The sequence below is a fragment of the Sceloporus occidentalis genome, unplaced genomic scaffold (assembly GCF_023333645.1).
Source record: "Sceloporus occidentalis isolate IW3139 unplaced genomic scaffold, rSceOcc1.0.p SCAF_122, whole genome shotgun sequence".
NCBI classification, from domain to species: Eukaryota; Metazoa; Chordata; class Lepidosauria; order Squamata; family Phrynosomatidae; genus Sceloporus; species Sceloporus occidentalis.
Genome location: NW_028317102.1, coordinates 441546 through 585724, shown reverse-complemented (window position 1 = coordinate 585724; position 144179 = coordinate 441546). Strand labels below are relative to the sequence as shown.

At 42.7% G+C, this 144179-nt stretch overlaps 5 protein-coding genes across 5 annotated transcripts; 3 read left to right on the top strand and 2 right to left on the bottom strand.

Moving 5' to 3' along the window:
- The first annotated feature begins 41553 nt into the window (after positions 1-41553).
- LOC149282139 (putative hydroxypyruvate isomerase) lies at positions 41554-48974 on the top strand. Its single transcript, XM_089498584.1, has 8 exons — positions 41554-41752; positions 43471-43582; positions 45137-45251; positions 45666-45744; positions 45956-46005; positions 46502-46571; positions 47759-47893; positions 48901-48974. Exons 1-8 carry the CDS (start codon positions 41554-41556, stop codon positions 48972-48974), a joined length of 834 nt encoding a protein of 277 aa, XP_089354710.1.
- Positions 48975-49972: 998 nt separating this feature from the next.
- Positions 49973-103154, bottom strand: LOC149282138 (KICSTOR complex protein SZT2-like). The gene is made up of 67 exons (XM_089498583.1): positions 103149-103154; positions 102720-102859; positions 102243-102402; positions 101896-102066; positions 101538-101720; positions 100791-100929; positions 98199-98305; positions 97775-97985; positions 97442-97612; positions 96824-97049; positions 96327-96456; positions 96084-96226; positions 95758-95910; positions 95531-95645; positions 94992-95197; positions 94635-94865; positions 94470-94548; positions 94295-94386; positions 94048-94216; positions 93803-93917; positions 92573-92728; positions 92228-92331; positions 88288-90232; positions 83024-83216; positions 82798-82945; positions 82419-82511; positions 81897-81978; positions 81103-81369; positions 80714-80852; positions 80170-80286; positions 79823-79886; positions 79138-79323; positions 76941-77177; positions 76561-76771; positions 76319-76393; positions 76064-76205; positions 75642-75744; positions 75048-75177; positions 74096-74248; positions 73332-73434; positions 72423-72540; positions 72224-72335; positions 71776-71894; positions 71530-71694; positions 71110-71188; positions 68444-68620; positions 68130-68338; positions 67895-68041; positions 67300-67460; positions 66778-66875; positions 64938-65070; positions 64084-64211; positions 62896-63026; positions 62612-62794; positions 62244-62505; positions 61625-61704; positions 61353-61475; positions 60395-60597; positions 59581-59659; positions 59409-59489; positions 59248-59322; positions 57002-57399; positions 56722-56844; positions 53074-53512; positions 51882-51998; positions 51424-51492; positions 49973-50116 (listed from the first exon to the last, which is right to left on the bottom strand). Exons 1-67 carry the CDS (start codon positions 103152-103154, stop codon positions 49973-49975), a joined length of 11748 nt encoding a protein of 3915 aa, XP_089354709.1.
- Positions 103155-107486: 4332 nt separating this feature from the next.
- Positions 107487-110745, top strand: LOC149282137 (mediator of RNA polymerase II transcription subunit 8-A-like). Its single transcript, XM_089498582.1, is given in 8 exon segments — positions 107487-107516; positions 108234-108423; positions 108919-109090; positions 109527-109671; positions 109751-109891; positions 109982-110063; positions 110264-110506; positions 110681-110745. Coding segments are annotated over 8 exon segments (1068 nt in total).
- An 18186-nt stretch (positions 110746-128931) lies between these two features.
- LOC149282136 (very long chain fatty acid elongase 1-like) lies at positions 128932-133276 on the top strand. The gene is made up of 7 exons (XM_089498596.1): positions 128932-128989; positions 130087-130277; positions 130898-130978; positions 131503-131559; positions 132573-132678; positions 132789-132925; positions 133034-133276. The coding sequence occupies exons 1-7, from the start codon at positions 128932-128934 to the stop codon at positions 133274-133276; spliced, it is 873 nt and encodes a 290-aa protein (XP_089354722.1).
- Positions 133277-138479: 5203 nt separating this feature from the next.
- On the bottom strand, positions 138480-142241 carry LOC149282135 (cell division cycle protein 20 homolog). Its single transcript, XM_089498609.1, has 10 exons — positions 142034-142241; positions 141688-141833; positions 141032-141128; positions 140807-140935; positions 140526-140722; positions 140346-140440; positions 139721-139952; positions 139228-139353; positions 138751-138868; positions 138480-138655 (listed from the first exon to the last, which is right to left on the bottom strand). Exons 1-10 carry the CDS (start codon positions 142239-142241, stop codon positions 138480-138482), a joined length of 1524 nt encoding a protein of 507 aa, XP_089354735.1.
- Between the last annotated feature and the right edge of the window lie 1938 nt (positions 142242-144179).

Below are 144179 nucleotides of genomic sequence, written 5' to 3'. Positions count from 1 at the left end.
TGCAGTTTGGAATGTACATTTTAAAACACATAGACATTTTTTTGTTTTGCATTAGGCCCCCAAAGCACTTTAAATCAGTGAATTTAAGTCAAATACCAGATAATAAAACCATAAATATGATGCATTAACCTGGGGGCAAAAGATCCCAAAATGCTCATAATTATTTCCAGTAAAAAAAAATCTAAATATATTTTTTCTTGATATATATAGCAAGGCAGATGATTTGATCTTGAAGAGATTTCAAGGCGAATGTCTGAATTAAGCCAACTTGTAAAGAATGCAAGCTTTAGCAGAGGAGGTTTAATAGTTTGGGCCTTGTGAGCTTCTGTATGGTCAAGCATACTCCTTTTCTGCTTGAGCCCTGCCCCCGAGGAGCTTACTCAATTTAATAGCTCTTGTACAGCTCTCCCTTATTCTTAGAACATTCCCAGCATGCACATGGATTAGCTGCTCATGCTGTACCTTTTAACACCTTCATACCTTATTTTATAACAGGACAGAACTCAGATCATAAGTGGAAAGGTGTCTGAAACAACCTTAACACCCCTAGTCCCTTGGCGGTTAGGTGTAGCACCTGTGTTACTCTAAACCTCTATATTTTGCTAAACCTATGTTCGGTTAATCGATACCCAAATAAAATGTGAATGCATGCAGCCTGTGCATGTTATCGTAGGTTGCATGTGTTAGTATGCATTGTGTGTAGCTCCTCTCAGGATGCATGTGCAATGAAGTGTGCATCTCTCTTTATGATTACTACTAGTACAGATATGTTTTTTTTGCATTGGTTTGCTGGCAGTGACATGTATCATATAATCCGCGAGGATTTATATGTATATATAGATAGATAAATATATATATACTCAGAGTCTCAGGACTGATGGTGTTGGATATGTACAAATGCATACATGATATGTAGGTGGTTATAGGAATGCATGCGTGCCCGAAGTGAGTGTATGTAATCTCGTGGAGCTCGCATTTATATGTATACATATTCAATTATTATTTATTCACAGATCCCTGAAGAGAGAGAGATTGTTTTGTGAGCGTTTAGGCCCCACCTGCAGAGCGTGAGATGCAGAGACTGTGGGGGGTTCCTCTGCTCCCCTCGCTAATACCTCACCTCCCTCCAGACCTCCGGAATGCATAACCCTCGGTGCTGTTATTGCCATTCTATGCGGGGATAGGCATCTGCCATCCCGGCTGATGTGGACTGCAACTCTCATGACACTCAGCCTATCCGTAAGACAGCTTCGTGTCATGGGAGTTGTTGTCGTCAGCAGTCTATGGGCTGCATAAGCCCTTATAGAAATATCATCATTTTCTGTTTCTTGAGCATTATTCTATAATTGAGGGATTTGGTTGAGCTGCGCTGTTTTGCAATTCACATGTTTACCAAAAAAAGATGCATTGAGTGCAAAAGTATTTATTATGGAGAGCAGACACATTCATGTTCCTGAGATATCTTCTCAAAGAGGTAATGTTGAGAAGCTTCCCCCGGTCTTCTCAACAGGGGGTTACGTTAGGCATTAGAGGGGAAAGAAAATGTTTCCGGTAAGCTTTCTTAAGCTTGCGAAGGCTGACATGGGGATAAAGGAATCCGTGATCATTGCAAACCAGCGCTCTTCAACATCGGCACTTTGAAGGACCTCAAGACATAGATGCAATAGGTAACATTGTTTCAACCGAATCAGTTTCTATCATTCCACCCATCCACAGTAAAAAAGAGATGTGTAGTGTGCCTGTGGGTCCCGCATGGCTCATTCCGTAGCTTCATATGGAGATGGATGGCTGCAGGAACATTATCCGGAACACCAGAGTCTAGAACTGACCATGGTCCTGAAATTGCTTTGTTCTAGGATATTCGAAAAGACAGAGGAGCCCCTCAAGGATATAGAGATAAATCAAGCTCCTCTGAACTTTACGTCTTACTGGTCCCTCCAGAGGGTCCAAAAAGATTTTAAAAGGTGTCAGCAATGGCCGGTGTGGAGGAGGACACTGGTCTTTACCAAACAATCGAGGTATAGAATGCATTCAAACATAAAGACGGTTCCCTCGCCTTATCATTATATCTAGCTACAGGTTACAGGGAACCCCATCACAGCCACTTTTATGCACTTTGCCTTTTTCTTTAACAATTTAAAAGCGGAATGTGAAAACAATGAACTTATCCTCAGTTTTAAAACACAGAGGTTATTAGATCCCCTTTTTTCTCATAAAGTGTTGTTTGCTCGGTTTCCTTTCTGTGATGAAAAAATGGAACTTGGAGGAAAAGGGATCCCGGAGCTGGTCCAGCAGTCCCTATCGCAGCCACTCCATCTTCTGTCAAGGAAGAAAGCTGATTAGCTGGCACCAAGGTGCAGAATAGTTTACTGTGAGCCGCTGGCATCCTTCTCGGCCTGGTGTCCGTATGCCCCATCCATCTGCTTCGCTCAATGGCTCTGCAGGGAGGCGCTGGTTTCTTTTTTTTCTAGACTGTGGCTGCTTTAGTGCTGATGTATTGGGGGGTAAGGCTGCCAACGTTTAAAAGAATCACATCAGGGAAATCTCTCGTCTCCCCTCATGCAAATTAAACTTGGGAGCGAAGTAAATAAAGAGGACAAGATGGTCGGGGGAGAATCAATCTGTGGATTGGGATGGGCTGCAAAGGGATCCATGTTAATTGCTTTTTATTGTTGGATGACATCGTCTGTTTAAAAAAAAAACAAATGGAAATTGGGTTCTTAATTGGAGCAAGTTCTAGTTGCAGGTTAATGTTTAATCATGGAGTTTTTAGTGTGAGGATAGCTAAATCGCAAATTGGTTGATTTAAAATCCCAGTGACGTACCCTAGGGCTGCAGGTCTAGGGGGTGGCAGTGCCCCTACTCCAAAACCAGGGACGGCAGATCGCCCTGTTGGGTCCCGCAGCTCAATGGGTCAGTTATAAGGAAGACTTTGGTCTCCCCAATCAGTCCATTTACACTATAGATGATGTGACGGCTCAGCACAGCCTCCATGGGTTCCATTAGAAGGCGCTGTGAGCCTTTAAGACACGGAGCTCTGGGATATGACATCATAGCATTTTTTTATGCAGTGAAGATGCTACCGAGGCGGTGTTGGCTGGGAGCTCTGCCCTAGGTCGGCACGACAAAGAGATACATCTCTGTGAAATCCAAGAAATTAAAAATGTGTTCCAATTCTGGGAATTTCCTCAAAGTCTTGGCCTGGAGAGCTCTCCCTACTGGTTTTATACCAAAGCCAAAAGGGGCGGGGCTGGATAAAGAGGGGGAAGGGCTGCTGTTATGATAAATAAAGTTGTAAAATATACGGGGAGTAGGAGTGCTAATCCTCAACCAAAAGTTTAAATAATGCACCACAGGCACAGTAATCGGCTTTTATGCCCAGCGACTCCCAGGCATATCCATCAGCATGATTATTAATAATTAGATTGTAAGCTCCGTGGGGCCAGAACCTACATGGCTACTGAATCTAGTGGAGGGAGGACATGTGGGAAAAAGAGCTGCTCTTATTAGAAGCTTTTGGGGCCAGTTCTAGAACCCTTTCTAGGTTTTTTTGTACATGCAGTTCCGCAAATAAACTTTTATACTATAAAAATCTAAAAAAAAAAAAAAATTTAATGTTTTTAAAATTAAATAAAATTAACACCAGTAATGATTCCATTTAAGTGACTGAGCCCAAAAGCTAATAAATGTCATGGCCAGGTGGAAATATGAGGCTTATAAAGAAGACATATAATATATATATATCTATAAAACAAGTATCTGTATGCTTTAAGTTGCGCTGTCACTGTGGTCCGTGACTTTTTTCCCTCTAGAATTATATTGAAATAAGCTTTTTTGAAGCTCTCTCCCTGCCCGGCTCCGACTGCACATCTTCAGCAGATCATGAGCGACCTTTCACATTAAGCCAGCCAGCAGTCGGCATGTCTCCAAGACGACTCGGCGGCTCCGGTGATTTGAAGCAGGATAGGAAGGCTGAGATAATGCGACTGTCGTGGTGTGAGGAGTCCTCTATTCACGGGCGCTCCGCTCTGCCAAGGGACAAATGCTTTGTTCCCGAAGAAAATTATTATTTGACAAATTAAACTTTCATAACCGTCATCTCTTAAAACTCAGCAATATTCAGCCTTCCGGTCTGCTGGAGGACCTTGCAATGACTTTTACGATGTCTTTCCTATCGGAGGGAAATTACGGGACAGCGGTGCAATGAAGCCACGCTGTTTGTTTCTTTTTAAAACCTGTTAGCCCTTCAGTGTCTTCATTAAGTCTATAATAAGGGCCAGACTGGGGAAGAAAAACGGCCCTGGAACCTTAAGGCCAACAGGCACTAAATGGCGTAGACGCGGCTGCCTGCTGGAGATGCATGTATCCACCCCGCGACCGCTACCCTAAAGCCTGCGTGAGCGGACGCAAAAAGTAAGCGGCTCGCGGTCCGGCCGGAGTCTCCTGGAGAAGCACCACTTCTCCGGGTCTCTGGGTCAACGCTGCAGGGTTCAGCAGAGTGTGTGGCCCTGCCCCCTTTAGGCCCCGCCCTCTTCGTCTCGGGATCCAGAAAGGAAATGTTGGAGGGTATGGACATGGGTAGTAAATAAGTAGAACAGGCTGCCAGCAGAAAGGGGTAGAGGTTGATACAAAGATGGAATTTTAAACATGCGACACGACCAAGGACTGATTAAGGGTTGAGTCTTTCCAGTAGGAAGTTGGAAGAATGGGTCTTCCATATGGACAGCCTACATAAAATGTCCATTTAATTCTGGAGGGTGGGTGTAAAGCGAAGAGGTGGGGTGGAGCAGAGAAGGAGAATAATCGCTGAATTGCAAGAAATGGCATCAAAGCGTATTGCAAGAAATGGCATCAAAGCGTAGTTCACCGCTCCTGTTGCCATCATGTCCCTGTATATAAAATAATCCAGAACTCAGGAGAAGTTTAAGAGCACAAAACTTCTCAAATAAATTAGCAAATCCCTTGCAAATTTATTAGCCGAGAGTGCGTTGGTAACAAAGCGCCGCGTTTAGCAGCTGCGTGTAACACGTTTATCTGTGTTACAACTCGAACGTTTTGTTTGTGGAGGTGCGGCTCCCGTCTGATCATCAAACGTATTTTAAGGATCTTTAGCGACACGTTCTGTTTTGAGCCTCAGGTAGGTCTTAAAAAAAATTACGGATCCATCTGTGCTCATAAAAAAAAAGGTAATCTATCATCCGAAATGAACTCTGCTTACCTGAAATCCAAACTAATTAAGCATTGAGTTGCTGCCCCATATAATTAACCCGTTCGAGTTAAATAGATGGTTGTATATCACAGGAACAGCAACCGGCAGGTCTCGTGATCCCTCACTCTTAGAACATTGGGGTCCAGATCTCCAGATTGGGGACCTCCTGATCGCTCATATTAATTGCCAGAAAGGCTGGTAACCACTATCCGTTTTCATGAGAAGATAAAAAATCGGGGCAAATGGGACATTTGCCCCAGGGTCCGTGGTGCCATGGGGTTGACTAACAGATGAGTTTATGGACAAAGTCATGGTTTGGATAAATCTATTCTCCTGGTCTCCTGACTTCAGCTACCTCCCCTCACCCACACACACATAGGACCTCCATGTTTACAAATCCTGTTTACCCGGAATTTACCCTAAGCCGAAGATTTAACCGTGTAACAGTTTAATCCCTTCTAAATGTTCTTTCTCATCTTTAATTAAATAGGAAAGGCCAACATGGTTCTGCTTTGCTAAAGTAACAGATAATTTCATTTACAATTATGTTTAGGATGTTCAGGGACTTGTGAGGAAGAAAGGGCACCATGGCCCGCGGGAATGGGTTTACTGGTTCAGGACTCTTCTTGGTTGTTGTTATTTGATGAAATTATTAAACCCTGGTGCTCCGGGAGATATCAAAAAAATATAAAACTTCAACAATCCTGTATATATTTATATTAACCCCTTAAGGGCAATGGGCGGTCCCAAAACCCATTGAAAACAATGCATTTTGAGCCCGTACATGTACTGGCTTTGTCATTAAGGGGTTAAAAGCAAAGAATCTTTGAATATGCTTATGTTTTATGTACTGTGTCTTCACCTGTTTAGTCATTCTATCCAGTGCCTAAACAGCTAATGATGTTTAGATTCACAATTCACCGGAATCATTCAGACATTCCCGAGAATAGGTCTTATTTATCTACCTACCCATGGGACAAGTCCAGCCTAGTGGCCCTATGATTAAGCAGCCCCAAAAGCACTATCCAGTCCTGTCAAAAACACATTTATACAAAGGGAATGCACGGGAGCACAGAAAGGATCCAGCTTCATGCAGCGCCAAGGAAATGTCTTTGTTACTCTACAACCCCTGGTGGCTCTTGGTGGAACTGCAAGTAAGTGATGGTCCAAAATATTAAAATAAGAGCAGCCGGGGGCAATTGCCCCTCTTGCCCAGCTCTGCCCTGGGACTACCATGGCAGTCAGAGTCTTGATTTACCAACTGTACACAGCCAACATATACATCGGGAAAAATGGTACAGAGTGGTGCAGCCAACATGGTGCAGGCAGTGAAAGGTGTAACATTACTCTGACACCCAGGCAGACTGAGTAGATCTGTGCTTCTGTATATGCGATAGATAATAGATATATGATAGATAGATAGATAGATAGATAGATAGATAGATAGATAATAGATATATGATAGATAGATAGATAGATAGATAGATAATAGATATATGATAGATAGATAGATAGATAGATAATAGATATATGATAGATAGATAGATAATAGATATATGATAGATAGATAGATAGATAGATAGATAGATAATAGATATATGATAGATAATAGATATTAGATAGATAGATAGATAGATAGATAGATAGATAGATAGATAGATAATAGATATATGATAGATAATAGATATTAGATAGATAGATAGATAGATAGATAGATAATAGATATATGATAGATAATAGATATTAGATAGATAGATAGATAGATAGATAATATATATATGATAGATAGATAGATAAATAGATAGATAATAGATATATGATAGATAGATAGATAGATAGATAGATAGATAGATAGATAGATAGATAGATAGATATATGATAGATAGATAATAGATATATGATAGATAGATAGATAGATAGATAGATAGATAGATATATGATAGATACATAGATAGATAGATAGATACATAGATATATGATAGATAGATAATAGATATATGATAGATAGATAGATAGATAGATAGATAGATAGATACATAGATATATGATAGATAGATAATAGATATATGATAGATAGATAGATAGATAGATAGATAGATAGATAGATAGATAGATACATAAAGGTATTTTGCTACTTACAACTAGAATGAAAGATTAGCCTATTGTGTGGTTGTTCTTCAGTGTCTGAGCGCTCGCTCTTGGTGCGTCATTACTGTTAATCTTATTTAAGTGCCGTGAAGAGAGTACCAGGCATTTTAAACAGACATCATTTCATTGAGATGCAAATCTTCAGGTACATTAATGAGACGGAATGAGAGACAAGTGCAAAAAGTGGAACACATGCCAGGTAACAGGAAAACTTTTAACAGAGAGACACATGCAGAATATCACAGCACATTAGCATGAACACTCTTAAGGCCAATAATATACAGCTAGGATAAAAGGAAAAGGAATAAGATGGATAAACCATGCCAGTTAATAACCGTCAAGCTGGAGTATACATGGGGGTAACATTTATTAGGTGGCCCTTTTTTTTTAATGATGCTACAAGAGGAAATTTGGTTTGGCCACACAGCGATCTACCTACCATACTGAAGGTGGGTATCGCCATTAATTAATATATTTATTCTCCCTTGGCAGACCCTGCACCTTTAAAATAGCGCTACGTATATCACAAACTTGTGGAAACCGATCTCCATTGCCACTAAAACCCTGCTTTAAGTTTTTTTTCAAAGCATCTGTACTTATGTTGTAAAGGTAATAGGGTCTTAAAATGTTCTATTTCTCCCTGCAATTTTCTGTACGCCTATAATTAAGATAGCCAAATGACGTTGATTTCTAAACACTACTTAAATGAAATGTACTTTTAAAACGTACATGCTGGGAATTGCAGGTTAGCCAAACAACAATAGGGGGAATCTGTAATAAATTGTAATAAATGTAGCATTATTATAATTATTATTATAATTATTATTATTATTATCATTATTTGATGTATTTTTCCCCATCTTTTTTACTTAATCCCAGAAACATAAATTTTTTTGGAACTCTCTGTTTCGTCACTTTGTAGAAACATTCACAAATGTCCAGCCTTAGCGGCCCTCGAGAGCCTCCTCTCTGGCCGATTTGCGGACTTCTGCGCTCTGCCAGATGTGCGGAGAAATAAATCATGAATTCTTGGGGCGTCGGAAAAGAAAACTTCAGGACGCTTATCCCAACAGCAGATGTTCTGAAGTTGCTCTGAGGTACACGTTGCAGATGTTCCACGTAGCTGAAACGCTAGAAAGTGCTTATTTCACACAAAGTGGACGTCGAATTGGGCAGACTGTGTGAGGAAAAGGCTCAGTAACTAAAATGTATGTAAATTCCCAAAACTTCAGAAGGAGCAGTCAGCTCTTTAATGAACAAGACGTCTGGTTAAAGAACCAAATCTTCTAGTAGGAATAGATCAGCGCCGTCTTTTAACAAAGCACAGGAGGGAAGTTTATGTCAATGATAGAAAGAGAGGTCATAATCTTAAACTAGAAGGTCAGATGTTTAGTGGTAATATAAGGAAGTTTTTACTGAGAACGTAAGCGGAACAGCCTCCCAGCAGAAGTGGAACCTTGACCTTCACTGAGACAAGTGAGGACTACAATTCCTTACATGTTTGTCTGGGTTCTTTTGTGGCCAACTTGATGAGTTGCCGATGCAATTTATTTTGGTCGCCGTCCACTCCTGGAAAGGTTCACCAGTGTTCCAAACGTTCTCCGTTTGTACATAAACTGGTTGACTGGAGTCCGAGTCTTAGAACAGACCGATACAGTAGATGTCAATCTGTTTATCTATGTTCTTGATCACAGTTCTTAAGTGTGATTTGAGTAGCTGAGATCAATGCTTGTGATAAAGTATGATCTTTGTTGTGAATCTAGAACTTCCCTTGTCTTTACATAAAATTGATATTGAATGTTACTGTGAAAAAAGTAACAACTGTATACATTTATAACTCCCAGAGTGCTACAAAATGCACGGGCCGTAAGCTCTAGTTCATCCAACTAGGAAAAAAATCAAGGTTCTTATGTGAAAATCTGGAAAATATTGTAAGCCGTAGCAAGCAACGACCGCATAAATGAGAACGTTAACATGTATTCTCCACGTGATCCCTGTGACGGTCCATTAGTCAGAAATGCCATTTGGACGTAGAACACGTAAGCTGTAATGTCCGTGTAATAAATACAGCTTCTAAATTCAGACGTTCAGAAAAAGAACGCACAGTGCGTTTTTATATATATTATTATATAAGCGCCTTTGACAAATGACTCCGAACAATCGCACTGCAGTACATTTTCTCTGTCCGGCGCATCGAGGACAATCTTTACCCAAGAATCACTAAGGAGAAATATTAGCTAAATAACAAAAGTTCCCTCTCAGGCCTTTATCCAGAGGAAAAGGGTGACTTGGGCTTAAAAAAAAAAAAAGCTTCAGGACAAAACGCAGTGTAGCATCTCTTATAAAGCTCATAAAACCATTAGGATAACAGAGAGCAGAGCCACGTTTCTCTTAGCTCACATTGCCAGGCCTGCGGGGTGCAATTTAAGGACCAAATGCGGATATGCCCTTTATATATGCAGCGTATAGCCTGCAGACACCGCGCATGTATGCTCTTGGTGATACAGGTCAATGAATGCAGGAAATACAGAAAGAGCAAGTGAAGCTTATCCATTAAACAACCTCAACTCAATTAAGGATATTGATTAATCAATTAGAGAAAGCTTTGCTCAACTTCTCAGTAATAATAAAATTCTAGGCTGTTGACAGATTACTGCTGAGAGCTTGTTCTGTGACAGCTATTGTTCTTGGCTCCATGATGATTTATGGATATAGAAAGCTTTTATCAGTTAGGGGACGTAGGAGGAGGGGGGGGACACGTACCTAGAGCAATGGACTTCGCTTCATGATCCTCTGGCCAAGGGGAAGCAAAATAAAACATTCTATGTAATTGATAGCAGCCATCAGTAGACTGTTGCACACCTTAACTCCTTTAGGTCCCAAAAGGTTCCAATAAAGAAACTGTAGTTTGGGGTATTAAACGTCCGCGAGGAAAGCGTTAATAAATAGAACAATGTGAATATGATGGATTTCAACTAATATCTCTTTTTCTTACTGTGTAATGATTTCCTTTGCTTGCAAGATAACATAGACTGTACTTTTCACTAAGATAGGGCAGATCAGGGTGTCATAGACTTTTTTTTTGTAAAAAGTTTACTTATCTTTCTAGGCAGCGAGGAATGAATTCAAGTGAAATATACCGGTAATGACAGAAGATTTTTTTTGGCGTGCACAAAAGGATAACTTGACAGTGAGAAGGTCAAGAAAGACAAGGGCGTTTTAACTTTATATATAAGATAACGATACTGAGATCATGAATGTTACCAGAAAGCAGGCCCGTTAAATAAAATAGGCAACCTAATGTATGACATTTTCAAAGACTAATTAAATCTCCGTATTCGTGCATTGTAGGCAGAACTCAGATCCAGAGGACAACGGTAGCCAAGTTGACAAACAATTCAGTACCGCGGATAAGAGCCTTAGAATGTCATCCATGACCCACGTTCCTACAGATACAATTTATGTCCGGGCAGAAAATAGCATCTTTTATTATGCACTTGTCCCCTTCTTCCATTTCTCTGCATATTTTTTATACTTTAACATAATTTGATACCGTGCCAAAATTCTGTGCACCTCCTATACCACACACTGAGCCTACATTATCCATACCCTTCTGTGCCTATATCTCGTAGTACATGCATATGTCCCCCCAGCACAAACCTCCCAAGCGTGCTTGTTTAGGAAGTGCAGTCCCTTTTCAAGACTTTGATCCCTGATGGTCCTCTTTCCTCAGAAGTTTTGCGAGGTATGAGGGTATCACCAGAGCTCTACAGTCCTAAATGCTCCAATAATGTATATAGAAACAGCAGGAAATTGTTAATAAATTAAATTATTCCAGTACAATAGATACTAAATGCTTTACTCAGTTACATATTAAGTTAAAGTCTCATAAAAAGTCTTGGTGGAGTTCATCCTTGAGCTACAATCCGTTGGCTGATTTATTATTATTATTATTTTTAATTAATTGTATAGCATGGTGGGGTTTTTTGTGACTCTCAAAATTGAAAGATGCATGCCCTCGTCAACAACATAGTAAATCTATTCGTGGTTACGGGCGAGGGCATGCGACAAGAGCCAAGTCTCTGAACTCAACTGACCGCTTCACTTTTTAGTGAATAGACATCTTTGTTACTAAACATCAGGAGTCTCCAAACCAGCCTTTCATTTGATAAGATCTACCTCTGATCAATTATGAACAATTGTGTACAAAAATGTACCGAAAAGGGGCTGTTTTAGGCATTTAGTATATAGATTAAAAAAATTTAATCAATTTATTGATTTATGCTAATGTTTTTAATTGTGTTTCATTCCAAGCGTTAGGTTAGCAGGGCTGGACAAGGGATGACTAAGGGCCCCGGGAACTTTAAGGCCACCGGATGGGAAATTATATTATCTGCTGCTGGAGCCGCAGTATCTGTAAGTATTTGGACCCATTGGCCACTGGCCCACCAAGTGTCCCAGATGGCCAGGGCTGGCTGTTATCTTACAATAGATACATTTATAGAACATGCCAGTTTATGAGGGTCACTCACTGGCAACAGCAGAGCTCCCAGCTTGTCAGAGACTTCTGTTATATCATATATTCTGGTGATACCCCATGGATTTTGCAGACTACATGCCATGCCTGTATTGTACTAGTTAGATTAGTTATTGATTCCATACATTCTCTGCTCATTAATATTACCCAGCCATACCTCCATCCACCGCACATTTTATTCCATTCTGTCGGAACAGTAATACCTGCATGGTTCCTACAATAAAAAGCACACGGATTGTCGACGGTACATGGACGCAGAGATGATTTCCCATGTGAATATAGCAAAAAATAGGTAAATAGAGAGAAAAATGAGATCTAGAGAAAGGAAGACAGGTGAGCAAAATTAGCATTGAAAATAGGAAAAGATCAATCCAGATCGGAGAAGCCTCGAGAGTCGGATTAAATTATAGTTATTGTATGTGCGAAAAGTCCCAGAAGATAATTTCGACTGTTTCCTTTATGCCGATTTTTAGTTTGACGGAGACAACCTATCAGTATCCGCCTTTGCTTCACATGACAATTGTCTCTCTCTCTCCCCCCTCTCTCTTTTCTCCTCTCACTTCTCTCTCTTCTCTGTCTTCTCTCTCTTCTCTCCTCTCTCTCGAACTATATTATATAGATATATATTATATATATTTAAACAAGCCATTTTGAACTGAGCGCACAATATTTTAATATATGTGTATTCTCACCTCTAATACCCAACCCACACTTTATGCCTCCTTATCCCGTATTCAGTATTAAAATGGAACATTGTAGTATCGACATTAACAGAAAAAAAGAAAGGATAGAGGGAAGAATAAGTAAAATTCTGTTATACTTTTGGAAAGTTTCTCCACGTCCTGTCCACTCTCAGCCGCTTCTCATCCGTTTTCCCGTCAGCGAGAGGGAGGTGACATCTGTCATATCTAATTATTAGAAACCCTCGAGAAATCTTTGCCTCTGGCAGAACAAGTTTTCTCTGCATATTCCCCTAATATTAAAGATATTCCAGACAGCAAGAAAATTACATTAAAGTAGGACAATATTGTCAGCGGCATACGTTGGTTTCTTGCTTTGCCGAAGACATCAAATTAATACGAGGATGGTATTAATTCGATCATTGGGCAACGCTGGACTGTCGCCACGGTAGACCAAAATTTTTACATTTTGAGGCTAAAAGTGCATGAAATATTCATTTTCAGGTGTTTTATTGTCCCAAGAAATCTAAATTGATTAAAAGAACTGACACTAAATCCTACGGATTACTCCTACGTTCTTCACCCCTGGATTTATTGTCCGTTTTCAAGTTTTTTTTTATGTTCGGAGTGTAAATTTAATATTACTTATAATAATTACATTTTATTAAGGTAGGATTGTTAGTTTCTATATTAACCCAAAACATGTGGATTGATGAGAAAGTTATTTTCTCAGTTTTCTTCCATGGGGAGCTTCCGGTTTTGATTATTTGAACTTCAGAGAGGTTTTGCGGACGTTGGCCATAGATTATAGCGTCCATGGACAATTAATGAGCAACTAAGGATCTCCGCAGGTAAAGGTACGGTAGTTTTCCCCTGTTTGATTTCAATGAGTGAAAAACAAAATCACCTGATAGATAATTTCCTACTTGGGGTGGAAACCAAGTTTCTTAAACTGCTACTAAAAAAACCTTCAAAACTGGAATAAAAAATACGTTGGATTGAAGACAATTAGAATAAATGAAACAAGATCAGACAGTCGTATATCCGCTCAGTAAATTAATCAATTACTATTATCCTCTGACCTATTTAGGGAATAATGTGCAACTTTGGGGTATTTGGGAAGAAAACCCAAATTTGGCTGAAGCATGTGGATTTCCTAGATATCATTGAAGATTCTGAAGTTCCCCTAATATACCTATATTCGCTAACATTTCTTTTTTTAATTCCTGAATGATTTTAAGATAATTAGGGTCTTTCTTTGGTAAAGCAATTTTCCAACTGACAGTTAATTTCCGTTCTTTCCTGTATGATAAAATGCCTTTTTTTACTTTCTAAATCCCTTATGAGTTTAGTTAAATCAATGAACAATTCAATTTTATGTGGTCCATTGGAGTATTCAAATGTTATTCCCTTGTGTGTAAAATTCCGATCCTCACGTGTTTATCCCACGCTGGACATTCTAATTCTTTTGGTTCTTCTTTGTGCGTTCCGTCTTCCGTATAAAATGCCTAATTTTTTTTTTTCTTAAAGAATTCGTGATAATAAGTGATAATAAGACCAAGGCTAATCTTGGTCGGTCTGATCTATGTTCCTTGTATTACAGACCTTGATAGATGAGCCATTAAGTGTGATCACATTGCTGAAAGCATGTATCCAGGCAGGGTAATAATAACACACAACCTTGGACTTCGTCCTCCATTGCCAAATCAATTAAAATATTCATTCCTTGTTTATAAGCCTTTCTACGAGGGAATAATAATTGCTGATTTTGCCTGTTCTGCCAGCCCCAAGCGTAGAAAGGGAGGGTATGGATCCCCAAGTGTGTGTTTTCAAGGTGAATTGTCCTACAGGCAGAATACCAGAATGACCATTATTTATCATTCGTTATATTTGGCTTTTCGGTCGGCCAATGAATCATTCGGTTAATTTACAGTTTGCTAAATGTCAGAACGTATTTTTAATACGTCATCACAATGTTTCTGAGCACCGAGGTCTTGGTGGGTCTGCGGCCAGCGTTTGGGGTCGTGGCGTTCGGCGCCCTGTTTTTTCTGGCTGGTTATACAAAGTATCATTTCGTTTGTGTAATGAAGTCCTTTTGTATTCTAAAATCTGAACAAATTTTAATATTCTTCGGAATCTTCGGAATGCCGACTTGGCTGTTTTTAGATAAATATTTATTATTTATTTATTTATATTCTGCCCCTTCTTTAAAAAAAGCTTTATTAAAGTCTATCCTATAGTGATTATATCTATTTTTCTGTTTAACACGGATAACACCCTACTATTCATGATCTTCTGGTACCAGCGGCGTTATGGCCGCCCAGGGCAGAATACAATTTCCGGGTTTCTTAAAGGGACCCTGTCACCCAAACAGTGTTGAAAACATGAATAAAGAACATATTTGTATCAAGGGGGGCAAATATAGTTTATTATTCGTTATCACCGCGTTAATATATGCAAATTAAATATTATAATCGAGGCTACTCCATGCTAGCACGGAGTGCAGGGCACATCGACAGGGTTTAAAAATGCCAACAGACAAAATTGTCCTATTTGCGTTCAGAATTATTAAGGGCTTCATAAGTGCAATGTTTTTATCTCTCTGCGGGTATCCATAGCAATTGTTGTGGACAAATGGGAAACAAAATGTAAATGGAAAAATGTAAAGAGATGACTTTGTACAGCTGATAAAACAAGAAATATGGAAAATATTTCTATAAAAAGACAATCATGATTAGAATCTGATGATGCTCAAATCTGAACTCTGGATTCTTAAATAATGTTTCCTTGTGATAATAATGACACATTATGAAGGTCTGGCCGGTAAGATGAGGAAATTATAGATAATGTTTACATTTTCCTTTCTTTGGAAGAACATTTTGTAAACTTTCAGAAATATGTCCATAAAAGCCATCATGCCTCGGTAGAAATTACGATAATTCGACTTTCAGTGCTTATTTTCTGCCCCGCAGGGGAGCGCCATTTTCCTTCGCATTCTTCACTTCCTGAGAGGCAGTGTTCTAGGCAGGAAGTTGAAGTAAAACAAAACAGGAAGTTGAAGAAAGAATCTCTAGACTTAATATTTAATCCTTCTCACTGTGATTACGACTAATATATCCCAACCAGGAATGGAATATATTTAATTTTTGTTATTATCTAAAGCTAGATTTCCCAATATTTCAAATTTAATTTTAAGTTTCAAATATTTATGGAGGTGGTTAGGGACGTGGCTACAAGGGGGGCTTTAACAAGGCTTTGTGACCTATTTGTCGGGCCAGGCTTTACTGAGACTTTCAAAAAAGAGGCATATTAAAACAGAAAAGAAGGACGGAGGCATCTGGGTGCAGATAGGGACTTTCCCTTTTAAAGCGTGGCACTTGAGTGGTATGTCCAACCTCTCACCCCTTTCTAAGCAGGGAGAGATAAAAAAAACATGTCCTCGGTGCTTCCAGGCACTTCTTTACCTTTAAGGAACAGGCTTGTCATTAGCAAGCGGCTCTAAATGCAGCAAATCTTTTCGCTATAATACCAGCTTACTGCTAATTAGTGCTAAAACCAACCTGTTGCATGGCTGAGCGCTTTTACATTAACGCAAACCCATGCCATAAAGTCACCGGTTTTTCGGAGCGTGTTTTGTCAGGCTGAAAATTCACTCCTGGGATGTATAAATATGTAAATTGATAAAACATAAACAGATTCTGCCTATTTTACAGTTGCTTTCACTAACAAAAATTTATTTAGGAAAATGGTTTACCGTGAAACTTACCACGAGCCTGTTTTTGGTTTCCGTTTGGTATTTAAAGGGTTAATTGGAGAGGTATATTACGCTACCCTATGCCCCCAACGCTTGCCTATACAGGCAATGATTAGGGAGTGTGGTAAGAGGTGAGGGATAAGGCAAGAATCGTAAGTGGGCGTGGTTACAGAAATAGTCACCCGCCCACTATACCTGAAGAAGGTCAGAACATTGCAAGGAGGCCATGTGGCAATGGAGGTCTACACAGCACCGGCATGTAAAGGTGCAGGAGACCCCAGTGCCTTCACCTTAATAAGAAGTTCTATACTCAGGGGTCAAGCTGGCCCTTGAGGAATGGACTCTTATTTATTTTGCCCCACTATGCTATCAGCAGGGACGTATCCTAGGCCTTGGGCAGCAGGTCCAGTGGGGGGGGGGCAGTCTTGGCGATCAGGTTCTCCAGTGTCCTTGATGTCCCAAACCGAGACATTTACGCTCTGGCTCAGCACAGCCTCCATAGACTGCATTAGAAGATGCTGGGCACCTTTAGGACATGGAGCACCTGGTGGGGGCAGCTGGGAGACTTGCCCTAGGTCAGCCCTGGGAAAGATCAAAAGTTTTTCCATTGGTGATTCGGTGGAAGAATTCATGCCTATCGTGCTGGAGGCCAATTTCGATTCCTGGCCAACCCAACGCAGTTTTTTTTTTTGCAGAATAGAGGGTGTGAATGACTCTTATCGGCTGTCAAATTCAATGTTACTTTGTATAAAGGCAGCAGATGTACCAAGTTTTTTAATTGCAATTAACATATTGCACAGCATGGCTCTTACTTAATTGGTTAATTGTATGTTAATTAAAGAAAGCTTAATGTGCTGGCAGAGTCTGGGTGGAGTACAAACCGGAAAACCAAGACTTGGGATATTCAAGCCTTTGGACTGAAGGTGCCAGGGCCTTCCCGCTATCGCCAGTCCAGTCCTGCCACCAGGTACTAAACATTTTAGCATCGGGCTAGTGATTCTGTGCAAATTGTGGACAAATAAATATTCTCTCCGTAAATCCATAGTAATAGGGTCATCCATTGCATGTTCTTATATACAGATAGACGGTAAGTACTTGTGTCCATGGAAGACATACACGGAAGGAGACAATATAAAGTCTTGTGCTACATTTAGTTTCCATGCTTTTGCCGCTGCCATCCACAGACCCCTAAATTTCCTTTTATCGCCTTAAGTGATTAAAAGCATTTGCATAAATCAGAAAAGATGCATTGTCACAAGCACAGCGGGAGATAGCGTATGAATTAAAGGGAAAATTACTGCCTTGGGCTCAAGAGGAAGGAAAAGAACCCAGCAACGAAATGTAGGAGAATGTTACCATTGAGGGGGATGCTGTTGTGGGGGTCACGGTTTTCACTGGCAATGTGTCCCCTCCTTAATTGCGGCTTTGTGACTGAATGATTAGTTCTTGTTTTCAAAATTTTCTATACTTTTTTTAATGATAGTTACATTTTTGGGTAGTGAAGGGCTCAAACCTAACAGAGGTCCTGGAGAGAGCCTAGTATAGACTGTAGGGACAGTAACAATCTATATGTTAGTTTACAATGACATCACTATTCAGTGACCCTTCACCAGGACACCTGTTCCATGTCATGACAAAGTATCATTTAGATTATGTGCCCTAAAGTGTGACATCACATGTAGGTTAGATGTTGGCTCAGATTACCTGTTGGCTGATAGCCCCCCTGAAAAGTGGGTCTTAAGGGAATTTTTGAAGGACTGGAGACAAGAGGAGCATCAGATAAGCCAAGGTAGGGCATTACAAATGATATGGGGCAGCTCAAGTCGGGCGATAAGGAATGCGTGAACATGTTTCAGATGTAGGCATCAGTTCTTGGAAGCAGTCTGAGTATGAGGTCTTAATGAGAGGCATAGGTGAGGCAGTGAGTGTGTGAGGAAGGGGTGACGGTTTCACTACTTACTTTGAGTGAGAATTTTACCATTGGATGGAAGTCCGAAAAAAGGTCCTTTTTAGAGAGATTGAGTTTTAGGAATCGTACAGGCATCTAGTGAGGCAATTAGTGACACCATCAAACTAGAAAACATGGATCTCTTCTGCCATGTCAATAAAAAAAACTTAGAAGTAAAAAATAAATAATGAAATAATAATCACGTTAGTCAGGCCATTTTACGTTTTTGACATTGTTTTTTTGTTATATTTGCATGTGGCATCTTTTATTGTATTATTTTTTTTTTGCGTGGCCCCTTTCCCCGGGGCAAAGATGAGGTGGCAATTATATCCATTGACAACTCCAAAGGTTCTTTTCTCACATTGAGAAGACGTTCCTAAAATTTTGATACAATCATCTCCATGTAGTTTACCTTCATAGAGGGAGAACATCTTAAAGCTAATGATGAGATGGTGTCTGTAGGTCTGTTTATGACCAGTTTTCATGTCCAGGTAATTTGTTGCCAAACCAGAGAGACGGATGTGAAAGCATCAAATGGAATCAGGATAATGGACGATTGGTGATGCCTCCGGCTTTTAATGGAACCGTTGGCCTCTTTATCAGGGAAGGAGTTAAACGAGATCCCACTAGGTGGAGGAAGATGGCTGCATTGAAGAGGCTGTTTGAAGAGGATTCAGGGCTGATTAAAGCTCTTAGAATCAGATCACTCATTACTCTGTGTCAGAAAAACAGCTACATCCTATCCCGTAATCAGCTCTTCCTCCTTATCCAGGCTATAAAAACTGCACAAAATTTGCTGGAGAAAAGTGTGTCTGCCGTACAAACTAGAATCATTATTGGCAATCCATCTGTGATGTAATAAGACGAAACTTCAACAGGTAAGGTATGATTTCCCTCTTCTTTAAATTCAAACTTGACACATTGTTACAGAACATACTCGGGTATGGATTTTTTTCACCCGAGACACACACCCAGAGGGCATTTATGGGCTTATTGTTCACTCTGTATGTTTGCAATAAAGGATAGAAAAATAGAGTTTGACTGTAGATCAGACCCATTGGGCTCCCGTCTAGTCTGCCAATTTTTCTTCTGTAAAGACCCAAACCTTAATCAGTTGTTGGTCTCGTTTTAGATTCAGGAGCCGTATGCCCTGTGAATGTTTAACTTTCCTCGCTGTATTAGCCTCTACCACCTCAGATGGGAGACTGTTCCATTTATCTACCACCCTCTCAATTGGAGATAATGAATGCAGAGTGTATATTCTCCTAAATCTGTTGTTGGGTCGCTGTACCACAGAGGCCTTAGGCCAGTCTAAATGTTGTTATCCTCACCCATACCTAATCATTTTCGAGCATCAAAAAAGTTAATTTTAGTAATGTATTTATTTTTAATACTCCCCAAGACAAAGCTTGGCCGGTCTCATCCATGGAAAACGACACCAACAATCTCTGTTCGAAGGGAGGAAGTCTATCCACGTGAGGCGGTTTGCGTGGGAGAAAGTCACGGATGGCTTTATTTGCCTTCGTTATGTGAAAGCACCACAGGCACTTTACAGGGAACAGGATTTAAGCCACAGAGGCCAGCGATAAATATTTTGGATTCCTGTCTTTTACGGTTAGCTAGAGACATCATCAGCTCAGCGACACTCCTGACGAACAACTTGGCTTACAGGGTTCTGTTTGTACAAAGTAGCAAATGTGTTTTTTGTAATGATGATTCTCTAATAGTCAGATAAATATTGACGGCGGCCTTTCCCTCCTCCTGCGATCGATACTGTAACTGCGAAAACCAGCTGCGGGAGGCAATATTTCCATACCCCGGCCCCTTCTCATACGGCTTCCATACTTTACTCGTAAATGGAACGTAGAATTTCCACCTTGTTTCTCTGTCATAGTTCTTGTCCTAGAAGTAGCTTTGCTTTTTTCTCAGTTGTATCTCACCTTCGTAGATTGTAAGCTCACAAGGGCAGGACACTACATACCTTTTTTTTGTACCAGATCAACGGCCCGATGACGTGTGATGGAAAAAGTCATATTATTTAGTAATATTAATAATCTTGGTTAGATATTTACAGAACTAGAAGAGGGTAAGAGTCACTTTTTTACTGCCCCTAAAAAGGTTTCTTAAGCTGTCTGCTTAATGTGGGAAAACTGCCCAAAACTTTGTCCATTGACTCTGTCCCGATGTCCCTCTTTTCTAGGAGCTCAGAATGTTTGAGTATGAATTCAATAGTGTTGTAAAAATATAAGATTGCTCTAAATGCCCTGCTTGGTTACATAAATAGCCAACAATCGGTCACATAAAAAAGTCTCGACAAAGTCAATAACAAAAGTGCACCCTTTAGCCATTAGATATGTTGGTGGTGGCATTATATACCATGCTTAGTGACACTTTTACCTTGAGCTCTACCCTAGGCTGACCAGCCCAGCTGGTATTGCTGACCAGCCCAGATAAAATGACTGTTGTAGCTTCGATTCTCCGGGCTAGGCATAACTCCCCATTAAAAACCCCCCAATAATGACACCGCACACCATAAATATGGATGAGAAAAGGCCACAGCCAATTTTATTTATTAGAGTCATTGTCACGCCAAAACCTGAAACAATAAACATCGGTGCGTTAACAAGGACAATGACTCAAAACACCAACATGTAAATATATACAATAAACACCCAAGCTTGCCAAGTAATCCAGGTACCATAACCAAATGCCACTTAAGGAAGGGACATACCGAGATGCCCCCACCCTGACCTGAGGTTCCAGCACTGACAGCCAAGAACCTCCCACCAGATGTTACCAACCATTCACTTACCACCACATTAACCCCCTGGATACCTGGCAAGCTGCCGCCCCACAGACTGTGACAAACGACACAAACCTTCAAACAAAACAAAAAGGGAGGGAGGGTGGGACACGCAACCAGGTAAGCTAACCACAAAAAATGGCTCCTGAGCCCGGGAAAGCAGCCACTTATATAATCTTCCCCCAACTCCATCCCCGAAATTCCCGCCAAAAAGCCTACCCCTCCTCCGCACAACAGTCAAGGCCCACTATAGCCCATGCTGCCCCCCCCCCCGTGGGCATCATTCTGCCCTGCAGTATGGGGGATGTATAGACTCATGGAAGGGAACCAATTAGTCAGATATACATCACCCATACTGCAGGGCAGCATTTTATCTGGGCTGGTCAGCAATAGGTAAAAATGATATGTGTCCTGGACAACATGGCCAATGCAGTTACCCTAGACCTGACCCAGGGCAGCGCTACCGAGCGGCTTCCTCTGCAACCGCCATCCTCACCGTTGAATTCCAGGATATGAGAACTTGGCACGGTCCTCAGTGGTGTAAATGAGTCTCTTCCGGAGAACATAGACTTCCCTTGTAGCTGTCCTGTTGAGCAACGAAGCATAGAGGGTTTGATCGCCCACGAGGGAGATCTGTCCCCCGGTTTTACGGCAGAGGGACTGCCACCCTCCCTGGACCTCCCACCCTAGGTCGAGACCAGAGCTGACCATGTTTACCTAAATTGCAGAAAAAGACAGATTTGGAAGAACATTTGTGATTCCTTTTCCATCTTTTAAGATGTGTTTATGACCGGAGTTGGCATCTCCTGTGCTATTCTGTACTGATTTCTTGGTAAAACATAGGTTTAATACATGTCCTGTTTCCGTGTAGATTGTAAGCTCTTGCAATCAGAGCCCATAGGTAATGTCTCGCTATAGTGCTCCGGTTTATAGACAGAAAATAAATAAATAATTGAATACAAGAAGAATACTTTTCCGTACTTCTCACTGAAATACCCCTTGCACCGTCTTTGCTCGCAGCCCTCTCTTGGTAGCACGAAAGCTCACTCTCATCACTCAGAGCTGATCTCCGGCTAGAACACAATGGGTTAAACTACGCAACCCCAGAGATCAATTCGGGGACATTTTTTCAGGGTTACGTAAAGTGATGGCCGCTTCCAAATAAGCATAAATAATAGTTAGTGAAAATTTCCTTGAATTTTGCAAAGCTGTAGCCTCGGAGCATCGTAACATCTGTTGGTGTTTTCTTTTTTTTTTTACGTGAGCTTTTTTTTGCAGCGTTTAAAAGGTTTAGCAACTTTTGTCCATTTCGGGCAGATATTCTTTCATTTCCATGACTGTCAGAAACTATGTATCTATTAACGCTGCTGTGCCGGTACAGCTTTTCTCTTTAATTTGGTAAATTATGTTATAATGCGTACAAAAACTAGACAATAGAAGCAGGAAACAAGCTTCCACACAATGTTTATCTGTATTTAGTAGACAGGGGCGAACGTACAATGTAACGAAGACCCTGCGCAGGCATTTCTATTTAACGGAGATCCAGCTACTTTTTTGCTATTAAAGGGCCACTCCAGCCATCATGTGCATTGTAAAGTATATGATAGCTGTGTGGCCCCTTAAGGCTTTCATGCCCCCCCTACTTCTAATTGCCCCATATGCATTTGCCCCTGTCCCCCAGCTCCATTGCACAAGTCTCCCTGCATGTGATACACTTACCTCCAGCACTGGCTCCTTGGATGCTGTAGGGGAGGGTCTGTTGAGACCCCCTGTGCACACATGCTCCCATTTATTTCAATAGGAGAACTTTCCTGCTGCTGATTGGCTGTTTTAAGCATCAGAAAACAGAGAATGGGGGGGGGGGCAGCTGCGGGGCTGCAGTTTCTACCAGTTTCTGATGAATGCATGTTAAAGTACTCCCAGGCAAAATAAATGCCCCATCTGCAGCAGCACCTCGCGCATGAACACAATCAATTCTCATTATCCTCTTATAGTGTTTGCCATTATTTTATATACCTACTTGATATGAAATGACCTCACATGCTGATTCAAATTAAGAGTTCCAACATATTGCCATTATAATGTATTTAATAGATGTATTATTTACTAAGTATTGGCATACAGCGAGCTTTAAACAAAATTATAGCTTACAGCTTAAAGAGTGAGAAATGGTATATTTTTCTTCTTCTTCTAAAACTTTGCAAGGAGGGGAAATGAAGGTTCACATCAACCATCAAAAGGGGGCTGCGTAGAATGGCAGGATTCAATGATAGAAGCACAGAAAGGCTCCAGACATGATGAAAATACTGCATAAAATCCATGTTCAGCTAGACACGTTTGTGTTGACATGTCTATGGTTCAGAGCCATTAGGCATGAAACACGTTAGGTGCCGCTGTCCAGGCCTTGATATTCCCACTGTGCGGAGGAGATAGAGGTTGGGGACTCATGACGTGCGTCAGGGAAGATACACCATCATTGACCTGACAGTCTTTCTGCCCTTCGCTATTCTTCTGGTAGTTTCAAAGTAGAGCATTCCAGTGGACCATTGCCCCGTTGCCAGTCTGCCCCGATGACGGAGTGAGTTGCTCCTTTTTCAGGATGCATTCGAGCTCCAAACTTTTTTAGATTTTGTCAGTAACTGCATGGTTACATTTTAGACAGCAATTCGAAACAGTGACATGCAGAAGAATCCATTTAAGAACTATACCAAGGAATACTAGATAGATAACTATATATATACCGGTATATGTATATATATATATATATATATATATATATATATATATATATATATATACATACATATATATACTGTATAGATATATCTTCTGATATTCTTAAGAAGATATTTTCCTTCAATCCTCTACCCTGTTGCTTAAACCATCTGTGTCCCCACGAGGTTACGTTAAGCGTCTGAACGCCAACGAGGTACAGCCTCTGGCTCCGATCAATAAAAGAAAGAAAAGAAAAGTTTAAGGAGCTGCAACTCCATGACTCTCAGCCATCCTGCTGCAGACTGTTTCAACATGCATGGGACAGACATACGGCTCCTGAATCTAAGACGAGACCAACGACTGATTAAGGTCTGAGACTTTGCAGCAGGAGAAACGGGGGGCCGAATGGTTTTGATTAAATTCTATGAACGCTGGGGTCGGACTATTGATAGCCAAAGGCTAGAAACCCAAAGGTTCTGTTGCTTTGTACCCTCCTAGGCTATCGCTTTTTCTTGGTCACTCCCTCTAGAGATTCCCACCTCTACAGGGTATCTGGCAGCAGAGAAAATTAACAGCAGCTGCCTTCCTCGCATTAATTACAGTAATTAATTATACAGATGAGAGCTGTTAGCCCGGGTGTTTGCTCACAGGGTAAATATTTTGAGGGATTACGTGACTTAATTATGGTTTAACCTGATAAGAGACGTCTTCACAATGATGCTGCGACTATTAGCCCGGCGCTATGCTGAATAATGTATTTTTATTTTCTAATGACATCATTAGTATCATTATGTCACCGGCAAAAAAACAATAAATTGCATCTTGTGCATCTCAAGTAATGATTAAGTGTCGAAATCTAGAGATACGGGTTAAGTTATGAAAGGGAAAAAAAATTAAATATGGGAAATTATCAAACAAATGGGATTTTTTAAATATCGGCTAAGAAGACACATTATGCCGTTTATGGATATATCTGCATTACATGGACAGTTTAATGTCTCTGACGCCTCTACCAAAGAAGAATGCACATTAACGTACTCTATGTGGCTTGAAGCAGCCAAGCAGAATAAGGAAAGCACTAAAATCCACGGGACTGCTTGCCGCGCAATCACACAGGGGTCTGAACAGACCCTGGACGCAGTGTTTACCGAGCCCGCTTGGCGCCAGTTGGCTGAAAATTACTGTTTTTTAGCTTGGACTTTAAGCATCAAAAATGTTAAAATATTGTTGTTGTTGTTTTTGTGTTTTTCTACTTGGCATCTAATCCAACACTCTACATTGTAGATCACCGCTCGATGCGTCATTGTTCAGAAAACCGTTTTCATTTATCCCCCTTGAGGACCGGAGCTGGATACCCCTGGGTCAGACGATAATGACTGATTTTTATGCAGACGCGGCATTCGGGATGTTTAATGCGTGACAGCCACTACATCTATAATCTATTCACCTACGGTGAGCGACTCAATAGCAGTTATGGCTTTTGAGCAGAATGGAGCAGAGCGTGGCAGATGAGATGGACTGTTTTCAGCATGGTCAGAGAGGTCCATGAAGGTCATTATATTAAGGCAGACATCTCCTCTGGATGTACCCTCCCTGCGCAGAATTCCAAGGAACAGAGATATGGATTGCAGGCGGCATCCACCTACAACAGAAATGGAGCCACCAGATGAATCTTAATGTGTAGATTTGGGAGCTCTAACAGGCAGGTCTCTTGGGGTCGTTAAACTATGACTCCCACACTCATACCCGGGAATTATTGAAATGCGCTGACCTTGAGACTCTTGAAATATTAACCCTTTAAAAGTCCATGGTGTAGCTTCTATGTAGTGGCCCTCCAAATGTGTCATTCTGGTCCTTAAGGTGACATTGACATTGTCATTCATTAAAGATTGAGTCACCTACATTCAAGCAGGAATATCAACCATAACAAAATGGTCGAAAGCACCAATTGTGAGTCTTTTATATGATCACAGCAGTGTAGAATAGGAAGGAGTCAGCCCCAGACTTTGACCCCTGAGAATCTGTCCGTTCACCCTGAGACTCTGAGATTGGGGCAAAAACCCTGAGATTCCGGGTCAAGCTCTGTTGACCACAACCCTCAACTAGAGTTTGGTTGAGTAACAACTGGCTATCAATAACAGGAGGCATAGTTGAGCAGAAGTCGGTGGAGAGGCGCACCTTTTTTGGGGGGTTACTGGTAATATATGCTATATAACCACATGCTTATAATGGGTTGAACTATGATTTTTATCCTTCGGCTTCTGTTTAGCCCAAAACACAAAGAAGCCAATCAAAATTCAGCTTTTTAAAAATGTTTATTTCTTACTTCAGGAACATTGTAATTATCTACCTTCTATGTGTTCGGAACCCATGGCGCCAATAAAAGGAAGAACAGACATACTTATCAGAACTTTTATAAGCGTGCTGTTTTTATATAAAATCCACTTAAAGCATTACTTACCCTTTAAGCTTTATGGTCATTTTCCAATCCAAACAGATCCGACGATAAGGGTAAAAACATCTAAATACATGAGAAATTGATATTAAACGGTAAAAATCCTTCTGCTTATTTGCACACTTTATTGGATTTTTCTTTGTGTTAGGCTATTATAAAGAAATTTATTGCATGGGAATATGTTGATATGCCCAGACTTATTAGATCAGTCAAAAAAAGAGCAAACAGTAAAAAAAAAAAAAAATAGAAAATTCTATTTTTTTACGCAGTAAAACGAATTGATGATTTAGCTTTTCATACCTGCTACAATTTTTTTTGGTTTCTTTTTATCAAATATGACAGACGATCCAGATGCACGTGTGCTACTGAGCATCCAGACATACGGTAATTAGTTGGTACTCCTGGGAACAAAGAGTAATAGATCTAGAGTTTAAAAAATAATACAGTTTGTCTCCAGTTTGTCTTTTTTTTTTTTAGCAAAATGTTATAATAGAATGTAAGAAATGGTTGTAGGGCTCACCAAAAAATGTATAAAGATGATAAATGAATGGGGTAAAGGTATCCAAAGTTCAAACCCTGTAAACGTTAGCTGATGAAGCCTTAATCTGATTGGCTATCCCAATCCCCAAATTGTTTTATCAATCCCAATAAAATATCCATGTTATAAAAGTTATATGAATTAAAGTGCATGTGATGGCTGGACTGTCCCTTTAAATTATTTATTGCATTTTAGAAGGTACCTCTCTAGGATCAAAGGGGTTAACTTAATACTAACATAAAACGTTTATGGAAAAGGTAGGGGGGGTAGCCAGGGAATAATATTTGTGAAATATGGTTAAAGTGTATGATATTGGAAATTGGGGGCGGAGTAATCTGAAATTCCAGTTCCATTCTATATTAACATCATTCATTCTCATCCCATGCTTTCCCGACGGGAAGACAAAAGATTGGACTCAGCAGTCATAATTTATACCAAAAAAATAAAACTTATTTTTGTTTTGAATAAATATTATTAAAAAGTTTTAAAAACGCGGGGGAACGGGTAAATGTACAGACACGAGTAATTGTTTGCCAAACATGCTGACGTTCTAAATGAATGTTTTGTCTGCATAGAATAGAATATTTAAGAGCAGAAATCACATTTTAAGAACGTACCTTTATTTCTACGCAGAGATTTCCTCTGCTCGGCTCCGTCTGCGCTTTCAGACGGTTTCTTTTAATTTACAAATGGTTTTTTTTCTTCTGTAGTCCCATCTCCTTTAATTTGCAGTAACCTCCCGGATGGCACGATATTGAAATCTTTAATAAAGATCTAAACAGCCAAAACTTCAGACGGCAAACAGCGGAGATTACATAAAATGGTTTAGGAAATAATGTCTTATTTAGTTTTCTGTCTCTGACGGTAAGAGGAAAGATGGTACTGGTCATCACATGTGGCCAATGTGTGTGTATATATATATATATTTATATATATATATATATATATATATATATATTTATATAAATTTATTTATTTATATATTTATTTATTATTTATATATATGGTATTTATTTACTGTATTTTATATATATATATACATTGGCCACATGTGATGAACTTAGGGCTTTCTATGGAATATAATTGCTTTGTAACCTTGTAAGGTCCTTGCTATATGTACAACTGTACGATGTTTTAATGAAGCATGGAACTTAATAACAAAGAGAATTTATTTAAAAAAAGAAAAGAATAGGTAGAGGAGAGAAAGTAGAATGATAGAGAAGGAGCGGAGATAAAAGAGTGCACGTCACTTTAATGATGGGCGCATACATTGTATCTAAGTTTCTTTCCATCTTTTAAAGGGTTATTAACCATCAAAGACACCAGAGGACTGTATGGCGAATCACTTCTTGCTCCTACCCAGAGGCATCACCATCACTAGCTGTATCGATAGAGACTTTTCAGAGTGGTTTATGCTTCATTTGACGAGTATGCGGAGATGGAGCAGTAATGGGCAGAGAGCAGCGGTGGCCAAAGTGAATATTGATTCAGCTTTTAAGCAGATTCCAGTTAACCCAAAATATTTTAAACATTAAGACTGCAGAAATGATGTTTTTTTAACATCACAGGGCACTTTAGAGCCAGTCTACTGGGTGCGCAGTGTAATAAGGCAGGGCTGGAAATGGCAGGAGACTGCTTTCATTAAAAAAAGGAAACAAACGTTGTTCTTGCATGAAAGGCACATTAACCCTTATAGTGTATTCCTTCGCCATCCCTGGATAATGTGTTTTTATTCACTAAAGTGTGAGTTTTTACAGAGGTAGGTTTACGATGACCTGAAACTTTTTTTTTTAAGAATTATTATTTCATCAGTGTTTACCATCTGTTTTGGCTTCAGTGGGGTTGGAGGCATGATAAGGGGTAAGGCTTTGGCAAGGCTTTTAGGTTTTTGTAATTTAATTTATAAAACCAATGTTCTGCTGTTTCTATACACATTATTGGGGCTTTTAGGGCTCATAGAAAAAAGAGGGGCATCAGGGGAGGAAAGAGGGGCACCAGGGGCGGACCGGTTGTTCCTGATTAGGCATAGTAGCTTGGGGTGAACCCTTCTGCCATTTTTCCAGGATACATTAGACATGGGTTGCTTTTGGAACATGTAAAGTGCTGCCCCCTGCAGTATATCGTACGTATAACTCATCATAGGGAATAAGTTACTCAGTTATACCGCCTGCGTACTCCAGGGGGCAGCACTTTACATGTTCTGGTCAATAGCATGTGAAATAGATATGGTTATTGGAAAAACATGGTTTATGTTGTCCCCAAAAACATAATCATCTTCCTTATTGTCCCGTCTCATATGCATCCATGTAGGGAGCCATATGTAGAGTCAAGGGATGCCGCAAATTAGGTCTAAGGGGGATAACCTTAATTTCTTGTTGAGCTACTAGTCCCAAATCATCTAAAGATGGCTATTCCCACGGTCTTCCTGGCTCTGCCAGTTACTCTACAGTTTGTTACTGGATCCCTGGAATCAAAAAGGTTTTTCCCAGAGATTGCTGGGATGGGGGGGGTCAGAGGACCGCCTCGAAAAACATTTTTTTTCAATTGACTGCACCACTTTTACAGTTACTTTCATCTTGGTAGAAAGCGGGGCTGATCGAGGGGGAAATACAGGCATTGGTAAGAAAACTATCTTAATTTCTACATATATTTACATGAGAGGGAAGGTAAAAGAGGCAGAGAGAGAGATAGGAATAAACAGAGAGCTCGAGATAAGACGATGAATCAGTATGCGCAGGGCGATGCGGACGAGAGGGGGGCTGATAAAAGCATTTATCCTGCAATTTTTGCTCTCTCTTCATATCTTGTCACAAGCGCAGAGCATCAGGGAGAACCTGATATCGGCAAACGGCGTCACAGACCATTTCCACGAAGAACGTGGCTCCTCGTTCTCATCTCTTATGATGCCCTTTCTTAACTCTTAAGGACCCAAAGCATACAAAGCACATCGCCCGTGGCTAGGGAAATTACAACGTCCGTTATTTTTTTATTTTTTTTTAGGACATCTCACATGCTGATGACCAGCACAGGTAAAGTGCTGCCCCCTACAGTATGCGGAATGTATAAAATCAAAGAAGGGAGTCAGTTACGCCGTTATATATATCCCACATACATATGACATGTACACTACCGTTCAAAAGTTTGGGGTCATCTTTCTATTTCTAGCTGTAACATAATTGCAAAAGGGGTTTTCTAAAAAATCAATTAGCCTTTTAAACTTAAACTTGGATCAGCGAACACAACGTGCCATTGGAAGACAGGAGTGATGGGAGTGATAGGAGTGATGGGAGTGATAAAGGGCCTCTGTACGCCTATAAAGATATTCCTTTAAAAAAGTCAGCCATTTCCAGCTACAATAGTCATTTACAACATTAACCCTGTCTGCACAGGACTGCATTTCCCCAACATTATATATTTTAACTCCCATATCTATCTATATCATATCAGTTATATCTGTAACTGCTGCTACTGACAAGTTAAGATGACATCAGCACACTTATATTTAACGCTTGTCCCTCCCCTTGTAAATGCTGATTGGCCAGAGTGAAAAAAAAAGTAAGGAAAAACTCCCACAGGTTGTTGGACCCATCAATCACAGCTATAACCATCAATGAGACCGCCCCATTTTTTGGCTACTTCAACAGTGACGGCTACATGTGGCAACAAATGGACGAATCCTAATGAATTTTTGTCACTTTTGCAATTAGTTTTTGCCAGCTTCGACGGAGATCGCCCTCGTTTTCGTTGATTCGCACAAACTCACGAAACAGTTCCTACAAAAAATAGTGCACAAGTCTTCTGTATTACTTATCATATATATAATATATACAATATGTAGTATTATTATATATTTATATGTAATTATATATTACTTATTTTAGATCACATTGATGTATTATTCATATACAAAAAAAAAACCATGATGCGTGAGATCTGCAGAGCCCAGAAAGCTCAGCCGTTCGTGGTCTTGTTTTGGTGCCCAGAAGCTGCATACTGAAACTGAACGGGCCGATTAAAATTGAGATCACTAATCTCCCCATTAACCCTATAGCGGGCTGTACCGTGTCCTCCGTAGCTTCCTTCCGCAGCCCACTTCCTGTGCCAGGATATAATGTTATATCTCGAGACCTGCCTGTGCTAGCACAGCACTAGCATTCTGCTTTGTGGCATTTCTCAGCTGAGTCTGCGGATTTCTTACACCCTGCTGGTCAAACTGCACGTAAAACACGCTAGACGGATGAATGTCGTGGGAGTTGTGGTCCAGTGACAATATTATATTAAACAATACAATACCCGTTTTTAACACGCTTTGTACAGAAATATGAGATGATAGCTTAGTATATAAGCTCAGGCAGGAAGCAGGGTGCCATGTTCCCATGGTTCTCTTCTCGTCCTCTGAGCTTGCACTCGGACTTACAGACACACGCAAACAGCCAATTATACAATAACAATGTAGCTTTATGACATTTAAAACAATGCTGTCTTTTTTCAGATTCTCCTGTTTATACGGAACAAAACCTGAAGACGTCCCTGGCTCGATAAAGAATATATATAAAAGAAATCTTTTAAACATTTAATCTAAATATACTTTCTTAGCACAATAGGGATAACAATTCTAATCATGTTAAATTATTTAGGTCAGAGTCCGTTACCCACAGGTCCTGGGTTGGAGAGAACGCCTCCATTACCTGGTATTTAAGGTTAGAGAGACAGATTTTTGGCTTTGGATTCCTACTAAAGATGCCATGACGCTGAGCGGTGGAGAAGGACCTCTCTGTCTGATGGCACATCAGCTACAATCTTTGGTTTGTAAATCTTTTCTTCCGTTTATCCGAAGATGATCCTTTCTCATTTTAGTTCCTGATGACTGAGCCATTATTCCTCTGACTATCTCTATTACTGACTGTTGCCGGTATCATATCTGCCTTCCCCAGGTCTCATTGTAATCTTGCCGGTACTCCATGCTACTTCTTATGGTTCCAGCACATGCCCTTTTAACGGCTGACCTCAAAGAGTCTCTATCACCGAGAAGAAAGAAAAAAAAGATTACTCTCGTTGGCCGTTTTTTGGTTTAGCGGAGAGTAAATGACCAAAAAAAAAAAAAAGTATATTTTGCTTACATTACAGTCCTCTTTTCCACCATCTCTTCACCGCTATCTCTTTTTTAGACTCCGCTACAAACTTCAGCCTGATCTGATTTCATGGATTTGAATCTGCCGATCTTTTACACAAAGTTCAACAAATTGATGTTTATTGGGCAAATTAGTATTGCTCATTAAAAACACATTTCTACAGAAAATAAAAAAATGCATTTTTTAAAGAAAAAAAAGATCTTTGTACTTGAATATTTAAATTTAGGTTCTAGTTTTGTAGAAAAATGTGTGATTGTGTCCAACTAATTCTTGTAAATCTGTGGCCCATCCTTATGGTGCTGATTTTGGGGTCACTTAGAAATATCCTTGTTTTTTAAAGAAAAGCAAATTTTGTCCATTAAAATAACATGAAATGGATCAGAAATCCAGCGCGGACGGTTAAATATTGGAAATTGTAGCTGGAAATGCTGATATTTAGTGGAATCTCTTCATAGGCGCACAGAGGCCCTTTATCACTCCCATCACTCCTGTGTTCCAATGACCCTTTATCACTCCCATCACTCCTGTGTTCCAATGGCCCTTTATCACTCCCATCACTCCTGTGTTCCAATGGCCCTTTATCACTCCCATCACTCCTGTGTTCCAATGGCCCTTTATCACTCCCATCACTCCTGTGTTCCAATGGCCCTTTATCACTCCCATCACTCCTGTGTTCCAATGGCCCTTTATCACTCCCATCACTCCTGTGTTCCAATGGCACGTTGTGTTCGCCAATCCAAGTTTGAATTTAAAAGACTAATTGATGGTTGGAAAACCCTTTTGCAATTTTGTTACAGCCAGAGATTTCCTTGTTTTCCATGAAAACAGTTCAGTGACTGCAAACCTTTGAACATTAATGTGTGTGTAACCGTTTGTATATAAATTTATACACTAAGTGTCACTTGTCTATGCTCGACAGTTTATTTAAATGTTGGCATCTACTCATTAAACACGCATATCGTCTGTTAAATTGTACCATTATCATAGCTTGCAAAAGTTGTAGACCAGTTGAACTTGGAAAGGGTTTTAAAACAGTTCAGAGTATGACTAAGATGACCTGCGGAGTTTATCAATGCTTTGCAGGAACCCATCTCAACAGAATTTGGTTAAACCCATATAAATAAACCTTCAATATGATCACAACATATTATATCACTGGAGATCTGCTAAAAATGACCATACCTCACTACCTGTGGGAGTATTTGGTCATTAATTTAATATCTATCAATAGAAAAAAATTATATAGATTGGCTACAATTAATGTTTGATCACAGATGGTGATCTAGAAGGTGGTCTAGAGATTTCCAACAAATGTGTACCTTATATATATATATATATATATATATATATATATATAAAACACAAGGATACACTGCATATCTGCAGACACACCGAGACCCTACGATGGATGGATGGATTGGTGGCAGAAAAAGAGAGAGATTTGTGGCTAAAAAAACCCACAAATCCCCCTTGGACCCCAGTGCAGCTGGTACTCCAGGAACCTGGTTGAAGATGTACCCCATATTATTACTCCATATTACCCCATATTATTACTCCATATTACCACAAATGTATCAAAATGGTCTACAGGTCACCCTGTTCCTCAGGACAGCCCATGTCTCATTGTCCCTTGAAATATGTGCCTTTGTTATTATATTAGGAGAATGATGTTGGTCACGTTGAGTTTTGTTTTATACGAGTTAGTTGAACTTTAAATGCCACTTGGTGAGGCCTCCACCATGTCCGGGTGTCCTACGAGACATTTCTTAGTCCTTCAATGTGCTCATCGGGTAGGAGAATCTCCCATACCGTCAAGACACGAATATTCCTCTCACATCAGCCCAATGCTATAGTGTATGCCATTCACTAAATCCTGAGCATTTCTTATTTCAAAACTCTTACTTCCATTGACAGACAATTCTCCAAAAAAACTTGCAAGATCCCCAATGATAAGAGAATGGAGACTGAGTGCCATCTGTTGGCGTGCAAGCGAATCATTAGCACTGAATGAATTGAACGCAATTACATGATTTTCCCTTCTATTTAAGGGCAATATGATTATTCTTGCCAGACCTTGAAGGATATCCGTAAGGACGGGATCGCCGTGCGGTTGTGTGAAGGGATCCCTGTATTTGTGAAAGGATACAATGTATCTGGAAATTAGACCTACGGAGTGGTAATGAGAGAACCGTAATTCATCCTGGCTGTTAAAATTCAATACACATCAATATATGCCGGTATACACATTATTTATACACATTTCTTATGTACGGTTTAATTATAAAAGCCTCCCTATTAGAAAAAAAAATGCATAAACTAGATGTCATATTCTTTTTAAACCTCCTCATGGCGATGCCCTGTAGAAAAATTGATCCGACTATATTGATACCTCTTATTGGGCTAATAAAAAAATATGAAACAATATATAGATTAACAAAAGATTTTTTGACCACAAAGATGTCTTCAGATGAAAATAGATCCCAAAAGGGTATGTGGTTCTACCATGGTGGTCCAATAAAAGGTATTACCTTCAACCAGAATAAGGAATCTTATTACCAAAAGCACAGATATTCTTCATGTAGAAAGATTGTGATTATAGGCTGAGGATCAATCCCTGACCTCCCGGCACATATTGCAGGTATCGGCCAGATGGAAGGTTTGGGAGATCTTGGGAATCTGTGGCTTCTTCTTTTGGCCAAGAAACTCGTGTAACGATTGTCCCCAATAAAATGGGAACGTGGGTTTGTTTGCAGTAAACTGGTGGAGACTGGTTCCCTTCATCCCATCGTGTTTTCACGCTGGTGTGTGTTGGTTGCAGCCATTGTGGCTTCTTATATAGCCTCACATTCCTAGTTTGTTCTGAGTATCTGGATTTGTGGATTTTGAAGGTCCTCCATGTATCCGGTGGAAATTTGAGCTCTGCTGCGAGAGATGCATTACATATACAATACTTTTTCTGCAATAAATAATACTCCCAGTGGACCAAGAAGGTGAACCTCTGAGATCTAGAAACGCACAACTCCAATCTAGAATTTAAAGATCGTTGGTGGTGGGAAATGTCCAAAAGGCAGATGAAGCCCGACTCAGCCGTACGACTCTTGGTTACTATGTACATTTCCTGGGGTGAATTAGCTAAAGTTGGGGGTTGCGGTAAGATTAAAACTTTCCGGTTAAACAAGTGTGAATTTCCAGAAGAAGGCACTTCTTTGGAGATGAAACTTGCTCGGTCTTGTTGGATCTCTTCCATCTTCAGACCTTGGAGAGGCTCTTTGAAGCTCAACAATGGCTTTTGGGAACGGCTGATCTAGGGGGGGGGCAAGTGGCAGCTCAGGGTCAATCCCCCCTCTCTATATATCTAGGTAATACAATACAATTAAGAGAGGAATGTACTGGTATCATGCAAGGTCAAGAGGCTGTTCAAAGAGGCTATTGAGGAAAACATATATTTGTTTTAGAGGTCGGTTCCTCTCAGAATATCATTTATTCTGTTTACTCTCCCACTTCGGGCCGGGATTCTTTGGTTCTCTGTCGAGTTCTCTGTCGCCTCATCGAGTTCAGGTATTTCCAGCTGCAGATGAATATTGTAATCATATGTATATCACCGGCATTTGCCTGAGTTTGCAAATATAATTCCGAAACCCGGTGTGTCATCTGCTCCCCGAGGAGAAAGTTGAAAACACGAAGATAATCTATTTTATTCCCCGAGAACGTTATTTATTTATTTAAATTTGGCAGGTTCGGCGAGACCTCCCTACCTGTGTCAATGACCCAACCCCCCCCCCATTCTCTGACCTCCCGTGGGCACCTGTACGTTTGATCGTGTCCCGTTTATAGACACGGGAGAGACAGGAGCGAGCGGCAGGGAGGGAGTTCGAGATATAGAGGGAATAAATAAATTAAACAGCAAAGAAAATCGGAAGAGATGCCCGTCCTGTTCATTCGGTAACCATAGAAACGCTGGAACCTGCTGAGATGCTCTGTGTGATAGATGTCACCGTACACCTTCCCCTGCTTTGCTACAGGGAACACGCAGGCCTCGGATACATTTCGTTTCGGTAATTTCAGCCTACTTATGCACAGGTGGTCTGACCGACATGCGTGTTGCTGTCTGCGGGGCCCCCCTCCGCATTGCTTGCATTACCTGCGCTGTCTCATACGTAGGCAATATATTAAGGGAAATGGAGTTGGGGTGGTCTGCAAAATGGAGGGGAAAACTTGTACCCCTCATCACCCTCAGCTGCACCACCATCAAGCTGCTGAGGTTGGGAAGCCCGCGGCCTATAAGCTACGACTTCAATGCAACTCCGGTCACCCTCAGGCAACCCGATTAAGCAGCCAGAAGCTGTAAAGTAATTGCGTGACAGTAACACCCATCACTGTCATTGTTTCCATAACAATGGAAGCCCAGATAGTTAATCAGCACTAACTTATCCAGCTATGAAACAGTTAATAGAAGCGTCATTACAAATATGGCATTCTGATTTTGTTACTGGAGCAATAGGGGCCCGAGGAAGCCCTGCACCATGCGTGCGTCAAAAGGAGTCTTCTTTTAACTGTTTCCTTACAGGACCGTATTGATAGATCCCCTCAGCAGAGCATCGGGAGGTTGGGGGGCTGCCGTTTGGGGACTGTTACTGTTACCGAACCGTTCGTCAAACCAATTATATGGAAATGCAAAACCTTAAGAGAGAAGGCAAAAGGGAATTTAGTACAGCAGCCCTGATTGGCAGAATTGGGTAACATTTGACAATCCAGCTAATGTCCGACTACAATTCCCAACACACTTAGCCAGCCTCCGACCAACAGCTGGAAAGCCTGTCTGCCCAACCCTATGTTAGACGGCGGCTTAGAGCTGGTAATCTCCCTGCATGAAACAGTATAGCTTATTACTCGGCTTCTAATTATTTCCAAGGCATTCATGCTTGTCTTATTTTTTTCTTCTTTTAATTAACATTTGGGGAGGGGGAGGGGGGGGTATGCGGTTTGCCACGTTTGAATTCTGTTTCTGATAGATTTTGTTTTGGGGTTTCTGTAAATATTAGATGTCTCGGGATGTATGTGGCTGTAGACGGAACCCCCGACTGCGGTTACAGCGCAATAACACAAATATAACGCGTCCACCACCAACAGCAACATTACTATCAGTAGTTACACTGTTACTCTTTGAGGCTACCACAATTTAGAGAATGGCATTTTGTGTAGGTGATCGCTGCATACAGAAGGACAAAGTATATAGTCCTGTTTTTGGCCAGTCCTGATTAAGGGAAAATTGGTATGAAAACAGAATGGGATTTTTCAAACCAATATGGGGGGGGGGGGGGATAATAGAACGGCTTTGACAGGGTAACAAATTCAGAGAGAAGAATAAGACGGAGAATATCCGACGGAGGCTATAATGATATCTGGATACTGGAAGTTTTCAACTCAACTAAAAAGTAAAAGTGATCTTTACACTCGAGTCATGCACCAGTAGCAGCCTAACAGCCAATCAAGCCATAGGGGGTGGAGCCAAGTCTAGTGACACGTACCTATCTGAAAAATATCATCAGAAAATCCAATATGCCTAAAATGTTATCGTTTAATAAATTACATCATAAATTTACTGAGGATGCAACATACGATCAGAATGTAAAGCTCAGAGGAGGGGAGAGTAAGATAAACATTTAAGGGACACTCCAGTACCTTTTGTCCTCCCGTAAGTGCATGGGGGGGGGTCTGCAGAAGCCCCCTATATATCTCCATGTATGTTATAGGCTTACTGCTGCTTGTGCTTTCCTGACACTGATTGGCTGCTTCGGAATCGTCTCACCACAGAGGAGAAGGGCAGCTGCAGCTCCAGGGCTGAATCTTTGTATTTGGAGAATTTATATTAAAGCACTCCCCGAGGGTTAGGGTAACGTTAATCTGCGCTCTTCTTTAGTGCAGCTGTCTGGGACAGTAAAGGTAAGAAATATTTTTGTGAGACTTTTCTCTCTTTTCTCTTTTTTTTTATAAACGTCCCTCGCCCGCCTGCATTATGCTACGCTTGCCGCGCTCGATCCTTTCGGTAAGATGGGTGAATGACTACGTTCCTCATTCTTCTCAGGAGGGACATGAAATCCCTTTTCTTTGCCAGCCGAGGCTGATAAACACCGACAACTTTAGATCAAAGAGGATGCTTAATGAGGACAAACGACGTGTAACTCGAGTACGCGGATCATTTCCTTCAAACATAGAACTTGATGCCGGATAACAACCATTCGCCCGTCTAGTCGCCAGTTTTACCTGATGTAGAAATCTCAGAACTTATCAGCCGTCGGTCTCGTCTTAGATTCAGGAGCCGTATGTCTACCCCATACATGTTTAATACCCTCACTGTATTACCCTCTACCACTTCCGCTGGGAGGCTGTTCTACTTGTCTACCACCTTTTCAGTGAAGAAATACTTTCTATATATTTGTGACTTTGTAAAAAAAAAAAAATGCCACTTACCTTCTGGGCTGGGGTTAGCTCCATAGAAAGAGGATGGAAAATGTAAAAAAAAGACATATAAGCAACAAAAAAAGAGGTGGAAAGAATAGAAAAGAAGGAAAAAATGGCCCACACAAGGCAGAAGGCAGAGAATAAAGAGGGGAAAATAAAGAGAACGGGCCCTCCCTGTGAAATTGGTAAAGGGCCCAAAACTCCTTAATCTGGCCCTGCTTAACACTTTGTGCACAGGGTGTCATATTAGAGCTGGATTCTGATGCGTCCCTCCATGCAAAAAAAAGAAAAAAAACTAATTTAAAGTAACAATCAGCTATCGGATGCATTAAAACGCCGGGTTCTCTGAAGCTGTATACGCACCTTCATACCTGGGAACTTTCTAAACCACCCTGGGAACCCCCCGGCCCTTTAAAAGCCCATCGGGAAGATTCTACTTAGCGACTCGCCAAACGGCTTTAATAGCGCTCTGCATGGAATCCTTGACCTGCTAATTAATCAAGTCACCTGAATTCAAGCAGGGATATCAGAACATTCTATATTTTGTTGGCCACATTTCTAAAAAAAAACAAAAAACACCAATCGTTGAAACCATGAAAGTGGGTCATTATTTGTAACGGAAGCAGCAGTCTACGCGCCGGTCATCTGTTGTCGTGACGATCCATATTTCTCTTAAGTATACACAATCTCGCGAAATGAATCTTACGTAAACATTTTATCAACGCCACGCCGGTCGGAATCACGCGGAGGCCTCGGAAAGCAATAAAAGAACGCAAAGCTTCAGTGTATCCATCACCGCACTTAAAGACAGCGAAGGTTCCAAGCAGCGGAGGCAGAAGCTCGTTAATCTCTGCCGGCCGGATAATGGCTTTAGAAAAACGAAAGGCTCAGTCTATCAGTTTATTTCTACCGGAGCGTTCATCATTAAGACGTTCAAGGCCAGCGGCTGCCGTGCCACCACGAGAGACGCCATGGAAATGTGCGGCCAGAGGAGGTTTAACGCCCGTTGATATCTATGCTGATTTATCTGAGACTCATGCTTGTGTCTCCTGACAAACCTTCTCGCTCACCAGGGCCGGTTAGTCATTGTACAGCGCTGTGGAATATGATGGCGCCATCACATAACACTGCCGTGCCTGGCCCTGCTGCGCTCCTGACGCCGAGCTTTTTCTTCCCCTGCCAGTGACAAAGGGGCACTGAACCTCAATAACTGGTTTCTCCAACTCCATCGGTGATACAAGATGTTTGAGACCCGCGGCATGACTTCGCTCCCCCCGAATGACCTCATTCGCCAGTGAATTCTGCATCGTATTTACCTATAATGTACAAAAAACCCTGTGCTCAGTATAACAGATACAATCATCTCTACTCAATGTCTCCTCAGCTACTAAACTCTCCCCAGAGTAACAAAAGTAGCCGTAAAGGACAAATGATACCAAGTTACACAGAAAGATACAATTTGATGGCAGATCAGACCCCTTTATGGTAAAGAAAAAGACATTAATCAGTCGTTGGTCTCGTCTTAGATTCAGGAGCCGTATGCCTATCCCGTGCATGTTTAATACCCTCACTGTATTACCCTCTACCACTTCTGCTGGGAGGTCATTCCGAATAAAAGTTCCTTACATTACATCTAACTCCTCAAGTTATCTTAATGTATTTATATATAAATATATATATGTGCCATACTTGGACTTATTATACAGTAAACTTGGCCTCGTCGGAGATGCTTGGAGTCAGGGCCGGTTACCGATCCCGTCTGTTAAGACGACGCCAGGTGAGTGCGCGTGAAACTAACAAATAATTAAAATCTGACTCGAGACAGACGAGCAGATGTTGGGTTGCGGCGATCAGCGCGTCGGAAGAAAATGTAGAGAGACACATGTGCAGGCGGCTGATACCGGTGTCAAGCGGAGGGGTGTCGAAGGAGCAAAGTGCGGGGAATATATCTTGGTTTCCTGCGGATTGGGGAGGAATAACGTTACGAGCTTTGTATGTTATCTAAAGACACTATTGGAACGTGTTTGCTGACAGCGGCTTCCATCGTGGAGAATACGTGGAACCACATACAGTATAGAACGGGGTAAATTGTACATTCTGTTAAATAAATAAAACAACCACTTAATATGTTTTATTTAACAAGGTCCGGTAGCCGCGCACGATTCGGCATCCAGCGGGATCTGGGAAACCGTGCCCGTTCATATTCATTTACCAAAATAGTAAATATACGCACAAGAGAAATTATACGTTAGAAGAAAGAGAAAAAGAAAAGTTTAAGTAGATGGCGATAAATAAATAGATACTTTTGATATTATTTGTAATATTCTGTAATTTGAAATGATTACCAAATCAAGGAACTTTCAGGGTCTTGCTGTGTTATTATATAACGCCCTATTCTTCTATATCCACCTGTTATTATATTATTATATTATCTGCTATATTCTCCAGTTATTATGTAATGCCCTATTCTTCCATATTCTCCTGTTATTATATAATGTTCTATCCCCTCAGCATTTGGGGTAACTCTTTGCCTTGTGAGGTCCCCGAACCCGCAGCCACCCCAGACTCCGGGGCAGTTAATATGTTGCCCCCTGAGGGGGGTTGGTATTTTTAGGACTTTGCACTGAACTAAAAGCTGCTCGTCCCGGCCTTCACTGAGCGCTGATATTTAACACCACCCCCCGGCCTCTCCTGGCCTAGCACAGCCGCCTCATCCCCCGGCCTCTCCTGGCCTAGCACAGCCGCCTCATCCCCCGGCCTCTCCTGTCCTAGCACAGCCGCCTCATCCCCCGGCCTCTCCTGGCCTAGCACAGCCGCCTCATCCCCCGGCCTCTCCTGTCCTAGCACAGCCGCCTCATCCCCCGGCCTAGCACAGCCGCCTCATCCCCCGGCCTCTCCTGGCCTAGCACAGCCGCCTCATCCCCCGGCCTCTCCTGGCCTAGCACAGCCGCCTCATCCCCCGGCCTCTCCTGTCCTAGCACAGCCGCCTCACCCCCGGCCTCTCCTGGCCTAGCACAGCCGCCTCATCCCCGGCCTCTTCTGGCCTAGCACAGCCGCCTCATCCCCGGCCTCTCCTGGGCTAGCACAGCCGCCTGATTTCCCGGCCTCTCCTGGCTTGGCGCACCCCGGACACGGCTCCTTGATCCCCGCATCATCCCGGTAATCTCCCCCGATGCCGGCCCACCGTTTCTCGGCCAATCTCTCGTGGTTGTTTCCCGAAGTGCCCGACCTCCCAGGCCGGATCCAGGCTGCGGCGCAAGCCGGCTTCCAAGCCGTGGAGGTAGCTTGGCCCTACGAGTGTGAGCGGGGCCTGGTGAAGGAGGCTCTGGCCCGGCATGGAGTGGACCTGGTGCTGATCAACACCCCGCCAGGTACCGGCCCACCCATCGCTCCGCAGCCGCTGCCCCTGCTGCTTAACCCCGGCAAATGAACCGCCGCACATTAATACCGAGTATCTGCCTGTGTATATATATAATGATTCGCTGCTTATATATATATATATATGATTCGGTGAGACAGGAGACCTGTTATCCGGTCACCGGCTGTGTGGGGCTCATGGGGTTTATTCACTAAACGGTGAGGTGAGAGTCTCTCAGCATTAAAGTGACACCGACACCGGGAAAGACAGGGCTTTATGGGGTAACTTTGCTAATGGTCAGCAAACTCCCCCAAACCCGGCTCCACCGCCCGGGGAAAGAGGAATCTGACCGGGGAAGTCAGGCTTCTCTCGGAGACTCCAGGGCGAGCACACAGCCCCGGTCTGTGGATATGTTTATATAATGGGTTGCTATAACCGTCCATTATGGTCTAACTGTCCAGCCTCAAATCACCACTTAACATACCTGCCGCCTGTTCTGATTCACACGGGACAGTCCCAATTTAGGGGCAGCAAAGTGATGAAGTCATCCCATGACACAGAGAGCGGTCCTGTAAGGTAGCAGCGCGTCACACACAAATGCATACATACATCTATACACACACAGATCCATACATACATATACACATACAGACATCTATACACACACATACATACAAACACATACATACATACACACACAAACACGTACATACATACACACACATCTATACATACATATACACGCATACATACATACATACATACATACATACATCTATACACACACAGATCCATACATACATATACACATACAGACATCTATACACACACATACATACAAACACATACATACATACACACACAAACACGTACATACATACACACACATCTATACATACATATACACGCATACATACATACATACATACATACATACATACATCTATACACACACAGATCCATACATACATATAGACACACAGACATCTATACACACACATACATACATACACACAAACACGTACATACATACACACACATCTATACATACATATACACACATACACGCAGAACATACATCTATGCACACACACACACAAATATATACATACATACACACACACAGACACGCATCTGTACACACACTCAGGGAAATAAAACTTTTCTCACACTTTTCTGACTCTCTAGATTCCGGCCTCTCGTTGTAACTTTTCCTCCTCCTGTGAAATAATTTGTTGAACCCCTTTTAATTATTTAAATATTTCCCGCGTCCGGCTTTAGAGATAACGTTATGATTTGGGCCACAAAACTGGGATTTACATATTTCGGCATTTATTTTTAAATGCCAGGAAGCCTCCCCTGGAGCGCCGTGGAAGGTGGGGGATGGGCGACCGATTCTTATCACCCATCTAATTTTATTTCTGCCGAAGACAGACGGCCGTCGTGTCGCTGAGATCTCCTCGTTTAACGCGATTCACGGTTCATACGAAGCGATTTCATTCTGATTGGATGTTTTTTGTCGCGTTTCAGGTTGATGTTTAATAGGAAGCCAAATAAATTAAGTTGTTGTACTGCAAATACCATGACCCTCAGCCAACCAAAAGCCGCCTGCGCTGATTGGGTGATCCAACAATCGCAGCTGGAGGTTTCTGATGCCGGTTTCTCGGTTGTGAGCTTACTACTCTTTCAGAACAGTGCTTTTCCGCAGACATGTATCCCGTGTGTTCACAGGGGACATCCAAGCCGGGGAGCTGGGGCTGGGGGCCGTACCGGGGAGACGGGATGGATTCCGAGAAGGTCTGCGAGAGGCGGTCAGCTGGGCGACTGATCTCCGCTGCCAGAGGTACGAAAACCCACCTTAAAGGGGAAGTGCCCCGGCGCTGTATACAGTAATATAACCCCCCCGCGCTGTATACAGCAATATAACCCCCCAGCGCTGTATACAGTAATATAACCCCCCCAGCGCTGTATACAGCAATATAACCCCCCCAGCGCTGTATACAGCAATATAACCCCCCCAGCGCTGTATACAGTAATATAACCCCCCCAGCGCTGTATACAGCAATATAACCCCCCCAGCGCTGTATACATCAATATAACCCCCCCAGCGCTGTATACAGCAATATAACCCCCAGCGCTGTATACAGCAATATAACCCCCAGCGCTGTATACAGCAATATAACCCCCAGCGCTGTATACAGCAATATAACCCCCCCAGCGCTGTATACAGTAATATAACCCCCCAGCGCTGTATACAGTAATATAACCCCCCCAGCGCTGTATACAGTAATATAACCCCCCCCGCGCTGTATACAGCAATATAACCCCCCCAGCGCTGTATACAGCAATATAACCCCCAGCGCTGTATACAGCAATATAACCCCCAGCGCTGTATACAGCAATATAACCCCCCCAGCGCTGTATACAGCAATATAACCCCCCCAGCGCTGTATACAGCAATATAACCCCCAGCGCTGTATACAGCAATATAACCCCCAGCGCTGTATACATCAATATAACCCCCCCAGCGCTGTATACAGCAATATAACCCCCAGCGCTGTATACAGCAATATAACCCCCAGCGCTGTATACAGCAATATAACCCCCCCAGCGCTGTATACAGTAATATAACCCCCCAGCGCTGTATACAGTAATATAACCCCCCTGCGCTGTATACAGTAATATAACCCCTGCGCTGTATACAGTAATATAACCCCCAGCGCTGCATACAGTAATAACCCCCAGCGCTGTATACAGTAATATAACCCCACTGCGCTGTATATAGTAATATAACCCCCAGCGCTGCATACAGTAATAACCCCCAGCGCTGTATACAGTAATATAACCCCACTGCGCTGTATACAGTAATATAACCCCCAGCGCTGTATACAGTAATAACCCCCAGCGCTGTATACAGTAATATAACCCCCAGCGCTGTATACAGTAATAACCCCCAGCGCTGTATACAGTAATACCCCCCCTGTGCTGTATACAGTAATATATAATCCAGCCTGCCATATATTATACACTGTATACTCCCGTCACATTGTGGTTTTTATTTAATAAAAGTTAAGGAGTTATTTGCCGACTTGGCGCTGAGTAACGATTCGTTATTTTGTGTTCGGCCGTGAAATGTCTGCAATTATTCTTCTAGTGAAAATCTGTGCCGAGCGGTGCTAACCGGCAGTCCCTCCATATGGCCGCCGGTACATCCGGCCTCCTTATTTATTCCCAGCTGCACCCTCTTCTAATGCATGTTTTATCAACTACAAAACAAATGCCCCCTTTGCCCCAGATCGCGGTATCCGCAGTAACTCGCGTTATACATTTGCTGTAGCGCAGGGCCGGCCGTAGAGGATTAATATTCCGGTGCCGGTAAGCGTTTCCTCTCTTGCAGAATACATATCATGGCTGGACGGGTGCCGGTAGGGGTAGAGAGGGCGTCTATAGAGAAACAAATGGAAGAAACATTCATCGAGAACCTCGCGTACGCAGCCGATGTCCTCGGCCAGGTAGGTGACATTTGTGGAACAATATTACTTACCTGCCAGTAGCCCCGATTTTCAGGAGGCAGTCTCGCTTTTGCAGGCACATTGTGAGAGGTGGGAGTTCAGGTATGGCAGGCTGGTGGTCATGACTCTGGCCGCGTCCGCCTCTTGCCGCACACCCCAGCACAGGTGTCCGGGCGTGGAAATGAGATTTTGGGGGGCACATTATCGGCAGGAATGGGAAAGATGACACAGAATTATTATTTTCCAGTTCTGGTTAAAAAAAAGGAAGTCGTGCAACTTTCTTGTAATATAAAAGCCCCAGAATCCACCCATTTTACACGACGGGGCCGGAGTGCTCCTCAACGTGGCCTTCGAGACCTACTCACGCTGACAAGAACACGCCACGTTATCTCCACGTATCTTTTTCCTCCCCAGGCCGGGCTGGTGGGATTGCTGGAGCCCATTAATTGCCGAATCACCGACCCTCGATATTTCTTGAATACCCCTCAACAAGGTAAGTGTGCTACCCTCCAAAACCGAGCAAGCGCTTACTCCAGTGGGACGCGTTGGGGTATCTTCCGCTTCTACGTCTACCAATGTTGAAGGATTATACCTCCCGTGGTGCCGGTAGACTGGCAGGGGATTGTGGGAGTTGTACTCCTGGTTTCTGCCCGTGACGTTAGACCTTAAGCCATAACGAGATGGTCCTTTTTTTTTTCTTTCAGCTGCATCGATCCTGCAGAAAGTCGGGAAGCCTAATCTGAAGATGCAGATGGTCGGTACCGAGAACGATCTCGGAATACGTAACATTTTATGGTTTTAGGGGCCGAGGGATGGACGGGTTTGGTGATCAGTTGACTCTATCAAGGTCACAACAGTCACCGTTGGATTCCGATTAAAGGTCCGTTCTTGAGCAGAGTTCTAAAGGAGGAACATCGCGTTGGTTTCTATAGCGATTGCTCTGCATTTAGAACCTGCCCCGAGAGTTAGTCTTTATAGACGTGGCCCCTGATTTATAGATCAGAGGATACTCGTTAGAAATGGCAGTAGGCATGGATGACAGGGATCCAAAGGGTTTGGGGTGGAATGACGCCCGTTCTTGGCCCCGTCCTGGAGACCCACTATTGGTACTCTATAAAATGCCATTTTCAGGAATAAAAAAAATCAATACATTGCTTAATAAATAAATATTTGTATTTTTTTAGACTTTTAGATTCATTGTACAGATTCGATGCTGAATCCCCACTTGTGTGTTTTTTGTTATATTTCAGGATCTGTATCACTGGCAGATCATGGATGGGAACCTGACACAGAATATTAAGACCTACCTGCCTTTAGTAGGTGAGCATCGGACCGCGTGCGTGTTTTCCCGGCCCCGATGACACAGGACGCCCAAAAAACCTTAAAACGCATAAAAAACATTCTGCTACAAGTTCCGCAATCAATAGAACGGCCCGAACTTTGGGGTCTGTTCACTAAACAGAGAGCTGTGTTTCCACTTATTGACTTATTGAGCCTGACCTTAACAAGCTTTTGATCTCGTCTTGGATTTAGGATAGCTCTACCACCTCTGATGGGAGGCTGTTCCGCTTATGTACCACCTCATTGTACAAACCCGAAACCCACTTTGTGAGGTTAAATTATTTTTAAAAGCCCAAATTCTAGATTCCATACAGGCTGTTTTTTTTTTTATTTATTACCGCTTTTCTCTGGTGTGTTTTGATTCCTAATCAATGTTTGAAGCTCGTGGCGTTGAATGAAAGAGTGACTTGTCTGAGGTCAATTGAGCCGGACTTCCTTTCCCCGCAGGCTCAGCACCACTAATTACACGTCGCATCCGAGCATTCTGCGGCTCCAGCACTTAAGATTCATCTCAGTTAGTTTTCTGGAGCTAATTATTTTGTCTGTACAGCGCTTAAAGGGAACTGCAGTGAGAGAAACACATATGTTTCTTCTCTGTGTCGTAGGATTGTCGAGTGGCTACTAAGTTACCCGAGTGTCTCTCTGGACAGTGTGACATCACACTCACAGATGGCACACAAGTGATGGGAGTGATAAAGGGCCATTGGAACACAGGAGTGATGGGAGTGATAAAGGGGCGTTGGAACACAGGAGTGATAAAGGGGCATTGGAACACAGGAGTGATGGGAGTCATAAAGGGCCTCTGTACGCCTATGAAGAGATTCCATTAAAAATCAGCCGTTTCCAGCTACAGTAGTAATTCACAACATTAACCCCGTCTGCGCTGGATTTATGATCCATTGCATGTTGGACAAAATATTTTGTTTTAAAAACAAGGAAGTGATGCCAAACTTCTGAATGGTAGTGTGTGTGTGTGTGTGTAATATGTGTGTATATATATATTATATATATATATATATATATATATATATATATATATATAATTATAAGAATTATTTTGGTGGTAAACAACTAATATGTTGCTCTTTCGTTCATTCCATCACCATAGGAAGCAGCATGTTGGAGTAGCCCAGATATCCGTGTTTATTGTAACCTTTTGCTTGCAGGTCATGTTCAGATCGCGCAAGTCCCTCATCGGAATGAGCCAGACAGTCCCGGCGAGCTGAACTTTGTGTATCTGTTTAACCTGCTGCGGGATCTCGGGTACGAAGGTCACGTCGGCTGCGAGTACAAACCGCGAGGTGAGCGTTCCCAGGAAACCTTCACATTCAGCCGCAGGTTTTTAACGCTGTGATTGCTTGCATTTTTAGTTCTGGGATATGGTCAGATAGGTAAAAGAAACAAAAAGTTAAAACGTATGTGTGCAAGGGTGTTTGACAACAAGGGAAATTGGTACCTTTACAACTTTTTACATTAATTTATCAAAACTACCTAGAAGTGGCGCTCAGCAGCGTCAGGAAAGCGCTCCCGTTAGAATCAATGGCAGCGCATGAGCGCCGGGGTCTGAACCCCCAGCTTTCCCAGCGCCGAAATTGACTTAAGGGGAGTATATCTATACTCTATACAGCATTTAACTAGGGGGTGGGAAAGGGGCAAGTCTGTTCGGTATCCCCCATGCATTTGCATAATGGACCACGTAGCTATCGTATGCATTAAAGAGGGTAGATGGCTGGAGTGCCCCTTTAAGTGTACTTAACTACAAAATGCTGGATCCCCTTTAACCCCTTCCGGACCGGCTTTGGAAAACTGGGTCTTCACTTGAAGACCGCAGGTTTTTTTTAAATATTTAAATTCCGTGCTCGCGATTCGCTGCAAAGCGATCACGTGCACGGAATTGAGGGGGAGTGGCTGCTACGGATCGCTGGGGACACCTGGTACGTCCCGGTCTGCCGGTGACCTTTGACCCGGAAGTACCAGGTAAGTCCCAGTCTTGAAGGGGTTAAATATACACGCTAGACCTCATATGTGAAACAGGATTATTACAATAAAACTGTAAATCTCTTCCCATTACACTGGCACTTAAAGAAGTTATTGGCTGGAGACGATACATTTTAAATAAAAGGTTTTTATCTCCCTGAATGGTGAAAATCGGTCCGTTTCTGATTTGCGGGTTAATGCGTAACGATAAAAGACGGAGATACATTGTGATTTATCGCTTGTAACTCCGGACGGTTACTTCTGCAGCCGTACAGACCTGTCAGTCGCTGCCTCTAATGCCATGATCCCCCCCCGTTTTTATATTTTCCAGGGGACACAATGGCTGGACTTGGATGGATAAAGACTTATTGCAGGGAGCACGGCGGCCAAGAGAAGTCAGAGTAAAAGCTTTGGAAATCGAAGAGGCGGAAAGCAAATCCAAAAATGACTGGGGATACCGTGTAGCAAGCGCGGTCATCGCTCCCCCCGCACATATAAGAGGGTCCGCGCTTCACCGAATCCTTACCATCCACACGCCGGCCACAGCTGTATTGGGAAGACTTGTTTTGTTCCGGGATGTCCTCCTGCGATTGTAATTAACGCTGGGAGTCGAATTAAAACTGATTAACAGAAAGCCGCTTGTACGTATAAGATACTTTCATTTATTCAATAATTAGGCTCTCTCTATTCATTTTACATTTCATTTACATAAAATTTTGCATCTCTTAATTAACTTCACAATTTGCCTCGTTGGCTTCAAGTTTAAAAGAAACAATACAGCAGATAAAACGGAATCTGCTTCGGTTCACCGATAACTTTTCCCCTCTCGGTCACCGTCCGTCCATCTGGTGAGCGCGAGAGTTTACGGCTTCGGCCAGGGGAGTCGCATCTGTGTCGGACCCCCGCTCCCGGGGTCCATGCGTTACTTTGGACTTTAGTTCTGTTCTTTTTCCTCTGTCCTGACTTTAGTCCTTATGTTTAGTAAAGTGTCGTGACAGTCCTCTCTGGATCCTGATACAGGCCGCTCGTCTCGGTGTGAATCTCTTGAGGCTTTGTAGATTGTCAGCATTGCTCGGCACGTGGATGTCCGATAATAGCGGAGTCACAGCAGACCGCTCCGCAGGTTGAGGATAGTGGGAGTCACAGCAGGCGCTCCACAGGTTGGGGATAGTGGGAGTCACAGCAGGCCGCTCCACAGGTTGGGGATAGAGGAGTCACAGCAGGCCGCTCCACAGGTTGGGGATAGTGGGAGTCACAGAAGGCCGCTCCACAGGTTGGGGATAGTGGGAGTCACAGCAGGCCGCTCCACAGGTTGAGGATAGTGGGAGTCACAGCAGGCCGCTCCACAGGTTGGGGATAGCAGAGTCACAGCAGGCCACTCTGCAGGTTGAGGATAGTGGGAGTCACAGCAGGCCGCTCCACAGGTTGAAGCAGGCGGTGTTAATGACCGACTCCAGGTGGTGGTACGTGGAGACCAGCTGTGGAAGCGGACTCTCGCTGTTCTGGGGCTGCTCTGGGAACGGTTCTCTGAACACAACCTTCAGGCTCTGCCATAAATAACACAATATAAGAAAAAGTCATATATTCCTCAAAAATATATATACCATTTTTACCCGACCCCTAGAGCTGTCTGTAGCCGCCGAGCAGGGCATTTATTATTATTAAGCCAAGATCTGGTGCCTGCGTGTCGAGACCCAATCTATTGTAAAGTAGTAAAAGTGAAATAATTATCAACCCGTTCTGTTGGTTGCTATGGTGATTGCACCAGGACTGCTGGAAGCTGGAAGGTTTACAGAGCTCCTATTTTTAAATTGTTGGTATTAAAACCGACGCTCGCTTCATCTGAGAAAACCTGCCAGACATCAGGTCGTCTCTCGTACCGCCGGTAACGGGCAGCGCGTGAAAAATGTACTCTGCGAAATGCCTCCTGCTGCCATGTAATAACCGCAAATAGAAAGGTTTGCTTAATTAACAGACACGACGGCAAATTCCAATTAGGAACGTCAGGTCTACACAAACCCCCAACTGGGATCGCATTAAGAGGCATAAAAGGCCGTCAGCGGCTGCGAGAAACATAATCAAACTGAAACGGGGTAACTTTTTGTATGTGAGGGGGGATTACGGGACCACCAGCGAGTTCTGTACAGCACCAAGTAGATCCGGGCTAAAATACTCATAAAGATACTCTCTGAATTCTGCAAGTGGGTCTCTAAGTGTTATTTTTGCTAAAAAACACTTTTTTGGGGTTCATTGGGTTGGGGTTCATTACCGGCTCTATGAGACAATCACCATAATTCACATTATTGCTAGTTGCACATTACGGCAGAAATCTAACCAAATGCATGGATCAAAAGAAAAAAGACTAGAGGAGCCCCCTACTGGAATTCCTTAAACTATTGTTTATGAACGTAGTTTATTGGTGTCAGAAAGCGGGCGGAAGCCTCAGACATGGAGGCAAAGAACAAAAAAGCCTTTCTCGACCTATACATTTGCTTCCACTAAATATATTTTTAATTTTCCCCACTTGCTGACATTATAAACAGCGTTTAGGCGACCGGATCCCTTTTATGTGCGCTGACAGCTTACAAAGGAAAATGTTTACTGCCTTTCACCTCGTCAGTCGCACAAAAAGAATCAGAAAATAACCTTTCAATAATCAGAGAATGCAGGGCTTAATCCCGCTGCCCGCTTATTTCCACCACAGAGAACGGACGCAAACGAGAACAAACGATTTAATAAAGGCGGGTCTCGGTGCCGTTCTGCAATTATTTACTGAACCTTAATATTCGGAATGCTGTGCCTCTCTCTAATTTCCTCCGACCATCCGACTTCCGCACGGAAAATAATAACTCACCGTTTTGCTGGCGTGGGAATCGAGGAAAACCAGTACGAAACAATCGGTGAATTTCTGGTTGAGCACCACCTGAAAAATAACACGATAACGCATCACGCAGGACAGAAACGCGCGGGACCCCGGCGGACGCGCATCGCCCAGGAGAGAAACGCGTGGTACCCCGGTGGACGCGCAGCAGTCTGGGACCCTCGTCCCTCCATCACTGGAAGGGATGTTGTTTTACTGGCTCGATGACATCACAGTAATTTCAATAACATATTTTCTTGTGACGAGACCTCTAAGGTCCTAACATCTCAGTCCGACTTTCATTGTAGACGTTTATAAAGTTATAAAGAATTCAAGACCTTTAAGGATTTTTATATTTGTTCTCTCTTTTCGCAAGCCGTGCCGCTGGACAGATACATAGAGAATATAGAAGCCGTCGTGCTGGCGCGTACAGCTCACGGGATCGTGCTTACCAGATACTGGGTGCCGCTCTCCGGACTGTGGAAATGCCGACAGCTCTGGGGAAATCTGCTCAGAAGGACTTTAATAAGACTCTGATACCACGGGACGCTCATCGACAGGAGAAAATCCTGGGGACAGAGATCACAGCTTGCATGTTAAGAGGGTAACGTACGCCCGATACACACAATACCTGTTACAGGGAAATGACAAGTCTTTTTGTTTCATTATTGTGAGAATTAGGAACCTTATAATTGTACGAAAGCGAAGTCAGAACAGATGTCAAGAGAGTCAGAAAAAAATATATAGAAGGGGGGATGCAGGCACAAAAAATAAAAGGTCTTATATACTAAAGCGGAAATCTTTTGTAAGAAACATTTGGGGGATTGTGTGCCTTTGGCTGAGAGACGCAGGGACGGCATCGGCCGCTTGCTGAATCAGCGTACAGGCGCCCGTATTCTCCTCGCCTTCTCATTTCACTTGGTGACTTAATACGGCGTAAGCAACTTTTACTGCCTGCGAAGTTGGAAAGAGTCGCTGACATCACAAGAAACCGTCAATCACCGGTTTCACTGCCTGCTTTTGTTTATAAGCCAACAGGGCCAGTTGGTGACACAAAAAAAGCCAGGGATTTGAAAATACTGAAGGCTTGCATGGAACTAACGGTTTCAGCGACAGAAAATAATTATATTAGAACGTGCTGCATTGGGGCAGAGACGGCATATAAGAAGCATTCGGCCCGTCCATTTCTCTTGATGTAAGAATCAGACCTTGATCAGTGGTTGGTCTCGTCTTAGATTCAGGAGCCGTATGTCTATCCCATGCATGTTTAATACCCTCGCTGTATTACTCTCTACCACTTCTGCACAGAGCAGTGTATGTGATGGTCAGTCCCTCTATGTGCACAGAGCAGTGTATGTGATGGTCAGTCCCTCTATGTGCACAGAGCAGTGTATGTGATGGTCAGTCCCTCTATGTGCACAGAGCAGTGTATGTGATGGTCAGTCCCTCTATGTGCACAGAGCAGTGTATGTGATGGTCAGTCCCTCTATGTGCACAGAGCAGTGTATGTGATGGTCAGTCCCTCTATGTGCACAGAGCAGTGTATGTGATGGTCAGTCCCTCTATGTGCACAGAGCAGTGTATGTGATGGTCAGTCCCTCTATGTGCACAGAGCAGTGTATGTGATGTTCGGTCCCTCCTTACCAGCTGAGGGTCAATCTCTGCCACGCTCCTGCCGTGCACAGCCTCCAGCAGCTCCTGCAGCTCCGTGGAGCTGAGTTTGCCCAGTCTTAGTTTATCGGAGGCCATGGGCTCCAAGAGGTAGAGTCTTTTCCACAAGTTATCCCTGCGGCAGTGACACTTGGCGAGCTTCACCATCTCCTCCAACTGTCTGTTAGCCGTTTTGACCTCGTTAGCCAACAGCGGATTGTAAAAGTTCCCGGATCCTATCCTGCCTTCGTCTCCTTCGGTGGGCTCTTCGGGGTTCCCTGCCTCAAGCCTTTGATACTTTCCGGGCTCCAGCCCTCCGTCGAGCTCCTCGGCGTCTCTCTTGAGCCTCGGCGGCTTCTTAAAGCGGCGCATGTCTGCCGTGAGACGGGGAAACAGTTCCCTCTGGCTCGTCATGATAACATAGAAGCGAAGCCTGGTTTACCAAGAAGAAAATTAAGGAAAAACTCACAGTATTTAATTCCAAAGCCTGGTCGATAGATTCAAATTAATCATACCAGACTATGCATTACAGAAAAAGTAACTTTTATAGCTTTATAGAACCGTAAACCTCTGATTTTTATGTAACTGGTGCCAAGAGGCCAAGGAATGCCAAATTAATTAATTTAAAAAACAATGAAAATGATTTAAAACTTCGGTCCATAGAGACGCTTTGTGCGTAAATAACAGATCACACAAATGATTCCCCTTTGAAAGCCGAAGCTCACGTAGATGAAATAGACAGAAAAATACCCAAAGGACGTCAGATTCATTAAATCGTCTCTCTCTTGGGTAAAACCAGCAAACAGCGCCGGGTGACAAAAGGGACAAAACAGTCTTTATCCGGATTACGGATTTAGGGATCCAGACTAGTTGTTAACTATAAAATGCTGCCGAAAAGAGATATTCGATAAACCAGCAGACTGAAGGTGAGATGAAATACCGTATTTGCTCGCTTATAAGACGACCCCCCAAAATCTGAATATTAATTTAGGAGTAAAAAAAAAAAAATATATATAAGACGACCCTATAGGAAAAAATTTTTACCAGTAAATATTAATTCATGTAAACAATTTTTTCATATTTAACCCCTTCGAGACAAAGGCTGATTTTACTTTTTGTACCCTTTGTGACAATGGCCTTTTTAACATTTCTGCGCTGCTTGTGTTTAGCTGTAATTTTCTGAACCCACACACATTAGATATTGTTTTTTTCAGGACAAGAAGGGCTTTCTTTAGATGACATTGTTTTGATTGTATCATATTATTTACTATTAAAAAAATTATAAAATATGGTGAAAAATTTAGAAAAAAATGACTGTTTCTAACTTTTAGTTGAAAAATCTTTTACTCATCTATAAAAGGTAATGAAAAAACCTGCTAAATAGATTCTACTATTTGTCCTGAGTTTAGAAATACCCAATGTTTTTATGTTTTTTTGCTTTTTTCTACCCATTATGGGGCAATAAGTACAGGTAGCGTTTTGCTATTTCAAAGCCATTTTTTCCAAATCTGGTAATTCTTCCCCCCATGTGCCATTTCGGGTATCTTTGAACCCGGCCAATGCAATTTACCCCATCAAGTCATATATTTTTGAAAACTAGACAGCTCAGGGTATTCCAAATGCTAGTATTTTAACTCTTTCCATGCACCATATCTACCACCAGTCTTTGTCAAACTTTATGGTAGTCATTTTTTGCATTTGTTTTGTCATACACATTTTACTTCAGGTATGAATTAAAATGTTCTAGTTTATGTCACTATCACAAAACACCCCAATATGTGTTCAGCAACATCTCCTGAGCGCAGCGATACCCCACATGAATGATTTTGCCTGGCTGTTTGGGGGCAAAAGGGCCACATTTGGGGCATGCGCATTTTTCAATGTTGAACTTTGGCATTTGGGGATCCACTGCCCATGCCCTATTTGGTACATCTTTGAGCCAGGCCATTTCAGTGTGCCCAACAAAACCATATATTTTTCAAAACTAGACACCACAGGGTATTTTAAATGCTGGTATTTTAACTCTTTGCATGCACATATTTTACCACCAGCATTTTTTCAAAGTTTGCAGTAATATTTTTGTGTGTGTATTTTTCCCACACACACCTACTTTATGTATGAATTTACAGCTCCTGGTATATGCCGCTGTCACACGACACCCCATAATGTGTTCAGCAACATCTCCTGAGTGCAGTGATACCCCACATGCATGGGTGTGTCATTTTTTGGGGGAACTAAAAGGCCACATTTGGTACGTGTGCATTTTTCTAATTGGAAATTAGATGTGTGGCCATCCTTCCCCCCGTGTTAATTGGGACGTTGTTGAACCTGGCCCATTCAATTTACCCCATCAAATCATACATTTTTTAAAAGTAGACACCCCACGGGCATTTAATATGCCAGTATTTTAACTCTTTCCATGCGAGAATTGTTTTAAGCTAATATGCTAATTTTAGGACTTGCTCACAAAAATATATTTTTTATATATATATATATTTTATTTTTATTTATTTTTTTTTAAAAATTTAACATTTTTTTTCAACTTGGAGGTTCCCCTGATAGTGACATCAGTGGGAAATGATTTTTACATTTTACTGTTTTTTTACTATTTTTTTCTAATTATTATTAATTTTATTTTATTTTTTAATTTATTTTTACTAATCACACTGTGATTAGAAAGCTGGGCTCCATTGACTTGCATGGTGAATGCAGTACCTGTATTCAACCTGCAAGTGGAGCCAAAGTTCTCTAGATGGTCTGGACTATCTAGCGAACTTTTAAAATTTGTGGTTCCTGTTACAGGACGGCGGCCATCTTCCTTGATGGCGAAGATTGCCGGCAGCTGCGGCTGTGACCGCTCTCCGGAGCGGTCACAGCCCATCAAAAGGTTAGTGTTTGGTGTCGCTGGATGCCTCCTGATCGAGGCATTCCAGCGACACCATTTAAGTTTAGGAGGCGATCGTCGATCGCCTCCTAAACGCTTTTAAAACGGGCGTCCGCCGCCATACAAAGTATGGCGGATGTTGACGCCCCGTGGAGGGGCCAGAGATGGCCCCTTCGTGCCGATCGCGGCGTTGCTGAATGCCTCGAGGTCGAGGCATTCAGCAACGCTTTTTGGGTGCAGAAAGCGATAGTAGATCGCTTTCTGCACCCGTTTAAAGACGTGCCGGTCCTGGCACGTCAATTGTCGTAAAGCACATGCTTTTCCGTGCCGTGCCAGGACCGGCAATTGTCATTAAGGGGTTAATAAAGGCTATGATTGAGAAAAATATATTTTTTGTTTTTATTTCCTTTTATTTGCCAACCTGCCCCGCCCAGTTACGCACATCTGCCCCCTGGCTTGCCACTCTGCCCCCAGATATGCCTTATACTCCCCTATATGCCACTGTGCCCCATATGATATGCCTTTTAACCTTCTATATGCCACTCCAGAAAGGTCTGAAAAAAAGCCTTGTCTTATAATCGAGCAAATACGGTATTTCATCTTAGCGTCTACACGGATAAATAACTCGACGACCATAACGTTGATTCCTTTCTATCTCACTAACGATGTTACTATGTAGCCGCAGCCATTAATAACATTAATAACCTCTACACCCAGTGAATCCCAGACAGATATATTGCGTCTCCGTGTTTCGTTACCTGAGGACGTGTCTATCCTGGTCAGATTGCTCCTCGAACGGCACTGCGCTGTGGCACACCAGAAGCGATACATCGAAATCATCATGGTGCTTGAGCCCCTCCGAATCTTTGTATGTTCCTGAGCTGTGTTTGGGAAAAAAACACCAGACCACTTTAACGCCAAATCTATCATTTAAACCCAAACAGTAAAAGGAATACAAACACAGAAAAATACTGTTTAACATATTTAAGAAGAGAGGACCTGGACTAAGGGCTGGACTGGCCTAAGGTCTGGTCTTACCTGTTCCAGATGGACACCAAGCCATATTCGTTCTGCTCTCCGTTAACACTTTTCTTTCCGTTGCTGCCTGCGGCCACAGGTCTGCTCATGCGCAGAGGCTTCATGTGATAAGTACTCGCATGATCCGCTATATAGTTGTACAGCTGGTGAGCGGCTATCATCCCTGTGGAGACGGAGAGCATGCCCTGGTACACGTGGTTGCGTCCGTACTTGGGGATGTCCGGGTGCTGAGAAATGAAGAGCTGGAGGAAGCTCGCCAGGTCGTACCCCTGGCGAAGGCACATGCTGGAACCCAGAAGGTACTGGTGTAAGACTCGAAGGTGGAAGTCATAGCTGAATGAATGAACGTGCATCAGGTCCCGAACTTTGTCACACTCCTCCGTGAAGAGCATGGAGAGCTGTCCAAAGAGAACAGAATGACATAGAGAAAGACTTTGATGATAAAGTGACGCGCCCTGGGCACGGCGGAGCTCCTCGTGTAAGACAAGAAGAGAGAGGATACCAAATCAGTGCTGGTTATTAGCTGTTCTACACCCAAAATATACCTTGGACTTATGCACAGTCACCAGAGCAAATCCTAGAACCACCGACACCAATTGGGGATGGTAGATCCCACGACTGTATGGAGTGCAACCCAGACGAGTGCTACCACAACAGAGGTCCAACATAAAACTGCAAGCCAACAGTCCGGTCCATACAGAGTCGTTACAAGAGCGGGGAGCGGGCACCCTGCCTCTAGAGCTAATCCCAATCCTGGTGGGCCAGGCATGTTGGTCCCAGAGTATCCCAACATGGTAGAGAAATTCAACCCAGCACCAAACCCTAACACCTGTGCAAGGAAAGGCTGTGTGGAAAGTCAACATCACACGAAGAGAAGATGAGAGATGGAGGACAGCGATACAATAACCATACAGAGCGGACCAGCACAGACAGTTACACGTCAGAGACACCAGACACGATGAACACGGAAGATCTGGCAACCGAAGGCACCTAGGAGAGTGCAGATGGGTGGCTTGTTTGGTGGGAGACAGACGGAAGACGAGTACGCATCTCTGCGATATGTAAGGTTACGGGACAAGGAGCTCACAATTACAGAAAGCAAAAGTTTCCAGGAAAGGTAAAAGAAAACCACCGTCAACGTTGCCAACAAAGCACAGAGAACATGTAATTGGTCATGGGAGACATACCGCAGACTCGGAGGGAATTTCAGGGGCACTCCTGCTATGAGGTCTCATCGAAAGGGTGCCCTGATAAAAAGAGCATATACAATATGTACACAAAAGGGACCTGGGTCTACAGCTAATTGGGGATGGACACAGCCGACAACACAGAAGAGCTGCCTTAAAATGCCTCCTTAAAACGTCCCGCCGCTCATCTCAACGTCATATCGACCAGAAAGGATTAAACGAGGAAAAAAAAAAACAATCACAAGGACATGGCACCGAACCCACTTAGCCTAACACATGGGTACTAAAAAAAAAGTTTCCCATACCAGCTGTCAATACTTGGAGAAAAACTGAACATTTGTGATGTTAATATTAATGAGCCGCTGAAACAATAAAACTTCATAAAAGTGAAATGAGCATCGAATACATTCTCACATTCTAATTTTTAAAGCGATGAATCTGCTCGGCCAATCAGAAGTCTTCGCTATTAAATGCCTTCTCTATTAATTTGCGGCAAGCACCTATCATGTAATGACACAGCGGACAGATCTGGCTTTAATGGTCTTCCTAGGAGGTGCAGCTTTTTATTTAGAGCGACATTAAGGTTAATAATAATGTTAGATAATAGGCAGCAGTCTAGCTTTTAGAACGGTGGTAGCCTCTGAACGTATTCTAGGCTCCCTTTCTATGATGTTACACTACCTTCAGCGGCAACTATTCTAGCATTGGTGTGGGCTTTTATGTAAAATAGAGAGAATAAGACTTTTTTAGAATATCAATAAAAGTTAAATAAAATAAAAACTTAGTCATGTGCTTCTCCTAACCACAGCGTATAAAGCTGCTAACCACAATCACCATGGAGAAACTTGTCGCCAAGACTAATAGATGTTAAGCCTAGGAATTTGTTTCTTGGGTGAAAATGTATACTAAAGATGTAAAGTGTGTTTTTTGGGGGGGGGGTTTTATGTCAGCAGTTGTAATTCCACAAAACATATATTGCTGCCATGAAGGGGAATGAAGAATTGTATATTACCATTTAACTGCCCTTAGGTAAGAGTGTAGTTATGGCCATATAGATACCTGGGAGTTGACAGACTGGCCCATAGGGATTCGGGAGCATTCGAGCGCGTACTGCTTCACACAGAAATAGCAGCCCTACGGAAAACAAGACAATGAAACAAATAAGAAGCATGACGACGGCTCGGAGTGGATCAGGCGAGCTACTACCAAGCGATAATTACCTGGAAGGAAAGCTCCATGAGTACTATACCCCCAGGGAGTGCCCTCTGCAAGTGGTAGGTGGTAACTGTAGCACAGCCGCTCTGTTAAAAGGCAAATGTTTCATATATCTACACAAGCGACTACATATATACTCAATACGTTCCCCGTGTGAATAGTGGAGTAGACGCTCACCTTAGGGCTCCCGTCATTCTTTGGCTTAGTAGCTCTGCTCTCTGGGACCAAGGCCGGGGTAGCCCTTATGCGAGCCGTGCTGCAGAGGTGACAGTGAGAAAATAATCAGAATTTGTGAAAGGAGGCCGTTTACCATTATGCTACCAAACAGAATAAAGACACCGCTTTGATAATAGAGATCTGTCCTAGAAGCTCTAATGCCTGTAGCAGCAATATGGCGGGAGCCTTCTGCCCTCTTACACAAAGAAAGACCCAGCAATACCCATGATGATAAAAAGGCCAGCTACGTCTGAGCCGTAGGCATTTTCAGCATAACCTGCCATTCATTTACAATAATAAGAGTCTATTCGCATTGTAAGCATGGGGTACAGACGACGTAAGCTTGGATCAGGTTGCTCACATGAGGTTGAGTATAAAGCCGTAGAATATAAAGGAAAATCCTTGTGTAAAATCGCATCGGCATTTATAAAAATTCTGTGTGTCTCTCACATCTTCCTTAACCCTACCAAACCTTTAGTAACTTAGTCTAAGCTTTGTGCACCACTTTGGCAGCCGGATATAAAAGGTTTTTTTTTTCGAGGCACTCCGATAGTATACAGAGGCATGATTTATGTGCTAAACACATGTTACTTTATACAAAAGGTAGGTTACCCTCTGTGGCTGCAGAACATCTCTACATCGAGACAGGGGAGATCAGAGACACCGCTATTTCTACGTGACCCATCTATGTATCTGTACCACTGTGACACCATTAAAGACTATGTGAAGAAATGAAGGGCCACTATGGCCTTCATCCCTCGTCTCAGAGGCTCACCTGCGAGCTGGAGACGCTGGCCGTAGCTGCACGAGGATGAAGCCAGTGCTCTGGAGGTACTGGATATATTGTTGCATGAATGCAGTGCACAGCTCCTGAAGCCACGGTTCCTCTTTGCCCTTTCCCGGGGGCATCTCTGCCGAATCACAGCTATGGCTTCGGTCCCTTCCCGACGTGCCGGAGTCATTGGAGCGATGGCGCTTCTGAGAAAACACAATGAAAAACTATTCTGTGTATTTCTGCTTTAAGACCTAAATGTCCAGGATAAATGAACCCTGGTCAACAGCATGCGTCTGTCACTGCTTTTTTAATGGCTAGTGATGGTATCAAGATTGTAAGCTTGTGAGCCGGGCTCTCGCCACCTATCGGTTTCTCTTAGTCTGTCAATTCTTGTCTCGTCAGACCCCTTGAATATATGTATTGTATTGTATTAAGCGCTGCGTAAATTGTTGGCGCAATATAAATAAAGATAATAATAATAATAATAAATGGTATATAGGATGAAACTTCATTACAAGAATGTACTCATATAAATACAAACTATATCTAAACAGTTTATTCTTCTTGTTTTAGCAGATTTTTTTAAAATACATTTAATTCACTTTAATCCATGAATTAGGAGTTTTGCTGCATAGAAATAACCCCAAAAGAAACCAATTTAACTTAAAAAAGGAGTGTTTTCATAATCATAGATCTCAGTGGCAACAGATCTAACTTAAGTAGAAAGTTTACAAAGTCAGAAGCTGCCACTCCCTGTAATAAAGTGACATTAAAATGATTTTGGGTAGCCCTGAACTTTATTTTAATATAGAGATCCGAGCGAAGAAATGGGTCTCAAAAGAGTAAGCTAAAAAAATTAATTGTTTCACTAACAGCCGTTGGCTTCGTCCACCAAAGTACGATTTCGTGACTTAGACACGGTACAAAACAAGATGATATGTAAGATGCCCCCATATACCTTGCCTCCACTTCTGTCCTGGTCGTTCTGAACTTGAGCTTGAAAGGAAGGGTCAAACAGGAGCGGGGTGGCACAGTAATGAACGAGGCGCGCCGACTGCTTCAGGGCGTCTAAATCCGCAGCCTGTAAGAGACGTTCTAATTGCAGTACTCGCAGACATTATGAGATTATATCGGGTAATAAAACACCGGAACATAGCTTACAGATGGAAAGAAGGCAGATGGGAAGTAAGAAGAGACGATTTGAAGGATATGGGGTGCTTGTTCACTTACGCTTATGGGCATGTTGGACTGGGCTGACCTCTGCTGCCAGGTCACAAACAAATTCTCGATTTTTAACTGCTTTTCCACCTCTACAGAGAAAGAGAAAAGGAATATTTTGTAGTTCAAACTAAAAACAACACTGACAGCCCTGCAAGATAACACCTTTATATCACACAGTCAATGCTCACAACCACACATAGGCAGCAGCAAAAAATAACTATATTCACTTTAAAATTTAATAAACATGTCCTAAAAAAGCAGCCAGATTTATTGTATAGTTGTGACTTTTGGGATTAATGTGAGTTATCCCCAAAAATCCAGGCATCCTATTATTTAAATAAGCTTAAAAGGTATTTGGGGCGCTGGTGGTATTTTTACACGATGTAAAAATATTGTCGTGGCCAATTGCGTGCACAATGGCGTGGGTCCCCATCAAAAAACAGTTTAACTAAATAGATTTTCGGTCACATTGAAGAAAATTCTCAGTTGCTTCCCGCTCCCCGGGTAACCCAATATGGATAACTTAAAAGGCTGAAGGCTTTTCGCCTTCCTCTTGACCCACGAAAGAGACCCTCCTGTTTTGTGAAGCCTACTACAGCGTATTAATGTTCCCATTATGACTTCAGACCTTTCCTCTCAGTGCTTTTAATTTCCAGAAATTGAGCTCCATGCCGAGACACCGTGTCCAGTTCCAAGGAGAGATGCATGGGTTTCACCGGCATGACGTCGCGGAGAACTTCATCAAACGGCACCATGTCCGGGGAAAAGTGCAGCGTCGGCAGACTGCGTCCGGACGTACTGAGCCGTGTTTGCTCCTTGTTAGGGGGTGGCGTGGGGCTCCTAATTAAGGCGTCCACATCAAGGCTGGAATTTAGGAAGGGATTGGGATCCTGGAAATGACAATAAAGTACTTATTACATCACAAGCCCATTATTTACTGGAAATATCAGAGGCTACACAAAGCTGTGCCTGGTGGGTGGCAGTGAAGACTACTACCTGCTTGCTGTCTTCATGCCATGGGGTGTCAGCGAAGCAATAATGATGGAACAATCCCATTTTCTGGCTCAAGAGACAGTGCATCACGTGGGCCCGCGCGTTCTGCCACTGGATCAGACGCACCAGCGAGCGACTCAACGACGCGCCCAGGTCCGGGGACCAGTTATACGTGTACAGGGTGAGCTGTTGGGAAGCGATTTGGGTTACAAAAAACATTTAAATAAAAAAAAAATAAAAAAAATAAAACACTGACAAGGGTAAAGTTAAGCTCAGACATCAGCTACCTTTTTGTCTTGAATCTCAATTATGAGAAACCGCTGTCGGGGGGCCAAACCCCGATGCGGAGATGAAAGGTCCAGAGATCTCTCTGCAGATCCGAGCTCCATGGCTTCGAAACGCTGGAAGCCTTTTTGTGCTGAGAACGTAAGAGGCAAACGAAATAATTACGCAGAAATCTCTCATTCTACGGAGAGAAAACGTATAAAACAAAAGCGTATAATCGGGACACACGAAGCAGCTGCGCGCTTGTATACAATAAAATAAACGAGGAAAAATATATTCTTATTTTTACAAAGATTTGTTAATGAATATTATAATTACTGTAATTATAATTATTTGATGCATCCTTATAAGGTAATAGTGACCTCTAGATCAGTTAGTGTTACACATTTCATGTTAAATATATTGTGACAAACGGAAGATTGTTGGCATTGCTTGTTCCGGCGTCTCTGCTCACCGCGTGGAACAGAATCAAACGTGATTATTCGTGATTATTCTGATTTGTCAAATCACAATTAGCACAGACATCACCCGGTGCGCTAGTGATTGTGCCCCCAATTAACCTATTAATGGGCCGACTGCCATTGCACACCACGTGGGGTAAAACTTACACATTTCCACCTTGTATACCACATCATCATCTCCTTCGCACACTGGGATTTAAAAGAAAGACTCATAAAATTCTGATTGATGTTTACGCCTGGAAGGATCCTTTTTTCTACATACATGTGTGTTATAATGTATGAATTACTTTACACATTTATACGATTCTCACTCCCACTATTCCATACTTTACAACTTGGTTATAATTAGTCTCAATACTCTCCTACCCCTCCTCTATTTCTCAGGTACACATCTCTTCTGTATTGGGAACAAACTCTTTTATAAGTAAAGATCCTGATCAATAGAGTAACTCGTATGTTATGCTTCCCTTTACTTCATGGACCCACACAGCTCAGACGTGGCTTCTGACGACAGGGTGGGTATTTGCCTGATATTTCACACAGTTAGCCCTAAATTTGGCATGGGTGATGTAAACTACAAATTTTAGAATCTCATCCTATTTAAAACAAAAAAAGCTCTGTGTCCATTTGAAGATCTTTTGAAGGAATTCCCGAAGACAGGTGTGGAAGGGGTTAAAGTTTAATTAGAGATATGGTGTAATTTGGACATGTAGGGTCAGGGGGACCTACCTTGTCCTGTGTTGGATCGCCACAGGTGAAAGTTACGTCCCAGGACTATAAGCTCCCGAGCAGCGGCGGGCCGCGGTGGGCTATGCTGGCCAGGGCAGTAAGGAACAAATTCCGGTCCATCGGCCCCTCTGATGAAACAAGCAAGCTAAGTTCATCGCTCCAAACCATATGAGAAACACACAAGAAATATCTATCACAAGTACTCACTTTACTCTAGAAAGGTTAGTTAAAGATAACTTATTTAGGCATATATTAATTCATTTTCTTTTTTTTCATACAGTTCTAGTTTTTACATAATATGTTTTTCAGACAGCTACATATTAACCATTTGTAGTTCTTGCTCTGTTATCCGAGCCCCAATCTACTAGACAAACGCAGTGACATCATACTTCATGTGGGAAACAACAGAATTACTTAATAACTCAGTCGAACCCTCGTGTTAATGAAAGCCTGAGGAAGAACGGACTTCATTAGCATTGCCGTAAAGCATCAGCTCAGTGTGGTGTTTGAGCCGGGAAAGCCACTGGAAATATAACATGAATGACAAAAATGGCAGATAAAGGGAGTTTTTTTTGGAACAAATTATATATACCCATATCTTTGACTGTGCTAAACTACATTACTGTAAACAGCGCCGGATGTTATGCTTTGTTTTTTTTCTATGGGACTTTTACTTTAACGTGAAAAACATTGCAAACTTATATTGAAGAACAGTTACACTCACAGTTTGGTAATACATGAAAGATCATTTTTCCTCCTCACTATGCAGAATTTTGATGCCAGCTACCCCTGCTGTCATTATACACCTCCCTTAAGACACCTCTTTCCAAAGAACTCGTTACTGTAGAACTCACGTGACTTTTTCAAACACTCTCACGCTGGTGTCACTTGCCAAGGATGTGATAACGCTGAACAGTTCCTGCAGCACCGAGGGAAGGAGAAAGCGTGAAACGGTCTGCGCTGAGCACAGCTGGACCGACGGACACCCTGCAGGCAGGTGAACAGGAGGGAACATGTATTAGTGTGTGTGTGTGTGTGCATATATATATATATATATATATATATATATATATATATATATATATATATATATATAGCTATTGGCTCGAATATAGGCCGCACCCTTAAAGTTTGGTGCTATTTTAAAGAATAAATTATTTTTAAAGAAAAAATACACATTAGTGGAATGGTAAAACAGTATTTTATCTAATGAACAGGAATACATGTATTTTAACATTTTTGGTATCTATTATACAGTTTGTCAGCATATGTTTATATATAAACAGAAAGCCAATAGCCATTTTATGCCCCCCCCTCCCTTAATTCATAATGCACCTTACTTACAGATATGCCCCTCTGCCTCCTGATATGCCAGTCTGCCCCCTAGATATGCTTTATAACCCCTGGTATGCCACTCTGCCCCTAATATGCTCTGTAACCCGATATGCTTTATGCCACCTAGATATGCCACGCTGACCTCCCAGATATGCCCACCTCCCCCTAGAAGTGCCACCCCCCAGACTTACCAATGCAACTCCCTGGTGTCTAGAGTGGCCGGCCAGTGGATGTCTGTGAGATGCCCGCAGACAACCTCCACTGCCGGCACTTCCACCGGGGCTTCTATGGTGGAGCACCGGAAGGTTATGTCACGCCGATGCTCCACCATAGAAGCCACGGCGGACGTGCCGGCGGCAGACGTTGTCTAAGCGCATCGCGCAGATGTCCACGGCTGCCAGAGAGGAGGATCCCCTACAGCGCTGCGAGGGATCTGGATCCGAACCCTGACGCTAAATGAAAAAGAAAAAAATAAACACCCGCCCAGCGCCCAGAACTGCATGTCCCGGGCGTCGGGGCGGCACAAACATAGGCTGCATCCCCACTTTAAAGACCTAAAGTGTGTAGGGGGGGGGATGCGGCCTATATTGGGGCCAATACGGTGTATATATATATACTGCAAAAATCAAGAATCAGCAATGCATGCAAACAAGTAAGCCTTGATGATACGGGATATATACCTGGAACTTGGGAAAAGGAACAGAATGAATGATATTGAGAAAGGAGGAACTGTGAAACGCAACATAACGTTGTTATTGATACCAGCACTACTTGTGTTATTATTTGTATCTAATGTCTTGCTTTTAAGCGATTCAGATTGATATTTTCCAAAGTTGATATCCACTAAAGGCATTTTATGCACATTTTCCTGCATTTCCCATGATCCCTCTGTGAAGAATACATCAGAATCCTAGCGGCCACCCAAGTAGGACGTTTTATCGCTTCTTGGCTTTTTCAGCATTGCCTACGCATGAGCATCCTAGAGATCGCTTACAGCCGTGTAAAGCTGTTATCACAAAGCGAAGGAGGGATTTAAATCGTGCGATGCGGCAGCAAGAGGGCAGCTCCCACACACAGCATTTCACAGAAGTATGGTGATTTCCTACACCGATGCTGAAGTGAAAAGGGTAATTAGAAATATAATATGGGGTATCTTGGTGCAATATTAAGGACTGGAGAAAATGGTTAACGTGACAGTTCTTCTTTAAGAAAACGGCCCCTGAAAACTCTGAAAATGGCCAATTAACGACAAAGTACGCCCAACATGAATGGGCTATCAATGCCTTAATGTTTAAGGGCAACCCCGTTATCCTTAGGGGGTTAAAAATACAGTAATGCGAGGATGTTGGTGGCACAAACCTAGTTGACTCATGAAGTTCATCCACCGAAGGCAGGTGTGACTGTACACGGTGTGCAAGGATCCAACGTCTCCTTCCTCCAACTGGATCTGTCGCTTCCTTTAAGGGATAATATACACATTACATTTATTTATACAGTGCCGGCAGATACACACGTAACCAACTTGCTGAAATCCTTCAACTTTCTACTAACAAAGCATGAAAGCCACCCATTAGCTCCGTTAGAATGGATTTTAATAATAGTTCATTTTAGTTCCGCTAAACTACTGAATATGCTACGGATCCTTGCACTATGCAGGTAAGAACTGACGTTTGTTTTTAATACCAGGCGGCAGCTTCAAAAGCAGCTAATTTATCATAAAAAAGACAGGACCCTGCCCAACCGATAAGCCAATCGATATAGTATTCCAATTCCAAGAGGCAGCTAATTTAACTGTAAACGTGCAATTTAGAATATTTCACGACAATGAATATTATTACAGAAGACGGGTCTTACGGAATCAGCTTTTAGCAGTGAGGTTACCTCTGCGCATGCTCCATGCCTATGCCATGTCGGTCCGGGTAACTTGGCGCTTTCAGACTCTCGGTCTTGTGCCGCCTGCGCGTTCGTGGCTCCTCTGTGCGTTCACTAACAATGTCGTCGGTGGTTTTGGGAGGACCCAGCTCGCCACTGTCTGGCTTACTCTGGAAACGAGCATTGTAAATAACCAATGAGATGTGTTTTACCCCATTGCTGCGGGAGCACAACTACCCCCCGAAACGCACTCAAACCAAGTGCTGGATAGAAAAGATGGCCTTGCACAAACCGACGGCAAATATAAGACATCTTTGCATCCCAGATATATCTAAAATGACTTAATGTCATAAACTATACTTTGCCATTAAAAAGCATTTATTTGACCAACCATGCAACACAAACAGTATTTATACCAAATACTGCACTTTCTACATATCATCTTAACATTTCAATTCCTTTAAAAATATGACATTTCCACTTGCCTTAGATGCCTCTGGTGCTTAATATATAGTAATTATAAGGCCAATTGGCTTTAACAAGATGCGATTCTATCAACAATTTGATCTAAGGTTCTACAGACGGAACCCCGTCCGCTATTTACCAGCATATCCCAAAAGCTCCGACGTCCGCTCTTGCTGGGAGGAGTGATTGGTTCCGTGCTGGAAGGTGGGGCAGAGGGCGGAATGCTCACGGGCGGAGGGCGGGGCTTGTTAGAAGACTGCTCCAATCCCTTCATGTCTGGGAGGGACTGCGAAGGGCACTTGCCTAAAAGCCAAGAGCAGAAAGGTGGGCATGCATGTGAATTAGGCTCAGCTGTTTATAGCTCGTTGGCGGACCTCCTCCTTATTCCCTTTCGTACCATTAACCGAAGCCTCTTGGTCTGAGGATACTAAAGGGTCCACACAGAGGGGCATCTGCAAGATGGTAAACTCTATGATCACATCACACAGGGCATGACGCAAGGAGTTGCAGAGACGCTCTGATAATTGAGAGGAGCTGATGTTTCCCTTTTCCCACACATCGAAGCGCACCAAGGTCAACGGTTCTAGAAAGGAATTGAACTGGTTATTAAAGGAAGCACGAAGATAGGAGATAACAGCACAAAGGTTATAATAAAATAAAAAAAACAGAGAAGGTGAAAAATTGTCACCTGAATTTTCAGGACAGGATTCCGGATCAAATCTGTTTACTTCGGTGAGAGAATCAAACGTGCCGGCGGGGAGATCTGAAGACACAGGGCTGGTGACCAGAGGCGGACGATCACCATACGCCTGAGTGATCAAAGAACCGTGTTGATCCACAAATGAAAGTGCAATGCAGGCAATGCCTAGAGGGAGGCAGAATTCAGAGTATATCAGTGACTTCTGAGCATCACCATCCATACCAGGACAGAAAAACTTGCAAGAAAACACATTAAGGACATCCAAGGCCATCTGATCCTTCTTCTGCAGTTGGATGACTATTTCTAAAACATTCCCCATCCTAGAATGTAACTAGAATTTCACAGTTACATTTGACATCTGTGCGCTGTTTTTATTATATAATAATTAATTTATATTTCTTGGTTGCTCTATATATATTTTATGTTAACAGGTGGACCATCTACTTGCGCTCAGGAGGAGATAAGGATAACCTTAACCCCTTAAGGACCGGGCTCATTTTTCGTTTTGTACCCTGTGGGACCGAGGCTGTTTTGACACTTTTGTGGTGCTTGTGTTCAGCTGTAATTTTCTCCTCACCCATTTAGTGTACCCACATAAGTTATATATTGTTTTTTTCAGGACAAGATGGGCTTTCTTCAGATACCATTATTTTGATCGTATCATCTTATTTACTATAAAAAAAAATAAAAAAAACATGGTGAAAAATTGAAAAAAAAACACATTTTATGACTTTTATTTGAAAAATCTTTTACTCACCTAAAAAAGCAAGTAAAAAAACTAGCTAAATAGATTCTACTACTTGTCCTGAGTTTAGAAATACCCAATGTTTTTATGTTTTTTTGCTGTTTTTTGTAAGTTATAGGGCAATAAGTACAAGCAGCGTTTTATGATTTCCAAATCTTTTTTAACAAATCTGGTCAGTCTGCCTCCATCTCCTCTTTGGAACATCTTTGAAGCCGGTTAACTCAATTTAACCCATTCAAACCATATATTTTTGAAAACTAGACACCCCAGGGTATTCCAAATGCTGTTATTTTAACCCTTTCCATGCACCAATTATACAACTACACTTTGTCAAACTTTGTAATAGTAATTTTTTTTATTTTTTTTTCCACACAAATTGTACTTTAGTTATAGATATACAGGTGCTGGTATATGTCACTGTCAAACAACACCCCAATATGTGTTCAGCAACATCTCCTGAGTACAGCGATACCCCACATGCATGGGTTTGTCAGATTGTTTGGCTGGTAAAAGGCTACTTTTGGGGCATGCGTAATTCAGGTGGTCATTTGGTCATTGTGCCTCCCTCTCCTCTTTGGAATATCTTTGAAGCCGGTTAACTCAATTTAACCCATTCAAACCATATATTTTTGAAAACTAGACACCCCAGGGTATTCCAAATGCTGTTATTTTAACCCTTTCCATGCACCAATTATAGAACTACACTTTGTCAAACTTTGTAATAGTAATTTTTTTTTTTTTTTTCACACAAATTGTACTTTAGTTATAGATATACAGGTCCTGGTATATGCCACTGTCAAACAACACGCCAATGTGTGTTCAGGAACATCTCCTGAGTGCAGTGATACCCGACATGCATGGGTTTGTCGGGTTGTTTCAGATTTAAAATGCCACATTTGGGAAGTGCGCTTTTTTTCTCCATTTTGGTCAGTCTGTACCTATGCCCTATATTTGAGCTAGGCCACTCCAATTTACCCCATCAGCCATTTTTTTTATATATTAGACACCCCTTGGGTATTTGAAGTGCTTTTATTTTAACTCTTTGTTGAGATTTTTGAGAATTTTTAGCACTTGCTCAAAATAATAAACTTTATTTTTTAATTTTATTTTATTTTTTTAATACTTTTTTTATATTTTTTTTTACACATTTTGCTGGTACTGGATGGTTCATCTAGTGACATCACTGCATAATTATTTTTAAATGTTAGCACATTTTTTTTAAATTTTTTTTTCCATTTTTTATTTATTTTTATTTTTTTTGAATATTTTACTAATCACATAGTGGTTAGAAAGCTGGGCTCCATTGACTTGCATGGTTGAATGCAGTACCTGTATTCAACCAGCAAGTGGAGCCAGTTCTCTAGAGGGTCTGGAGACCCTCTAGCGAACTTTTTCGTCTTTATTGTTTTATTTCCCGGGCCGCCGCCATCTTGCTTGATGGCGAAGATCACCGGCAGCGGCGGCTGTGACCACTCTCCGGAGCGGTCACAGCCCACCCAGAGGTAAGTGTTTGGTGTCGCTGGATGCCTCCTGATCGAGGCATTCCAGCGACACCATTTAAGTTTAGGAGGCGATCGTTGATCGCCTCCTAAACGCTTTTAAAACGGGCGTCCGCCGCCATACAATGTATGGCGGCTGTTGAGGCCCCGGGGAGGGGCCAGACATGGCCCCCGATGCCGATCTCGGCCTTGCTGAATGCCTCGACATCGAGGCATTGCAGCAAGGCCGTTTAAGCGAAGAAAGTGATCCTTGATCACTTTCTAAGCTTATTTAATTTTTTGACGGTTCAGGACCGTCAAAGGTCATTTAGTGACCTTCTTGTTATGACGGTCCTGAACCGGCAAAGGTCGCGAAGGGGTTAAGCGGATCTAAGCTGGGAAAATGATATAGCCTTATACGCTGTCATTACCTTTGCCTCCTGTGCCTTGACCTCCCGGTTTATTGTATAAGAAAAGGTCCAGTTCTGGCAGCGAGCTGTGGTAGTAGTGCTGTAAAAATAGGAAAGACTTGCATATAGAAAATAACGCAGGCCCATGCATGTCCCCCCCTGAAATATTAATATTGCAGGGAAACAGATAGCATAAAGATACTGTAAAACAAAGCATGCTGTCCGGGGCAGCTGCTGACGCTGCAAATGCCACCCTGGGGCATACAGACGGATAATCAGTTCAGCACATACAACGGAAAGAGAGGAATTTGGGGCTTAAAGCTTTCTGTGTGAGCTGAGTTTTGTGAATAACACAGAACAGCTCTAACGGCTACGGGGGAAAAAGCCAAATCAGATACGTTCCAAACTACACGGAGCCAAAAACCAGCCGTGTGTCTGTACCTGGAAATGATGCTCTCCGTTACTGTCTGTGTATTTCGGAGTATGCAGGAAGATCAGCAGGTTCTGGCGAAGGTAGTACGCCATGGCTTGAAGACATGACAGCGAGGACCGTGGGATTGTGAACAGCAGCACCTCAGTTGGAGGAGTTCCTCTGGGCTGGACGAACTGCAGACGAAGCACGGATACGATGAGCTACACAGACACATTTAGCAGAAGGTCTGCGGCACGAGCCAAGAGCCCACTCACCTCCACGTCTGCAGGTGTCAGTTTGCAATTCCTCTGCAGCATTACCGTGATAACGTCTAGTGTCGCCTCATCGAGACGTTTCCGGAGCACCTTGACCAAATCATCTGTGATCTCCGACCCTGCGACGTGAAAAAAAATGAAGAGAAAAATTCTATTCTATTTTTATCATCGTATTACACGCTGGTCCACAACATGAGTCCTTTATTTTTTTATTTAATAATTCATTCTTTTTTGAGCATGAAGAAAATAAAACATTATTTTATCCTAGGTACGCTCTGTTTACTTTGTACAAGAATTTAAAGAGGGACCTAGAAAGGGTAGCATGTACTCTGCAGACAGAATGGGATTGACCTTCCTATACAACTGAACTACACATAATAAATACACTAAGTTAGTTGACTCATCACCTGCAAAAATAGTTATTTTACACCTGTTAGTAGAATCTTACCTGCTTCTCCAACTCCATGCACAAGAAGAAGAATGTGTTTGTCCGTCTGTCCCACAGGGCGTGAAGAGTCGGTACTTCTGGAGGACGGCAAGTCTAAGGACATGCGGCTCCCCTATAAAACAAATAAAACTGGGCGTTTAATGGCTGGAAAACCGCAGATTCACTCTTCTCAGGTATCGGTCAAATATTAATGCTTTACCACGATCTCTTCTGAATAAATAGGCTCCTGACTGCGGGACAGCGCTAAGGAACGAGACATCGTGGACTGAGACGAGTCCAAGTCCCACATTCGGCTGTTGCTGGAGGTTTCAGACAGTCTGTATGGAATGAAAGGAGCGGACAATGAGCTGGTTCGGTTCCATACATTTACTCATATGGAGAAGACAAAAAATTATATATTTTACGTTATTGATAAACATATAACAAAGTCCTGCGCTAACTATGGCTTTGAGAGAATAGTATACACGTTTTACATAAAAAAGCATCATCTGACTGTAAAATAATGGCGACAACATGTTCTATAATTACAAACTAATATATATCATTAATAATGTAGGCACAGTTATCAGGATGCACCAGAACGAGAAACAAATTTAAGTATTTATGTTAAAAAAGGGGCACACTTGGTGTGTCAAATAGTCCCGATTGATCATCAGCTTGTGGTTATTTCCCGATTCTAAGATAAAAGTGATGATTGTACTAAAAATAGTTGGTTTTTTTTAAACAGATCACACAGAAAACAGGCACAAAATGTAGGTATCAGCTAACGAACAGAGGATGTGTGAAAGAGCTTTGGGGCATCGAGGCCCAAATCCTAACACACATGGAAGAGGAGAATTTAAATATGGGTCTCCAGCTGTCAATGGCGAACACTTCTTTCATGACTCAGGTCCGCTGTGTTGACTGGTGCCAGTTTTTAGGATCTCTACTTCACCAAGGTTAAAGGTTTACGTCTGACGACATCTGACCCCCAACCAGGATCTTCCAGCAGCATCTGAACTACAAATCCCATGATCCTCACACAGCTAGAAATAAGTCCCGTGTTTTGAGGATTCTGAATAAATAAGCACTGGTATAAGGAAGATATCCCAAAGCATCTGCAATTTACCTGAGATAAAAAACCGCTTTGGTGGAGCGCTCCTGATAAACAAACATGTTTTTCCTGTTCACCACCGAGAAGGCGTTCAGCACGGACCGCAGAGACTGAATAGCTGCAGAAACAAAATGGTTAATACGCAACAAAAAAACATCCCGTGCTCAAATGCAACCAACACGTCATGCCGTCACCAACGTTCACAGCAGAAACGATTACTTTCAAATTCAATCTAACGGAACATCGCTGCGGACTGCATCACATATAACACTTTGAACTTGAATTCCGCCTTCGCATGTCTAAAGAAAGAAGTCAAACGCTACGTATGGATAAAATAAAAAGGTTTTGGGTGTCTACTTTCTCTGCGTCCGTTTGATTTAACGTTGGGAATTAACAGTAAGGTTATTTTTAATATATTGGATTTTGGCTCTGTTATCTTTTATTCAATATGGGGAATATTTTGGAGGCAGCACTAATTGTTTTGATCCATGGGATCACTGGCACATATAACATAAAACACAAACTAGAATATAAAAAGTTATAACACGTTAAAGGTGAGGCTCTTAAAAAAAATATTCAAGTTCAGATTTTTCCTTTTAAACTTTGATAAGCCTTCTCTATTCTCGGAAAACATTCTGTTTTTCTGTGGATGCTGTAGTAGCCAAAAGCTGGTAGATGGATGAAGCTTGCCAAGCCCTCATTTATGAATGAAATTCAAAGTGATTCGGGCAAATACCTCCTGGATTTAGAATTTAAAAAGATTCATCGCTATACGTTACCTCTGGAAACACCCATGTTGGGTCCCATTTTGAGCCGCGGATGAATATGTATCACTGTTCTCCAGACCACGTCGCAGGCAAAGTGTCCGGGTATAAAGTGCATCGTGGCTGCCAAATAATCCCGCGGCTGGTAGCTCTCTTCTCCAGAGTAATCTGCAGGGGCATGTACAGAGAGAATAAGATTTCCGGAACTCAGTAGAGATACATTACAGGGAACTCACAAAGATTACCTTTCTCTTTTTTATAACTTGCTGAATAATAAGACATATTTAGTGTTATGAGATTTGATCCTCAACTACCCCAATGGTGCAAATTATCTAAACGCTCTCACATGAGGAAAGGTATCTATTTAAATAGCACAAAACAGACTTTACTTGTGGACACGTTACTCATTGGTGAACAACCCCCTTTCAAAAGTGCTTGTATTTCATTTTCTACTAACATGACAACCTACAGTGAAACTTTCCCACCTCGTAGAAGACTGAACAGGTATAAACATCTGATCCCCAGCCTCCGGGCAGCACAAATGGCTCAAAGTTATACAGTTAAATTCTTAACGGACTTAATAAACCTTTTTCCTGTCTTCAGATACATCTCAGCACTAACCCAACCATTCTGAACAAACCTAGCGATCACCCTGATTTCTGCATCCCAATCAAAGTTTTCCCCCAGAATCTGTGGACTTTCCTACAAACGCTCCACAGATCTGGACAAATTTCTACATGTTGGGCATTAACGAGTAATCTGCATAACTTTTGAATCATTTTATTTGGGCATACATTTATTTTCCACCAGCCTGTCCCCTTAGAAGCAGTTACCAATTATGCTTTTTTGGGGGGATGAAAACAGAAAACCCCCGACAAAGAGGGTTTTAGCGACTAGAAAGCTGAGCTCCCAAGTCAGTGCTTTTAATTTTGGACTGTAGGGATAAATAACTTAGCTGACCGATTACCTTCACTGGTGAGGATTCTCTGTCGGTACGAGGCATACGGACTCTCGCTCTTCCAGATGTCCTCTTCACTCTCAGCCACCAGCAACGTGTTGCACAAGTGGGTGTCATGCAGATCCTGCAGCAGTAAGCGCTAAAAGAGAGAGCGAGGGAATACAAGAATAAAGAGAGATGTTTAGGAGAGAGACCTCCTGACATTTTATTGGCTTACAGGTCTATATTTATTAAGCCTCAGAGATCTTTCCATAACACTTCCAAAGCTCTGCTGGCCAACCACTCATATTGTGTTACTTTGTCAACTGCTCTAGACATTGCTTTCTCCATCCATCTGGGCACCCCATGGTTCGGTGATCTACCATTGTATTCATTCCTCTTATTAAAATTAAAAAATCGAAAACTTTTAAGTCACCTTTTCAGTTTCTATGACTACAACCTTTCAGCGTTTGGCTTCGTGTCACATGACAATTAAACATACGTTACAAAACGATGAACTGAAAAAGTTTACATGATTAAAGAATTAAACCACTTCTACACAGACGCCCTGTAAGTACGTCTAGCCACATCCCAATAAAGATTCAATCAATGTAAAAAAGTTACCTGGTTCACAACCCGACATATTTCCCCTACTTTTCTCACTACAAGCTGGTGCAGCACCTCGCTCTCCTTGACTTCGTCCGCTCCATCTTGAGAAGCGCCAACACTGGAAAACACATCTTCCTTAAAGGACAACTGTTGCAGTGTTTAGCATAAGTGCATTTATTAGATAAAACTACCCAGAGCGTGTGCTTTAGGTTGGCCATCAGCAGATTGTTAGTTTAAATGTCACCTAAAGAAAAGGAAGATCAATGGAAGCGTGTGGCAGGACCAGCATTGTCTAATCAGGGGGGCCTAACCATTTTAAATCAAGAAATCAAGTGTCACAGCACCATAATATTAACCCAGAGAAAAACTCCTGTGCCAGCTGCTTCCTGCCCGATTCTGTCCCATCACCAAAGGGTTAAAACAGATTTATTATTTGCTACCTGGCGTGAGTGCACACTTCAACTCGATCCTGATGAATCTTCACAATGAGCCAGAAGTCTGGCATCAAGGGGCAGCGCGAATCCTGATCACTTATCAGCGCATCTTCACATTCGGAGTCACTGCTGCCACCGTCATATCCTGTAAGCACGAAAGCCATTTGATAAAGGAATCGGTTCTCTACGTATCGCGGTGTTCTATAAGGGTACAATAATCATATAAAAGCCGACATAAGGCTCTAGTGCCCAGCCTACCCAATTGATCGGAGTCCATGCTGCCATGACTTGAGACCAAACTCTGCACGCGGCTGGGTCGCTGTCTCAGTCCACCTGTGAAAGTTAAAAGTACTTGGCAACTTGCAATCAAAAAATCTTATCCAATTAACAGATGCAAAAACAGAAGATTATCGGTGGAGGGAATAAAAATATAATAGAACAAGGCAGAGATTAGGGGTCAGGAGGACAAGTGTTTGGGAGAATGAAGCACATTACGTTACCTGAACTGGTCGCGGCCCCAGACTGCACCGACTCGGGCAGGCTGACCTCTGATGATGTTTTTGTCGGGGTGCCCGTCTTCTCTGTGGTTAATGGTTCAGATGCCGTTTTACTGCTCTGGTCCAGGATGGACATTCCAGACACTACAGACGACACGTCACTATCCGAAACCTCCGCAACATTCAGGCCCCATTCCCCTGCTTCATCCGATACCTTAGATAAGAGCCACGACAATGGAGGATTTTATAGCTTTTTTTACATTTTGTGGTGTAGTTCCAATATATTATTTTTTTTTAAGTTCAAACTTAAATCAATTGGGGACTTGCAGACTTTCAACTGACAACGCTGGATGAGGGCAATGTTTCATGAACAAAGTGCTTACCTTCTCGTTGGCGCTGTTATCCCGAACTGGGGCTTTTGTTTCTGCCCCCTCCTGCGCACGCTCAGCGTTTGAACCGGCCACTGACTCCTGCAAGGGAGTATCTGTCTGCACGCCAAGACCCTTTGCCACGGTGTTCACCACCCGATGAGCACGATGGAGCCTGCTCAACGACACATAGTAATAATCCTCATCTTCTTCATTCAGCTGGTAGCCAGACAAAGAAAGACGGCGGAATTCCTGTTTTAAAGACAAAGAACAGAGAAGATACAATGACTTATTAAAATAATGAAAGTTGGGATCAGCGGACGACAGTAATGCAAGGGGCTGGTTTTTTTTTTAATAAAGTTTCCCCAACTATTTACCAAAAACAGATGGTTTGCTTTTCTCGACAAGTTACAGAAATACGTTTAATATCCCAAAAAAAAAAAAAAAAAAAAAAAAAAAGGTAACAAAAACCATTAACAATTTTAGATTATTTAATTTCAAATATGGAAGACACCACCACTGTGCTGATTTTTTGTAATTTTAAATTAATATTCAGGAATATCCTGGAAAAGTAGTAAAAGCGTGGCTTGCTCTAATTGAGATATAGATGTGGTGACAGATCTGCTTTGATGAATATGTATTCATTACAGTTTCTGTGCAAGGAAACAATAATAAGACTGTTCACGCTAATAAGAATTAAGTCCATATTCTGGTCATGTATGTGAATGATAATCATGTTCATGGCATCACGTTTGCTCAGGATGATCTTGTTCAGAAAAGGCATGGAGGCAAGTCTGGAAAGACATGGAAACCTATCTAGAACTTCCAGAACATTGCATTCTGGGTAAGATACAGAGGCAGGGGATGGCCAGGGTCCTAAAAGATTCTTACAGGGTCCTTGGTGGGTCCACCAAGCCAACGGCATATTCGGGATTAGGTATTAAAATGTATTAGTATTAGTATTGAAAAGACGTATTTTACCCTGAATTTTCATCTCGGTCTTTGCACACCTCTATTCCTAATATGTTTAATATATATATACATATATATATATATATATATATATATATATATATATATATATATATATACTAAAAGAATAATAATAATAATAATATACTACTCCTGCCTTTACAGTACCTGAGCTGGTCTGCCTCCTAAAGAGCAACTAGGGTCTTTAATTAAAATATCACACAGGTTTCGCTTGTATGCATACGTTGTGTTAAATAAAAGGTTAATAGACCTACAGCAAGCCAAAAAAAAAAGAAAAAGGTTAATCCAGGCGGACAAAAAAAAACCCCAATGAATTTATCTACCGAGAAGAATACCAGGCATTACACGTTTAATTAAGAAAACAAATCCCTCATTTTACATCTGCGAATAACTCTCTTGGGATCGTTAAATGGTTCAGTTCTACAGTACCGATTCAGCTACGGGAACGTAGCACAACATTACAACAGAATGAGCCATAAAAAAAAGCATAATAGTTTCTAAAAATACCAACCCGTTCTCGCAGAATGTGCAGATAATTGGATACCAAGTTGTTCCAAGCAAAACAGATTTCTCCTGGGTTCTAGAAGTGGCTTTGAAACATGGCCAAAACACTGTTGTTTTTAAGATATCGCACACAACAACTGGAGGGCCACAGAGGTGTGAATGAGTTTAAAGGGTCCCCCCCGGGCTTTAACGGGACTGTCTAGTGTCCCATGCTGTTCCACCAATATACGTGGCACATTGAAGTACTTTGTAACTACTTTCATATGCATTGTTTAGCTGTAGATAATAGAAATAAACTAATAACCTTTAGGAGAAGCTGCAGCACCCCTCTGTGGTCTTTTTTTTTTCATGGGCAGAAAAGTGCTCTCATTAAAATCAATAGGAGCATTATCTGCCGAGCAGGAGACGTGTTTGGCTGAATGTACCTCCTGCAGTCAGGTAGGGAAAGAGAAAAATGTATGGTGGGAAGATTCTGCAGAATCCATCCATGCCTTTACAAGGTGGAAAATTATCATACTTTAAAGGGAACACTCGGGCACTTAATCGGGTCAAGCTGTGGCCCCAATTCCTGTAGCGCTGCCAGTTGAGGGTGCCATGTTTTGGTGGCAGTGAGAGATTTAATCGAAACAACATCACGTTGTGAATATTTCCTCCTTTCCAGTATAGACAGAGCCCTTTGGAATATCACAATATAACAAGGACGAACACATTGTACCTCCTTAAACTTCTGCAGAGATTGTTCTGGCCCAAAGACAAACTGGAGCTGCACCAGTTCCCGGTGACAATGCGGCCTTCCTTCTGATTCACAGACATGGGAGAGAACCTTCCGGAGGACTAAGCGGGTGATGATGCGGGAATGCCGAAGGGCTGACACGAGCTCATCTTCAAGCAACCACCGAATCTGAAATAACAGGTACAGAAATAAACGCTAGTTTGGAGGCAGTGGTGAAAAACATATTTTTCTAGCACAAACAAGAACGACCCACCAAGCAGGCAAATACATTCCCTTTGTAAGACACACGTATCTTTTTGTGCGCTACTTTGCTGGCTCTAAGCTTCCAAGACTAAGGTTGAAGAGGTAAATGTTGTATCCCGATGCCTAAGCTTCCAGGGCCATGTGCAGAAACACAGGCAATACAATTTGTGCCACGGAAGGCACAGATCTGTCGGCTTTCTTACGTCCTAAGATATGCAACCTCCAACCATCAAGACCCCCAAACGTGTTCTACCACAGGACCTCCACGCAAGGATTAGTAACGTGGGGACGCCAAGAAACCAGAATGTGGCAGCGAGGAGAAAGGGAGCTCTCACAATGAAGGGACACAGAAAACACTACTTTTACAGTAACACATCCAATTCAGTGTCAAATAAGTGTAAAATATGGAATAACGTAAAGTCACCTCGTTCATTGTGAAGTCTATGGCCTGTCTGTGGTCTGCAGGAAGTCTTGAAAGAGCAGAGTATCTGCGGAAAAGAAGAGGGATGTCTAATGAGACGTCACAAATGCTTACGGAAAAATTAAGAACATTTTATTTTTACTGGAAAACAACATAAGGAGCCTTTGCTCCATTAGCCACCATTCTGGAGCAGATTGTACATTTTCAGCTGGATCTGATGGATCATCAAACTATTACATGTATATATTTCCTTTATTAAATAAATTTTAGGTTGCTGGTCTGCACAAAAAAAACAATTTTCTAATATTATTTACTGAAGAAAAATGGTAATTTTGCATATGAAAACTTACCTTTGATCCACATTGGATGGGAACCTCTCAAGGACAGGAGGGATCTCTTCATCGGACCGGTATGAAGATGGCTGGGCAGGGGAGCGCGGGAAAGACATGCTACTCTCCGAGGTGTACCTAAAGTTTGGGACATTGTCATTCATAATGATTAGGCTAATAGAAGGCCACTTAAACTTGTCACAGTCCTCTCACAGAGAGGAAATATGTAATATACGTTCCATAGCACACAACAGAAACATTTTTCATTATAAATCAAACTTTTTCTGGAAAGTAACAAAAATAAAACTAACTAAAAATGGATGCTGAAATGGTCCAGCTGATTGGACTATTCCACTGGTTTCTATAATGATAAGAACACTCATTCAACATTGCATCCAATTGTAAATGTCAAAGAATACTTTTTTAATACGAAGATGAAAAAGACAGGCTAACTTTGTCATAATTAATGACTTCTCATTTTAAATGGCGTGTAACAACAAGAACAGAATGTACGGCGAGTGGGCAAAATACATAATTTAAGAACAAATCATGGGTCGTAAATTACCGAGTGTGCTGGGAGTCACCATTCACTCCCTCAATCTCCAGCGGTAACGTCAGTACGTATATATCCAGCATGACGCTCAGATCCCCCAGAGAAATGCTTTCCAGGACAGCTCTGTTCTCCAGACAGCCAATAACCTCACCTAGAAAGCGATGGAATACAAACCAGACAGGGCATTTTAAAGACTGCAACCTTTAGTGCTGGAATGAGATGAGTTTTGTTATACTTATGCTGGTATTCCTATAAGGAGAAGGACAATTACTAGACTGCCTTGCCAGTTGGATGCCCAGTGGATCCCCAAGGAATGGGATCCATATCAACCCATCACTCATGGACAATAATAGTAGGAATTATAGTAGGAGAGTGACTGTAGGGATGATTTCTCAATTTACCCAGACAAGTTGGCAGCGTGAGCACAGCCATGGATCCATGCTGGTTTTTGTGGCTCACTGAACAGATGAGGTGAACAAAGAGCGGAGGCATCTCATGCTCGGTAAGGTCTTGTCCGTTCAAAGAGTCTCCCCCCAGAACGCTGAAAGAGTCTTCGTCCTGATTCACGGTCTCTGACTCAGACGGGGATCCTGCGTTATCCGAGTGCTCGCGATATTCCACCTCCAGGTCGGGGTCACTTTCTGTAGTGACGCCTCCTGCTGATATGCCTGCGGAGGAGCAGCCAGACCTGTGTTCTACAAACTGATAAAACTTCCTACAAACACAGACGAGAGACATGACACCAATTCTAATGTGCTCATTTCTTCCACCTGTAGTATGACCTCAATCCTTACTTTGAAGAGTCATGCGTCTATCCCACACATTAACATTGCACCCAATAGGTGTGTTTTGTTAAACTACTTTAGTCCATATGATAGCTGCATGGTTTCCATTAAATGCCCCCTTCGTAAATTAATTTGCCCCCTTTGCCTGCCACTATTTTTCCACGCAGGTTGTTTCATTTACTTTTCTTGCTGAGTTAGCTTAATTCCAGCTTCCAAACACAGAAAGACTAGCTTTGCTGCTGATTTATTCATCTTCAAAAGCTATGAAACAAACACGCTGAAGAATAGGTGCAAAAAGCACCATTTTGAACACTAGAGACAAGCTCCATTATTCATACTATTTGCTTTTACTTGATCTCGTCTCCTGGTTTTATGACTTTTTCTAATCCATTAAACATCAGAAGACCTACCTTCCTCAACGGCCAGCTCTGCGTCTGACACTTCCACGTCCTCACTGAGCTTCCGGGTTTCCACCTCCAGAGGGGGATCCTCCTAATGACCAGAAGAGTAGACATATAACATATTGTAATACAAAATAACAAACCTAACCAAATCAACCGCAACAAAACATTGCTTCTGGTGCTGCAAATAATATCAAAAAGTATGTAAGCAGATCAATCAAGTTTAATTTAACAGAAAGCATAATTCGGTGCCAGATTTCCCAGATTGTAAACTCGTTTGAGCCAGGCCCTCCTCACCTGTTGTCTCTGTAAGTCATTTGTTATGTTACATACTTCTTGTTATGTCCTGTCTACCCATTGTACAGCGCTACGGAATTTGATGGCGCTATATAAAACATATAATAATAATAATAATAATACATTTCTTTATAGCTTCAGTACACCACAATCCATTGTTAGTTTTTTTCCTTCATGTTACTCCTTTCCTAAATGAAAAGCTTAGTTTGTCTTAAGGTTGTCAATGTCACCTACCTCTTTCTTTGCAGACGAAGGGCAGTAGAAGAAGTAATGAGGGTTTGAAGGCACTGTCTTAAAGTGTAAGCTTCCTATCGCAAGGAATTTGTCCTATAAAATAGACAATAATATTCGTAAAGAGCACGCTCGGACCACAAGAGACTCGTACACGAGATCTGGCTACTATATCCTTAAAATTGTTAAACTGTAATTATTCTGAACGGAAAAATGGGAGCTGTTGCTGAAGCTGGAGGCACTTAGTCTGAGAAATATTGCAATAAGTAAATGGCAGAGCTTGGGAATAGTAACCGTACATATTACTTAACGTGGCAGATGAGTAACATGTGATGGACATGCGCAGTTCTTTTCAGCGGGGGGGGGGGGGGCAGTGAAATACCTGGATGACCCTGTGCAGATCAGCAGACACCTCACAGGTCTGTCCGGTATCCAGGAGGGACAGCGGGAATTCCGAGTGTGTGCTGCTGTGAGGCTCAAAGGCGGACATCGTCTGGTGTTCATGTTCACTGCATTCCTCGGTATCCGCACTAACAAGAGAAACAGACCATGGAGACAACGCTTTCAGCAAGCAGCTGGACTCACCTGAAGAAGTGAATGCATTGTACCTGGACTCGGAATAAAGAACGGTAGCGTCTCGTATGCCTGCCTCATCCTCCTGGTCTAGGCTGCCGATGCGGAAGCTGGCTTTTCTGATGGCATGCATTCTCGGATGGGACTCGCGGAAAGAACGTAGATGTCCACAAAGCGTCATCAGGAAGTTGGTGATATCGATCTCCTGCAGCTGCTCCTCACAGTAATCTACCGCAGTAAGCAGGTCTTGGTGGGACACCCAGAGAGATTGCTGAAGAGCTTTGAACAGCCCTGTATGGGAAAAGACTTATTGTTGAAGAAAATGAAATGTTCAAGAGTTCGGACAGTAATGGCACAATCCGCAACTTCTTATTGAATCTGCTTGCTTCAGGTTCTGAAATCCTACTTTCTCATCAATCAGAACCAGTATTCGTCAAAAAAAAATGTGTGGCATTCTTAAGTTTTGTTTTTGGATTCATTGGTTTCATATTTTAAACAGAATCTAGGCATCAGAAAACACACATTGACATGTTTAACCAAAGACATAGAAAACAGGGTTTTTTTTAGCCCAAAAGAAAAGAGCGTATTTAGCCCGGGCTGATACCTTTTATAGATTTAGCATGGAAAATGTTAACCAAGCTTTCGGGATCTCAGAAATTTATTTTTTCTACGTTGGCACAAGAAGCTATCAACGTTGGCAAAATATCCAGTTTCACCCAATGTATAATAAATACCTGTTGGTGGTATTAATTCTTAGAATTTAACGGCAGATAAAAACCATTCTGGTCTGTCTGTTTTTCTTAAGGGTAAATACTTAATTAGCTGTTGGTCTTGTGTTAGATTCAGGAGCCATGTGCCTATCCCATGTATATTTAAATTCCTTCATTGTATTACCCTCTACCACTTCTGCTGGGAGGTTATTGGATTTATCTACCACCCGCTGTTCCTCCTCTTTATTTCTATAGAAGCCAGACCTGACCTTTAACGTAGCACTGATGGTAATGTTCTTGCAGCAAATTGCAGTAGTTGACTAGTTCCTTCTGCTTGGGGTGGATCGAGGGAATTGAGGGTGTCCGCTCCTGCGATTGTGACCTAAAATCAGAAAATAATAATCAGTATCCCCCAACAGCATCAATTTCACCTGTACAACATAGAATATTCACACAGTATGAGAAAACACACAATTATTGCAGAAGCACATGCAGCACAGTAACAAAATAAAAACCCAAAGATCAAACTAAGAGATTATTAAAATTATCCATCCGACACGACGATGTTTGCTTTCAAGATAAAATATTTTCATCTGAGTGAAATTTATGTATCTGCATACGGTGAAAATTCCTTTTTAATTTTAGGAGTGGCAGGATTCGTACGTCACCTGTCCTTTGGCTCCGTTCCTTTTCTGTGTCGGATGTGAGACCGAGCTAATGTTAAAACGTTACGGTTTGTCAAGGGGGCTCGTAATAAAATCGTCATTAGCCGCTCAAGCACTTAAGCCGAGAGCCAGAGAGATACAGCTCAGCAGGTCCAAGCTAGCGATGTGAATAAAATAATCCAACCATAGTTCATCTTTTTCTAATGCATTTCATCCTTTGGGGATCTTTTGGGGTTCACCCAAGTCTAAAGGTGAGTCCAGACGTGGACCTCCTTGCTCTCTTCTAGATGAATACCAACCCTACCCCGCTGTCGAGGCCAACGAGGGCTGAAATGCATGTCTGGGGTTTTTGGTTCCCTTGTGCAGAGGATATTTGCATTTTGGGTGGGATCAGACTGATATGCAGATGGAGATTTCTTTTTTCTGTAATTGCACAAGAAAGCTAAAATTTGCGATGCTCCGGAGCAGGGACGCACAATAAGGCAGGCTATAAAGCGACTGTCTGTTCTTCGTGAGCATCTCATATTCTTTTTGTATGACATAGTTCATTCGTTGGAGGACACCCCATCATGGGTCATCCTAGGTTATTAAGCAGAGAAATGGCTCATTCCGGATTAAAAACCATCCCAATTACCGACTTGCGCACCTTTTTGGCACTCAAAGGGTTACACAAATAAGCAAATGCTACGTATGCCTATATAAACTGAATGAATTAACTGTGCTTTGCGCTTTCAGATGCTACACTCAAACAGCAACAAAACTAAAGTGTATTCAGGAGGAGGTATTCAATTTAAATACAAATTAAACTATAGTAAGAAGGAAAACAAGATTTATATATATATATATATATATATGACTAACTAGCCATGGAACACGGCGGCCATCAATGCGCGGGGCTATGACATCATATGACGCGGGAAGCATGCAAGGACTGTGAGGGAGCAAGAGACCAGATGCAGGCAGAGCTTAAAGTTGTTAAGTACTCGGGTATAACGAGCATCCCACCTCTTTTTTAGGACACTTGAAATTGTCATATTATACCTGAGATTTCATGGTAACTGCTGCTTTTATCATGCATTGAGCCCCACAATTCTACCGTAACTAGAACTTTGTCAGGATGTTAAAAAAAGACAAGAAACAAGCACACACAAACCAGATCCAATGGCTGACTGACGTGAACAAACCCCCTTCCCTGAAGCGAGATTAATTCGGGTTTGTGCAGCTGTGTGGTTTGGACAGATGTGACTTGCGGATTTGGTAGCACGCCACTTACATGTTATCAGTAACATGACATATACAGAGTAACACGCTAAGCACATGCAGCACGCTCACCATCTGCAAGCCTCAATCCCTCTTGTGTTACGCTCCCACCGCTACACCCAGCACCCTGTAAACTCACGGCCCCCCTCCTGTCTGAGCAGAAGCGGCTTGGTGCATATATATATATATATATACTACCTGGTTTTCAATTCCTGAAAGACTGCCCAGGACACTGACTCCTGTAGTTTAAACTCACTGGGAAAGAGAGCAGAGCGTTAGTAGCCCTTGAGTCGATAAAAGAGCTCAGAGCTTCCCTCTCTGCCCCGAAAAAACACAACTGTAAAACACTGCTTTTCAACAAAGCTTCACAACAGTTGGACAAAATACCTCGAGGAGAGAAGGACATTGAACCTACAGAAACATTGAGAAGGTTGTGTCTGCCCTGGAGAGGCTACAATTTCCACCGTTGCAGAGACAAGAAGAACAGATAGAAGCGGCAGTAAAAGGTACGTTAAAGAGATCGACACGGGGTAAACGTGCTGATGTTGTAGATTTTTGGGGCTCGCTGTCACTAGATGGTCTGGAGACACTCGAGGTCTCTAGGCTGGTGAGGGTAAGAACCTCAACATCAGGGTTTAGCGAAGCCACCACACGGTGCACGGAGTAAGCAAAGTGAAAGAACAGACCTAAAAGCTTTAAGACCCCGTCACAGCAACAGAAAAGTGAGGATACAAAAAGAAGCCTTGAAGAAGATAGCCCATCTTAAACGCGAGCTAGAACGTAAAGAATACAGGGGAAACATTTGAAATTGGTGACTGGGTGATAGTCAATACAAGGGGCATTGTGAAAGCGAAGATGAAGTAAGCGGTTGTCTTTTTTTATTTTTTTTATGAATCAAAGTTTTTATTGAGTTTTGGTGGAAGTTATCAACAGGAGAGGGAACAAAAAGAGGGGAGGGGACATACACACAAGAGGGAGTCCTGACACAGCAGGGTAAGATGTAGTACACAGAACACTAAAACAAAAGCAAACGAGAAATAATAATACAGTAGATGATGCAAATCAAGAACAATAACAAAATATACAGAGACCCATACAGAAAAAAAAAAAAAAAGGGGGGGGGGGGGGAAGGGGCACACAGCCTGGCAAACCCCATAACCCAGCGGTCACCCTACACGGTAGCCAGACCCACGCGTACAGAGGGATCCGCCACAAAACGGGACCAACAGAACCACTTCCTCCCATGGCGCACCTCCTGCCCCGAGTGCCCAGCCACCAACTCCTCAAGAACTCGTACATTTTCCACCCGCAGTATCCACTCACGAAGAGAAGGCGGAGACACCTTATTCCAGTGCAGGGGGATCAAGGCCTTAGCCTCATCAAGTAAGTGCCTAAGAACAGACTTCTTGTAAGAGGCAACCGAGAGAGGAGTATGGTGCAACAAGTAAGACAGAGGTTGGAAGGGAGGCGGGGAATCAGTGAAAAGACCAAGAGTGTCACGAATCTCCCTCCAGAAGGGGACAATAAGGGGGCATTCCCACCATATATGCAAAACAGATCCCCCCGGGTGACCACAGCGCCAACACACATCGGGATAGTCAGGAAATATGGCATGGAGGCGAGCCGGGGTACGATACCACATCGTGAGGAATTTGTAAGAAAGCTCCTGAGTCTTAGCACTAATAGAACAAACATGAGTTAACTGAAAGATTTTTTCCCATTCCGGTCGGGACAGCGAAACACCCAAAACACTCTCCCACTTCCCAGCGAAGGCGGGCAGAGGGTCCCCCAGCCCCTGGACGACAACCCTATATAAAAGAGAGATCCCATGCGCCGGAAGAGTCTCCCGCCTGTGTAACCCCTCAAAGGGAGTAACCTCCCGGATAAGATTGTGTTTTTGCGGGATGGAGCTAACGAAGTTACGTAGTTGCAAATATTGGAGAGAATGCAGGGCAGAGGAGGGCACCCCACGAAACAGATCAGAGAAGGAACGAAGCACACGGCCGCACATATACGCACACAGTGGCAAGGAGTCCTCAGGCCGCAGCAATAGAAAGGTCCCGCCACCCAAGCCCGGGGGGAAATCCGGATTATGGCGAACAGGGGTCAAGGGCGAGGGGTAAGTCGTCAGAGTATGTCGACGGTGCGAAACGTGTAAAACAGCAAGGGTAGCCAGCACAAACGGATTACCCCCAGCCGCCCGCCGAGCCGCCCCAGGGACCAACCACGGCAGGACACGAAGAGGGACAGAGGCAGTAGAAGCCTCCAGAGCAACCCACAATTTGTGGGACGGATGGTAGCTCCACTCCAACGTCCGCAGTAAATGACAAGCAAGATAGTAGGAGTGAAGGCACGGCAAACCAAGACCACCCTCAACCTTCGGTCTCTGCAACAAAGAGAGCGCCAACCGCGGAGTCTTCCCAGCCCAAATAAAAGAAACGAAGAGCGATCGAATCGATGAGAAAAAAGCGCGAGGCACCCTAATAGGCAGCGCCTGCAACAAATACAACACCCTAGGGAGCACATTCATTTTAAGCGCGTTAATCCTCCCGACCCACGAAATATAGAGCGAACTCCACGACAAAACATCCTTCCGGATCGCCTCAAGAAGGGGGGGAAAGTTAAGGCCATACAAAAGGGAAACATCAGCAGCCAACCACACACCCAAGTGCCGCATCTGGTGAGAGCACCACCGAAAAGGAAACGCAGAGGACAGGGAGTCGACCTCAACCCGTGGGAGGGACACATTCAACAACTCAGATTTAGAAAAATTGATCTTCAAATTTGACAGGCGACCATATTCACGAAATTCATCCATGAGCACCGGCAAAGAAACCCGGGGAGACGTAAGGGCAAAGAGCAAGTCGTCTGCAAAGGCCACAACCTTGTGATGAACATCGCCGCACCGAACACCCCGAATATCCGGATGAAGTCTGACAGCCTCCAAAAAGGGTTCCAAGGAGAGGACGAAGAGCATAGGGGACAAGGGGCAGCCCTGCCTTGTACCATTAGTAATGGGAAAAGAGGCGGAGAGCGCCCCATTAATCCGAACTCTAGCCGAAGGGTTAGAATAGAGGGAGGCAACCCATTGAAGCATGTGAGGACCAAAGCCCAAACCGCGCAGAACAGCAAGCATAAATGACCAATCAAGGCGGTCAAACGCCTTTTCTGCGTCAGTAGATAGAAGCACCGCCTCAGAGCCCGAGTGATGAATCAAATGAATCAAATTCAGAGCCCGAATAGTCCCATCCCTACACTCCCTACCGGGGACAAAACCAGATTGGTCCGGATGTATCAATGCCGGCAGAAACCGGCCCACCCGTAAAGCCAAAATCTTAGCAAACAATTTAAGATCAACATTTAAAAGGGATATGGGCCTATAACTACCACACACCTCGGCATCCTTCCCCTCCTTAGGAATCACCGCTATCGTGGCTGCAAGGGTATGCGGATGAAAAGCAGCACCCCCCAAAATAGAGTTGTAGACATCCAGCAAACGAGCACCCAAAGGAACAAAAAACTTTTTATAGTAGGCCAAAGACAGCCCATCAGGCCCCGGACACCGTCCCGTCTTAGAGAGCTTAAGAGCTGTCTCCAGCTCCCGAAGGGACATTGGGGACTCCAACGACTCGGAAGCCTCCCGGGACAACTTACGGGTTAAATGCCGGGACAGGTAGCTAACCAAAGCAGAACGGCGAACATCGGCACCCTCAGGACACGACAGCGTGGGGGAACGGTTATAAAGATTGGAGTAGTAAGAAACAAACGTAGCGGCAATATCAGAGGGAAGATGAAGAGCTACCCCACCAGACCCACGAATCGCAGGGATATAAGTCCGACGACGTCTCGCTCGTAAAGCCCTAGCCAAAAACTTCCCTGGCTTATTACCATGCTCATGATAGAGAGCTTTAAGGGTGGTGTAATGTTTCCGAGCCTGTGCATTGAGGAGGGATGCAAGCTCCCGGCGGAGAACCAACAATTTAGCGAAGACATCATCCCGCAACGTGTCCTTATGGTCCCTCTCCAATTGCCCTATCTGAAGGTAGAGGTCACTCAACTGACGAGCAGCAACACGCTTCCTTTCGGAACCCAGCCTAATCAGGTGCCCCCGAATTACGCATTTATGTGCCTCCCAGACCGTAGGAAGGGGCATATCAGGTGTCAAATTCGTAACAAAATAATCCCTGAGGACAGAGTCAATGGAATCACATATCGTAGCGTCAGAGAGCAAGGACTCATTCAAACGCCAGGCAGTCTGAGTGGGTCTATGTAAGGCAGAGCGAAGGGACACAACGAGAGGGGCATGATCCGACCAAGTAATCGAGCCATAACGAGCCGTCGTCAGGGAGGACAGGTGGTAGTGCGGAAGAAACAGATAATCTATACGGGAATAACGATTATGAGGAGCAGAAAAAAAACTAAAGTCCCTATCAGAGGGATGCAAAGCCCTCCAGCAGTCCACCAACTGGTTGTCACGCAACACCGCCCGCATCTGCCGAAGCACGGTGGCCGGGGTCCGGGACAGGCCAGTAGAAGAGTCAAGCTTCGGGTCTAGGGCAACATTTAGGTCACCCCCAAAAACTAAAATCCCCTCCTGGAAGTCCCGCAGCTGCCGCAAAGTTTTAGAAAGCCACACATGTTGCCGAACATTGGTTGTCTTTTTTTAAGTATCGGTGCAGCCATAAAATACACCACCCATACAGGCATAAGGGGTCATATAAGGAAGAGCGGAAACTGTTTTTTAGGGTTTACTTTAGCCGACAAGAAACGGAATAACATTGCAGCAGCTTTCTGAAGAAAAAAGTGTAGGAAAAGGTCAGTAAATCAATGCATATGGCTATAAAATAAGCAATGTATAAGAGAGCAAGGCCAGAAAAGGATCTCTAATGATGGTGCATAAACTTTATAAGAACATAGACTTCTCTGATGGAACAAAATCAAAGACCAGTAACAAAGGCAAAAGGTCAAACAGAAAATATTATATTCTTTTTAAATCTATTACGAGTGGGACTGTAGAAAGCGTAGAGGATCAGAATATGCCATTTAGGTTCACCTGAAAAACACATCACAGGAGAGTCTCTGCTGCCGAGGGTTGATTAATAGTTCCCGCAGTGCCTCCAGTGGGCAATTATACACATAAACTGGGCAGCGGAGGCGTCGGGGGGAGCTTGCGTCTTGCATAGAAGGTTGTCGGCTGAAGGAGATGTGTATTTCTCTCTTCTGCTCTCCATCTTGTCCGCTACCTGGAAGCGAGCGCAAGAGAACACCTTAAGCTTTGGAGACTTTGTTACAGCCACCTTTCCACCGAAACATCGATAACAACCTTACCCAATGCAGGGGTGACACTGAGTGTGGGAATTGTTGTACTGGAAGGGATCGAGTCGCTCTGAGATGTATTTCCCTCTAACGCCACAGACAGATCCTGGGGGGTCATCAGTTTCTGTGCATCTGGGATGGAAAGAAGTGCATTGAACTGAGTGTATACTAATGCTTACCCAGTCACTGAAACAGTAGCTTCCCTGAAAACGGCCCTGATATCACACTTCAGTATCAAAGAATATACTTATAATAATATTATAATATTTAATTATATTTATAATAATATTATAATATTATAACGCCAGCTTCTCTTTTTCAAGTGACCCTACAGTCGTTAAACGACAGCTCCAGTTTTGTACAAAGTCTAATGACCCAGCCACATATATAAACACGCACATATGCCCAGCATTACAAAGAAACTGGCAGAGGACACCTCAAGGTCATAGTAAAGTATAGTAATTGTCTGTGTATCACAAATAATCAGATGTGTGTGTGGGTTCTTGGTTAAAACAGCCTACCACACAACCATCTTTAAACTCTCCCATACCAGGTCTTCAATGTACGCTTACCTGAGAAAGTAGCCGGGAGGAAAGTCAAAAGCAGATGTTGTGGATTGACGAGTCGGGCATAGCAGCGCCACTGAGGGGCGCCCTCCGAGCAAGTAGTCGTCCTGTCATCTTCAGCCACCTCTGTGAGGCATGGACTCTGAAATAAACATTAGCGCTCAGCTTTGTATACCGTGCTGACAAAATAGGGCTAGTCAAGAACTGATACAAATACATATACATGCTAAGTAGGTTTTCATAATTTTTAACAGGTATTAAATTCTGTTAATAACTTAATTCTGAGAAATAACGGGTATTTAATTTCATCCCAAGAACGAGCCACAATGCAATTGTATCTACTACTAAATTAGTGATACTATTTCTGCCAATGACCAAAACTAGTAGCCAATATGACTAGCCACATATCTGTACAAAAATGTGAGTGGCCAAGGTGCTCTTCCAGTTCTTCACTGATACAAATGTTTCAGACAAACATATATATTGCCATGAACATTCGCCAGATTACATAACTCGGTTCTATCATCAACAATTCTAGATTAATTTACTGCATCTCACCGTTCTAGGTTTCCTAGAAATAGGAGTCAGCAAGGTCCTTCTAACAAAATACCTGCTATGGCTGTTTTGGTGATAATTCAAATAAAGCACAGCTACGTAACGAGTTATGGATGTTAATGTAAACGGCTCCTTGTTATAAGCTCTTTATGTAAGTATACAGTTACCTGTAAGTTACTAGAAGAGTTTGATAACTCCCGGTAAGTACTGTTTTGTGGTGACGGAGAGGGTTCCAGGACATCTGCCGGTACCGATGTTGTCGGCTGCTCTTCTGCAAAGAAATGCGGAAAATATGGATGAATGGAAAAAAGTACAACGAACCGCTCCTCAAGCCTCTAGTGTCCTGGCCTCTCTCTTACATGCAATGGCTTTTTAAAAGCCTCATGGTTCACTCCAGAGCTTTGCTAATACAGTCAGACTGGCCCTTACGATGAAGAAAAACTTAGATGCGGTTTATGAAATACTCTAAAACGTGCCTTTAGAGAACGAGAATGGACTGGAATGCCCCTCACGGTCACGTTGCAGAACTTGCTCCATAAAGGCCACGTGATCCTGTTCTGAAAGTGGGATCTCGCGATCATTGATGTCATTCAGAAGGCAGCTATGAAACAGGCTCAGCAGCATATCGTTGGGCAGCGAGGCCTCCAACGACGTTTCCTCAGACTCTGCTTAAAAGTAAAAAGCGGAGAAGAGAGGGCGGGAAAGCGTCAGGATGTTAAAGAAGGGTAAACCAGCATCTTTGGAAAATTGCCGTACAAAATTTGGACTCATTTAGCTATTTTTCACGGAAAACAAGCACATTTTTAGCCATAACATAATTGCAAAAAGGGTTTTCTAACGATCAATTATCCCTTTAAACTTAAACTTGGATTAGCGGACACAACGTGCCACTGGAACACAGGAGAGATGGGAGTGATAAAGGGCCACTGGAACACAGGAGTGATGGGAGTAATAAAGGGCCTCTGGTATTCCATCAAAAATCAGCTATTTCCAGCTACAATAGTCATTTACAACATTAACACCGATAATCTCATGTTATTTTAATAGCAAAATTATTTTTTTCTCTGAAAAACAAGGACATTTCTAAGGGACCCTAAACTTTTGAACGCCAGCGTCCGAAAAACTAGGGAAGTTTAGGGTCAATAACTAGAGAGCTGCAGCTGGCTATCTGCAGACACATGGTACTAAGTACTATTTTGGCCTTCCAATGAATGTCCCCGTCCCTTTAAAGTAAAGGCAATACCTCTGCTTAGGGTCAGAAGAAACATTTCAATTTGTTGACATTTTGGCAGCAGTTTCAATAGATCAAGGTGGAAAGGGACTTCTCGTATGCACTGTCCAATATGCTCCGGAGGATCTGGAAAAGATGCAATATAAATGCAAGTCACTTACCCATTAAACCTTATTATTGCTGGTCCAACACAATCAAATCATGCAAACATCTGAACCATTACAGGTCGCTGGCCAATAATTTTATTGCGGTTTCTCATTCAGGGGCAGTTTATGCCATTCTATCAATGCACAAATTCAATTTCTTTCTGTGACATCCAGTCTGGAATATGTAATTGCTTTACCTACAGTCCTGATCCCTCCAAGGTACAGACATGTCTGAGAATAACTGCGCCCTAAAGCATGAGGAGTTTCACTTGGTCGTGGTTCCTTCAAGAACTTTAAATGCGTAAATGCGTAATTATTCCCAAGAATACCAGCCTTCTTGTGATACGTTCCAGCCAGATACTCACCTGTACTTTCCATTTTCCCCAGGACAGGGGATCCCCCATCTTTATTTTGGCACAGCTGCACTATATACTCAAATGTTAGCATGATGTTTATACAACTTTGGTCTCTTGGAAAAAGCTGAAGGGAAAAAAGAAGAGATACATCCAGCTCTTAAATAAACCGAGAAAATGTCATCCCAGTTTTAAGCCCTTCCATTTGTGGCTGGACTATAATCCCATGGCCATTGAGAAGGTGTAGGGGTACTCACTGCCTGAGGTATCTCAGAATATGTCAGCCCCTGCAAATGCCTCCATCTTTCACTGCTGCCCATCACAAGCCCACTTTGTGGCTCAACCCAGCACTCGGAAACCAGATGCAGCTCCGTGTCCTGCTCTATGGCTTCTACCTCCGTGTCATTATCCTCATCTGTTGAAAAGCTAAGAACATGGAGAAACTGTTAAGTAAAGTTTAGCAAAAGCTGGAGGACATGGATATGTAGCCGAGAGGTATCTCACCTGTCCTTGGTGGAGGTCACGTAGGGTGGGAATAGAATGTATTGGATTATGCAGCTGTGCTTTTCTATGCTTCCATCACTTAGAGAGTCACTCTGCAAACACACAAAGCAGCCGTTGACATTCACGAACAGCTAAGACGTTACAACATGATGGCATTTAAAGGGATGAACCTCACCTGTATAGGAACTTCCAACACCATGTTAATAATTCCTTCTCCACTAGAAGCAAAATGGAATCCTTCAGAGAGACGTATCCTGCAGGTATCAAGCACAAAAACACACATTGCTTATTGATATGCGTTGTAAGCGGTTTGTACGTGGCGCACGGGTCCAGTACTCACTCAGTAAGTGTAGACAGGATCTGTGCCAAGGATGTTGTGGGCACAGTTGTGGCCCACCCTGATTGAACAGACCAAATCCATCTCTGATGGTAAAAGTAGCGGGATAGGGAAGCAAGAGTGGAAGAGGCAGAGCGATTGGTTGTTAGAGGCCCAGGCACCGAGGCGTGCTGGGCCAGACTCTCCAAATTCAAGATGAACGGAGTCCGGTAATCCAAAGGCAATTTATCGTACCTAGAAGACATTAAAATCTTTGTAATATAACTGAAAACACTTTAATGTGTACAAACAGACCCAGGATACATAGACAAAAAATTACCATTATATAACCCTCTGAGAACCTTAATCAATGGCACCTACTTTATGAGCAGCTTCTCCAAAGGCTTGTGCAATAAGACCAGGCATGGCCTGTCTGAGAAGGCTGGAGGAGGCACCTGGGGTGGTGGAGATCTGGAGGGTGAGCTAACTCCAAACACCTTCCTTTTCACCTTTGGCGTAGTTTCTTTGCTCTGCACTCTATGTGGGAAGCGAAGTTGAAGGATCCGGTCCCTCAGCTCCTCCACGATCTGAGACAATGTAAGAATGGGATAATGTACATAATTTTTACCAAAGTCTCCTAATGGAAGGAACAGCATGTAAAAGATGCATGGCATCACTATTTTAAAGAAAGCTACCATGTAAAGCAGATCATCACAAAAAAGACTTGTGACACAAACACTATCTTTTAGAATCGCTCAATGGTATTTAAAAATAATTTAACATATCTTCACATCTTCATCAGTGAAATCAGACCGAACATATCGGCAGACGTGGACCCTCCATGCTTAAGTGGGATGACAAGCACAACTGGGTTTTTCTGGGGCAATTGTAACCTTTTCTACTATAATCTGTGTTGATACCTTGTTCCTGCTGTGTGCTGGAGTTCCTAAAGGGAATCCCAGCCGAAGAACCATGCAGGGGGCTTTCCAAATGATTCGCACCACGCAGAACGAGGAAGGTGACTGGTCCAGAGCGCTAGTGGAAAGGGAGACAAAGTCACTTCATTATCAACCTGAATGTAGATAAACACGTGAGTTACAAAAGAACTGCTTTACTGCAATGGACGTATAATGCAGTTTGGGTTTACCTTAGCATCAGCTTGACATAAGAATAGCCCTCCACAAGTACAAAACTACTCCAGTCCCGTAGTAGCGATGTGAGTGCTGTGTGAGCAATACGACACAGAACTGTGCTGTATCGGCCATTGTTTCCAGGGGTATGAAGGTGCTTTGGAACTGGCCTATAGGTAAAGGGGAGCAGAATACGAAGCTCAGTCAGCAGAATACAATGCAAGACGGGTATTTTCCTTCTGTTTCGATTACCCATTCTATTTCTTTAGATTGTAATCTCTCTTATACATAGCTCTAGTGCTTTATTAAGGGGGGGGGTCACAAATGGTGAAGTTTTACTTACATGTCGTGCTCCAACAGTAACACAATACGGTGCACGTGCAGCCAGCGTTGCCAGAAATTGGCATCCATTGAGAGAATGGGTTTCCAGTAGGAGGCAAACTGGGAATGACTGGAATCAGAGCCACTGTGCTGGAGTGATAACACCTGCGGAATTGGGAGATAAAGTAAGCATAAAGAGCAGACAGTGTACTATGTACGTACAGAAAAGAATCAGTTCAAGTGCTCTACTCTTCTGGACACTTACAGGCGTTGTAGACCCAGGGGGGATGTAGAATAGTGGGACGCCATTCTTTGTACTTTCAGGGATTTTGAAATGCTCAGGCACAGTGTCAAATGACTTCAGGTGAACCAACATTTGGTCTGTCTGGCTAATGCTGCAAAGCAGAAACAACAATCGGTAAAAGAACAAATATAATCCGGACATCCAAGACCTGAGCAGCAGAATGATACACAATAGATTGTGCATTGTTTAGCCTTTCATCAAAGGATTAGTAATACATCCTAATTACATACCTTTCCAGGCCAAGAAGCGTCTGGAAAAGTAAATAAGCAGCATTTCTAAATGAAAGGACTCTTATTGAGACAAGGGATCGGTAAAGGAAATACAGAATAAATAAGAATATAATCAAAGAATAAATAAATCACAATTTATTGGTTGGTAAATAAATACAATGTGACCCTACACATTAACTTTATGGATGTTAAGCATGTTGGGAATTACTGGATGGACATGTTCCTTACCTCTGGAGGGTATTCCAGAACCGTCGAATGACACTAGTTCTGTACATGCTTGTGATGGGCTTTTTCAACGTGCAGCTGATATCGTGAAGTATATCGTAGCTTCCTTCCATGACAACCTCTACTCTTGTGCTGCGGTTGGGGGGATCCAGGGGCCAAGGTGCCATCGCTAGGTACTCAACTCGCATGTTGTGTTTCCAAAGAAGGACAAGTTTCACCTCCAACATACCTTACACAGAGGGAAAGGCAACGTGAATTTAGGGCTACAGCCAAAAGAAAAGCGATGGGGCTCACAACAAAGCATTAAAAACAGTTACAATGTTTAGAAGTTGAATATAGAGCTAGGTTCTATTGAGTGATATTGAATGTGTTGAAAAATGCAACTTTATGGATATATTTTAAGAATTTATATTGAAAAACAGATATGTTAGAGGCAGACTCTTAGTTTACAATTCATGGTCTACATAAAAAAAAAACTATTGATACCAAAAATCCTTCTCAGCTGAAATAAACAATGATGTCCGTTGGCAGGAAAATTAACTAATGGCAAACATGCCTCCATGGACTGTAACATCAATAGTTGGATTCTTCTCCTGGTTGTTGGTCAGAAATGATATTTACCTTTGACGATGCGGATCTCGCGAATGCTGTAGCCCTCCCTGAGCCGTACGGACACCACACTGACAAGATCTGCGTGCACCTCCTTCTCCGCGTGTTTCCTTCGGCGCATGGCCAGAGCGGGATTGCTGCTTGCAGACACCAGATGCTCGTTGAAAAGCTTGTGCTGGGAACCTATCACAAAACACAATATACAGAACCATGCACAGAGTGAGATATGTCATACATATGCTTTCGTTGGTCATGTTTGGTCTGCAACTTGTTTTGCTGCAGCTCCCAGAATTTTTATTAAACAAGCAGAGGCATCAACAAAAATCCCAAACACCCCTGACTCACCGCAGTAATACTCTGGGTTTAGTGCCTCCCCAGTACGGAGGAAGGAATACAGCAAGAAAGCCTTGTGGTAGACATTTATGTCTGGGGGTCCTGGTTCCAGTTCGGGACAGGAAGAAAGGTAAGATCCTAAAGTGGCCATTGCAATAAATTTCATTAGTTCTACATTAGGAACGTAGCCAAAGCTGCAGTCATAGGAATACACTCCTCCGACCTGCAACAAGAAGAGGAACAAATCAGTGCTGTAAAGGTTCTCATTGCTGATGCCCAAGTACCCCTAAACGCGCAGGTTTTACAAAATGGCAACAGGCGGCTCTTCCAATAGCAAATGGGGATCTAGTAGACAGAGATGCTGATAGATCCTGGGTATGAGGATGAACTCTTGGTATTTTCGGCAAACACTGCAAAGAAGGGAAAGCGATTTTACCTGTACAAACGAGCAAGCGATGGTGCTGCTTCTCAGCAGGTTCAATAACGTCTCACACACTGCCACATCTGGGACACTCGTGACTCCATCAGTGATCACAATGATTCCTGTAACATAGTAACATAGTAACATAGTTCATAAGGTTGAAAAAAGACCAAAGTCCATCAAGTTCAACCTATATACATATTGTGTCCCTACTGTGTTGATCCAGAGGAAGGCAAAAAACCCTTATGAAGCAGATGCCAATTGCCCCATACCAGGGGGAAAATTCCTTCCCGACTCCAAATATGGCAATCAGAATAAATCCCTGGATCAACGTTCTGTCCCTATTAATCTAATATCCATAACTTGTAATATTATTGCTTTCAAGAAACACGTCCAGGCTCCTTTTGAACTCTTTTATTGAGTTTACCATCACCACTTCCTCTGGCAGAGAGTTCCATAATCTCACCGCTCTTACTGTAAAGAACCCCCGTCTGTGCTGGTGTAGAAACCTTCTTTCCTCCAGCCGTAGAGGATGTCCCCTTGTTATAGATACAGTCCTGGGTATAAATAGGTCCTGGGAGTGATCTCTGTACTGTCCCCTTATATATTTATACATAGTTATTAAGTCCCCCCTAAGCCGTCTTTTTTCCAAACTAAATAACCCCAATTCTGATAATCTTTCTGGGTACTGTAGTCCTCCCATTCCCCTTATTACTCTGGTTGCCCGTCTTTGAACCCTCTCCAGCTCCACTATATCTTTCTTGTACACTGGTGCCCAGTACTGTACACAGTATTCCATGTGTGGTCTGACTAGTGACTTGTACAGGGGTAGAATTATTTCCTTGTCGTGGGCATCTATGCCCCTTTTGATGCACCCCATGATTTTATTTGCCTTAGCAGCAGCTGCCTGACACTGGTCGCTACAGGTAAATTTACTGTTAACTAAAACTCCTAAGTCCTTTTCCATGTCAGTCGTCCCCAGTGTTTTCCCATTTAATACATATTCCCAGCCTGGATTTTTCTTCCCCATGTGCATAACCTTACATTTATCTGTGTTGAACCTCATCTGCCACATCCCAGCCCAAGCCTCCAACCTATGCAGATCCATTTGTAATCGTGCGCTGTCCTCTATTGTGTTAACCACGTTACAGAGCTTAGTATCGTCTGCAAAGATTGATACTTTACTATGCAATCCCTCTACAAGGTCATTAATAAATATATTAAAAAGAATAGGACCCAAAACTGACCCCTGTGGTACCCCACTAGCAACAGTCACCCACTCAGAGTACGTACCATTAATAACCACCCTCTGTTTCCTATCACTGAGCCAGTTACTTACCCACATACACACATTCTCCCCCAGCCCAAGCATTCTCATTTTATGTACGAGCCTTTTATGTGGCACCGTATCAAATGCTTTGGAAAAATCAAGATATACGACATCCAGCGATTCACCCCGATCCAGTCTTGAGCTCACCTCCTCATAAAAGCTGATCAGGTTAGTTTGACAGGACCGATCCCTTGTAAACCCATGCTGATATGGAGTCATACACTTATTTTCATTGAGATACTCCAAAATAGCATCTCTTAGGAAACCCTCAAACAGTTTACACACAACAGAAGTTAAACTAACAGGCCTATAATTCCCCGGGTCACTTTTTGTCCCCTTTTTGAATATTGGCACAACATTTGCTATGCGCCAGTCCTGGGGAACAGACCCTGTCACTATAGAGTCCTTGAATATTAGAAATAGGGGTCTGTCTATTACATTACTTAACTCCCTTAGAACGCGGGGGTGAATGCCATCTGGACCTGGTGATTTGTCTATTTTGATTTTTTTTAGGCGGCACTGCACTTCTTCCTGGGTTAGACAGGCGACATGTACTGGGGCAGTTATCTCATCCTGCTGTATATTACCTGGCATTTCATTTTCCTCTGTGAATACAGCAGAGAAGAATATATTTAATAGATTAGCTTTTTCCTGATCCCCGTCTATAACTTCTCCCTCATTACTTTTTAAGGGGCCAACGCTTTCATTGTTAACCTTTTTACTATTTATATAGTTAAAGAACATTTTGGGGTTTGTTTTACTCTCTTTGGCAATGAGTCTTTCTGTCTCCAATTTTGCTGCTTTTATCTGATTTTTACATATTTTATTTTTTTCCCGATAGCTTTTTAGTGCTTCCTCACTGCCTTCCTGTTTTAGTAGCTTAAATGCCTTTTTTTTGCCATTTATTGCCCCCTTTACATTTTTATTTATCCACATTGGTTTTCTCTTGTTCCTGACTCTTTTATTCCCATACGGTATGTACCTTTCACAGTGAGAATTTAAGATATTCTTAAAAATCTCCCATTGAGCGTCTGTACTCTTGTTTTTGAGGACATTTTCCCAATTTACAGTGTTAAGGGCTTCTCTTAGTTGATCAAACTTTGCCCTCCTAAAGTGCATAGTTCTTGTGGCTCCTCTAAGAGAAGTTGACAATGAGTTCTAGGTAGCCAACTGGAACGTTGCGTTCTAGATCTTTCTGAATTACATACAATAATAATATCCCTGTTAACTATCTCTACCCAAAGCTGGTCCTAAGCTTTACAAGAGGCATCACTCACCTGCATTTGAATTGGCTGGTAGCAGCTGTAGGGCTAAAATACCCTGCCGTATCATGGTAACCAAGCCAATGTCGGCTGTTACCATAGACACACCACCTTTTTTTCCTGCTGGCTGACTCCCATACTGAGGGACACAATCCTAAGAAAATCAACCAAAAAGGCAACTGTAAAGCAATTAAAGGGGTGATAAATAAATAAAACTACAGAAAATAAAGTTTAAAAACGATTTAATTCTTGCCGAATATATGTTGCTTATTAATGCTGTGATGGAACCAACATAAGACATCGTGTTGGTACCTAAAAGGTAATGTGATGGTTTTTAACATAATTAAATTCATTTCTAAAAACTACATTGTGTGTGTTTTTTTTTTTTTTTTTCATTAACGTTTTTGAGATTTGGTTTGAACGCAAGAGACTGTTTCATGCCAAGGAAACTGACATTTGCGGCAAAAGGAGGGAAACCCCTAGCATATCTAGTCATCTTTCTGTCCAAAAATCCTCTTCTTACTCCTTACCCTTACCCTTACTTTGGCTGACGGAGGCAATATATTTCACTTAATGGGAGAAGAACCTTAACAAAAGGTGGAGGAATAATCATGCAGATCTTGAAAGTAGGAAGCAGTGATGGCTGCTCCCAAACATTCACATTTTGCTAATTTAACGTGTCATGATTAGATGTTGCTTATCAGATCATGCAGCCAAATGGATGAAATCTCTGCTTTTAAATGGACAGCTCTGGAAGCTCACATAACACTTCTTTAGAGCCGACAATGTTACAGTACATCTGAGTCTTTGTACCTGAGATTGCGGTTGATACTGTTGCTGTAGCATCTCTGCAACCTTATTCTCAAAGGCCCCTAACTGAAGATAGACCTGTTGTAGAAACGCCTGCAGCTTGTGTTCTTCCAGCTGGCATCCCTGAACCAGGACCTGAAACAGTAATCCGCAACGTTAATGCCATATGGAACGCTTTGTCATTCCACTAGCCTTTCAGGAGCAGTGGAAATATATCTCCAGAGACAATGCAATTAAATATGGACAACAATAATACTGGAAAATTGGTGCCCCGGGACTTTGCTGTGCACCTGAGGATTTCCACAATTACCTGGTGACTCTGAAGTCCTACAATAGAAGAATAGGCTTGAATGGTGACAAATATCTCCGGCTGGAAAAGGATGTTGGATCCGGGGATGCGGAAAGGCCGGAGAAGACCAAGCAAACATCGTGAAAGCGAATGGAAGATCTCATCAAAAATAATCTCCTCCGTGGAATCGTCCTATAAAAAGAGGAGAGGGTTGGGGGTTTCTGCACCGGGTGTGTTTTGTGCATATTGCTGTCCAGACAACTTATCACAGGGTGATATCAATGGGAGCTAAATGAGGGATTCCTGACAAGTTGTAACGTTAATGGCCAACAATTATATTAATTCTCTAATTCTATGTCATTAATTACCACAATTCCAGTAGAAGGGCTGAGGTCCAATTCTATTACAAAGCGGTATTGCCGTGCCAGGAAAGTGACCCATGTGGATGGCACCAGGAGAAATGGACCCGCTGGAACAGGTTCATCAGGTTGCCAGCCATGAGGTATGATGCCAACAACCTCAAGTTCGCTGTCATGTAGTCCCTGGAAACACAAAGTACGATACAGAAAATGAATCTGGAAAAATAATCAAAGGTAATCTGATAGAGAGCACCAGACCAAAGAATGTATGTTCTCGGATTAGATCTGAAAATAACCATTTATTGTACGCTCCTGTTGATAGTAACATAATCTAAAGGGTAGGGGGACCCTAACTCTGGAACTCAAGTGCTCCATAACTGCAGAATTTCAGGATATCTGGAAAAAGCCCAGATTTTCTCATCAATGGGTATATGTTTCAGGCAGGCTGCCCAAGCCGGACATCCAGAGACCGTTCCAGCAGGAGACCGTTCCACACTTACCAACTCGGACTCGGGGACTGCAGAGACCGACTGATGCAGGTGGGAGAGAAACCAAGCAAGACGAACATTGCGGGAAATCCGATAATCTTTCTTCATCAGCAGGAAGACATGGCCGGCTTCTTCCACCTGTCAAGTAATAATTTGATTGAATGGAAGATTTACTGACAAAAAAGGACTCCATTATCAAGAGAAAAAAAAAAACCAACACATCATGAAGATAAGATCTTATTGCAGTTCCTTCATGAGAGACAAAGAATTTTAAATGCCACAAGTCTGTAAATAAAAATTACAGATGAGAAGTTCAATTTTTACGCAATCAAGTCTACTTTTGTACAAAATCGATTTCACAAGAAGAACATTAAAATTATTTCCAAGGGGCATCCTTTTTAGTGTCAACCTATAATTAGACCAATACCTTCATCTTTTTTTCTAGCTTTCTAATGTGTCTACTAGACAACCCCCCTGACTCCTTATCACACTGCCTGTGGTAAAGTAAAGAATGACTCTGTCTTAATCACCTAGTAAGACTAATAAAGGTCAATGGAGGAACGGACTTCATTAGCATAAACAATCAGCTCAGCTTGGAGTTTGTGCTGGGAAAGTCACCCAAAATATCACGACATGACAAAACCTGGGGGGGGGTTATTACTGTATCCAGCGCTTGGGGTTGTTACTGTATAATGCGTTTGGGGGGGCTATTACTGTATGCAGCGTTTGGAGGGGTTATTACTGTATGCAGCGCTGGGGGGGTTATCACTGTATGCAGCGCTGGGGGGGTATCACTGTATGCAGCGCTGGGGGGGTATCACTGTATGCAGCGCTGGGGGGGTAATCACTGTATGCAGCGCTGGGGGGGTAATCACGGTATGCAGCGCTGGGGGGTTATCACTGTATGCAGCGCTGGGGGGGGTTATCACTGTATGCAGCGCTGGGGCGGTTATCACTGTATGCAGCGCTGGGGGGGTAATCACTGTTGCAGCGCTGGGGGGGTAATCACTGTATGCAGCGCTGGGGGGGTAATCACTGTATGCAGCGCTGGGGGGGTTATCACTGTATGCAGTGCTGGTGGGGTTATCACTGTATGCAGCGCTGGGGGGTAATCACTGTATGCAGCGCTGGGGGGGTAATCACTGTATGCAGCGCTGGGGGGGTAATCACTGTATGCAGCGCTGGGGGGGTATCACTGTATGCAGCGCTGGGGGGGTAATCACTGTATGCAGCGCTGGGGGGGTATCACTGTATGCAGCGCTGGGGGGGTAATCACTGTATGCAGCGCTGGGGGGTAATCACTGTATGCAGCGCTGGGGGGGTTATTACTGTATACAGCGCTGGGGGTAATGATCAAGAAGAACATTAAAATTATTTCCAAGGGGCATCCTTTTTAGTGTCAACCTATAATTAGACCAATACCTTCATCTTTTTTTCTAGCTTTCAGGGGAATGTATAAAATAGTATATCCCAAGGTATCCAACGTGAACAATGGCAGCCGTCATGCAATTTGTACATTTTAATTGCTGAGGTGTGCTCGGCCGGCTCTAGACCAACATCTGGAGCTTCACCGTCCTCTGTGACTCCCCAATACATTAAGAAGAAGAAGAAGAAAATAATTGTATAATGATAAAGGGGTGAAAAAACTAAAGTGATACTATTTAGGAAAGATTTCTCAAGAACATTTGAAAGAGTTACATTACTGTAAGACGTTGAAAAGTATTTAAACTGAAAAGCACTCTAAAAGTGTTCTCTAAAACAGGATAAATATGTTTATCTAATGGGAACAATCAAGCACTAATCAGACGCCACTCAATGCGGGTACTTCGGGAACTATCAATTTCTCAGCTTAATGAGAGGAAACGATAGCACTTAAATAAATAAAAAATGAAGAAAAAATGGAAAATGTTGCCTAACAGAGTAAAAGGTATACGACAACACATTAAAACACCTTCATTCATTCACATAATGAATAAATAATACAATGTATTCTCTCGCTTTCGATACCATTTGAAAGCACTCTTCATGGAGTTAGTATAATGCGGGTCTGTTGGTTACATGGGGGGTTACATGTATTAATGGAAACTAAAAGCAGTGACGGTACCAACTAATTCTGTAAACAGCTGTATTTATGTATTTTGGACCCGTCTGTCACATCTGGAATCTTATAAAATAAACTTAAAGGGACACAGCAGTAAGCAAACTAACCAACAAAACGTAGCAGAAAGTACTTTAGAGTTTATTTTCCCTCACTTGGTGTCGAGCTCAGCTAAAACACGGCTAAGTTCACGTGTAGAGCCTTCCATGTCAGACCTCCACTTCCACTCAAAAGTTTGGGGTCACTCTGCTGTTTTCATGGAAAACAAGGACATTTCAGGCTGTAACATAATTGCAAAAGGGTTTTCTAACGACCAATTAGCCTTTCAAACTTCAACTTGGATCAGCGAAAACAATGTGCATTGGAACCCAGGAGTGATGGGAGTGGTAAAGGGCCATTGGAACACCGGAGTCATGGGAGTGATAAAGGGCCATTGGAACACCGGAGTCATGGGAGTGATAAAGGGCCATTGGAACACCGGAGTCATGGGAGTGATAAAGGGCCATTGGAACACCGGAGTCATGGGAGTGATAAAGGGCCATTGGAACACCGGAGTGATGGGAGTGATAAAGGGCCATTGGAACACAGGAGTGATGGGAGTGATAAAGGGCCATTGGAACACCGGAGTGATGGGAGTGATAAAGGGCCATTGGAACACAGGAGTGATGGGAGTGATAAAGGGCCATTGGAACACCGGAGTCATGGGAGTGATAAAGGGCCTCTGTACCCTATGATGAGATTCCATTAAAATCCAGCCGTTTACAGCTACAACAGTCATTTACAACATTAACCCCACTTGCGCTGGATTTCTGATCCATTTCATGCTATTTTTAATAGACAAAATTGGCTTTTCTTCCAAACAAAACAAAAAATAGACATGTCTAAGTGGCCACAAACTTCTGAACTGCAGTATACGTCCCGGCATCTTAAAGTGTAAGAGATGCTGGAAGAATAGAGACAATCATATTCTTATTTATTTATTTTAATTATAATTCACTCCAAGGCAGAGAATCGTCTAAAGCTCAAGTGTGAGTAGTCCACGGGCTCATCCGTACAATACAGAAATCTGGGCATCTTCACGGACCGGTATTAAGGCCAACCTAGAACACCCTCAAAACCGACTCATTTTCTGCTATTTTGTTACTGTTACTTTTATAAGCTGTGGAATTTAACCAACAATCAATATTTCGCCTATAAACTTGATATTAATCAACAATAAATGTTTGCTTTCTGATGGTCCAACAAATATCAGTTTTAAACTTGATAAAACCAAACCAGAACTGTGTATATATATATATATATATATATATATACACACAAATTCTAAAATATTTATGGGATAGGTCACTAGTGTAAGGGTGCCAGTCAGACATTGGGGTTTATTCATCAAAACTGGATTTGCAGGGGAACCGGTGTAAAGATTCCTCGTATCATACCTCGTAGCTGTCAGCGCCATTTAAATAAGGGATTTAATGTGAAGTAGGTAACTATTAACTGTGGTGACATCACAGTGACCTCACACCCAAAAAGAGCACCCAGAATGAAAAACACAACAGAGAAAAATGTACCAATAGTAAATATATAATATATAATATATTTAACATTATTATAGCTAGTTCTCAGTCAGGTTTAGATACTAGTTAATTTTCCAGATTAGACCCTGTCGGCCCCATCTAGTCGCCCGTTTCTCCTGCTGTTAAAACTTAAACCTTAATCAGTCTCGTCTTAGATTCAGGAGCCATATGTCTATCCCATACATGTTTAAATCCCCTCATTGTATCAGCCATTACCATTTTGGCTGGGAGGCTGTTCCACTTACCTACCCCCCTCCATATACATTAATGGCGATGATGACTTGTTAAAGGCAGATCTAGCACGTTGCCATCATAGATATCCAGTCCTAAGTAGGCCACATGGCAATGCTAACCACTCAATGTATCTTCTCATCATTACTGTCCGTGGTATAAGGGTGCTGCTAGACCAACGATATCAGGGAGACACTTTGCCGATTAATGGCTGAAAGGGAACGTTGGCTGGTGAGAAATAATCTCCGTCTAGCCTTAGGAAGCACTACAGGGGTTGTGTTATGAGGGCAGTGGGTACAGAAAACACAGGCATTTATGCCGAGACCCCTCGGGGACTGCAGGACTATCACAAGGAAACAACCACAACTTGTTTGTAAACTTCTACTTATATCACACACATGAAAATGTTACTTGCAGCCGTGTTGTGCAGCAGTGTGTCACGCACGACCGGTCAGTAATGGCAGGAATGTTGTGTTATTACTGCGATGTTATTTGGGAGTGTGCGACATGTGACTGCTTTGCTTTTGTTGCCTCCACCTAGAGAGGATTGTGATGCGAAACGTGGGACTTTTGCTATCTTTAAATAGTTGCAATACCAGACTGGGGTGTTGCTATTATCTCTATGCGTTGTTGTGTATCGTGTTGTGAGACAAGCAATTGCAATGTTATTACAGCCACGTTGCGTTGCTCTGTGTGTGTTGCAATGGGGGCCTATTCACTAAAGGGAGAGTTGTGGTTTCAACTCAATCATTCATTCATTATTCCAGCAAGAAGGGCTGAGCTGGCCCCTGTATAATGTATAAGTGTGCAAGGACACAGAAGAGATGGCACTAATTGAACTATACATTATACAGGGCCAGCCATGATCTTCCTGCAGCTGAAGCTCACTGGGGTCAGCCCCAGCTGAAACCACAACCTTTAGTGAATAGACCCAAGCTTGCAAAATGTTATTACAGCCACATTGTGTTGATTTGTGTGTTGTTGTTATAGCCATGTTGTGTTCATCTGTGTGTTGTTGTAGTCATGTTGTGTTGCTGTGACTGACACCTGATTAGTGTTATTGTTTCTGTCATGTTATGTTGCAGCGTGTGACATGTTATTAGACTGTTGTCATTACAGCCATGTTGCCTTCCTCTATGTGTGAAATATAACTGTGTTGCTGTTGTTGCAGCCACGTTGTGTTGCTCTGAGTGTGACGTGTAACTGGTGCATGTTGCAGTGATGTGTTATTAGGATGTTGTTACATCCGTGCTGTTCCTGTATGTGTGACATGTAACTCGTGTGTTGTTGTTACATCCATGTTGTGTTCCTGTATGTGTGACATGTAACTCTTGTGTTGTTGTTGTCGCAGGCATGCTGTGTTGCAGTGTGTGACGTGCTACCTGAATGTTGTTATCACAGCCATGTTGTGTTGCTGTGTTTGACATGTGACTGGCGTGCCGCCCTTACAGTCATGTTGTGTTACATGTGACTGGCGTGTTGTTCTTACAGCCGTGATGTTGTGTTACTGTGTGTGGACCCCCTGTGTCTGTACCTCAGTGTCTCCTTTGTCCGCCATGTCCCCGGGACTCCCCCTACCCCCCTGCTCTATCTCCGGCTCTGGGGGCAGGGCAGCTCCTTCTCACTGACTTGGGGCACCCATACACCGCCCACTACTCCCCGGAAAGCGTCACCTCCAAACCGGAAGCCGAGCTCTCGCGAACCGGAAGTGCTCCGTCTGTATGGTGAGATTCTGACTGGAAATTTGGACTTGGAGTGGACGCTGCCAGCGGCGGAATGCAGGTATCGGGGTCTGGCGGGTGTGTCATGTCCCCGTGTAAAAAGTGTATTTTACCCGCCCAAATGATCCCAAAGTCCGTTTACCAAAAAACCACTCCTTATTCACTCCATTCTATGTTGTTTTCTTCCGTCAGCTGTGTGTGTGTCTACATTATGATATAAATTATATATATATATAATTTATATTATAATGTAGGTGGCTATCTAATAACATTGGGTTTATGCTTTAGCATACAGAACGGCCCGTAGGACAGACTGTATGGATAACACTCTAGGTTTTACACGCACAACACATTTCCATTAATCTGTACAGACAAATATTTTTAAAGCATTTATGGATATGGCGGATGGTTTTGTATGAAGGCTTTGGCTAAAGTCATGTTTATGACATACTGGTAAAAATCAAACTACCAGGCTTTGTCAAGATGGATTACTTGGCATTTGGCACTTAACACAGTGAGAAAAATAGAGGGAAACCTTATAAACATGTTTTTCCCCCCAATCTCCTTTTCCAGCATTGTTCTCTTTCACCTTCGTTGATTTTAGTGTCTTCATTTTGTCTCTGTAGCGAGAAGAGAAGCAGCTGGAGGCATGTCTGGATGCCCTGATTGTACAGGTTTCTAATATTAAGAACTCCTTGGCTGGTTTCATCTACAAACTTGAAAATGAATATGACCGTATGACCTGGTAAGTTTCTCTTTGAACTGTTTGATCTTCAGATCACTGGGGGTTTTTTTATTGTAAATATGGTGTTCTATAAAAACCATTTATTAATACTCGGAGTATCTTTGTCTAAGGCTTGTTATATACTTAGCCCTCATTTTTAGTTGCACCAATACCAAGCTGTGAAAGATGCGTCCGCTAACTAAAAAGTTATGTTCTTCGCGCCTTGGCATTATCTGCTTCAGTCTTCTGGTATGGTGTGGGATTCACTGGCTGTAGAAAAAAAGCTTTCAAATGGAAATAAAATTATGGAAGAAGAGGCAATAGATAATTGTTACACTGTTTTACAATCAGAGTACAGGTTACTTGTACATGTGTGATTTTATTCAGCTGTTTTTGAATATAGTTCCAAATGAATTCTGAAAAATTAGTATTTCATTTCCTTGGTGTGTTTTCTTAGGCCTTCAGTGCTGGACAGCTTTGCTCTGCTCTCTGGGCAGCTGAACACCTTAAATAAGGTGTTAAGAAATGAAAAGACGCCGCTATTGAAGAATCAGGTCATCATCCCCCTTCTCTTGTCTCCCGAAAGAGATGAGGAGATCATGGTAAGTTCAAGTGCCACTTCTCCATCAAGGACAGGGGAAGTTAATTGGTGGATACCCATTTGTCATATTTCACTTACAGAGATTGACAGAAGGCCGAGTGCCAGTCTTCAGTCACGAAGTGGTGCCCGATCACTTGAGGACCAAACCAGATCCTGATGTTGAAGAGCAAGAAAAACAGCTTAGCGCTGATGCAGCTCGAATGACCCCAGAGGTGGCACAGGTATAAATACAGCCGTTATCTGTATTTTCTCCCACTAGCAAGATGTTAATATTCTTCATAGTTTAAATCAAACACATTTTCTTGTTGCAGAAACAAGTCCAGTGTTTGAACAAGATGTGTAACAACCTACTGGAGAAAATTATCAAGGAAGAGAGGGAGTCAGAAATGGGAAGTAAGTGTTAAAGCGATTGCGTAGTGTAACCCACGGAGGATACATAAATGATGCACCACAGGTGCACCTTTCTGTGAACCCTACAGTACTTCAAAGATAGTTCTTTTTGTGAAATTAAACATAGATTGTATGGCAAGTCACTCAAATGTATTTTTAAAAAGCCATCACATAGCTTATTTTAATTTATTTGTTTTTTTTAGATTTACGACAGAATAAACAAACCTATAATCCTGCCGACACAAATGCCCTTGTAGCTGCTGTTGCATTTGGTAAAGGACTCTCGAACCGTCGTCCCCCTGGACCCAGCGGCCCTGTGGCTCCTGGGCAGGCTACTGGAGGAATGCTTCAAGGGTCTTCCGGCATGCAGCAGGTTCCCATGTCCTTGCCCCCTAACCAGCAGCAGCATATGGGTGGAGTGCCTATGGGCCAGGCCAACCAGCCAGGTAAATTGTGTATTGTGTAAACCTGCACCCAGTATGTAGTAAAAATATCAACTCACTTTGTGCAGTCCTCGTTAAACCCAACTCTTTTGTTATATTCGCACAGTACATGCTGTCTCTTAAGAAACAAATAAGAAACAATATTTACTTTTTTTCTTTTTTTCTCACTCTTTCTAGGTAAGATGCCCAGTAATATTAAAACCAACATCAAATCGGCTTCTATGCACCCATACCAGAGATGAGTTTTTCAAGGGTACAGCAGCTAAACAAAGAAAAGAAACGGGCAAGCACCTTGGTTATCTATTATATAATACAATGAAGATTACGCACTCTGTGGAACCAACTTTCCTTAAAAAAAAAAAAAAAATACTAACTAAAAAGATGTATAAAATGTGGCAAATCAACCAAAAATGTATTTTGTCAGAACTTTAGATTAATACCAGCGGCTATGGATTTATTCTCCAAAACATTGACTAACACATGGATTTGTGTCTTTATTTTGGCACTTAAGTTACGTGCTGAAGGAATATCAGGAAAAAGGAGAAATGTGTTTGCTATAATGTGCAGATGATGTGTATTTTTTTTACGTTAAATTGTTTTGATGCAAATATAGTTATGTTCTTGTGTTATTTTTGTGTGTGTTTTATGTTATCCAGTGCTGTGCCCTCAATGCCTTCACATGCTCAAGGAGCATTTCCATTTAAAGTGAACGTTTAGGGGAAATAAAGGGCAGGAATTAATTTACATAAATTACGGTAATTCTGTTGCCTTTTGTGATTAGATCCCAGGGTCTGTTACTTTTACACTAATTGACTAACAAGGACAAGCTATGGGTAGATTGAATAAATTAGCTATTAAATGCTGTGATTTGGACAATTCTCTTGGTCATATCGCTAGGTGACAAGCCTTGTTACCCCTTAGTCTGCCTGTGATTAGAAATTTTATCAAGGGGTGTTTTACAGTGTGTTAAAAATGCTACATAATATAAGACTACTCTATGAATATTGTATTTAATTATTTTTTACTGTTGTAGCTACTGGATTTAGATGTGTAGTTTTATAGCAATGCATACAATTTTGCTATCTCAGTTAAGTGACTGGATTGTGATGCTCAACATGTCCATAGGTAAACCTGTGAAGTATATGCTCCCCCAACAGCTTGCTCTCACTGGGTGTATGAAGAGATCAGAGGCAAGGAAGCTGCTAATGTTAGATTATGTATTAACAAGTGAGCATGCACAGCATATATGTGGCATTATATGTACTCCGCTCGGTGATAGCAATCAGGAAGCGCTTGTCACACGTGGCTTGTCTATACGTGATTGATTTTTGGTCCTCCCCTTTTGGTGTCTTTACAAAGTGGACTTTGGAACAAAGCAATGTTATGCCTAGAGGATCAGGCCTCTGCTGCTTACCCTTAGTTGACTTTAGTTTAAAATACTGCCGCTTTTGTGAAACCCTTTATTAATGAAAACATCCTTCTGAGTACATGCTGAATATTGAGTTATCTGTAATGAGCTTGAAAAGACTCTATATGATAAAGGAAGATTGAAACCTTGTGATTGGGAGGACATACAGTTTCAGGGATGTACATGGTTTTTTTTTGTGTTTTTATTTTTTTTTTTATAGTAAAGTATACTTTTTTTCATGGGAACGCAAGATCGTTACAAAAGATTATATGGTTAATACCAAAGGGATGCATAAATAAACCATATGTCGCTGGTTAATGGAGAAAACACCCAAAGGATATTTCTTTAAAATGCTTTGGTGCCACCTAAACCTTTCACCTTCACTTAATTTAAGTGGACTTTTTGTTAATTAAAAATGTTTACTTGTGTTTGCGCATTAATATAAATTTGGACTAATGGGTATCATGCTCTGGGTTTGCTGGTAGAAGCAGCGATCTTAGATATAGATATTAGCTATAGTTTGCCTGATTGCCCTTATATTAGAACACGATTCTCCTTTGGAAGAAAACAAGACAAGTGGAAGTAATCCATTAATCTATGAACCAAGATAACTAGTCTCTAGCATTTAAAGCCATTATCACTAAAGCAGTTACATTGATTAAAAAAACAAACTGCAAACAATGGGTGTTTTAAATAAATTCCAACTTCAATAAAAGTTGGCAGGCTGGCTGCCCGCAATAAGATAAAAAAAAATTTTTGCCATGTAAATTAGCAACTTCCTCGCCTCATTACATTCCTGCCTGCCTGCCTCCCTCAATGAGTACTTCCTCACCTTGTTACATGCCTGCCTCCCAAACTGAGTACTCACTCACCTCATTATATGCCTGCCTCCTTTACTGAGTACTTAATATATTACTTCACGGCCAGCCTTCTAAGCTGGGTACTTCCTAACCTTATTTCTTTTTTTACATTATACATTCCTCCCTAGCTCTTCCCTATGAGATTTGTTTGCATTACTTTCATGCTGTTGAGAAGCTCTTCACACTATTGCACCCAAGTACATGTTCCCATCACATCATAATTCCTACATTCTGAGATCCTTCATTTTGAAGACACCAGATTACACACAGCCAAACTTCAGACCACGAACAAGCCAACCGGAGAGACCCAATGTTACGGCTCTATGTTTCGCCATCATTAAAAGACAAGTAACAAATCATTTTTCCCGGAAACGGTTTTATTCGGAATTTTAGTTTATTCTACAATCCAGAACCTAATCTCAGTTGTGATCGATCTGGGAGTCACGTGTCTTTTGTAGGGTGAATTATCTCTTCCTTTAGAGTTTAGCAACCCCTGGGTTATCTGCATGTTGCTTGCTTGTAATAAATACCCCAGCCATTAGATCACCAGCTTTGTGACATTGTGCTCACGGTAAAATGAGACTGATAAAGAACATCGGGTCGATATCTGTGACACAAAACAAATATATCTTTGATTGCTGGCTTAATGAAGGAAAGAAAACCTCCTAAAGCATCTGTTTCATCAACTTAAAGGCACAGCTTACTGCCACCAAAAGAATAATGCAAAATAAAGTACTTTCTGAGTACTAGAACATACATTGTTTTCTTAAATGGTCCTTTAAATAAATACTAATTAAATAAAAATACATAATGGAGAAGCTGCAGCTCCCCGCTTCTTCCATGGTCCCCCAATTCTCACCATTGATTGGCTGTTTGAAATCAATAGGAACACTTTCCACACATGTTCACGGGGGATCTGGTTAGACCCCCTTCATGCTGTTACCGGGAGCCGACGGGTGGTGTGTCACTGCCACAGGAAACACCACAGGGCCCTTCATTTTAATCTCTCTCTCAGGACCCCCGATCATACAACGTCGTAAGTTCCTGCGGGAACAGGGCCCCTCATTCCTCTTGTATCTGTATGTCAATTGTTGTATTGTACCTGTCATTATCTGTAACCTTTTCACCTTGTACAGCGCTGCGGAATCTGTCGGCACTTTAGAAATAAAGAATGATAGTAATAATAAAAACAGTATAAAGGCACAGGCTCGCTGAGCGCTGCTGGCTCACATAACAGAAGGCGACGTTAGCGGGCTTTACTGTTTGCCAGCTGGTGCTGCTGCCAACAGGACTGCGGTCTTAATCAAACCAGGTTCAGGGGAAATATAGCAGTACGGGACTGGGGGGGGTCAAGCTCAAAATGACTGTACGATACCATACCCCTCACTAGTGATACAGATTAAAGGCCAGGTCTCATTTCCACTGTTTTTAATGCATGGTGGTACAGATTAGGGCTCAGAGTCACAGTATAACATGTTAAAGATTAAAACTCAGTTTCGCGGCTCACCGCACAACGTTACAAATTAAAGTCCACCTTTGTAGCTTAATAACCAGCATTATACACCAGAGAGCACCGTGAAAGTCACAATGGAATGCCTGTTGCCACAGATTTTGTTTCTTTTAAGATTAAGTTAGTGGTACGGTGAAACGTTCACTCAAAGATTAAATGTATGTCACAGTTTAACGATCATTCTCAGAGATTAATTGAGTGTTATCTCAGCATGTAGGATATTATTTCGATCTGCGTTGATGAATGTATTTTTGACAGGGTCACTCTGTGCGCATAGCCAAGTACTCCAAAAGGAAAGGGGGGAAAAGGTAGCAGGTCTTGAGACCTTAATGCTACAGCCCTTAATCCTACACTAGGAAATAGATTTTTTTTTTTAAAACCAGGGCTTTTACCATAAAAATAAAAAGGATGATTTATTGCATGTGCTTTCTTTCATATTCCCTGTGTCTTCAGACGATCACTTGAAGTTTTCAAGTGACCTGGAGACCATAAATTCTCCACGAACCTTAATCTATGTACCAAAACCACTGCTGAAAGGAGATTTAATTAACACCAGGACTAACACAACAGCCTTTTTTTTTTTTTTTAACATTCCCGTCCCCATCTTCTAAATTTAAAGGAGACCTCTTGTCCTGATGCTTTAATGTCTGAACACATACCCTCATACCTCAACAGCTCATAAACTCAACAGCTCATACTGTAGCTGTTGAAGTGCCTAACGCATCCAACAGCCATCGTACTGTCTAACTCCGTTTATTGCGTCACCCTACTTCACATATGAAGTACACAGCTTTCTGAACAACTCTTGTTAAATCCACAAGGTCTGAAAAGCTCTGCATGTCATTTAAGAATGAATTGCTTAGTTTAAAGTGTTTTCTTTATGAAATGAATGCTGTGTTTGTCTCCACCAAGGCAGGTAGGATTTCGGGAAGGGCATCCATAGTCCATTAGAACTCCCCGATCTCGGATTTCAGAGGCGATCAGAATTGTGGACAAAAGGGCAATTTTGGATTTATGACAGCTTAGACATCTTTTTTCTGCCGTAGAGGGGGGGTTAATTGGTTAATTACAGTATAGAGTTTTCTCTGGTGAGCATCTATAGAAAAATAAATTCTGGTGCAACTTTAAAAAGCGCTCTTATCACCACAGTAACCAAATGAATTGTCCAATAAGCAGGAACATTCCAACGTTGGCTAAGGTGATAAGATCACAACTTTGCACCAGGATCACTTTTTGTACATAACCCAGGGACCACCACTAGGGTAATAACAAGGCATTCGGAGAGGGTCTGTTAAAGGTAAAGCACTGTGTCTTGTAAAGCTTTTGTTTAAGTCATTACTACAGCACACAATGAAATATTTCTAAGGGTCTGTCCAAGGGAAGTACCCCCTACTTTCAGTATAGTAACAATTTCCAGGTAAGTTTACTTCTTATTGCGAGATGTCTGGATGGAAATTAATGTAATTTATGGAGTACTTTGCGGCAGCCCAGACAGAACAAAGTCAGGTCCTGGAAAGCAGAGATACAGATAGTGAGGAAACTGTAGGTTTGTAAAGGTGGCAGACGGGACAAAAAAAACCCATCAAGAATCATACAAGGAGAGGACCATCTGTAATCGGGGGAAAGCAGGAATGTGGTAGAGCAAAGTAGGTCTTAACAAGCGAGCAAAACACAAGGTACCCCAAGTAGAAGCTAGATCATACAGGGACAAAGTGTAGTAAGCACTAGACCAAATTAAAAGTCTCCCCCCCCTCTGTATGCCACCTTAGGCCTATTCAGGCCAATGTCTAAACGTGTTTTGTGTAAATAAGAATTACTCTATTTGTGGCCAAACGCACACTATTCTATTATGTGCCGGCTGCAAAATAGCTAAAAACATCACTTTCCTGATGTCTGTTTGTTCCAGCTGACTATACAACGAGACACAATGTCACTGTTACAAGTTAAAATTCTTTTAGAACACTTAGATAAGTATTAGTGGCTCATAGCGCATCTAATGTATCGATACATTTCTCTTTAAAGCCTGTGGGTGACATCCAGGGATGCGGATATCGGTGCCAGAGACACTGGGTTGGCAGTTTCTGCTATCTCTACGCAAAGCTTTGGCGCACAAACCGGGCACTGTTCTACAGCTATGACAATATGACATTACATCTATATAATGGCGCAGTGTTGCAGGTCCCTATGCGCCGAACAATGGGGCTGCCTGTGGAGTCGTCGGCTGTCCCCTCCCTAGCTGGCGAGTTCACACATTCCTTCAGCAAAGTCCCCACACACACATTTACACGGACAAGACTGTACCCTCAGCCCACAACATAGTATTCTCTCCCACTCTCCACAGACAGGCGCATACCTTGTACCCACCCCCCACTCCTCCGTCATGTGCACACCTTAACCCCTTTCTTGGCTGTCAGCCTCATCCCCTTGGATACCAGGAATGTGCTGCCTTGGACCTTTCACACACTTGGAGGATGTCTGAGCTTCAACTTAGTTTTTAAGTAACACAACACAGGTGGGGGGGGGAAGAAACTTGAGAGAGACATACGGCTCCTGAATCTAAGACGAGACCAGCGACTGACTAACGTTTCAGTTTTTACAGCAGGAGAAACGGGGCAGACAAGACAGGCCGAATGGGTCTGATCTGCCGTCCTCTTCTAGGATGTTTGGATCTCCTACCCGGATTGGTAATAAACCTCCTTTATCCACAGTGCCACTCATTAAACAAAAATGCAGGAGGGGGGCGTCTCCAACCTGAAGAATACATTGATTTCTACAGAAACTAAAGGACATAGATTCAAATATATGGTCACATTTAGCTGGTCATACTTTTGGTTTCGGCTTTCCATGGTTCCACATTTTTTGTAGCAGGTCATGGTAGTTTAGACTCAGGTCCATCAAGTTCAACCTTCTACTGAACAACATCTAGAAACAGAACGTGTCAGCAAAATTCGGCCCATCTAGTGTGCCTTATGTCTATCCCTCTGCCACTTTTGCTGGAAGGCTATTCCATGCATCCACTACCCTCTCAGTAAAGCCATACCTCCTGATATTACTTTTACACTTTTGCCCCTCTAATTTAAGACTATGTCCTTTTTTGTGGTAGTTTTTCCTCCTTTTAAAATAAACTCTCCTCCTTTATCACATTGGTTCCTTTTATGTATTTAAACGTTTATATCATATCCCCCCGTGTGTCTCTTGTTTTTCTTCCTGGCTGTATATCTTTAGATCCTTAGGGACAATGGGCAGTCCCTAAACCTGGGGTCCTCAAACTACGGCCCGCAAGCCACATGCGGCCCGCGGAGCGCATTTACCCGGCCCGCCGGGTGTTTTTGCCTCAGGACATCCATGTGTTCCGAAAGATGCTTTTGGAACACAAGGATGCCTCTGTGAAGTCCCTGTGGCACACGTTTACTTTAAAAATGCGGGGACCGCCGGGAGCAGGCGCACGCAGCAACGTCACTGACCCATGGCAACCGAGCGCGGAGAAGAAGCAAAGCGAAGAAGCAAGGACGCGCGCTGGAGGTAAGTGTTTACCAGCGGCGCGTCCCTTCGGTGTTCTGACCACCGATCCTCCGGTCCTGCTATGGCCGGAGCGGTGGTCGGAACACTGAAATGGGGCAGTACACAGGCATACAGCCTCCAGCCATACAGTATGCCTGTGGGGGAACATACTGCCAGCCCCTATAGTCCGGCCCTCCAACGGTCTGAGGGACCGTGAACTGGCCCCCTGTTTAAAAAGTTTGAGGACCCCTGCCCTAAACCATTGAAAACAATGCATTTTGAGCCCATACATGTACAGGCTTTGTCATTAAGGGGTTAACCTTTCCTGGTAAGTTTTATCCTGCACTACAGGAACCAGTTTAGTAGCGATTTTCTGAAAGAGTATCCAAAGTATCTATTTCCTTCTGGAGAGACAGTTCTTTTTAGCTTGTTGAAAAACCTATTTTCCGTCACAGCGTGTATTTCCACCTGTGGCAGGAAAAAATAAAATCAGCATTTGTATATTACATGCCATACATGTAGCGTGTCCTATCCAGCCAACTAACGTGTCACCCCATTGGCATTGAAAGGGGTAAAACAGCTCAATTAGGTAATAATGATAAGAGGTACAAAATAATGACCTCTAGGTAAAAGCTCATGAAAGCAGCCTACAGAACAACGAACAAACAGGGTTATCTCAGGAGAGGCTCAGCTCAGCTCCCGAAAGCAATTAGTGAATTCACCGGGCTCCCTTACCGGCTTCCTAGACTTCTACCCAACATCTGGGTAGTTTAAACACAGCAGGGAAGACACGGCTGTTACTGAATAAACCTACGCATAGCTGCACGTATGCATGTTTTACTCGATGAGAGGGTGGTAGATAAGTGGAACAGCCTCCCAGCAGAAGTGGTAGAGGGTACAGTAAGAGAATTTAAACATGCGCAGCATAGGCATATGGCTTTTGAATCTTAAGACAGGACCTGATTAAGATCGTTACAGCAGGAGAAACGGGCCGACTGGATGCGCCGAATGTGTCTGATCTGCCGTGAAATTCTGTTTCTGTGTAATGAATACAAAAATCTACCATTTTGGGAATAACGCGCTTTATCGACAAAAGGTTTCTATACGGGGGATGTTCCCAAGTTCATTTCACGAATGAAACCCACAGGCCAATAACTTGACGAGGGACTTAATACGCGGCCGCCCTAAAGCAATTAGCACAATTTAGCAGTAGGGGTCCCACCCAAACAGAAGACGCCATTCTTCTGTACCTGGCCCTTTAATGACGAGGTTCTCGTCCTACAAGTATCGTCTTGGAGATGGATGAATACGGAAGCTGCTGATTTAACAGCGTAGCAGTAATGTTAGGAAATAAGCTATCGTTTTTTCCATTTAAAAAATGCATAATAAGTAAATTAGGACCATACATAAATGGAATAAATTGTTTTGCTCATCAAAGCGTTTCCTTTCAGCGTCACACACAGAGGAGACCCCTGGGTGCCGTAATTACCCCGTCTCTTTAAACCCGCAAGAGAATTTACCGCGGTTTAAAAAGAGCGTTCCAATTATTATCATCATTGCCTCGTCAAATGCCCCCGTGGGGGTTAATAGCGCGCAGTGAATATGTACCGTCATGGTGGTTTTGCCATTTTGCTTCCTGTCTGTCCCCCCCCCCCCCCCGAGGCGCACAGTCACATGCCAAGAAATGGCAGCACAAGGGGGAGATAATAGTATCGGAGGTAAAAGCGAACGGCGTTAACCCCTTCAGGAGAAGAGAGTTTTGGGGAGGTCTTTTGACAAAGGAGGCTTTTTAGGATGTGGGGTATTTTTTACTCTCTGGAACGGGGCAAGAATATGCATGAGTGTGTGTACCAAGAAATTAGAGAGGGGCTGTGAGGGTAATATGCCAACAGGTACAACAGGGGGCATGGCATGCCTGAGGTAAAGTGCAAAGGATACTACAGGTGGGGCCTTTCTACAGGGGCATGGCGTGCCTGAGGTAATATGCTAAGGTCACAGCAGGCGGGAGTGCTTTGTACAGGGCCTCGGTGTGTCTGGGGCTATAAATCTAACGTTGCAGCAGGCGGGCGCCCTTTCTGTAGGGTACATGCCATGTCTGAGGGCCTATATCTCAAGGTTACAACAGGGGGGCGCCCTCTCTGCAGGGGCATTGCGTACCTATTCCTAACCCAAAGCCTCCCACAGGTGTCTACCCAGCTACCTGGGCCTTTCCTGGCTTCGTGCTCTTACCCACCCGGGGCTATTTAGCAGCTGCCCTCCTCCCTCTCCCAGACAGACAATGTCCTCCAGCTGCTGGAGGGTGTGGTGAAGAGGGGGGTTGCTGTTCAGGAAGGGTGTGCCGGCCCTGTGTAGCTGCTCTGCCTGTTCCTCAGGCCCGGCCCTGCCTGTGACTGCAGCTCTCTGCCCACCCTGAGCCCTCCTCCCTCTCCCCCGTGTGCAGGCCGGAGCCCGGCTCGGGGTGTATTTGCGGAGTGAAGTTGAGTCACCGTAGGGGTGTGGTTACCCACATCTCCCTCTTTTTCTCCTTCCTTCCTCCTCTTTCACGCTCTCTCTATCAAGCTCAGGAGGGAGACAGGAGGATCGGGGCTCCAGATCACAACAGCAGGTAAACAAAGTTACAACTTTCCTGCTTTCTCACGGACATTCTCTCTCTCTCTGGAAAGTATGCCATGTTCTGCCACCCAGGGCAAGAGACCTCCGATCTACTGCCTCTCTGCCATGGGGCACTTGTGACAGCTTGGTTGGTTGCAGGGCCTGTTGCTTCCCTACTGGTTTTACAGCCTCTCCCCCCCTGGCCAGGGAAGGGTTAATCCGTGGGTGTGTGTGTGTGGGCCTGTCACTGGTGGTGAGTGTGCCTGGCACAGGGTGGAGTGGCTTTTCTCTCACTTCTCACACCCCTTGCCCTCCACAGCCCCTGGGGCTTCACGCATGCACTCCTCCCTCTCCGTTCTGTATGTAGAGAGTCACATCTGGATTCTCTCTCTCCCTCCCAGCTAGTAAGAGCGGCTGGTGAGGAGGGAGAGACCAAGGTGAAAAAAAGAAGCAACAGTGGTGGAGAGTGCAAGGGGTTAATAAGAGACCTCATAGTGGATTCCCTCTTTGATGACATTTTCTGGGATTGCCCTTTATTTTTGGTGTTAGGCGGTTTTTCGTGACACTCGTGGGAATGGAGGGCTTACTGTGCTAAAAACTTGAAGAGGATTGGAAAAGTTCTTCAAATGATGCCTTAGAGTTCTAGAATGTGAAACAGATGCAGCGGTGACTTGAAAAGCCCCAGAGGAGGGTATTTCTAGCTCCTGGGGAGATATTGGGGGTAGATCTGCTGGTTAAGAAAGGTGAACGGTTTTCTTTTGATATGGAGGAAGGCTGGGATAAGGAGAGGTTGAGAGGTCTAAGCAAGGTCAAACTAGCTGCTTGTCTGGAGGACGGTGACAGCTTGTGGTGGTCCGGATACCTGTATATGTCTCGCTAGTTTGGGGAGGGTGGTCAGGCGGAGGGACTCTTCTCTGGAGGCAGGAGAGCATGTCTCACTGGAGTGTGGAGTTCTGCTTAAGCCTTTTCGTAAGAGGGGGGGGGGAGTGAGAGCCTACGGAGCATGCAGGGGGGGGGGAACTTGGATCTGGAGTCCGGCTGTAATGTAGGTGAAAGGTGAGTGCAGGTGAAGGATGGGTGTGTTTGGGAGGGGAGCGTGGTTTGTGGCTTCTCCAACCCCCCTAAATTCTTTTGAGAGTTAATCCCCTCCCCCCCACTGAAGAAGAGCAGGAAACCTTGACTTGCTGTAAGAGGGCAGTGAAAAAGTGGGTAAATATTGATATAATGTGTATATACATACGCGGTTTCCAGCGTTAATGCATACGCTGCATGTGACGAGTCTCATGCAGCAATTCAGAAAGTTTTTTGTTGGGAGCAGCTTGGGTTCTGATTACCTCGTCGGTCTCATGGTGTGTGATGTCATCAGAGCCTGCCCTTAACACTCCCCCGCTTGGCACCTACCCGGTCGGGCGGAAGGCTCCTTTAATCCTGTAGGTGCAATGTTTTGGTTCCACAGGGTCAGAACAGTCTGTGACATCTCTTGCCTCTTAACCCGTCTGTTACCAGAGCATTAAGCAATGTGTAAGACACCTGACCAGCACTCACTTTTCTTAAAAAATAAAAACATTTTTAATTCATATTTTGTTTACATGCTGTTGTACAGCGCTATGGGATATGACTATATAATCCTGAACTAAGGTAAACAAAGTCTCAGCTGTAAACATCTGGTTAGTGTGACCTTGGATAAAATAACCCCCATGACCCCATCTGCAGAGTATTAAACTGGTGTATATGTTTATCATTTTTTATGGAGGCTTGATTGCTAGTTTGCCTGTTGGGCCGTTTGCTTCATCATTTTGACCTCCGTTTACCAGAAGATGGAGTTTTTAATAGATACATCGTATCGTCGCTTGCTTATATCCTTTATGACGCAATAACGAGTGTCCGTAGCATTACTTGTGTGGGAGGTTTATTTACCAGGGTGGAAAAAGTAGATCATACCCGACTATATCTGACCTCATCTGCAGCTCTGGAGAGACGACCCTCCCACCTGCAGCTCTGGAGAGACCCCCTCTCACCTGCAGCTCTGGACAGACGACCCCCCTCTCACCTGCAGCTCTGGACAGACGACCCCCCTCTCACCTGCAGCTCTGGACAGACGACCCCCCTCTCACCTGCAGCTCTGGAGAGACGACCCCCCTCTCACCTGCAGCTCTGGAGAGACGACACCCCCCCCATCTGCAGCAGGATGTTGACATTCTGGAGGGAGTTCAGATAAGGACGACTACAATGGTGAATGGTTTGCAGGATAAAACATTAAGGGATCACAATATGATCTCTTGAAAGAGAGACGATGGAAACAAGAGGCCTTAATCTAAAACTAGTAGACCAGTTGCTTATATGGACTGCAGAAGTGGTAGAGGGTAATACGGTGATGGAAGTTAAACATGTATGGGATAGACGTACGGCTCCTGAATCTAAGACGACCAACAAATCAGGAAAAACTATCTAGTCTATCAGGAAGCAGCTAGAAAACAAAACTTCACAAACAGCAGGTGTTTTGAAAGCCCGTATTGTTGGCTCGTAGCAGGTGATGCTTAATTCATACGCATCATTTCCAGCAGAATGAAATGGGTTATATTTTAGACATTTAAAAAGCGTGGGTTTTTTTTTTTGTTTTTTTGTTTTTTAACGGTGTTCCTGGTGAGGAGGGATGCATTCTGGGCTGGGTCTGGTTCCTTTCCAGCTCTGAAGAATGATATTTCCTTGAGTGTTTTCCAGATAGCAGGGAGTGACGTGCTGCCCTCTCCCCAGCCAAATCCGTTTCAGGAACCGGGGTGTGAACCACTACAAACACTCCTAACTTCAAACACATGACACCGCGCCAGAAACGCGGATCACCGCTCGCACAAGCCTCCTCTGTTACTGTAACATTTCAATTTGCTTGGGGTTTTTTTAATGGAGGGTCCTCGAAATATATAATAAAAAAAAAAAAATATGAATTTTTTTTTTACTAATGTTCTATTGCCGACGTGAGACAATGTATTACATTTCAATTAAAAAAAAAAATGTATATATTTATATATATTTGAATACTGATTTATTATTTTTTTTATCCGGTCCAAATGCTTTTATTAACCCTTTATTTTGAATTTTCCATATGAACAAGAATTACTTTTATGAATAAATGAATGCACAAACACTTTATCAAGATGACGGGCACCCTGAGATGAGTTCCGATTAATTGCAGTTATCAGGGCTTGATATTGGTTTTTCTGTACGGAACCACAAACTTTTACAGTGGCTCATTGGCTGTTGGGCGACTACAATTCCCATGATGCTCCTTCCAGAGGGCTTGGTGTGCTAGTGCGTGAATGAGTGTAATGGGAGTAACCTGTGGGCTGTGTGTGTTTTTTACAACATCGTGGTATCGAATAGTATTTGATGACTAAAAGGTTGTGGTGTCATGGTGTGGCAATCGGTGTCTCGTAATATCATCAGACAAATTTGTTAGTGTTACCAAACGTGTGTCTTCACAGCTATCGTTACCCAGCATTAGTGTAACAAAGTGTTCCGTATCTTTCAGTGTCACATGTAATATTATTTAATAATAATTATAAAGAATATATTACAATGTCTTCTAGGCGTTTGGATACCATGTGACTCTCGTCATTAATACACTGGACTGCTATCATATCTGCCTTTTTCTTGAACCTTCTTTCTTCCTCTATAAACTAGAACTTTATGGCTTTTGCCCTTTAAATATTTAACAGGATCCACAGAACCTCAATCGCCATCTGTTCATTTATCGAGGATATCAGTAGTTTTACAGCTTTTTTTTTTTTTTTTTTTACCCTATTAGATAAAACTAATAATAATGAGATAACCATAATCTTTGGATAGGATTTTGTTGCATCTGCTACCGGGTATTACAAAGTTTTTTTTTTTATATATAAACCATAAATGTTGGGATTTTTTTTTTTTTGCTTCATTTTAAAATTCATTTTTTATAATAATTAAAAAATAAATTAAAAAAAATGCATTTTAATCAGCTTCTGATTGATACTAAGAAACATGGGGCTTATTAACTAAACAGTGAGTCTAGACTGTGCGGTCCATGAATGTTGATGAAGGGGAACATGCAGCTACTGCAGAACTCCTTGGAATCCAGAACTGTTTCTCTGTTTTGTCCCAAGAAGTTGTATTCCTGGGTAAACAAGGCGCTTATTATCCATATCCGGATCACTGTGCGGCTTTCACGAACCGTGCCTGATTTTGCAGTAAGGAATGATGAATAATTCATGCATTTTTAGTTTTGTTTTTTTGTTGTTTTGTTTTTTAAAATTAGAGAGCTTTTTTAAGTCGAGAGTTTAAAATCAATAAGGAATTCAAGGATGCAGGAGCTGCGATGGTTCAATACACAGTAATGAGCAGTATGGTCGGTAAATGGCCACGTCCACCCAGCACCTGGAAGGCTGGGGATTGTAGGAGTGGGGTTCGTATCTGTCATGATCCTTACATTAGCAGGTGCTGGGTTTAGAGGGTTTTTATGTCATCTTTAGTGTTATCGGCGACTTCATGCTTTCAGTTTTAATTTATAACGGAGTCAGAAAATGACCGCGTTCTCTCGCCGGGATAGATGTTCTTGTGTTTGGATCTGTCCAAAAATGTCCTGTTAACGGATTCTGGGTTCATTTTGTGTTGAATGGGGACACTGAATACTGTGTGAGTTCTGGTTTTAGGAACCTATTTTATCACTCTGTAATCCTAACACACCTGTAATCTTCAATATTTTTTTTATAAATCTTGATAGATGACTTTGGGGGCAACTTGTATTTTTCATTCTTTCTCATGTGGTCCTTCAATCTGCCATGTCCAATCCAGAAAGGGATACTTTGTGATCTCTTTCCCATCTTTTATCCAATAATAGAAGTTTAGATCGTGCTGAAGGTTACATCGGTCCAAAAGCAAAGCGTACATCTGCGTGTTACGCTGCAGTCAGAAGAAACCTTCTGCCGAGATATCGCTGCGCTAAATAAACAACAGAATGCGACGGCTCATCAGACCCGTTTGGCTCATCAAGTCTGTCTCTAAAGACTCAGACCTTAATCAGTCGTTGGTCTCGTCTAAGATTCAGGAGCCATATGCCTATCCCATGCATGTTTAAATCCCCTCGCTGTATTAGCCCCTGCGTCTTCTACTGGGTGGCTGTTCCACTTATCTACCACCCCTCTATAAAGTATTTAATAGCAGGCTAGGTGATTAACAACAAACAATCTAGTGCAGGCACCCTGGGTGTTTGCGGAGTTAACAGCTGTCTTTATGAACAGCTTCATACATGGCAGTGGAACTCAGTCGTGCGCTGCGCAGGAATCGCGCGTCTCTGCGAACTAGCAATTATTCAAAAAATAGTCTACGAATGTGACGTTAATACGACAGCGGATATTTAGTAACCATGTGAACGAGGAGGGATTCAGTAAATATGGGGGAATCTGAAAAGGTTGATTTTTTTTTTTTTTTTGATTTTTTTTCTTGATGGGGGTGGGGGTGTAATCCTCTTTACTATAATGTGATCTTGTAAAGCGCATGAATGAACTCAGAAACAAGAATGTGTCAGCAGCTCAGACCCCGTTGGCCGTCTAGTCTGTCCGTTTTTCCTGCTGTAAAGACTCAAACCTTAATCAGTCGTTGGTCTCGTCTTAGATTAAGGAGCCATATGCCGATCCCATACATGTTTACATCCATTCACTGTATTACCCTCTACCACTTCTGCTAGGAGGCTGTTCCACTTATCTACTACCCTCTCGGTAAAGTCAAACTTGCTTACCTATATAATTTCTCCTCCTTCCGTCCCGTACTTTGTTAAACCCATTTATGTATTTAAACGTTGCGTCCCCTGATAGGCCAACACCGCCTCGGAACCTGTTCTACGTTATTCACTTTAACTCGCTGCCTTAGCACCCTGTAATGTATCCGTTTGCTTCTTCCTGATGCCGTCATTAACCCGTCTCTTCCTCATTAGCATTACCCCCTCAGAACACTGCCTGTGTGTTTTTGCTCTGGATCAGGGTGGTGATCTCCCGGTGCGCAGGGGCCGTGTAGCTGGCTGTTCCTGCGCGATACGATTTCCCATGGAATCAATGGGCAGAAATGCGCTAATGTTCCGGCTGCTCTGCATCTACAAGAGCTGTGTATGCTGTCCTGTGGAAGGATATTAAAGTTTAGTGGATGTTCGATCGCTTCCCAGGAAACGTGCTGCTAATCTACCCCCTCGGGGGTCATGCTGTAGTACGTCGGGGTATTGGTAACTGAACCTAATATTTAATGTAACTACGTTACACCGTAAATGTATCCGGCGGGTCGCTGTGCGGCAGACTTATTGTTTTCATGCTGTTGCGGATTGTGTTTTGATTTGTACGTTTGGCCACCCATTTCTTAAATTCACAAACGCTGTACGTGAGAACACCCAGAATCAGAAATTACCCCTGGAATTAATAATCACAAGATGTGACCCTCCAGGACAGGCCCAGGCGGGTGACCGTGCCCCTTCTGCAAAACCGGGGGAAGATGGCCCTCTTGGACGATCAAGCCCTCCGGCGTCCCACTGCTCAATGGGCCGTTACAGGGGAATGCAGCAGAATTCTGTAGAATGGACTTTTTTTTTGAGTGGTCGCAGTTGATCTCCTCTCCCCCCCCCCCGTGTACCTTTTTCGTGTTTCGCATGGTTTTCCTCCAAGTGGTATGTTAGGATTATGTCTCAACTTTAACCCCCCCACGAATCTGGACCCCCAGGGGGCGGCACTTATGAATGTCTCTCGTACTAGCTGCGCTACTGCGCATGCATACAATCCTACACATGCGCAGAATGCATTCTCGGGTCCTGAATCCCGCCGAGCTCTACCTCTGTCCCAAAAAACAGAATAGAGGAACAAAATTGGGACTGTCCTGCGCAAAGTGGGACGTATTGCAGATGTATTTAAACTGCCTTAGCAATCCGGACTCATGGCTTCCATGTCCTGCTGCTCACTTTAAATGTTTTAAATAAAGTTGTTTTAAAGACACATCAATGGATGCTAGGTGAGTAATGGCGGTAGTGCACACAGTGCTGATACTCACTCACACACAGGTAGTATGTACTGTGTGGCGCTGCGTTACCGCTAGTGTGCTCCTTTCTTTATAATAGTAATATTAAGCAGTAGTATATTATTTAGATTACAAAGCTCAGAGAGCGTTTATCTCCATGGGGACAAGATAAGCCCAGGCCGTACCACCCAGATACCCCCTGGCCAGGACAGCCTAGGGCTTCTTTACTGTGTTATTAGCCCAGGCTGGAGTACCCCAGCTGTACTCTATATGGGAGGCCGGGGAGGAGATGGTAAATGTGAATTACGCACCTAATTCTGCCCCTGGAAGCCATTATTTCCTAATACAATCTCTTTATGGAGGGGCTATACTATAAATATATATAATATGGATATGATGTATAAAAACAATTTGCTACAGAAATCTATAGAATCGTCCCCTGGTTGCTATGGAAATCGGAAGACTTTCCAAACTTGGTCACTTTTGATACACGACACTCTATGTTGGAATATTTTTAGAGTACCGCGTTAAAACCTTGAGCTTTCTTTCTCCGTTTTAATGATCTCTGCGGGTCTGGGTAATGGATTTTCATTTTTAATGCGCCGTTCCCAAGCGTAGCAGGCAGGCAGTCAGTCCTGGCGTCTATTAATACCGCGCGTGATATTACTGCATATCACAGATATTAAAAGCATGCCGCGCCACCCCTGCACTATTTATTTATATTCTTACATGACGTCAGCCGGAGCAGATGAAAGGCGGTGGAACTCGCAGTCGGAGCGCTTGCATTTGAACCGTTCCAATTGCCAGGTGTAAGGACTCAAACCTTAATTAGTTGTTAGTCTTGGTAGAGAATTCATATGCCTATCTCAAGCATGTTTAAATAAATTCCCTCATTGTATTAGCCTCTACCACTTCTCCAGGGAGGCGGTGCAATTTATCTACCACCCTCATCCATCTCATAAAGGCAGAGATCTTTAGTGCGCTTCCTCTGCGTTTTATGGAGGCTTCTGTTCAACCCCTATCGGGTACCAGACTGACTTCTACACGTTGGTGGCATTGTCTTGCTGGTGACCTCCTGATCCAGGCGACTGCCTGACATGCCAGGGATTAACACCGGCTCTGCCCAAATTCTACACAACTTGTTCTGGTCCTGCTTTGAGTACTGGAGAAATTCAGATTAATTTGGATCAAATTGATAGGGCCCCCAAAGTTGTATTTGTTTTAGAACCTTTTTAAATGTTACCATGTTTTGCATTTTATTATTTTTATGCAAATGACTTTGTAACAACTCCTCTGCAGATTTGCGTGAATGTTTTTTCTTTCATTTGGGCCCGCAAACTGATTTATTTAAATGAGCAAATGAATATTATGCACTCATGGAGGATGTGGAGACGCAATAACCGGTTTGCGAATGAATGTGATATCTTGGTGCAAGTATAGGATATGTGATCACACATGACGGGTTTTACGTTGTGTTTTGACCGTCGCTAACGAGCCTTTTATTTGGTTTTCCAGGTTGTGAGCGGTTGTAAAGATGGAAGCCGTACTCTCGGAATGGGTGCAGAAATACCATGACTTCATGAAAGGAGCAGGTGAGATCTGGAATACGGCCGTTCCTCATTCTCCAGCGCGGTTTCTAACTTCACCTGTTATTGTGCGTTCAGAGCTGCTCCGGATCAGAACGCTGTGACTTCTGCTGGTTCTGGCTGAGGGTCTTTGTTTGTAGACACCTGAAGAGATCCCATTTAATGCCCCCCCCGGCTTCTTCATCCCCAGTGCAGATACTGTTTTTATTTTGCATATACGAATGTATTCGTTTCATGCATTCTGGTGTTGCTTATGAAGAGCTGCGGACATACGGGATGCTATGCAAATAAAGATGCAACCTGTATCTTCCCAGATCGGTTTTCATTTCCCTCTGCCGCCCGTCCACCTGTCCGTCACTCGACACACCATTCATGCTTCGGAGGGTTCATTAAAACGTTCATTTATACAGTATAGATTGGTCACTTTCCCTAATCCTGTGTTCTTCAGGACGCTGAAGTAATGATGTTTATACAATTAAGTGAAAATTTTAATTATTCCTTTCTTTTAAGTTCCTTCTCCGTATCAGTCCTGGCAGCCTTAGAACAAGTTTAGAACAGGACGGTAATTTAGTTATGCGGGTCAAGCCCCTGGAAATGTGTCCCTTACTTTTAAACCAAAGACAATTCTTGCAGGAGAGAGGTATTGCAGATAAATGAAATGAATGAAAATGTTGTGTTATCTAATTAGGGTTTTGGGAAATTTAAAAGTTTAATTTTATTTTTAAAAATTAATTAAACTTTGTCCATTAACTACAGAATTACAGAAATCCAGCACAGACGGGGTTAATGCTGTAAATGACTATTGTAGCTGGGAACGGCTGATTTTTAATGGAATCTCTTCATAGGTGTACAGAGGCCCTTGATCGCTCCCACCGCTCCTTTATCGCTCCCTTATCGCTCCTTTATCGCTCCCACCGCTCCTTTATCGCTCCCACCGCTCCAGTGTTCCAGTGGCACCCTTTGGCTATTATGGTACAGCCAGAGACTTGTTTTCTGTGAGGACAGCTCAGTGACCCCCAAACTTTTGTGTGTGTATGTAAATAAAATAAATACTTTTTTTATGCCATGTACAAACCAAATGTGTTTTTGCTTCTCTCTTTCAGATGCCAGGATAGGTCACTATCCCTTGATGCACTCGCCGTTTCTGCCTGCGGCCATCCTCCTGAGTTATGTCTACTTTGTGCTGTCCCTCGGGCCCCGGATTATGGCGAATCGGAAGGCTTTCGACCTGAAGCCGTTAATGGTTGTGTATAACTTTGGCCTTGTGGCTCTTTCGGCATTTATTGTTTACGAGGTACGTTACGGAGTGATTGATTATATGTTATCGGAGTGAGGTGTGTGGGGTTTTTATATAGTAGCAGCATTGGAACTATTCTTTAACAATTTTACTATTTTTTTAATAGGTTTTGGGGTATTTGTACAGATATGACTGTCCTTAAAGAAATACACATTTAGGGTACATGAATTAAGTGGGTTTTTTTTTTGGGGGGGGGGTTCAGACCGTAAAGGTATTGCAAACTTTTCTCCTAAAAAGTGTGGTTTTATTGAAAATTCAGTTGCTGTTAGTCATTTTGTGTAACAGCCACAATGCTCCTTGTTTAACTCTTTAGGTGCCATAGTGGTAAGAAAGTACATTTCACCCGCACTGGAAGGTCATTGCAATGGCTTATGCATATGTTCCCGTTTCTATCAATCGCTATTAAGAAATGAACAAAAAAATAGCATTTAGCAACAACGGATTACATCATACAGACAATGTTAATTCATCGTTTCCGTGGCTGTTAGTGACATGTTCACAGGAAACTGGAATGATGATAAAACTAATGATGTACAGCTAGTTATCAAGAGATAAGACAAGAAAGAATAATAAAATCAGGTGCTGGCTGATAACCAAACGCAATTGTTTCTTTCTAGTTCCTGATGTCTGGGTGGCTAACTGGCTATACTTGGCGCTGTGACCCTGTGGATACATCTGATAGTCCGATGGCCCTCAGGGTGAGTGACTGCTAAAACTGTTTGGCTGCGGGTAGGTCACGGAGACCACTTTTCTCTTTCGTATTAATGTGTAACATCATGACTCGCACCTTTCCAAGAAATCCATATTGGTGAAGAAACCCACGCTTTTCCCCCCTCCTTTAAAGTCATGCCACCTGTTACCTCCTTCCACTCGGCACCTGCTGGACTTTGGACAATAAACAGAGGGGAGATAAGCTTATTATCTTCATTATTCTGCTTCCATTACCGGTCATGGTAACCTGACCCTAACCCTCCCTTCCGTATCTATCCGAGATTCATCTGCACTACCCATTTAATGGCATTATAAGCCAGTGATATGCAATGTATACATATATCATAATATAACATAATTATAACGCACTCAAAAGTTAAGTGTCCTTTGGTCTCGGATGAATCCTGTATTGGTGTTTTTTTGTATAGCTGGCAGTCTCGGGGTATTGTTCATTTTAAACTATTTTACTAGCGAGGTGGCCTTTACAGACGCTTTTATTCTTTCTCCCCAGATGGTGCGGGTAGCTTGGCTGTTCCTCTTCTCGAAATTTATCGAGCTACTGGATACCGTAAGTGTGGACTGTGTAATGACATGGTATTTGAGTCAAATGATGCTTAAAATTAGTATAATTGAACTGCGCCGGAAGACGAGGCCAGGGAAAATATGGCCTTCAGTCGACCTGCAGATGCAGCAACATTGTGTTTATATAAAAAAAAAAAAATGTAAAATATGATTTAAATTTACTGACTTCATTTATCAAACAAAAACGCAGCTTATCTAAAACCTACAAGTCGGATCAATAAATGTAATTTCCTTGTCTCTCTAATGGATGTCGGAGAAAAGTCACCGCTATTATCTCACTTTAAACGCTTTCAACATTCTTTTGTAAAGTTACCTGTACCTACCCTGTAATGTGTGTACATTTACTCTTCACGTCATTGCGATGCGTGACCTGGCAAGGGATTGGCTCTTCGCCCTGCCTGCCTGACCTTTGTACTTACTGCGTATCTTGCCGGATACTCCTGGGTTTTAAAACTTTGTTTTAAGTCAAAAGTCTTTGAATAGGCAATTTTGAACAGTCCGTGAATGTTGGATAGCATCGTTCTTTTTATTTATTATTATTATTTTTTTTAAATTGTACATTTTATAGTGTTGTGTACAAATTGTCTGAGATTTACTCAACGCAATGGCCGCCTTGTTTAAATTCTGTAAATGTGTTAAGACTATTTAGTAGTTTATTGTCTTTTTTTTTTTGTTTGTTTGTTTGTTTTGAGAGTTGCAGAGTTTTATATCACACATGGAACCACCAATTACATTGTCATGGTTTTCCCCGAAACTCTGCCATCTAGCAAATTACAAAACCTACGTAGATTTTTAGATCTTAGTAGTGATGTTTAGGTTCCGCAACAAGAGAGTTTGTCTTAGTGAATGACCGCTGTGCCGTAGGCATGCTTTGGCCTTACTTTATGATTGCTATATACAGCGCAAAATAGTGATCCAGCATTCAGTGTAGATACTTTTTTGTTTATTAAGCTGAAAAGACGTTTCTTGTCTCGTGACGTCTGCTATCCCTTTTCCCAGGTATTCTTTGTCTTGAGAAAGAAGAACGGTCAGATCACATTCTTGCATATTTTCCATCACTCTGTACTGCCTTGCAGCTGGTGGTGGGGAGTAAAGTTTGGTCCAGGTGAGTTGTCAGGTCTATTAGCTTTTTAAAAGCATTTTTTTTGTGTGTGTATTGGGTTTTCCAGCAAAAACTGAACTGGATGCTTTTATTTCCTTCCTCTGCAACTCCAGGTGGTATGGGGTCTTTTCACGCCATGATCAATTCCCTGGTCCACGTCATCATGTACTTCTACTATGGCCTTTCTGCTGCTGGTCCTCGGTTCCAGAAGTACCTGTGGTGGAAGAAACATATGACTGCCATCCAGCTGGTAAGGAATTGAGAGCAATGTTCCCATGAATAACCAAATGTCATGAGATACGTGTTACCCTTCTGCCATACCACCCCCCACATTCATTACTTCTGCTTTATCTCTCAGATCCAGTTCGTGCTGGTCTCCATCCACATATCCCAGTATTATTTTATGCCCAGCTGTGGCTATCAGTTCCCCATCTTCATTCACCTCATCTGGATCTACGGCACGGTCTTCTTCATCCTGTTTTCCAATTTCTGGTATCAGGCTTACACCAAAGGAAGACGCCTGCCCAAGATGGGCACAGCTGCCAACGGAGCCCTTCACCAGAACGGCAAAGCCAACAATGGCAAAGCCAAACAAAATTAAATCCAAGGAAGACACAAACGCAGCGTACCAAAACTTGCGCACAAGTGTAGCAGGTGCAAGAAGGGGGAGATGTCACTTTTTTTCCCAAACCTGCCAGATTTGGTTTCCTACTGCGTCTGGGGCTTACACCAGCCAAATTAAGTGCCTACAAGACTGTTTGATCCAAGTGTCCATCCCCCATCCAGCCTATGTTTCTCCCCCCCGCTGTATCTACCCGTTTAACTCCATCCCACCACTCCTGAATATGTGAAGAAGCCACCTCGCTCCGAAACGTCATCATTGCATTGTATCTGTATTCTGTCACAGTCCCGCAACAGTAACCAGGAATCCAGATTCCTGTCTCGTCACATTCCAGTATCTCCCCCCCCCTCTTACAAGGAGTAAAGGCCGGGGGGGGGGCCGATTCCTTGCCAACCCCATAATCTTATCTGTATCTTTGTTTGCACTGGGAACTTTCTGGTCACTGGGAGATCTGTACAATGGTTTATAGAAGGTGCAGGAATTCTAAAATACTTGAATACAGGGTTTTGTGCCTTTATACCTTATTTTTTTTTTTATTTTTTTTTTCTTAGGTTGCTATTTTTGTCCAAACGAGACAACAGTATTTTGTGTGTGTTTTTGTGAGTAGGGTATACGTTGTGTTAAATTTGAATTCACCTGGCCGGAGACGGGTTGTCGGCTATTTTACCACCTATGACATCATCCATAAACCACACACCACTTACCCATGTTTTCCCGTCCATACTATCTCCACTAGTGTCACAGAATTACTACACTGTAGGGCTTTGAAATCTCTTTGCCGGCAGCAAGTTCCACACGGTGATTATTCCACAAGATCTGTCGGCGGCAAACGGGCAACTTACTATTATCACATGGCACAGCGAAGCTGTTCTTTGCGGGACTGTATTTATTTTTTAAATGCGATGCAGCAATGCGTGTAATCAATATCCAGGACAGAAGGTGTAGGCAGCGGCGGAGGGGGTTTGTGCCGCATTGAATTTGGGAGCTTTATTTTTTTTTTGTGTAATTTACCTGCAAGTCTGCCAGAATCTATTTATCAGTTTCGTGTAATATGGGAAATAAAAGGCTTATTATTGCACAATGGAAATATCAAAGATAGCTCTTAGATAGAAATAGTATTTTTTAAGCCATCAACTTGTATGGAAAGTACAGCAAGATGGAGGGTGATTATTTAAACGATCTCGTCATTTCAAATTGAGGACTGTTCTTTCCGGGTCTGTGTTCTTACATCATAGAATATCTTCTAGATGCAAATCTGCTGGGTTCTAAAACCTTTCCGAAATAAATAAAAAAAAAAACAAAACAAAATAGAATTGGCCAAATTACAGCTTTTGCTGTTGGGTTATAACCTATTTTAGCGACTGGGTTGGATTTGTAATCTAACGGAGGCGTAGGTTGGCCGAGGCAGTTTACCTGCGCTGTTAGAAACCCTGTTAACCCTTTGTGTGCTGCGAATGCACATCTTTGCATGCCCATCGCTCAAAATGTCAGGTTCAGAACCATTGCAATAATATCTCCGTGGCTGTCCGAATCTTCTGAGCAGCTTCGTCTTTATTTTCCTGTATGTCTGTTTGTAAATAACCATTATTAACTTATGTTAATTTTTACCTTTTAATTCAAGTACAGTGTATTGAAGATCTAAAATATGTACAGCAAGGGGGGGGGGGGAGATACACATGGCCATATTTCCATGGCCATGCCCCTCCCCCCTTAGCAAAATCCCCAAAAAGGAATTCATGCCTCTGTGTGTTCCATGAAGGAAGCCCGATTCCCATTCACCGATACAAGAGGTGCTTTATTACTAAGGAGGGTTCTCCTGGTTCTTGATTTAACCAGAGAAGGAGCCTCACATGAGCCTCACATGTGCCTTACCGTTTTACTGTGTCACTCCATTCCTGAACTGTATCCCAAATCACCTTGTACTGTTATTAAAACATCTTCCACCCCGATGTATCTTCCATCTTATGTCACATTTTATGGGTCTTTGGGGGTGATGCAGGAAGAGTAATTCTCTTGCAAAGTAAAAATGTGGTGCCATCAGCTGGGGCATTCCTAGGACGCCGGGGTGATTTACTGCACTTTTACCACTCTGCATCAGAATTACAACTTTGTAATTAAGTATCCGTTCCTGAGCACACCAGAGTTGGCTCATACCTCATGTATAACCTATGTACGGAACACGCTACACGCTGGTTTTAGCTATAATTAGACAGTGCGCTTTATGTAGAGGTTGTAGAATGGGCCTGTCCAAAGAGAGTTTATGTGCACCCACGCTCCTCCTATCGGCACTTATGTTGTCATGTATGATGTCATTTTCAGCGGCTATTACTACTCTGGGTTTTTAATGATATCCCTGCTTGAACACTGGCTAATAAACGAAAATGAGTGATATTTTGATGCTCAAGCAAGTCTGTCCTCCAGTGAGGTTGGGTGCGAGACCCTTGTGGCTTGACCTGACGTAAGCAGATGCAGAATTCACACACCGGCATTGGAGAGAAGAGATGGATTGCAAACCGGCTACAAGACACAGTTAAAAGGGTTCTTCCACCAGAAGCCTGGAATACTCGTGTTATTATTATTATTATCTTTTGAGTTGTAGAATATATAGGAATTAGACCTGAAGGAACCTATCGGTACCGGACTGGTGGATAATTCTCATTGAGCAGGAAAAGTATTCTCCAAATTCATGCGTTTCGGCTTAATGTTTGGATCAAAAGTTAAGTGCTGACTTCAGGTGTGGTGATGTCCTCTGCTTCCTACTAAGGTTTTCACCAATAAGGAAGCCTAGTCCTGAAAGTCTTGCACCAATATGTGGAGATGGCTGCTTTTGTCAAATGCAGATATGGTAGATTATGGTGCACCCAGCAAATTGTTAGGTTTTAATTTGGTGAACCTGGCCCCATGAGCTGGGATTGGGGTCTTTATGCAGATATTGTGCTCGGTTCTGTCCCTAATCAGTAAATGGTTGGAATAGCAGCTCAGAGATCCCTCCGGTGGCCAAAATGGGGCTTGTGTTAAGTTAACGTTTTCAGACGTGTCGTGTAGAAGGTAGGAGCCAAGAAGCTGCACACTGATAACTTCAACTAAAAATACATGTACCAGTTAACATATTACAGGAGATTGGTTATTATGACATATAAGCTTATAACATACATTTTATAGGTCCTACAAAGGTGGAGTCACCCAGTTCTGCCCCATGAATCCAGGCAATGCTTTACACGCGTCTGCTGTGAGTGCAAACTTCGAGGGGGCCGAGTATTTGTAACGAAGATAGTTTAGGCTCTCATATATACTCGTATGTAGAAGCAATGACCCTGATGTATGATATGAGAATGCTTGCGCTCTTATTCATAGAAGGCTGCTGCTTTTGTTTAAGTTACATTTCACAACCTCTAGTACCAGTTCAGAGAAGGGCTACTCAGCTGGTCCATGGATTACAGGATTTAATAAAAACTTTACCAGGACAGGTTAAAGGATCTTAACATATATAGCCTGGAAGAAAGACGTGGGATATGAGTTTTAAATACTTAAAAGGAATCAACAAGATAACGGAAGATAGTTCATTTAAAAGGAGAACTATTACCACAACAAGAGGACATAGCCATAAGATAGAGGGGCAAAGGTTTAAAAGTAATATCAGGAAATATAACTTTATGGAAAGGGTAGTGGATCCACTGAATAGCCTTCCAGTAAAAGTGGTAGATGCAAATACAGTGAAAGTAAGCAAGCATGGGATTGGTATAAATCTAAGCTAGATATATAAAATAAAATAAAAAAGCCAGGGACTAAGGGCAGACTAGATGGGCCGAATGATTCTTATCTGCTGCCATCATTTTCTGTGTCTGTCATAGCAATAGGAACAGGTGCAAAAACAGGAGCTTGCTCAATCCAGTAGACACTGCCCATAGGCGCTTTAGCATCCCTCAATCTGGAAAGAATCAGTGAAATAATTTCATGGGAAAACACCAATCTCTCAGCAGCTAATAGGACCCTATTCCCACAAGAACAGTAGGAGTAAGAACAGTAAAATCATAAACATTCTGTATCCATTCCACTGACCTCAGACAAAAGCTTAAGGTAACGAGAAAATCTGTGCAGAAATTAAGTTAAAAGTAAAGCAAAGGAGCACTCGGCAGACACCTCGTTAAAAGTAAAGGATCAGCGGCCGTACGGAAGGTGAAGATCTATAGCAGAAGTAACAACCTTTAAAAACCTATCAACGTGAGAGGAGACAAGATCCCTGGGAACTTCCCGAACAAAAACGTAGTCTTTAAATATTAAACCCACCGGGCTTACAGTCCACCAGGCAGGTTCTACACAGCAACTCAACCAACGCGTTAAATTATTTTAATACCTGTCTTTAAGGAAACCTTGACATTAAAGGCGCTTGGAGACACCTGTATTGAAGCAGCACTGAGAGCAAAATCACTAAATGTGGGTCTTTGATGTCAGATAAGTGTAGAGCATGAATGGATCAGCTCTAGACTTTGAGTAAAAGCCATGAGTTCCTAGATATGAACATAAAGGGGGAGGAATAATCATGCAGAAAAATGAAGGAAATCCAGGGGGGGGAGCGCCACTACTGGAAGTCCAAGCACTCCAACTTAGGACTCACCATTATGTAATAAGGCTATTAATGCATTAAATATATAAACCAACGAAAGAAGCATCTGCCAGGGAATTCTATGGGGAGGGGGATGGTTGGAAAGACCGCTGCAATCATGGCAAGGAATAGAAGGTGCAATTAATACACCACTAAACAACCCAATCTGTACTAAATTCAGCCCAAAACAATCAGGCAGCTGGTGACAAGCGCGATTCTTTGCCAATAACTGCTTTAAATGTCTTATTCTGCAAGAACACGATGTAACAAACCAAATAATAAAAACTCTTTAATGCAACACATCCCAAAATGATGCGTTGGAAAGGTATCATACAAGTGGGTAATTCTGGAGGAACATGTGATAATGGAATTACGTGTAAAGTTGTGAACGAGGTTTCGTTAATAAATACATGTTGCATTCAAAAAAAACATTTAAAGGGAGTAGATTATAAAAACACGTTTTATGAGAAGGCCTAGTACTTTGATACATAGCGGTCCCAAGTTAATAAACCATTTATTTCAATATATATAAACCTATACATTATATTGCATTTTAAAATCGCAGGACGCGGGCTCCTTTTATCGGATGCTCTGGTGAATGATGCTCTTGTTGGTACGCGCCTTTTCCTTTTCTTTCTTTGTGACGGGATCCACTTCAAAACATTTCCACAAGCGAAGGGTTTCATCAGCGGCCGCCGAAGCCACGGTGCAGCCGTCGGGGCTAATGGCCAGGTTAAGCACCCGAGCCGAGTGACCTGGAGAAACAGAAGTTACGGAGTTGGGTGGAGTATTCCGACAAAAGCCAGCTTCACTTTCAGCGACAGTTATCCAAATAGGATGAAAGGCTTACCTTTAAGCTCCGTGACACGTGTCATAGTGGGGTATTTCCAAATCACTAGCTGATTCTGGGCAAATCCGTGGCCAGAGATTAGTTCTTTATAGTTTGTGGACCACAATATTGAGCAAACCTGTAGAGAGACATTTTTATATTTGACCGTTTAGTAAAAAGCAGTGTCCAGGTTTGTAGACAGTTAAGGCTACTAGAACAAGGTTAGTTGGACCAGATTTTAGTTCATATTAAGATGGAAGGCCGTTTACAGCACTGGCTTCCCATTTAAAGCGACTACTCCCATTACTGTTCTGTAATTGTGATAAGGGCTTTGCTGGCGTAATCCCCTACAAATCCAGCACCAGCCCTTGATTCTACATGGAACATGTCATCACTATCAATGTTACCGTTTAACTGGTCTTATCACACAAGGACAGCGAGCTAAACAACGAGGTAGGTTTGCCGAGACGTTTCCTTCACGCTTCCAAGCTGCATTACCTGGGAGTGAGTATCGACGGCGTTTAAACATGTTCCAGAACAGACATTCCAGATTCGAATGTGTCTGTCGCTTGTTCCCCCACCGGTTGCCAACACGTTGGATTGCCACGGGCACCAAGCCACCGCCTGAAATACAGAGTCGTTATTGATTCAACCCACACTTCAGTCAAGAACATTTAAACTCGCCAGCAAGTAGGAGTTAAGCTGTAGGGAAGGAAAATTTAAGAACCAAAAAGGAATTTTGTGATCAATTTTTTATACTTTTTATTGATCAAAAGTCTAAGGGTCCAGCTTGCCAGCTTTAGCGCTCAAACGGATTTAAAGCAGAGGAGCTTAGATGTTGCAGAAGAATGTTCTTGTCCTCCAAGAACAGTAGGCAGTCTAGAGCGCTCAACTCTGGCCATCGCAACAACGCTCCTTGCCTTCGTAGGTTTCATGTAAACATTGATCGCTTGATTTGCTAGATGGAAGCCTTATGTGGGAGATAACTCACCTTAACAGCCCCTTGATGTTGAGTAAATGTCTGCACGGGTGAAAACTCTCCAGAGTCTCCTTGGACACTAGGCCAGACGTTAACCAAGTTGTCATTTGCACCACTGGCCAAATAGCGTCCATCAGGGGACCACTTAAGGCCACAGACCTCCTGCGTGTGCCCTGTGAGGGTGGCTACATGGTGCTGAGCTACCCTCACATCATGGTGATGAATATGACCAGTTCTAGAACCACTAGAAAAATATGGGAAACCGCTTTTTAGCCAGAACAAATGCAACAATTGTAAAGGACAGACACAATTGTCCCAGGATATTGCAAAATTATCTTAAGCACCACTAGCCAATAGACCTTAGACACCCACCCAGAGCAAAGTCGAGTAAGACACTGCATTCGGGTCAATTAAAAAGGTTGCCAGTGCTTCAATGACAACATTTATGATCATAGCCTTGTCTGAGGAAGGCCAGACTCCACAACAGTTAATGTTTACCCAGCAGGCCTAGAACAGTTATTGAATACAAAGATTCACAGACTGGTGTTGCTGGCTTGATGCCATGTCCCAGCAACAAGGTTCTAGATCACTCAAAGCTACCCAGAAGTTAGAATTAAAGACTATCGGACTGCCTTACCTGGATACAATGTGGTTGTTCCAGGCCAGAGAGCCAACGCGAGAGGAGTGGCTGACCATGTTACGCAGACGCTTCTGTTGTTGAACATCCCACAGCTAGTAAGAGTTAAGAGTAAGCATTAGGATGAACTCTTGAAGGTATAGACCAACCAAACTAGTTATGTTTAGACTGAAAACTCACCTGGACTTCAGCATTGCTGGTGCCTACAGCTAAATAACTCCCTTCTTTGATCCAAGACACAGATGATATGTATTCTTCAGGTTGTTCCATCTGTAGTAACAGTATAATATCACCCGAAGTATGGTTCCAGAGATACACCGAGTCATTGAGGGCAACCGCGAGGAAGTTGTGCGAGCTCCAGTCAATCAGATTCAAATCTAGAACAGAATATACAGCATGACTGAGCAAAGTGTTTTCGCTCACAGAAGAGGAAAAAAAGGTTGCATCGTGCTACAACTTACAGTAGTCGTTCCTGATATCTGGAGCATCGAGCACTCTGTCAGGCATGGAAGGAATGTATCTGCCAGCTTTCTTACCAGAGCCAGGAGTGGTCTTTTGGCTGTAAAGCACCTTTAAGTTATTCTGGTATCCTGGAAATAGGATGGAAATGGTTGGATGTCAGTCTATTCAAATAATTCCATAAAGAGGTTATTACACCTCAAAGCACACGTGGGTTCTATACAAACCTTCAGGGGCGTTTTGAGGTTTGCCACCAAGCCTTAGAATTTTTGCCTCTTCCATATCAAAGCCATTGATGTTCTTCGCCCACGCTTTCTGCTGCTCCTGATAGAAGAGGTAGCGTTAGAACATGTCACACCACACAGATGAAAGCCTGTCCTTACAAGGTGTAGAAATAGATTCCGAACTGGAATATGGTGCCAACGACAATGTATTGCTCAGTATTACGCAATTGGCAGAAGCGCAGCAGAGTCTCACTGGAGACTCCGCGATCTACCTTGACTTGTAGAGAAGTTCCGTGCTTGTCATTTTTGTTCTTTCCAAAACATTTAAGCTAGGTTTGCCACTTTAATATGGCTGAATAAAACCACCTGCATTGAAAATAGTGAGGAGGGCAAATTCAATGGGGGGGGGGGTATATATTTCTGCAAAATACCCCCTCCATGCATTGCAAGAGGGACACCATAAACATTTTACCATGGGACCATGTAACCATGATTTAACACTGTACTGTTCCTTTAAGAACAGTTGAAGGTTGTCAGACCGCCAATAAGCAGAAGGGGGGATTATAAGGTCTTTGTTAGGTGGAAGCAGGGCTATCTGGGCAAAAGACCTTAAGGCGGCGAGAGATTCATTCTTTACGTTGCATTAGATTGGTCAATACCTTTTTGGTGGGAGAGCCGTCTACCGGCTCATTCTCTTTGCTGAGAAGGAAGCTGGCCACATCCATCTGCATCGTGCTGCGGTTGGGTATAAAGCGGTCCCCGCCTGCTCTGGAGGGGGTAACCTGCATCTTTGCTCCGGATTTACCTGCAACAAAATGTTAGGTTAGCCAGGAAAAAGAAGCATAGGTGCCCCAGCTAGCGAGTAGCACGGCAACACGGAGTTGGGGGCAAGACTTTGATGGCCACATGATTGAGGTCTCTGGTCTACAGCAAAGCCCAAGATCTAAACGAATTACCAGCCAGCGATACATCCATCAGCTTCTGCCAAAAAGGTGGTCTACAAACCTGGGGTTTTGGACGGGGTCTTGCTGGAGCTGTGAGATCTATTGGATGCCTTCATGGGCGACACGATGCTGGTGTTGGCAGAAGCAGTGCCTGAAGAGCAGCCGCCCTCCTTCGCTTTCCGCTGCCATCTCGCCAAAGGAGCATTCGTAATCGGAGTGTCCAGTTTCAATATATTGTTGAGGTCGCTTTCAAAAACGAACTGAGCCATAATGTAATAATCTGCGGGGAGGAAAAGAGTAGCACACGCTAAGAAAAACACAACCCGACAGCCTAACGTCATTAACCTCATCAGGAAGAACGCCAAGGGTTCCGCTTTCATATGGTTACAGAGCCTAATGCTTAACCTACTGGGCAGAAGAGGAGACATTCAAACATCTTCTAGACATTGAGACCCAGAGGCAGCCGATGTAATGTTACTCGCAACCCAGCACCAGATACACCAAGCCTAGGGACCCTACAAGTATATGTAGCCCCCCCCCCCCCCCAACTAGTCATATAAATATAAAGGGTCTTCATTGCCACACAGCCCTGCTTAATATATAGAATTATCTGGCAGATGAATCATTAGAAAGCCCCATCGCCTCTGCCCTCTCCTCCTATAGAGGGACACTCACTGGATTTTGGCAGGAAAACCCCCCACCTTTTATTAGTTTTAAAACCTTTTTATATGAAGTCACCAAGTGGATTCAGTTTAGCTTTAACAAAGACAGAATACTTTAGCCATTTATCCAATTTCTTCCTGCTATAGAACCTCATTCAGACCCAGGTCTAGCCTCCAGCATACCCCATGTATGTATAAAACCCCCGAACTACCAACCACCACAATCTAAAACTAGGGTGTAACGTAAGGAGGTTTACTGAAAGTGGTGGCAGGTAAGGGAACAGCCTCCCAGCAGATGTGGTAGAGGGTAATACAGTGAGGGGATTTAAACACGCATGGAGCAGACATACAGCTCCTAAACCCGAGACAAACAACTGATTAAGGTCTTTACAGCAGTGAGCCATCAAATTCCATGTTACATATGACACACATGACACCCTTCACGACTCATATGTGAGCTTTTAGAAGCTATCGCCCCACCGCAACAAAAGCCACCGCAGAACTTCTTTAGGGGGAATATAATACAGCCCCAAGACGTTGTAAACAGTGAACGCCGCGGGAATATAGCAAAGAGATAAGCAGAGCGGTGAACCGGCTCCCTCCGTGTGAAACATGCATTGAGCGTACTTAACAGCAAGTCCCGAACACAGGCCCAGTTAAAGGAGTTACGGTTCCTTAACGAATCCATACGTTACTATAACCGGGAGCACGGAAGGCCCACTCACCACTGTGCCAGCCACGACGGTACGATCAACCACCAACACAGAGAAAGAGCTCTAGCTCGTAACGGTCACAAACCAAACCTGCAACTATTTAAACCCCACGGCCACGCTGATTGGCCGCCTCCATCGTTAGTTTCCGTGCCAACGACGCAAAGCCTAAGAATGCCTTATTCCTATTGGCTAAAATAGGCCCATCCCTTGAAGATGCTGCATTCAAAATGGCCAGCTGTGTGTGTGTCGAGTTCTAAACACAAGAGACTCAAATCAATTTAAGTGTTGAATCCCAGACTACAGAAGTATGGCGGCCTTTAATGTTTAGAACTCAGGGAGTAGGAAGAAGCGAATTAAATGATTTGCAATTATATACAGCTTGTTTTAGGATCGTTGTATTTGTACATTGCTTGTTAAATCATCAAAAATTAAAAAGTTCCCGTTATTATTTTTAACAGGACCTATTTTAATCTGTCATTAAAGTATAACGTGCCCCGTGATGCAAAAATAATCACCGTAGCACTTACTTTTTATTTTTAGGCACTTCTGCACCTCTCTATTTGAAGAGAAACTGTTGCTGTCACGGCTTTTAGCATGATTAAATGTGTTAATTAACAATAACTATAACTTGCATTTTTCTGGTTACCAATCATTGTTTGGTGATACTTAGTTTAAACGTTAACCTCGTGGAACCCTAGACTGGCAGCAGCCTGTGGCAGAGCCAGTATTATCTAATCAACTTCCTTCTCCTCCACAACCCTTAAAAGAATGCCGGAACCAACCAACAACTTAATAACGAGAGAGAACCTAATGGAGAGAAATAATCATGGAA

Coding starts and splice junctions, on each gene's coding strand:
- LOC149282136 (XM_089498596.1), top strand. CDS start 128,932: ATGGAAGCCGTACTCTCGGAATGGGTGCAGAAATACCATGACTTCATG. Junction 128,990..130,086: donor TGACTTCATGAAAGGAGCAG/GTGAGATCTGGA, acceptor TCTCTCTTTCAG/ATGCCAGGATAGGTCACTAT. Junction 130,278..130,897: donor CGGCATTTATTGTTTACGAG/GTACGTTACGGA, acceptor GTTTCTTTCTAG/TTCCTGATGTCTGGGTGGCT.
- LOC149282138 (XM_089498583.1), bottom strand. Junction 83,217..88,287: donor TCACCAGATGCGGCACTTGG/GTGTGTGGTTGG, acceptor TTACTGCGGTAG/ATTACTGTGAGGAGCAGCTG. Junction 60,598..61,352: donor AGGACAGAAGTGGAGGCAAG/GTATATGGGGGC, acceptor GTGTTTTCTCAG/AAGCGCCATCGCTCCAATGA.
- LOC149282139 (XM_089498584.1), top strand. CDS start 41,554: ATGCCGGCCCACCGTTTCTCGGCCAATCTCTCGTGGTTGTTTCCCGAA. Junction 45,745..45,955: donor CTTGAATACCCCTCAACAAG/GTAAGTGTGCTA, acceptor TTTTTCTTTCAG/CTGCATCGATCCTGCAGAAA. Junction 46,006..46,501: donor CTAATCTGAAGATGCAGATG/GTCGGTACCGAG, acceptor GTTATATTTCAG/GATCTGTATCACTGGCAGAT.
- LOC149282135 (XM_089498609.1), bottom strand. CDS start 142,241: ATGGCTCAGTTCGTTTTTGAAAGCGACCTCAACAATATATTGAAACTG. Junction 141,834..142,033: donor GACCCCGTCCAAAACCCCAG/GTTTGTAGACCA, acceptor ATTTTGTTGCAG/GTAAATCCGGAGCAAAGATG. Junction 140,441..140,525: donor CCAGCAATGCTGAAGTCCAG/GTGAGTTTTCAG, acceptor AACTCTTACTAG/CTGTGGGATGTTCAACAACA.